This window comes from Mustela putorius, unplaced genomic scaffold, assembly GCF_011764305.1.
Source record: "Mustela putorius furo isolate JIRA1106 unplaced genomic scaffold, ASM1176430v1.1 tig00000129_pilon_pilon_pilon, whole genome shotgun sequence".
Taxonomy (NCBI): Eukaryota; Metazoa; Chordata; class Mammalia; order Carnivora; family Mustelidae; genus Mustela; species Mustela putorius.
In genome coordinates this window covers 29,032,294-29,176,472 of record NW_025421290.1, presented here as the reverse complement: position 1 = coordinate 29,176,472, position 144,179 = coordinate 29,032,294, and the positions used below count along the sequence as shown (strand labels likewise).

Sequence of the window (144,179 nt, the reverse complement as noted above, 5' to 3'; positions counted from 1 at the left end):
CCATTAATTTCAGTACTGGTCTTTCCACATCTCTTTATTGGCACTCCCCAGTTAAAATCTCCAATCGCCATTAGACACCTGTTTCTAAATTCACCATTGAAATGTTCCTTCCCCTCTTAATTTTCAATGACAACTTCTATCTTGAAGACCCTGGTTTACATTCCTAAGATGAGCAGTAACTCACAGGAAATCTCAAACCACATTATTGACAAATGGATCTAAAATACTAAGGCCCATAGTATGCTAAGTTGGATTTTCATTTCAGGAAAAATGTTGGTGTATGTGTGGGCCGGACAAGCATAGTTTCAAACAGTATGTACAGTAGTGTGCAATACTGTCTCCGTTGTGCACAGTCAGAACCTGAAGAGAAGAAATAAAATAAGAGAGGCTTGCTTGGAAGGCTAGTAAAACACGGATCTGGATTTGTGGACACCGAATTCCATGCTCTTTTGTATAAACCATGTTGCAAAAGAATTTTACTTCTAAAGAGAAATACTCATGGGGAATCGTCAGTATCCAATACCAGGTAAGCAGACACTTCCTTTCTCCTCTGAGTATAAAAAGGAACGCACAGAGTTCCCTGGGTGGCTTGGTGGGTTGAGCATCTGTCTTTGGCTCTGGTCATGATCTGGGATGAAGCCCCCCCATGGGGCTCTTCCTCTCTGCTCAGCAGGGGTTTTCTTCTCCCTCTCCCTCTGTTCCTCCTGCTGGTGCTCTCTCTCACTCTCTCCCTCTCTCTCTCTCTATTAAATACATGAATAAAAATCTTTTAAAAATAATATAAATAATATTAATATATATTTAAAATTAAAATCATATTTAACATTAAATGTAAATAAATAAATAAATAAATAAATGGAACGCACTAATATTTTGGAAATTTCTGAGGATATAGTGTTAATCCAGTATTGACGTACTTAGTACCAATCATAAGCAAATGCAACTTAAGCACTTAAACATACGGTGGTTATGTACATTTGAATGGAAGTTTCTACAGGGAAGAGAGTGTACAAGCATTTCTAAAACGTTCATCTTCGGGATCATCAAAAGACAAAAATAAGACCATGTTTATATAATAAATAAATGCTACATTATATTTATATAAATCAGCTAACAGAAGTGTATATCATAATAATATCTTAAAATGTCCTATAAATAACTGAAATTTGAAGCACTCAAAAGAATTATGAAACCCATCAATTATCTTCCACCTACCTCTCAAGACCCATCTCTGCTCTGTAGCCTCCAGCAGCTCTGCTGGTCACTCCAATGTCAACACAAAGTAAATGCAGGAAGCTTTCCAATGCACAAGGCAGCTTACTCTTGAGATAATCAAATATCAAGGTGTATCTTTTCCATCTAGTAAAAAGAAAGAAGGAAAAAAGGGAGGAAAAAGAGAAAGAGGGAGAAAAAGAAGAAGAGAGAAAGAAGGAAAGAAAGAAAGAAAGAGAGAAAAAGAAAATTAATATATATAAGTATATATTAAATATATATTATAATATATTATATATAATATTTATAATAATTATATAATAATATATAATGTGTTAATTAATATAATTAATATAATATATTAATATTAATATATAAAAGAAAATTAATATAAAAAGAAAATTAATAAATTGTCTTCTTTCCTCAGATCTGTCACCATTTCTAGCCCTCCCTTAATAACAAAATTCCTTATAGTTGTTGTCTGTATCCAATGCCTCTAATTCTCTCCTCCCATTCTTTTTTCAAGCCACTCAAGTCACATTCTCTCTAACACAATCCCATAACACCAAAACTGTGGTTATTAATTCATTAATGACTTTTCTTATGAACTGAGAAGTGACTCTTCTTCCCCAAAATAATCATACTCTGAAACCTTAGCTCCCAATGTGATTGTATTTGGTGATAAAACTTGAAGCAAGCAATTTAGGTTGAATGAATTTGTAAGGGTGGGGTCCCAGTCCAGCAGGACTGGTGTCTTTATGAGAAAGAGAAGGGACCCCAGGAGTTCGTGAGCACAGAGGAAAGGCCATATGAGGACAAGTAAGAAAGTACCATCTACAAGCCAAGGCAAGTGGACTCAGGAGAAACCAACTCAGCCAGAGGCATGAATAAGACTTCTAAGCTCCAAAACTGTGAAAAAAAAAAAAAGAAACAAATCCTGTTGTTTAATTCACCTAGTCTGTGGTATTTTCTTATGGTAACTGGAGCTGACTGATATAAACTCCATGTGACTAAATCCAATCATCAGTATTTTTTCTTTTTTGGCATCTTACTTTACCTATTAGGAGGGTTTTATACAGTTTAATGTTCTCTTAAATTGTCTCTTAGGACATCACAATCAACAAGCTTTTATCTTTCTTTTTCTTTTTCCTTTTTTTTAAGCGTTTATTTTTCTACTAACGCTATCATGATTCACATCTCCCTCATTTCTCTACTTCTAAATGTCAATGTCACCCACATCAAGTAACCCATTCTCTTTACTAAAAATGCAATCCCTAGGTAATTTCATCTGGTCTCCTGGCTTTAGTTACCACCTGTATGGTGATGACTACCAAATTTATACCACCAACCTGTAACTCTGTCCTGAACTCCAGACCTAAAATATATACCAAACTTCTGGCATGATAGTTGCACCTGAGAATATAACAGGCAACTCAAATTTAACATATTTCAAACCAGCCTTCTGATAAACCACCACTCCTCAACTTACCTATCCCTCCTATAGTTTTCTTATCTCGGTTAATAAAAACTCAATTCTGCTAAAACCAAAATAATTGTATTTTACTCACATCCCAGATCGTGTCCATCAACAAAGTTGTTGGTTATCCAGGTGCTTGGGGAAGCCCCCTTCCTGGTTTATAGGTGGCCATTTTTTCATTTTATCTTCACAGAAGATAAGACAGAAACCAAAGAGAGAGATAAGTAGCAAGTGCTCTAGGGTCTCCCCTCACTAGTCCCATTCACGAGGCCTCCATTCTTTGGGTCTAATCATATCCCAAAGGCTCCATATCCAAATATTATCAGACTAGGAATTAGGTTTCAATATACAAATTTGCAGGGGTGAGAGAACATCAACACTTAGTAGATAGCATCATTCATATAGGACCCTTCTTCCAAGGGGCTATCTCTTATCCACACAACTAAAAAGTTGGTTACCAAAGCAATATTGTATTCCACATGATAATGCTCCTTCTGGGCCCTATTAGACCAGGAATGAGCTACAACTCCAGTGCACAGAAATCCATAGTCATGCCAATGACCTCTCATTACTGGAACCTCATCTAAGGAAGTGAGATGAGCCAGGAGGAGTCCTCTCCTAAGTATTGGGTTTGTGGAAGCTGAGAGTTTGAACCCCCTGATAGAGTTTAAGACAGAGAATGACTTAGAGATGACAGTGAAGGTCCATGGGGACAGCAAAGATGGGGAGCGGGGGGCAAACCACAATGTGTACAGGAAATTAATTCACGGGGAAATGAAACTGAAGCAATAGAAGAGCACAGAACCTTTGATAATAAGACAAGGTCCCTAGAGAAGTCTTGCTTCCTAAAATACCCATCTGTCTATAAATCACTGGTTTTAAGTTAACTTGAATAGAGCTCTCATCCTTGCAAACAAGCTAAAATATAAACTCATCAGCTAAGTGCACAATGAGGCTATATTTATATTAACTATGTAAAAAAAATTATCTTACGCATTTGAGCACATGCTTGTGAAATCAGGTGTATCTGCCTGTGGGCATCAACAAACAACAGTATACAGAACCATGGTTAAATAACTACATGTTTAGGTCAATGGCAGAAAAAAATATGCTTTGTTGAATGGTATTTTGTTAAGCCTTAAATGAACTGCTCTCTACAAATGATCTCATCTTATCTCGGTAGATAAGATGTAAAACATGTAGTGAAGCTCAGAACTATGCAGCCATAATTTACATTGAACTGGCAGTAATATGTACAGAAACTTTGTAGTCTTCCATTTTGCTCTTCATGTTCAAGTACCCTAAGCTAAAGATCAACCATAACAAGAGAAGGTGGGAGGAAGGGGATAGAAACTACATTTTCCTTGGGGATTCTGATTTTTCTGGCATCTTTTGTGTGAAGGGAACAAAGAAAAATAGACACTAGAGATGTTAATCACACAAAATCTGTCACTAAAGAGGGACACAACCAACAATTTCACCATCAAAATCTGATCCGTAATCAGGAGAAAAGGGAATTGCTACGCTGTGTGAGCCCTCCCCTGATAACTCAATAATTAGATGCCAACTGTTAAATACTGGAGCCAAGGCAGACGAAAGGTCTATTTTCTCCATTTGCAACAAACACGCTTATCAGTGAACGATACTCATTTCTTCAAAATTGCTTTTTGTAATTTTTTGTCAGTTTGGGTTTTGACATGAATCATGTTTAAAACACTGGTAATTAGAATCTCTAAAGCTTGGTATAAATTTGCTAGTTGAAAATTTTTTAAATGTAATCAGTGGTATTTATTTTATATATCCTTGAAAGAGTAGGGTGTGCTGTTTGGAAAATTTGACACATTTGTTGTTACCTTGACTTAAAAATTTAAATGAGTATTAGACCAAGAGAAATAAGTTTTCTATAAAGGCCAAATTGATACATATTTTTGTGTACACGTGGTTTACATTTCCTGTTGAGAGCAACAAAAGAAGTAAAATATAAAAAAGAATGGAATAAAAAAGTTGTCCTTAGGCTTCAGATTTGAAATCCATTAAAAGATAGATTGGAAGGAGGTAGTTGTTTTATCTGAATTGGTTTTTTTTTTCCTTTCTTTCTATTTCTATCCTAGTTATTAACCAAATTAGAGTTATTACCCAAAGAATAGAGGTCCTAGAATCAGGCCCAGAGGGAATTCAGAGGAAACAGCTTTTGTGTATGAATTTGTGCTGTTCTGTTCAAAGCAAACCATTCAGGCTTTCAACACTTTATCAGTGTTCTAGAAAGAATAACCAAAAAAGGAAGGGAAAAAGAGGGATTAAGATTGTATGTGCATGAGGGAGAGGGGGGTAAGGTAGTTGGGATTTTAGTGGTGTAAAGACAAAGCAGAAAGATACATTGGTGAAATTCATATTCAGAAGTTTCTTGGGAAATGTTAGATCTAGTGAAATGTTGTATCATCTAGTTTATACAACTCCAAACCTTGTGTGGTAAATCTGCCTATCAATTGTCAGTAACCACTCTCTATACAGACCTACGCATTTTCTGTGACCCCCAACTAGAAGTAATATTCCATGGGTTCCCAAGCTCTCTGGATCTTAAACTAAATGAAAGCCTTTTCAATCAAAAACATTAGTCATTTCTCACTGAGCACAAATCATGCAGGCCCTCTCTGGCACAAACCACTCTATTTTGGTGAGGTTTTACCATATAACTATACAGTGCAGTGCCTTCTGGAAGATCCAAGGTCTGTAAGGCATGTTTCTTTTATCCTAAAAGATGCCTGTCATCTCCAGGCAACAAGGGACACAGATGTAACACACAAGAAATAACAAAGTGTGTGTGTGCCTGGGTGTGTGTCTGACAGGGAGGAGAAAACTGTAATGTTGACTTAAAAAAAAGGAAGGAAATTTCTTTACTATCAACTCCTCAATTCTGAAAGAATTCCTGTGTAAGTAGATATGAAGTGTTATGATAATAACATATAAGCTCATCTTGTTCATGTTTACAGTACTCATTAGAAAAGCTAAAGTAGTTTATATATATATTTTTTAATTTGGAAAAGAAACTAAAATCTGTTCTATAGGTAGTCTCTGCTAGCCAGCTTTCCTTGATATGCCACTTTTTATCAGTATCTCCAATTTGAATTTAATTTTAATGACATGGACATTTTGTTCACGGTGAAGAAATCGCATGTTGAATCCTTCTTTACAATTCTGTTCGCAGTTTCCAAGAGGCCCTTAATTCCTAAAGATACCACTGAAAACTTTACTTATTTAAAGTAAATATTTTATTAAGAATTTCTTTTCCTCATAATATAATACATGGTGGCATATTTGAATAGATGTTTAAAAGTATACCTGTAGGGGCGCCTGGGTGGCTCAGTGGGTTAAGCCGCTGCCTTCGGCTCGGGTCATGATCTCAGGGTCCTGGGATCGAGTCCCGCATTGGGCTCTCTGCTCAGCAGGGAGCCTGCTTCCCTCTCTCTCTCTGCCTGCCTCTCCATCTACTTGTGATTTCTCTCTGTCAAATAAATAAATAAAATCTTTAAAAAAAAAAAAAGTATACTTGTATCATCTTTACTTGTCAGAACAAGGAAGTTCTAAATTATTTTTATGGCGTTTTATGTAAATTCAGTTCTTGAGTATATAAATAATAATTTTGTTTTAAAAGTGATGTAGACATGGGGCGCCTGGGTCACTCAGCTGGTTAATTATCCGTCTCTTGATTTCAGCTCAGGACATGATATTGGGGTCCTGAGATAGAGCCCTGTGTCAGGCTGCAGGCTCAGCGGGAGACTGCTTGAGATTCTTTTTCTCCCTCTCCCTCTGCCTCTCCTTGTCATGCTCCTGTGCTCTCTCTCTAAAATAAATAAATAAATCTTTAAAAATAAATAAAAGTGTATGTAGACACTGTTTGGGTGTGTTATTACACCATTTCATTTACTGAGACCACTATACTATTTATAGTTTTGATAATAGTAGGCCTTTTAAAAATTGCACAAACAGCCATTTTAAAAAATGAAATCATTGTTTGTTTACACAAACTTTAAAATCAGTTTTATTTCTGTTTTTTAACTTGTCTCAAATTTTAAAAGCAGGAATCCGGAAACCTAACTTTCTATTTGCAGGTACATCACTGCTCTGTTTTCTGACCTCAGGCAAATCAATAAACAATTTTAATGGCTTACCATTTTATAGTCATAATAGCAATAACAACAATAAAGGTTAACATTTTAACTTATTCCACGTCAGGTGGCCAGGTGCTACACGTCTTAATCTTTACTATACGCTAATAATATTATCATCCTCCTCTACTAATGATAAAATTGAAGAACAGAAAGACCCAAGGTCACCCAACTAATCAGAAACAGAGCCAAGATATGGGCAGTTTGACTCCAGAATCTGCTTTTCCAATCATTAGACTAGTCTACTTCTGAACCCTAACTTCCGTTGCACCAGGTGTATCTTTCACCTACTTGCTTTATTTTTATTCCTCAAAAGCTCTTCCCAGATATCTGTGGCTCCAAAGAAATGACACTGTTTCCATCCCTAATACATATGCCAATCTGCAGCCTTGGATTTTCACTAAAGCCTGCCCTCTGGAATGCTCTTTGCCTATCTCTACCATTCCAAGTCCTGCCCACCCTTCAGGAACTAGCTATTCTTAGTAGTAAGCAGCTGGAAGATAAATTCTCTTGTAATAACACCAAAACTTTTATCTACTAACTATACAAAGAAGAAGGCATTTATAAAATCACGGAGAATATTTGAATAAACAATATAAACCATTTAAATGGATGAGGCAATGTATCCTGAGAACATCAATTCTTTCCAAATTGTTCTACAAGTTCAAAAAAAATTACAATAACAATACAGCAGATGTTTATAGAAAATTGATAAAACTCCTTCTATAATGAATATAGAATAATGATGGTCTACAAATGAAAGAAACCAGATTGACTTAGAATTGCTTCACCACATATGAAAATATGTTATATGATTACAATAAGACAAGCAGTATGGCATCTATGCAGGAACAAAAATGTCAATGAAGCAGAATACATAGCTTATAAACAGACCTATTTATACAAATAAACTTGCATTATTAAAAAATGTGTAATAAAGTGATGCTTCAAAGCAAAGAGGATAGGATGAATTGCTCAATATATGGTGTTGGGAAAACAGGTTCCTTCTATAGACAATAATTAGACCAGTTCTCTACTCTACTCCCATAGAGTATGGGGTCTCCCATACTTTATGGGGTATGCAAAAGCATACCCCATAAAGATTATAAATAATAATTGGGGCAATACCTTTATGCTAACAAAGTAAAATATTAAAGAATATATTTGTAAATACCTCTTGACTTAGCAAAGGTGAGAGAACTTCTTAAACAAAAGAATTTCTATCTAATCAGGGTAATATATATATGAAGTTAACAGATAAGAGAAAGATATTTGAAATTTCTAAAATAAACATACTATGATCATCTGTAATAGACAAAGAACTCCACGTTTTTTTTAAAGATTTTATTTATTTATTTGGCAGACAGAGATCACAAGTAGGCAGAGAGGCAGGCAGAGAGAGAGGAGGAAGCAGGCTCCCTGCTGAGCAGAGAGCCCAATATGGGGCTCGATGGGATCGTGACCTGAGCCAAAGGCAGAGGCTTAACCACTGAGCCACCCAGACACCCCAGAACTCCACATTTTAAAGAAAGACATAAATTCAAAAATTTAAAGTGGTAAAAAGTATTAAGATAAATAATTCACAGAGAAATTCAAACAGTAATTCTGTGATAAGGGGTACAACACATTAGTAAGTAATCAGATAAATTGATATTGTAATGATGTTGTTCTATGTTCATTTAAATCACAAACCTTAGTATTGGAAAGGATGTCTAGGGAAAGGATGTGTAGAGATATACTTGTGAGCATGTAAACCAAAACAGTCCATATGGAAAGTAGTCTGTTAATACTTAATGAAATAAATCAAGCACATACCCTAAGATCTGCAAGCACCTTGTTCATAGAGGTCTGTAAGGGTCCTGGTATATAAATATTCTTCAAGGTGTTGAAAGATAGAACTGGGAAAATGAGTAACAAAATGTCAATGATGTATGTTAGGGGATGCTATATATTGGAAGGAATAAACAGACATATCTCAAAAACACAATATTTAGTTAAAACAAGTGAGAAATAATATTTATAGCACAATATCTTTTATGTAAATGTAACACATACACAACAACAACACCACATTCATTTTTCTTACAAAGATACGTATGTATTTAAAGATATATATCAAACACGGTAGTAAATATCTACAGGGTGAAAGGAATGGGGGGCAGAGGTCAGGGATGAAAGCGGGAAAACTACAGGTAAGTGAAGTAAGACAAACACTTGCTGGAATTCACAATGATAATTTGGTGCAAATGGATAAGTTTACTTAACTCAAAGTTCAGCTCTGGAAAACAAGAGCCAAAAAAATAAAAAGAAAAAGAAAAGAAAAGAAAGTAAGAGAAAAGAAAAAAAGAAAAGTGTGTTTTAGATTCAGCTAGATTGGTGTAGATTGACACAATAAGGAACTCCCGAAAGGGATTGTGGGTGGATGTACAAGTGTCTGAGAAGGATCAGAAGCCGGGAAGCACTTTGTCTGTCCTCAACACTTAGAACAGTGTGCTGTCTGGCTCTCTCCTTCATTCTGAATATGTGGTATTTAGGCTGAAAGCACTCTTTTGTTTGAAGAATGAAGAAATTGAACAAGAGGATCCTTAAGAAGCGCTGAGAATTCACAGAAAAAATCGACACTTTGGCATAGTGTAAGGCTCTGCCCAGCTATGTACAGGTTGTGTGACTTTGGGTGAGTCATTGGTTTCTCTTTTTTAAGCCTTGCTTTTCTTGTCTGTCAATAATAAGAGCTCCCTTAAGAGCTCTTAAGAAGAGATGGTTTCTTCACTTCTTTCAACAGATATTTAGTTAGTCTGTGGCATAGTCCGCTGTTCTAGGGGTTAGTCTGTGGTACTAAACACAACTAGTTAAAAAATCTCCAGCCCTTATGGATTGTAGTTGGAGGAGGGACTACAGTCAACAAAATAAGTAAGATCTCCAGAAGAGCAGATGGTGGTGTCTGGAGAGAGTAAGGGAGCAGGCTGAGCAGCCCAGGATGAGAAGGGAAGCTGGGCTCGGGCACCAGGAGGTAGAAGCTATCCTGACCTGTCCAGGAAGAGCAGGAAAGCTGTGCAATAGTAGAGCAATGGGCAAAGGGCAAGCAGCAGGCATGGGACGTGAGAGTTCACAGAAACAGAATACAAGGGTCCTAATGGACCACTGTAATGACTTTGACCTGCAATCTGAGAGACAAGAAGCCCCGGAAGGGCTATGAGCAGTGAGGGATATGACTGAACTTGCTGCAAAAGAAAACGTTCTCTCTGCTTTGTTGACACAGATGGAAGTAGAGTTAGGATGGATGAAGGAGACCAGCTTGGAGGCCTTGCATGCTTTGCAGCAAGAGATGAGGATGGCTTGGCCTGACTTACAGAGTAGAAAGAGCAAAAGACTCAGACTGGATCTGTTTTGAATATACTGACAGATCTGGATGTGGAGTCTGAAAGAAAGGCACCCAGGATAGCAAGTCACCCCGTGGCAGCAGTTAGCCTCTAGGAGTTACTTTCTTGAGGCAGTCATCTCAGTAGTTGGTGAACAGCGTATTCCCATGAGGGACCCAGTTAAAATGGAGAGACTTGGTACGTATGCTCAGAGATTTCCATTCAATAAAACCGGGATGAGGCTTTTCATAAATTTATAATTTAGGCAGGCATTCTAGATACTTCTAGCCCAGGTGGTCTACATAACCATCATTCAAGAAACACTGATACAGAAGGGTGAATGTTTTCAAAAATTTTAGTGTTCTTGGAAGAAATGCAATTAAACTAGAAAAAAGTCAATGAAAATCTTGAGGTAAATATTGCCTTGTAATTCTCAGATGGAGAAAAATATACAGTGACAACCATGGAGTAATTATAAGTAATGCTCTCTTCTTCCAGTGAATGTAAGAGTCAAGAGGACTGGGGATGATATAGAGAACTAGCTCTTTAGAAAATTCAAATTGAGGAAAATATATTGGATTGTCTTTATAAATGGAATTCATGAACAATATAAAATTGAAGTAAAAGCAGAAACAAGACAAGGGGTGGGAGAAACTGACTCTTTGCCTATTTCCTTGCTGTTACTTTGTATTTAGGTTAAAATTACATCTACACATCTGCTGAGACAAAATCAGATAAAATGAAAAGTATCAGTCACGGATTGCCAAATTTTACTGTGAACTTGGAGAGTCAAGTTAGAAGGGTAGAAAATACTTTTAAAGTGTCTTCTCCCCCTTTTAAACTTGACTTTTATATTCCTTTTAGGGGAACTTTGTATTTCTTTTTAAAATACAAACTATTGAGGCACCTGGGTGGCTCAGTGGGTTAAAGCCTCTGCCTTCAGCTCAGGTCATGGTCTCAGGGTCCTGGGATCGAGCCCTGCATCGAGCCCTGCATCGGGCTCCATGCTCAGCAGGGAACCTTCCCCTCTCTTTCTCTGCCTGCCTCTCTGCCTACCTGTGATCTCTGTCTGTCAAATAAATAAACAAAATCTTTAAATAAAATAAAATAAAATAAAATACAAACTATTTAATACCCCCTGACCAGGGTTTCCTCATTTGCAGACTGAAGATTCTCAAGTGGATCCTCAGTGATCCACCAGGTCCAAATAATAAGTCTTGCTAAACAAAACCAAGTGATAAAGTGTCTGTGGTAATTTTAATCAAATACCAGAGGCTGATGTACAGAAATTCTATGCGTATATCGAGTCCCTCTGCATTTGCCAGTTTTCTTGAAAGTGGGAAGCCTAGTGAGAGTTTGTTCTCTAATTTCCAGCTGAGAATTTCAGGGTTTCAGAAAGCCCAGATCATTCAGATAAGGTTCAGATAAAGATCCTAACATATGGATGCAGCTGAGTCATTAAAATTCATCTTCTCCACCTAAAGTGGGGGATGGGTATTTGTTGCCAGTGGAGATGGAGTAGGTAAACCAACATTAAGGTTAATAACAAACAATATCTTTTAGCAATTTTTATAAATAAAATTACAAATAGCCTCATTATTATTTTGGCCTGGGAACAGCTAGACTATTATAAACAACTCTTATGTAGCCAGGAAAAATTAAAGGCAGAGAGTGCCAAAATTATCTTATATTCACTAAAAAATCATCTCAGATGGGTAAGTAACTTGGAAAAATATGGTACAAATGCAGAAAGATCCGTGCCAGGCTCAAATGCTTACAGATGAGGGACAGTTCAATGCAGACAAATGCAATGTAGTTAAGACGCTGATGAGTCTTCATGCCATATGACACTCTCTGTAAGAAATAAAATATGAGACTTTTTTCCTAAAGGATTAAAAAAAAAAATCTCTGGAGACAAATCACTATGTATCATTAATGAAAGAAAAACAGAAAGAAAAGGACAAATCAGTGCAGTTAAGGAGTCTTAATGGCTGAATTGTGCATTCACCTCACCAAAACTGAACACTTGAGAGAGCACAAAACAAAAGATGAATCTTGAATAACAAAATCCTCGAAAAGAGAAACAGACTCCGAAAGTCTAGGTACTCTTTGAATGGAGAGAATGGGTCCTGCATCCTCTCAGTTTTGATTCTGAGAAATCCAAAATTAGAAAATAATGATGCTCACAAGATTCCCAAATGACAGCGTTTTTGAAATATCTTGTTTCCTTGTCTTCCCCCCCCCCTCTTTTTTTCCTTGTCAACTACAATTAAGCCCTTAAGGGCAAATAAGAACACTCAGTTATGTTGAATTCAGTGTCTACTTGGTGAGCACAGGACTAAGGCTAGGGAGATGCAAATGTTTAGTCTAGAATGGCAATTTTGTACCCTCCCCCTCAGGAAACAATTGGCAATATCTGAGAAGAGGGGTGCTCCTCGCATCTGGTGCATAGAGGTCAGGAATGGTCTTAAATATACTGTTCAGGTACCAAGCATGGAACAGTTTTATGCAACAGTGTCATTTGGTGCAAACTGACAAGAGTGCCCAAAACTGAGAAGCCCTAGACTAGTCCTTTAAAGATGTTTCCATCTATGTACATGGAGTAAAATCAGGTGGAGAAAGATATTCAGAGTATGATGAGAAAAATATCTAACATTGCAATTAGTTTCTTTAGGGGTATGGAGAAACCAAAGGAAATTTTTACACCTATAGTGTTCATTAACACGCACATTAAAGAATGTCAGTTGACAGAGGTGAAGAAAAATTATATTCCAGCTGAGGGAATGGACTGATCCAAAACAGAAAGACATAAAAGTGAGCGAAAATGTTGATGCCTGCTGACTGGCTGTCGGGAAGACCTGAGCTGAAGAGAGGAAGATTCATTCATAAAGCACTGACAATGCGCAAAGAGCTGTTCCCTACCTTGTCGTTATAGCTGGTAAAAATAAATTACAGAAGAAACGTCAAGTTTTGAATATTATAGTCAATAGTTTGAATTTATTCAATTGCTACCATGAAACCATTAAAAGCTTTTGAACACAGGGATGTTATGGTCAGACATATAATTATAGAAAAATAATCCTGGTGGCAGAAGTTAGATGGATTGAAGGGAGATAAAGTTGGAATAAAGAAATTGGAGGGCACCTGGGTGGCTCAGTGGGTTAAACCTGTTTTCAGCTCAGGCAATGATCGTGGGGTCCTGGGATTGAGCTCCACGTCGAGCTCCCTGCCCAGTGGGGAGCCTGCTTTCCCCCTCTCGCTGCCTAGTTGTGATCCCTCTCTCTGTCAATAAATAAATATATTTTTAAAAAATCAGTCAAGTTATTGAAACACTTTCCAAAATGTGTTCCTGGACTTGTTAAAAAGTGTCATTAAATAAAAGTTTTCTATGGTCAAATAAGTTTGGGAAATTCTTGGTTAAACGGAATCAGACAGATTTTTCTAATACAACACTTCTTAGACTCTTTCCTTAGCTTTTACACATTGTTACTCTTTCCAAGTGTATTTGCCTCAGGAATATTTTTCATGGCATATACAATAGGAATCATGTTCCAAAGAATACTTCATAAGAAATGTAAGTTAATATTCAGAAAAAAATTGTTGAGACTGGGTTAATATAAAAGCTATTGAGTTAGTGGAATTGACTTTCAGACTTCCAGTTTAAGACACTGAACAGAGAGTGATATCCTAAGGAAGACTATTGGGCAAGAAGACATTCTTGCACACATATCATGATAGGCCTGGAGCAGGAAGTAAGAAATTCTAAGAAAGGGCTGGAAGAGAGACAATGATGCATTGGATTAAACTAATGTGCTGATTGCTGACTAATTATTGCAGCTGTCTGAAGTGCTGTGTTTGAGGATTCTCAAGCTTTATCAGTAACCAGTGAGGGATTGCATGAGTAGAGTGATGCCTTCCATAAAAATGAGGAACATAATACATAGTACTCATGTCATATATTGACCACACATAAATCAGAAAGTAGCTAGTTTAACATGGATTATATATTGGTTTTAAATATTCTTAGTTCATGAAAGTTTTCTTCAAAGGGAATCTCTTCTAGAAATGTAAAGAAACAGAACAGATAAAAGCAAAACTGTCTAAGTCAAGTCTAGAAACTCCACTACTTTCTCTCTTGGTCTTCCTCCTCATGGACATAACTAGCCATGATAGTTTCTAGAGTTAATTAACTACTCAAACAAGAACAAGATAAGGCTAGCAGAGGCTAAAGAAAGCTGGCTGTGGTAAAACACTTCTACCTTCTCAGGGAAAGTAGTTCTTGTTTTCTTTTATTTTTCTAATTGAATTTCCATTGGTTCTCTGTTAATATTCAGTAAAGATTTGAGAACTTTCATATTAATTCAGTTTTACCAAGAGGCAGCCAAAGGGAGGACTTTTCAGTTTACACAATAAACATTCAGGGAAAAGGTTAGAGCTTACAGCTGAGGGACCCAATGGACATTGGGGACTGCATTGACACCAGTAATGGAAGGTGGGGAAAACCTAAGAGAAAGATGTCTCTGTGACAGGCAGAGTCCACCATCTCCTCTCCCTGGCAATTACCCTTGCTGAACTTGAGAGGTTTTGAGATTTATTTAAGTACCAGACAATGATATCTTTGCAGCACCAGTTGTTAACTTAATGGTTTTGTCCTGTAAATTCACAGCCAAGTACAGAACGGGGAAACACATTTTAAAATGATATTTTGTCTTGGAATCAACAGAGAATTATTGCAAGAATCATTTGTCACTTTGACAAGCTTAAGACAGCCAATGAAATTACCAGATACTGCTTTAAAAATTATTAGATCTGGAACAAAAGCAAACCAATACTCCCTAGTTGGACAAGAATGGATGGGTTTTATCTGATACATACCTCCCATTCTTGTCAACCAAAGCAACTTGGTGTCCTCTCTTCCAGTTTCAATCAAATAAACTCTGATGACCACAGCTAGGAGAGCTTCTTACTCAGCTTTGCATTCCCGGTGTGGTGCATCTGTGCTAAGTTCCCAGTTATTATTTGCTGAGCTAAAGCTCTTGCTTTCCGAGTATCTATCTAGATCACATGTAATCACAACAGGCATATTACTTGGGAGAGATTTCAACAAAAGGAGGCTGAAAAACTCTAGTCTTCATTTTGGAGGGCTTATAAATATGTCTGAGAGCATAAGATGTTTGTTCGAGTAGATGCAAGGTCTGGGGTTCACATGAACTCTGCTTTCTATCAGTTTTTTCAGCAATGGGTCTAGCGGTTGCTAGAAATGTGTTTCCATCAATACACTGTTATACTTAGCAAAGATGACAAGGATGGTGTAATTCTGCTACATTAAAAGTTGCAACTTACAGGTTAGAAACACAGTAATAAGCATATTTTAAGTACTGAATCTCTAGGCGTTCCTCAACGACTTGGGTAGTTACTTCCTGAGATAGGACTTTAAAGTGGGCTGTTTTTTTTAAAAGCTTTTTGTTTTGAATTATCTAAAATTTATTCCATTCACTGTGGCTATGAAATGTTGACGAGTTACAATCTTGATCACCTTCTCTGGATTTGTTTCAGCCAAAGTAATAAGTTTTTACAACTAATTGTAAATATCACCTTTCAGTGGTTTTAATGAACCTAATAAAGAGATATGGTAATTTGCCTGCTCTCTGCAGGCACTTAGCTCTGAGAAAATTAAATTAGGATTAAGCCATATTAACCCTCATTACTTAGTCACAGTAATGGATATATTAACATAACTTAAGACAATAAAACATTGTTATATATGAATCTTCAGAATTTTTCAAAAGAAACATATATTAGATTCTTTTTAGCTATGGTTTAGATGTGGGAGAATGGAAATTTTCCTTAAACTTTGAATACCATGAACCACTTTTAGGGGAACTTGGAGTTAAACCTGGGTAAACTCTGCCTCATGCTAACAATATACTTCGTAGAAAGCTAGCATCTTTTCTTTCATTTTTATTTTTAACCTATGTACTCTTTCTTTAAAAAGAACCATTTCTTTAAATAGAAGTGCTCAAGGATTTGTTGTTAGACCTGTGTTCTTGTTTCCAGGAGGATCTTGTAACCAGGAGGATCTTTTGAAGTTGATAAAAGTTTTAAGAATAGTAAAGCTTAGGATCTGCTTTTGGGGACATAAGAACCCATGCATTTTACTTTATTTTCTGGACAATGGATTTCCCCCTGCCTTGAAACGTAAACCACCATATATATATATACTCTAAATAAACAATCTTCAGTTGTATTCTTCCATGTTCTTTTTTCTAAGTAAGTTAAACGAAAGCTTATCCACATACATCTGGACATACTCAGGGCTTGTCATGTTGGGATTAAGAACTTGGGATGGCATCAACCTTGCTGTCATTGGTTTTTGACATTTGTATCAATGCCCTCTTTTAAAATGGAGCATTTTAGACAGTTCTGGGAGGGGTTCTTGAGATCTAAAGCATACTGACGTGACTCAATCTACATGAAAAGGAAATGTTTCATTGTATGGTGGTGGTTTCCATGCCAAAAGTTTCCAGACGCTGAAGACACTGACACCATGTTTTCAGAGAATGGGAATTGGCGAAGTGGCAAGAGGAAGGAGCATGGGCAGGATATCTGGATTTTAGATGCTAAAACCAATGAAAGGTTGAAGTTCCAAGTTGTGTTTGCCAAGAATTTAAAAGCTACATCTTCTCCCATTGATGGCCTCACTCTGATAGCCCAAGAGAAGCATGCCAAAAAGAGGGGTGAAGGGATTTCCTTTACTCATAGTATATAATATCTCCCAAATGTCTTGCAGAAACCAGTAATTAGGAGTTGCCAAAATATTTTAACATCACATTATGGTGCACAGTCACTGACTTTATGTTCATCTGCAGAATAAGAAGGATGGGAACTAATACAGACATGGAGAAGGTAAGGAAAAAAATGTCACAAGAATCTTAGATCTTTAACATGACAGCAGTGACATTCCATGGAAAATTAGTAAAATTCCCATCTTGAATAAAGATAAATTATAGATGAAACCACTCCCAAAGGAAAGAAACGGAATACAAAATATAACCAATGTAACTTTTTGAGCAGAAGAGGCAGATTCTTCACTCGTCTTATCGCTTAAGAATGAGATATTGCACCATCTGCTCCCCAAACAGTTATTCCATTTCACTCTGGATTTCTTCTCGGTCTCCTCCCTATGTCTCTCTGAATTTTCAGATTGGCTCTCTTCCTGTGAGTCACATCCTTTCTTTAAATGCTTCCATATTTACCCTCTCTCTCTGCAGCTTATGTGTGACTCTTTGTTAGGCATTTCAAAATATTACACGTTACCACATCGTAATACATTGCCTGTATCCAGCACCTTCTTTCCTTAGAACTCAGTGGTGTTCAAATAAGTACTATCTTCCTAATTACTATGGTTTAAAAGTGATTATTCATTTTATAGGTATGAAGCCACGTCATAATTTGTAAAAAAAAAAAAAAAAAAAGAGAGAGAGAGAGAGAGAGAGAATGACTAGCTCCTATTGATTCTACAGTGTTTAATCTAACTAGTGTTCCTACAGCCATTGAAAGATATCCTGCAGGTTATAATCACTCCTCTTACTGTGTTGCTGCCTTCTACAATCTTCTACATGATACATGAATACATACACCTTTAAGCAGACTTAGGGCCATCCATTGTAGTGACCCCTCTCACATAAGGGGGTTAGAAACTTGACATTTCGCTCTCCCTTCCTTCTAGCCAGTGACAAAAACCTTGCAATTTTACCTCATCATCAGCTTTGTCTTTTTGAAAACTGTGGCCTGGGGGTCAATTCCTGCCAAATGCCTTGTTTTCAAAATAGAGTTTTATTGAAACACACCCACACTCATTCGTTTATATATTGTCTATGGCAGAGTTAAGTAGCAAAAGCACTGGTTCTTATCACTCCCCCATTTTCAAAACCTCCAAAGACTCCTTTCTTTGAGGATAAAACTCCACTTTCAAAGTGGAGTTCAACTTTTAAGACCTATTGCCATCTGTGTGTCTTCTCTTTTCCCTCTCCTCGACAACAGATTTTCCAGGCAAAAGGAGCAACTTTAAGTTTCTATAATATTCCATATCCCTACCAGAAAGGACTCTTGATTCCAGAAGACTGAGTTAGGTGCCTCTTCTATGTTCCTTAATAAAATGTTATATTTCTCCTCATCTAGCACTTGCTATTAAATAGAACTGTAGTTTCACTTATGTGTCTGAATACTCCATAATAATCTACTTCCTGCTGACACATTTACCAGCATAAATTATAGTGTCTGTCATGTGTAGCATATCATAGAGTTTCAGAAATATTTAATCATGTAAACAATAAAATATGGACGCCATGTATATACTCACGGAAAAAAATACTACCATGTGAAGTTCATAAACATACAAAAAGAACAACCAAATTTAGAGAGAGGTAGGCCCAAGAGTAGTACAAAGAATATGGATTTGTTGGTAAATTAGTTAAATTTGAGTAGGCAATATGGTCTAAGCATGAGAAAGCATGAGGCAATAACCAGACATATTTATTGGAATGTGATATGCAAAGACCAGGAAACAGTCCCATAGATGTACTTCATACTGCTTAGTCCGTTATCATAAGTGTTGACATTATCACATCCATATTCCCTTGTTATTAATGATTCTTTTTTTTTTTTAAGATTTTATTTATTTATTTGTCAGAGAGAGAGCGAGCGAGAGCAAGCACAGGCAGACAGAGTGGAAGGCAGAGTCAGAGGGAGAAAAAGGCTCCCTGCGGAGCAAGGAGCCCGATGCGGGACTCGATCCCAGGACGCCGGGATCATGACCTGAGCCGAAGGCAGCTGTTTAATCAACTGAGCCACCCAGGCGTCCCAATGATTCTAACTTACCCTCTGCAATTATTTACAAATGTATTTTGATTAATTATTATTATGTTTAGCAATTGCTTAGTTCGAATCTCACTTATTTTCAAATATGTGTAAGATACTAGTATGAGAAGAGCAAACATTTTGAAGATAAAAAGAGAGACGGCGGGATCAACAATGAATCTGAAGAAAACTACTGTTGTAGGTATAGGAAATACATGCTTCATTATCCATAAACTTTGTATGAATTGTCATCCATTGTCAGTATGTTCTATAATCTAAATAGTTCACATACAGATGGTTATGGATTATCTCTGACCCAGCTACATGCTCTTTCTCTGTGTGTAAATGTCATCCTGCTGTGAGACTCATAAGCTTTCCATGCTGTCTATGCAAAAGGAACATAGCTTGCTTTTATATAAACTCCAACATTTGCCTTATTAGACCAACATCTACCCATCACAGCCATCGCTTTTCCTAAGGTGTAAACAAATGGAGGGAGTCAACAGCAAAAAAAAAAAAAAAAAAAGCAGCCAAAAAATTAGTGTTTTTATTCAACTTACCATATCTAGAACTTCCAAAAAAAACTTTGAAACTGGGAATTATTATTATCTTCTTCAACTAAATCATAAAATTAATAAATGATATTAAAATATACATTGATATGTTTCTGTACAAATTTCACCCAGCAGCTATTTAAATGGTCTTGTTGCATAAACTCTATTGGGATCTTTGCTATTATAACTAAAAAGAACTACATTCCAACTGATGGATATGCTTGAAAACATTTCCAGGGAGGAAATATTAATAAATAAAACAAATATTTACAATAAAATATTATAAAAATAACATATTTTAAAGTATTTTAAAATATTAAAATAAAAATATTTACAAATGAGAAGAGAATTTTACAGACTTTGGAAGCTAAATGTAACCGATGTTTTAAAAGTAACCTTGAGCAGATTAGTCCTAGTGAATACCAAATGTGCTCCAATCCATATCCCAAAGGTGGCCTGGCTTCTTAGTTGTTTCAAGTGGCTCATTCATACATAAAAAGACTTTGCCAACAGGACGTACAAATCTGTAAGCAATAACACTTGCCTTTTCATCTCACCCAAAGTATCCATAAGAAGGATTGTCAGCATTTTTTTTTTCTAACTATAACTTTATAGCATTAGTTTCCAAAGGGGGGAAAAAGAGAAATATTATGGGATTCACATAAACGATTTAACTTATCCTGAGAAAGGAAATCCCCCCTACTGTTCTTAATGGTTATGTGACTGGGACAAGCCATGTTTGTACTGTTTGAATACATATCCCCTTACTCCTGCCTGGTGGGATTCAGAGTCACCCACTAAGCAGGGTTAACTAATGACTGAAATGAAATCCAGTCAGTTAAGAAAATCTCAAAGGCTTCCTGGAGTTAGGTTGGAAAGATGTCACTAATAGAAGGGCTGTACTTTATGCTTTTGCAATGTTTACAGAACCTCTAACACAATGGAACATGATTAATGAGGCTCTCCAAACTCTAGCCCAAGCATGGAACTTTGTACTTGTCATATCTAAAGATCAGTCCTTTATCACCCTCCTCAAAGAAGAAATGTAAACCAGAACTTGATCGTTTCCTAGAGAATTACCCTGGTTTTCATCCTCAAGTAAGCTAAGGGGTTAAAAAGGAGACATTCATAATTTTTTTTTTTCAAATAAAAATGACACTTTTGCTTGGGGAAATTCTTTCCTCATAGATATTTCTACATTTACCATTTTATTCTATGCTTACAAAATGATGCAAAGCAAGTTTGCCAGAAATTATTATCACCTCTGAGAAGAGACATCTGGGACCTAAGAAAATTGAGTGGCTTTCCTAAATCTTCAGCTAGCTGGGAACATATTTGATACCAGAACTCACCCTGCTTCTCTTCCAAAAAGACTGCAACATGCTCTTATACGTACACACATCCTATAAGGCATTAACGAAGAACTCGGCTAGTTTAGCAAATTTTCTCAGTATCTTCCAACGTAGTCTCTACTCTTTTCCTAAAACTTGAAAGTAATGTTAAAAATGAAAAAAAAAGTGATTTTTCTATCTATGATAAAAGATTTTTCATTGTGTCGATTAAAGACATTGATCTAAAAACCTTCAAAAATGTGTTTTTCTGCCCGTTCCAAATTCAAAACTCATTAAATGTGCACTCCACCCCCCAACCACCATCTCTCTTCCATCTGGGACGTTGCTGTAAGTGCGTGACGGATGGCTCACAGGTCCAGTAGATCTAGTCCCACTTCCAACCTCCTTTCTTCTATCAACAGTTTCCAGAGGCCTGAAAAACAAGGTCTTCCTGTCTGGAGAAAGGTTATTGAAGAGCACATAAACTTGATTTCATCACATCTAGTGGCCAAGCTCCTGCTGGAGAAAAATGAATGCAGAATACCAATCGGGGCCCATTTGCAATTGAGAACAACTATGCCAATTGTCCTAAAGCTCCTCACGTGAGGATTATAAATCTGTACTTTGGTTCTTTTTCTACTGTTGAAGGTAGATGTAGATTATTCTTCCTGGACATTTTCATCAGCGGTACCCAGAAAAGCATGATGTCGTTCATTCCTCAGTAATAGACATGACATGCCCTTATTCTATTTTCTTCTTTTTTCTTGTCTGATTTAGCTAATTTTTTTTTTCAGGTAATTCTCCTAGTAAAATGACATGTTTATCTATTCAAGGCATTACAGTGGAAACTGTGGATAAACACCTTTAGTGGTTTTGCTTTATTTATTTTCTGATTGCTCCAGCTCTGGAGCTGTCATCATTTGAGGAAAGAAAGACTCTTGATCTGAGCTCCTTGATGGACAAGATGTTGTCTTTATTTTATTTTATTTTATTTTCCTTTGGCAACTGATCCTCTGACTTTCTTCTTAACCCATCTGTCTTATGCTTTCTTGTTTTGCCAGAAAAAAAGAAAAATGTGACATCCTCACAAAATCATATTTATATTGCCCTAGCTGGACATAAAGAAAGAAGATTCCTGATTGATGACTATATAAAAGAATTAAGCTGTTCAAAGGGTATGTTAAAATAATTGATTATTCTATTATCAAAAGTGGATTTTTATTAGTAAAACATTATGTTTCCTTGAGCCATAGTAAACAAATGTAATATGTGTTGTAAAAATAGAAGAATCTTTTTGGCAGAGTAGACTGGTGAGCAGAGGACCTAGTAAAAAAGCAAAGAATTAGCTTTTTTTTTTTTTTTTAAAGAGAAGAGTGGAAAGGATATGTCACCCTGTGTTCTGTTTATTTTACTTTCGAATTTTTAAAGATCACGTGGATGAATTTAGTCAGATTGCAAATGATCTGCTCTTCTGAAAAAGTAGATAATAAGAAGAATGTTTAGACACACATATTAGTTTATTATTTCTACTACTCTCCATATTCTTTATTTATTCATCTTAAAATAATTCAAGCCCTATTTATTGGTGACATAAGAGGACCAAGCAAGAATATTACCAAGATTAAATATTCATAGATATTGACATTAATCCTCTTTGCTTTTAAAAAATAATTTTATTTAGACATATTTTACATATATAATTCATTCCTTTTGAGTGTACAATTCAGTTCTTATTTTTAGTAAATTTGCCAAGTTATGCATACATCACCATGAATCAATTTTAAAACATTTTAATCACTGCATTATGATCTCTTATGCACATTTACAGTAAATCTCTGTTCCTTCTTCCCCTGGCAGTTACTGAATTGCTATCTTCAAAAACTTTGCTTTTTCTGTGATTTCTATAAATTAAGTCACACAATATGTGATCTCTAGAGCATGACTTCGTTTATGGAACAAAATTATTTTGAGGTTCACCCGTGCTTTACCATGTATCTTTACTTTGTTCAAATAACAGTCCATTGCGTGGATACACTACATTTTGTCTACGTGTTCAGCCCCTAATAGCCTTTATGTCTATCTAGCCCCAGTTTGGGGCTACTATGAAACACGTTGCTGAGAGCACTTATGGAGAAGTGTTTGTGTGGACGTATATTTCCATTTTCTTGGAGAGATATATTTAAGGGTGGGATTTCAGGGTTGTATGGTAAATTAATGTTTAACTTTTTAGGAAACCTTCACACCAAAGTGCCTTAATCCCGACATTAAGGTATGTTGATTTGGATTTCTCTACTTGCTTACCAACACTCATTATTTTCTGTCTTTTTAAATAGCCATTCTAGTGGGAGTGCACTGGTTTCTCACTGTGGTTTTTTCTCCCTAATGATGTTGAGGCTCCCTTAGCTTTCACAGGCTCACTTCTATAATTTTTAAGCCTGTCTGCTTAGCACAGACATGTGAGAAATACAGGATGTCTTTTAAGGAAACAGTCTTTAATTTATAGAGACTTAGAAATAAATTTATAGGGACTTAGAAATAAATTTAAATAACTTTGGTTTTATCTAAATGATAAGAAAAAAATAATTCCTGTTGATGAAAAAACAAAATCTATAGCAGGGTAGTGGCTAAACTCTGGACAGGTTTCTAGAGATCTGGCATCTACTACTAGCTGCCTCACTGTTTCTGTAACCTACGACATGTCGGCGGAAGGCAGAGAGCTCTCAGACATAGTTATCCATTTGGTAATGATGTAAGAGATAAACATCCTGCAGATGGAGGTATTTTAAAGGTTAACTTCTTGTCTTTCTACTAACTCTGATGGGTAATCCATATTCTTTTATCTGCTACACTTAATAATCTGATATGATTCCATTTATAAAGCATTAAAGTAAAATGAAGAGGAAATTATACTGTTGAAACACAAAACTGTAGCAGAATCCCTAGAAATAAAATTAAATACATACTTCAAGGACAGAATGATTCAGATATTTTCATTGTTTCATATAGTTTGAGATTCATTTCTTCAAAACACTGAGGAAAATGGGAAAGCCTTTGGAAATCAAGCTTTTATTGCCTTCTTTGGAGAAAGGAATGCCATGGCCTTTGCCAAACTATACACTGGACTGTGATCAAAAATGGCCCTTCAGTGTTTAGGAAGAAGAATTTAATTCATGCCCTTGTACTATCGATAAAGGGTAGAAATCAAATGCAAATAAGGTCGCTTCATTCATATCATATGACTTTCTAATATGTCAACAAAATATGGTACTACTGGAAACTTCCAGAGGTGAAACAGAGAGAAACAGAGAGACACTCTCTGTGAGGAGCTACCTCTCTAAACTTTTTGCTAACAAGTTTTAGTAACAATTTAATTTTTCAAAAACGTTTCAAGCAGAGAGAGAGGAAACATCAAATCTAAGTTGTTTCAACTGAGTAAGCAAATGAGATGACTTAAATCCAGAAAACGCAAGCATGAAAATAATTTAACAATAAAATAAAAAAAAATCACTTAGAAAACTTTAGTTACTTCTATTAGCTAAGTGAACGAACTGCAAAAGATAATTGGCCAACAGCAATTTATATGAATTTTTCAGTGAGGGATTGAGAAGACAGCTAAGAATTCCCTATATTGGACAAGTTTATTGTTCAGATAGTCAAAACTTGGTTAAGTGGCACCAGAAAGTATTGTTTGGAGCAACATTGCAGGAATTTAACCACTCTGTGTCTTTGAAGCTCTGAAACTTTGTGTAAAACAGGTTACCAGAAAAGCCAGGAATGTCTTTTTTTTTTTTTTTAAGATTTTATTTATTTATTTGACAGAGATCACAAGTAGGCAGAGAGGCAGGCAGAGAGAGAGGAAAGGAAACAGGCTCCCTGCTGAGCAGAGAGTCCGATGTGGGGCTCAATCCCAGAACCCTGGGATCATGACCTGAGCCGAAGGCAGCGGCTTAATCCACTGAGCCACCCAGGCACCCCTAAAGCCAGGAATGTCTTAAGATTATACAGAATAAAATAGATCTCACATTAAATTATGGTCTGTTAAACACAGTCATTACATAAATAATAATAGTTTGTTCTTAATTTGAGCTTCAAAATAACCCACTTCACTTACTGTTCATGTATCTACCCTGGTAGATCATTTTGTTTTTCCTTTTTGGATAAAAGAGAAACTGAGGCCTTGGGCTATTAATGATTTCCCTGATAAAGTGGTAGAGACTTAAAGTCCCACCATCCAAGTCCAAGATTAGGCCTCTTGCGACTACACATAGCTTAACTGATGTAGTATTAATCCTTATAATAAGAGTCAGGCTTGAAAACGATCTCTGACCTTCTAAAGAATGCAATTTTATTTCTCTAATATATCAACAGACAATGAGAAGTGTATATGTGTGTGTTTGTAAATAGATACGTAGATGACAGATGATAGATAGATATGTAGTCTAGTGGGAAGTTATATATATATGTATTTTTATATATATTAGATATATATTCTAATTCAGAATCTTTTATACTCACTCAATGAAGTATGTTTTCTTCATTAAAATGAAACTTTCCAGGGGCACTTGGGTGGCTCAGTGGGTTAAAGCCCCTGCCTTCGGTTCAGGTCCTGATCCCAGGGTCCTGGGATGGAGCCCCACATCGGGCTTTCTGCTCCGCGGGGAGCCTACTTCCCCGCCCCCTTCTCTCTGCCTGTCTCTCTGCCTACTTTTGATCTCTGTCTGTCAAATAAATAAATAAAATCTTTCAAAAAGAATGAAACTTCCCTCTTCATTGGAACTGGAGTCAGATACAGGAGGCTTAGTCACATTTACTACAGTTGCAGCACCCAGGTTCAAATCCGTCTCTGGGTAGATCTTTCATCTCTTAAAATGGCTTCCATCTTTATATCAACCATATACCTTTTTTAAATTGGGCATTTCCCTCATTTATTCTTCCCCAGTGCTGTTGGAGAATGGTTGATTCAAGGTTTTGCTAGCTTCCCTTTGGAACAGAGAGCAAGTGCCTCACAAATGACAGGTTTATGTATGAGGAAATCTCCATGGTATAACGTGCTTTTGTTTCCTGTCAGTGTAGACCTTCTGTTTTTGTTCACGCATAATCATCTTGTAACCTGCATGGGGAGGCTAAGAAACCAAGGCTTAGGGGAAATGGATAGTCAAGCAATTACTTCTACACTGATTTTCCCATTCTTGGCCCAAAGAGATTTCCCTGAGACAAGGGACTCTGGTTGGTTCCTGGGGTCGCTGTATGCAGAAGGCTGGAAGTAAAAATAATGTTACAATTCCCCTATAAAATCAGTACATTATCAAGAAAATCCCCTCATCACTTGGATGAGGATTTCCCTCCTCAGAGAATCTATTTTAGGTTACTAATGTGCTTTGCATATACCAAGTTGTTTTATTTACCTGATGATTGTAATTATTTAATTAAATGTATTATTATTTATATATTAATATATATTATTTATATTATAACTATATTACTATTATTTAATTAAATTTATTTAATTTAATTAATCAATTTAAAATTAATTATTTAATTACATGTGTAATTATTTAACAGTGTACCTCACTACACTGAGAGCTTTGATAGGGTAAGGACTAAGGGTATTTATCAGTTCTGCTGCATGTTTTGTGTTTTCTACAAATGTTTGTTGAATAAATGGATGAACAATAAACTCTACCATAGTGTTTCAAAACCAGAGGAGTATGCATTTCAATGTCATAGATTTCCATGAATCATGTCACAAACACACACACACACACACACAAATGCATAAGGAGTCTTTTATACTCATGAGAGAAATGAAAAGCCACCTCGCCCCAGTCTGTTAACCACGGATTTCCTTTCAGTGGCTCTCATCTCAGAAGAAAGGTTGGCTTTCTTTCTACTTACTACAGAAGCTTATTCATGAAGTCAACACACATGTTTCAAGTATTTACCAGAATAAAAGAAAGGTAACACCAACTAAACTCTCAGAGACCCTTAGACTATCCAAAGACAAGCTAGTCGATTGCTGTTGTCCCTTGGAGGAAGACTGAAATGAATACCAAACTGTCAGAAAACCATGAAAGGGAGGAAAGGATAAGAGATCATGGATGCCATCTTTCTGTAGGTAAGTTGGGATTCTAAACCAACCAGATGTGACAATGAGAACTAGGAAGATAGGAGACATTTTAAAAAAGAATCAACAGTATTTGGAGACTGGGTTTGGGATTGTAAAGCATGGCGTGGTGAAGATGGTTCAAAAGACATAGCCAAGAGGAGGTAGTTGAATGCTTTCCTAAAGATGTAGAATACAGGAAGAATTTCCAGGGAAATTATTCCTAGGTGGATTCAATATTTGGGGTGTTCATGAGTTACACTAAAGGCTTAACCTGTGCATTTACAAATTCTAAATCCATGAGGGTCAACAGACCTTAGTGACTCACTTCCAAAGAACAGAGTATGGAAAAGGACAGATAACTTTACAGCAGAGAGACCTTGCACACAATACCTTAGAGAGTGATAATGTTATCATCGGTGACATCATGCCCATATCATGCACCACCTGCTGTGATGAGGCGAGAACAGCACTCCACCTCCTGAGTATTTTTTCCCCCCAAACCCAGAACTACAATCAAATCACACAAACCCAAATGGAAAGACACAATACAGGCCCATTATTCTTCAAAACTCCCAGGGTCATTAAAAACAAGGAAAGATTGAGGAATTGTCACAGAGCAAAGGAGATATGATGACTAAAGGCAATGTGGTATCCTAGATGGGGTCCCGAAACGGAAAAGGGATATTAATGGAAAAAATGACAATATACCAGTAAAGCATGGGGTTTAGTTAATAGCAACATAGCAGTGTTGGTTTCTTTGTTTTGATAAATGTTCCAAGGTAATGTAAGATGATAACATTAGGGGAAGCTGTTCAGGTTGATGTAACTTTCCAATGTTTTGAAGGCTGCGACTGTGTGATGTAATGATAATATTGTTAGCATTACTGAATAACAACTGAATCTTCTAAAGCACTTTCCCATGCACTGACTCACAATGTGACAATATTATGAGACTGGTACAACAGGTAATTTTATGCCGATTTTATTAATGAGTAAAGAGTGGCTCAGAGCCAGTCTTACCCAAGATCAAAATTTTCAGGGCCTTGGGCTAAAACCATGATCTTACAAATCCAAATCCTGTGTTATCTTTACTTCTGCAAAATATTATTGTTATTATTATTTTAAGGATTTTATTTATTTATTCATGAGAGAGAGGCAGAGGGAGAAGCAGACTCCTGGCAGAGCAGGGAGCCAAATCCCATTTGGGGACTCAATCCCAGGCCCCTGGGATCACAGCCTAAGCCAAAGGCAGACACTTAACTAACTGAGTCACCCAGGCACCTTTCTACAAAGTATTAGAAACCCAGGCCAATGTACATGTGCATTGTATAGATGGGAGAGTATACAAAAAACATGGAGAGGGGCATGAAAAGATTGGAGATGGCAGTCAAGTTTCGGCTGATGTGAAACTCCATGAAGAAATGAAGTCCAAAGAATAACAAATGAGCTAACTTTCTGGGTTTGTTGTTGTTGTTGTTTTGTGTTTTGTTTTAGGTTTTATTTATTATTTATTTATTTGAGAGAGAGAGTGCACCCCAGAGAGAGTGCACAGGTGGTGGGAGGGGCAGAGACAGAAGGACAGAGAAGCTTCAAGCAGACTCCCTGCTGAGTGTAGAGCCCCTCAGTGGGTTAGAACTCAGTACTCTGAGATCATGACCTGAAACACAATTAAGAGTCAGTCACTTAACTGACTAACCCACCCAGGCGCCCCATGACTTTCCATGTTTTGAGGCTCACAGATTTGCTTTTTGTTTCTCTACTCTTCCATCCTTTTGTATTAGTGATGGCTTCTTAATAAAAATGAAGTAACCTAATTATCCCAGTTTTGTGTGTCTGCAAAATTATTACTCTTTGGAACCCCTGAACCAATTTACTATTCTGTCACTTTCTCTGGCTCCACCAGCACACATTTCTAAAGTTGACTTGTGGGTCGTGTGGTTAAGAAATGTGTTACAGTTATTCTCTTCATATATCTGATGTGATGTTTTTCTGTACTTTGTTTTCCATGTCCTGATTACAGTCATTCCATCAATAGTCTATCACAGGGAACACAGCCAGATGATAGTGTTTCCTTACAATTTATAAACAACAGTAATCTAAAATAGAAAATCTGTACATCTGCAGCCACCTTGTTTCTCTTTTTTAATCTTAGTCAATTTCTGGCAGCATAAATCAGAAAGTGAAACGTATATGGAGTTCCATTTTTTTTTTAAACAAAAACGTATTCTTAAAGATGAAATAATTATACTGGTATCTCAGATCACGATTTCAAAGAGTCTCATGTGGATACTTATGTACACTTATGTACACGAAGATGAGTCTTAAAAAGCAGGTAGATGAGTATTTGTCCTAAAATGTGGTCTTCAGTGTCGATGCTGCTGCCTGACAAGCTCTCCCTATGCTTTGCTGCCACCTTGGCAAAGTAGAAGGATTTACAACAAAATTTTGCGCCAGGCTGGCTGGAAACTGTTCCCTTTGCCTCCGTGGGCAGACCCGGCTCTGGGGGCGTTTTAAATGGGTATTACAGATTCCCATTGGGTATGTTGCAGAGAGAACTTAGAACATCTATCCCATGGAGAATCACATTTTTTTTCTTTTAAAAATAACTCTGTTTTTGCAAGATCCAAGTGTTACCCTCTAAATGATTTTTAAAGACTCGATCTTTCTATCTTTCTTTCTTTAGTTCAGTATGGAAGTGGAGAAAAAGGGAATCTGTTGAAGATTGTCTGAGTTTGCACTGTGGGCAACAATCTGGATCATTTGGGTATGACAATGACAGCAGAAGCTAGAGCTGTCATTTTCTCTTGTCTAAGTTTCCATTCCATGTCTAGGAGATGACTGACCTCCAACTCCAGTTTACTTTCTGGAGTTCAGAGCACTTAGACAAAGCTGTTTATAAAACAAAGCATCTGGGTTGCCAGGGCTGAGCTCACATATTTCTCCCTCTCATTAAAAAACAACAACAACAAAACAAATTCCCAAATTCATTCGTTCATTCATTCATTCTTTCATTCATTCATTCTGCTTCCAAGGAGCCGGGGAAATATTGCCCATCAAAATCTAGACACTTAAAGCTGACCTGCTGTTTTCAGTGTTGGGACTCAGGTATATTTTCTGCATCATCATTCTTGTCTGTGTTTCCCCTGCTTATTCCATTCTAAGGCACATTCTCTCTCCCTTCCATCTCCCTATTCGCCCAGCTCTAACTCCCCCAAACCCTCCCCTTCATCTTCCGGGCGTCTTGGTCTTATTTGAATATGTGGTCATTTGCCATTGCCCACACTGGGTGAGTTGGTGGGAGATAGCTTTCCCTGCGGTTTCATTTAAATTTTGCGTGGGTGGGTGGGTACCCTCCACCATTCGTCTCGCACACGCAAAACAGTTATAAGCTAGAATTAGAATGAGGGGAGAGTTCCACTTCTTCAAAGCATCGCTAGGAAAGGAAATAATACGGGGGGCGGGAGAGAGGAAGAAATAAAGGAATAAAACCCAACTTTGCTGGCAACTTCAATAAATCGGGTAACTGGAGGCAAAAAATAGATTCCGAGGGCTGGGTCTGGTCTGGATGAAACGCTACGTCTCCTTCCCATGCCGGAGTCTGGCGCTGGAAGCCTGCCACTGGCGTCTTGCCACGCGAATGCCCCCAGACAGCAACACACCCACTGGAAACGCACGTGAACAAAGCTCTTGCCCCGGGAGCCGCCGCTTGCGGTTTCCGAGTCGATTCCAGCTTCTCCAGGGAGAATAGGACTCACACAGGGTTAAATTAGTTCCCTCCCCAGTAGGAGGGAGAGAAGGGGGCGGGGGGAAGCAGCATACTGTCTCGGGCTGGGTACCTTGTAGTTAGTTGTACGTTGGAAACCTGTCGCTGTCACTTGGCGAGTTTGTCATCTTCCATTGTCACCGCAGAAGAACGAGCGCTCAGAGATAACATCAGTGGCCACAGTCTCCGCGCCAAGGCGCTGCGCTGCTTCCGCCCGGGGTGCGTCTTTCACCCTCGGTTCCGGGTGTCTAGCAGCTGCGAGGCGGCAGCACTGCGCCTGCCGCGGTGTCCATCCAGACCCGGGATCAGGTTGACCGTTTTCAACGATGGGCAGGAGGGACCTTGGCGGTGACCCCTAAAACAATACCATGCCCCGGGAGCCCCGCTGCTGCCGCGCCAGCTTCTTCCCTTTCCACCTCCCCGACCCGGTCGGATTCGGATGAGCCCACTGCGAGGAGACACGGCGGCCGCCAGGTAAAGGGACAGAGGTGCCAGGTGGACTTTCCAGTAACCGCCGGGGCTGCTGCTACGCGGTTGGGGGGAAGATAATATATATTTTTTGAACCAGCGTAGGGTGGTCAACGGGATGGTATGTTTTTAGCTTTTTTTCTTGCCTCCAGAAAGAGCATAGCTGCTTAAATCTCCCCCCGACTTTAGGAAGGTCTATTTGCAGGTAGAATTCGTCTCCTGGAAAGAGTTTTGTAACTGAGCTCTGGGTCAAAACACACATTTGTCAGTGTGCTGGGAGGATAGATCCCAAATCGCTGTTCTAGAACCATTAAGCTTGCTGTAATCCAGCGTCTCACTTTCCCAGGATGAATATGATAACTTCTAGGAGTAACACCCCTTACTCCTCCACCCCCGCGCCCACTCCGTCTGCTGATAATGTCGCCGATGTAATCAAGCGGTTACATCTAAAGCCACCAGCCGGCCCGCCCCCCCCCCCCCCCCCCCCCGCCCGCAAATCCGGGATTGATTCGTGGCTAAGAAGGATGCCAGTGCATTTTCCTTCGAGTTGGGGAGAGGGTTACTCTTTTTACCAAAACCAAGTCTTCAGCTCTGCGGGTCTTCAGTGGCCGGGCACCGAGCTGTGGCCGGAGCGTCTTTCCCGGCGCGCCAGCGTGGGTGATGAAGGCGCAGGCAGCGCACCAGGCTGAACTCCCGTTGCCTTGTTTGAGCCTCTTGCGTGGAAGGCGGCGAGGGGGCGGAAAGTGCCGGGCCCCCCACTGGCGCTGCGTGCTGGGGGCCGGCGGCGGCCAGGAAGTAGGGAGCAGAGCCTGGCCAGCTGCCACCGTGTCCCCGCGCGGGCTCGGAGTCGCTTGCAAAGATCCCTCTGCCGCGCTGACCAGTCCCGGGTTTGTCTCCATACCTTCAGCGCCGGCGCGGTCACTTCTCATTTCTAATCAGGCCCAAGATCAAGGTTGTCAGTTGAGGTCGGGGCATTAACTAAGGAAATTAAGGATAGGGAAAGAGGGTGACTGGGGCCGTCTGGACTCCCAGCGATGCCAAGGAAACTCCTGGATCGCGTGGGGCTCAAGCCAGCGGCAGCTGCTGTTGGAGGTGGAGGTGGAGGCCACCGCGGCAGTCGACGCTGGCGCTTTGCTCCTGGAACCTCCCAGCAAGATGGCACTCACTGTCCTGGTCCAATTAACTACCCCCGCCGTGCCCCCTCCTCTTCAGGGTATTTGTTAGTCACACACTGAGTTTGGGGAGAAGAGTGGTTATGTAGATGTAAATCAAAGTATTTTCCTCACCACTGCATAATGCAACAGAAACAGCGACCCTTGGGCACAAACCCAGGTCGTGTGTGCGTGTGTGCGCGCCTGAGAGAGCGTGTGCCAGCGTGCGTCTCGGCCGTGCGTCTGGGTGGATCCATGCGTGGCTTGTGCTTGGGAGGCAAATGGGGCGTTTCTGCAAGTCCCCTTAACACAACTAAGGCACTCAAATAAGTGAAGGCGGTAGACACAACAGGGATGAGAAGGAAATAAAAACAATTGGGAAAGTGGCGCCAAGTGACTCAAACTTTGAACTGAAGACGGGGAAATCCTCCTGAGTCAGTCGAGGCCACCGCCCCTGCCCAACCTTTCGTCCGAGACAGCCCCGCGGATCCCTAGGGAGTTGGTCCTGAGCTAGTTTCAAGCTCGATCTGTGCTTCTCTCCACCGACGGCGCGTCTCTGGCGCTGCTTGGAGCTTGGCGCGAGCTCGCTCTCCCTCTTCTGTTCACATTCAGCCTCTCCACAGACTTGTTAAAACACGACAGCAACTTACTGGAGGCAGGAGGAGCGACAATGAGATGAGAGGAATAAAACAGAACCTTTTAAAATATGTTTTCCAAGAAAGAGACGCGCACCTGGTTTTCTTACATTACTCTTCAACCTTTGCAAAGAGATTGCGAAGTGGATACGTTGCCCGTATACAAATCAGGCTCCTTTTGCTAAGTCTGTTTCCTGAATCTTTGAGGCTGAATTTAGTTGTCCGTTGTAATGTATGGGGAAAGTGAACAATCATTTTTTTTTTTTTCCAGCAGCTAGAGTGAGGGGAGAAAATAGGTATTCAAGATAATCATACTAAACTTCCGATTATTTTCCCAATTAGAGTTATTTAATAAGGTCCGGGATAAGGGAGTTAACTGATGATGGGTGGGGGTGGGGGAGCACATCATCAGGGTTGCCTTCATTTGAAATAACGCCATCTTGGTTGAGAGACTTGTTATATTTTTTACCCTCTAATCTCACGTTTCGATTATTTCTCACTGTCTAAGTAATAGATCCTCTGGCTTGGAGGGCATGGGGGAAATCGACTTTCAGAGCTCAGACGGTGGCATTCTCCCTAAGAGTTGGGGGTGGGATAGGGCTGGCTAGAGCGAGAAGGCGTGCTCGGTCAGGGTGGCATCCATGGTGTTGGTCCAGGCACTCTGCAACTCTCTTTGGGGAGGAGAGGGTTAAAAACCGAGACCGACTTTGCCTCTTGGAAAGCTTAGGGTTGCAGCCGCGCCTCCCAAGCATTCTTTAAACCAGAAATGTGGGAGGGACTCCGAAAGGGAGGGAGTAAAGGAGGGGGCAGAGAGAGAGGGCTCGAGGAGGGGAGCGCGCCGGAGCGCGAGGGACAGAGTGAGAGGAGGAGCGCGGGAGCGGCGCAGGCGATCCCGCGAATTCATTACTGTAAACATCTCCCGGGGGTGTCAGGAGGGGTGGGGGTGGGGGCCGCGGCGTCTACATTAGCCCCGCCGCAACCGATCGAGGCAGCAGTGAGGTCGGAGCAGCCTCGGGACCCACGCCCCGCCGGCGCAGCACTTGGAGCGAGCCCCGCGCCCGCCCCCGCGCAGCCCCGCGCAGCGCCCTGCTCCGGGCTCCGCGCGGTGGGTTCTTAAGCGCCCGCGGCGCGCCCGCCCGGCTCTCCGGCTGACCCCCGAGGTCCTCCGGTCTCTGAGGAGCCCCGGCGCTGCGGGGCCTCTTTCCGCTGCCTTCCCCGCTCTCTCTGCTTCTTTCGGAACTCGTGGCTTGGTCTAGGCGGAGAGGGGGAGGCTGAGGAGGAAAGGAGGCGGGGGCCGCGGCGGCCGGAGCCGAGAGAAAGTGGCATGCCCGAGCCCTGGAGGCGGAGGTGGCGGAGGACGGGGGAAGACGATGCCGCGGCTCCGTAGAGGAGAAAGGCGAGAGCGAGCTAGGCGAGCCGGGCGCCCGGGCTCCGGCAGGCTGCGGGGAGGCGCGCGCCGCTCTGAGGCTCCGGCCTCCGCACCCCCGCGCCCCGACGCTGCGGGAGACAAGGCTGGGCTTCAGCACCCGCCACCGTCGCCGCCGCCGCCACCCGGAGGACCTAGCAAAAGTTTGGATCTGGGGGAGGACGCGGCGCTGAGCGAGATTACCACCGAGGCTGGAAGGAGACCTCGAGAACCTTCGCAGGTAACGCGCACCCCCAACCCTCTCCTTCCTTGCCCCGCCGCGGAGCTCCTGCTTCTTCCCAGCGCCTTTCCTGACGCTCGGCAGATCTGAGTCAAAGTAAGAGGGAGGCGAAGTTCAAGATCCCGGGGATGGGCACCCAGCGCGGGGAGATCTACAGTCAGGTTCGAGGGGCCCGCGGCGCTTCTGTGCCCTCGGTGGGCAGCTGTGCGGGGAGGTGAGGCCCCTCTGGGATGGGTGAGAAACCTCGGCCCCAGCTGGAGCCTCATCTTGTAGCTCCTCGGAAACTGAGAAGGTGGATTCAGGGGCTTTTAGTATTCTTCAACCCGGGGAAATGGTGCATAGATTTCACTCCCTCCCCCCACCCCCCTCACCTTCACCCTCTCACTCTTTCAGCCCTGTTTAGTTTAGCATCTTTTAAAAATGATAGAAGCCCACCTTATTTAGCTGGTGCAGGAAAGCAAATCAAATGTGTGTGTGTGTGCGCGCGCGCGCGCGTGTGTGTGTGTGTGTGTAAGAGAGAGAGAGAGAGAGAGAGAGAGAGAAATATCAAGTAAAGGGAAAATTTTCCTTTTCCCACTTTGACATCCCCGGAGCCTTTCCCTTTCTCCCTCCTTCCATTCACCTTCTGGCGTCATAAAATAAAAACTTTAGAAGTCTCGTATTTATTACAGTATGAGATGAAACGCATTAGCCTTTGGCGACGTGAATTTACCGTGATTTTTTTTTTAACCGTGTGTGTGTGTGTGTGTGTGTGTGTGTGTTGTGGGTGGTGGTTAATGGTGTTGTGGAGAGGCATGTTGTTCCTCAGTGGCCTGATACACGGTGGTATGGGGGGAGACAGTGGTCTCCTGGGTGCACTTGGTGGGGCCAGGGGCAGTGGAGAGAAAATATGGTCACCTTTCCCAAACAGCAGCCTTACTTAGGTTAACTGAGAAAATAGCTCCTGCTTTTCCCTCAGAGAGCTACAGAAATATTCCAGCCCCAACTCCCCACCATCCCCTTTCCCCCAGCTGAGTTTCAGAGCAGCTCAGCATTTGCTGCTGCTGCCATCATTAGTATGATCATTATTTATTCACCTGGAAGCTCATCTTGACTTCTCCTGTAAATGGAAAGCAGTCTCCAAGAGCTTTTGATTAATTTTAGTGGAGGAGATCTCTTGTAAAGCTTGCAGTAAGCTAATCGAGTGCAGGGCACAAATCCGTGTAAATGCTCGCGCAAGAGTGCAAGGTGCTGATTAGATTTCTTCACATGCTGCATTTGCTCTATGCAAAGCCCCATCTAAATGGGAGCTATTGCTTACCACTCAGCTGGGAGGCTCTTAAATCACACAGGGTTTCAGGGAGCTTTGGGGCATGTCCCCTTGCTCACACAGGCTTATTGTTAAATTTATTACATCTAACTTCTCCTAGCCAAAAGCTAATATGTAGGCTAGCTTCCATATAGGAACCCGTATTGTCTGTGTATTTAAGTGATATGACCTTCCCAATTCTCCAGTGAGAGGATCCCCCAATAATTTGGGGTAAGAGAATGCAGGTTGGCATTTGCCCAGGGAGGTATATGGGTTGTTGCTGTATGAATGTAAAATTTTAGGTCAGTATCTAAAATGTTAGAACTGGACTGTTTTTGTTTTTTTTTTTTTTTTTTTTTTTTTTTTTTTTTTTTTTAGCTAAGCAGTATGCACCAGATACAGAATACCGACAGGCCATATTAGAAGAGAATAAACCTACCTTTGGGAAATACACATTCCATGAAAAGTTGCTTATTTCCCCATGATGTTATTGCTCCTCCAAATACAACTTTTCTTCCTTCCCTCCTCAAAAGCCCCAAACAGGATAGGGTTAAACCATTTAAGAATTTTTAATAATCACTGATGGAGGTTCAGCCTCATACTGTCATGCTGAGTTGCAAATATCGGAGTGGAGGAGGTTGGAAGATGAAATTTCAAGCATTATTCCATGTCTCTGCCAGTAGGTACAAGAAATTGTAAGAAGTGGACTAGCCTAGTAGCAGAACCTATTACAAACCTAGCATGGAAAGAATGCTGATTTTAAACAAGATGCCCATGTCTTAAAACTTCAGTAGTTTCATTGCAGTTTTAGAAATTCCAGGAGATGCTTTTAACAGAAGAAAGTAGATTCCCAAATGATACCATGCTGGGCTGCCTTGAGGTCCCCTAGGCAGTCATGGTTTTTCCCCTGAATGCTAGGTTTCAGATGATGTGATCTTATCCCAGTTTGACTTTGACCGGCTGGATCTAATTTGAACCTCCTCTGATGCCTGTTACATTTATATTCTGGCCTGCTGGAGAGTTTGATTTAGGATTTAGACATATCTCCCTGAAGCAACCTTATATCTTCCCAGTCTGAAGCTGTGGTTTCAAGAAAGGCTCAAGTATGTATGTCCAGAAACCTTATTCTGTAGAGACTCAGGGTGAACATCTGATCTAGCTTGACTCTTCAGTCTTGTAGCCTACAAGGAAGAATTGCTGCTTCTGCAATCAGAAGTGACTGAAGTTAAAAAACAGCAAAGGATAGTGTGCTCTCAGTTTTGCTCACTGGTTTTAGAAGACAGCTCTAAACAAGATTGTTTAGAGCCAGGTGATGCAACTTTGTTTCTATTCAGGTCAGACCTTTCTGAAAAATCATCTTTTGGTATTTTTACTTTAATTTTAATTCAAGTTCACTTTTCACTAGATTACTTTAATAACTTTGTGGTTTCTGCCACAGTGATTCAAATTCAGTCCATTAGTGACCTCTATCTGTGAGAAGTGGATACTCATTGTTTTCCTTTCTTCTCATCAGTCTGCAAATTATGTGTGGGGGGGGACCCCCAAAGCTCTGTAGTTCTTTCTGAATATTTAGATTTTCCAAGCTGATTTTTCTAATATGGAGTTCAGAATGGGTAATGATATTTAAAAACAGTAACAAAATGTTACAGGCTAATAGGCTACTAAATGGTTATTCCATATAGCATTGACAATATGATCAATATAAATAAAATACCAGGGCTATCCACTGCCAGTAAAAGGATTGTACAGTCAGGTAGACTAATGTTTTGAGACTCACAATGCTGCTGAATGTCAGTGAAATTTTATTGCCCCTAAGTGCTTACATAACAAGAGAAACTTGAGACAAGCTCAGAACATACATGTGATAACTAGACTTCATAGCAGCCGTGTGTATGTGTCTTTAAATTCAGCTGTGCTTCTGCTGTGAACTTGTGGTACAGATCAAGGACGAGGTGGGATATGAGAAGGGTGTCTTAAACAGATGGTCTTTTAAGGAGACTTTTAAAATCTGATTCCTAATCCCAGCTTTGTCTTCTGAGGGTTTTCAAATTGAAATTTCAATTTGAGTTGATTATTCTAAATGGTAATTGAAGACAAAGTTTGCTGAATTTCTTAGGTGGGTGGATACCATTATCTGACATTTTCCAGATGGTTTTTGATGTAGTGGTGTTCAGGGATGTGGAATTTTTAGGAGGTTTTCTTTCTTTTCCCTTAGGCAGGTTTTATGTAAAAGACATTTTTAAAGACCAATGATGATGATGATGATGATGGTGATTATCAGGCAGCCATTATAATACCCCAGCCAACTTTCTTTCCTTTCTCCACCTTCCAAATTGCTTTAGTTTTTAAAAATTAGTTTTTTTTTTTTTTCTAGAACTATGTGTTGGGGATAGAACTAAGACTACCAGTATTTTTTTTTTTTTTTTACTCTTTTTAGCAAAGTAAACTCCTATTAAGTATCTGTTTATAGTAAAACACACGTACTCACCTACACATCAAGAACCATTTTAAGACAGAGATTCTTTTCAAGGTTTTAAATATGTTTCTTTTTAAAGAGCTATGACACAAATATTGTAATAAAAATACCCTGCGTTCCGATGAATACAGAGACTTATTTCAGCCGCATGGAACAGTAAAATACTGTATTAGCAAAATAATCAGTGGTATTTTCAGTACATGGTCAAAATCTGTTAGAAACTTCTTCTTTTTTTTTTTTTTTCTTGGCGAGTTTCACATCTACTGGTCTTTTTGGTTTTCTTTGATTCCTTCTACTGAGGCTCTTTGAAGTGATTCAAAATTAAACAGTAGCTACTTTTTTTAGGGAAATTCATCATGTTATATTCAGGATTCCAGAAGAGTTAATGATGCAGAAAAAGTCCTGTAAAACATCTTTCTAAAAGAAGTCCTTTTCTTGTAGGCTTCCCACTTACGGGCCTCCTGTACCATTTGCAGTGAATTGGAACTCCGTTATTTATTTATTTTTCAAATACCACCTCTAACTTAATTTAATGTGGGATGTGTGTCTGCAGAAGCAGGCAGCACCATGTGTCCCGGGTCTCCTGAACAAAGCAGTGTCGTTTTTATGGATCTGCAAGAAGAGAAAGTCAAAGAAAATATCCTTGTATACTTTGGGAAGTCAGAAAGGCCACATTCATGATTCTCAAACACTGGTCAGTTATTCTGCTGATGCTTAATAAGACCACATGTTTTCCGGCAGTTTAGTGGTTAAAGACCTCAGCCATTTTTTGAAGCATTCACAAAATAAATCTCTGGTGCCCCTACCCATTAGGCGCTCATTAGAGCTGAGCAGTTTTTCTCACTTTCTTCCCAGGTTGCTTTTAAGGGAATGTGCAGGAAACTTGGCAAAAGGTCCTCTGTCCCCCTCAGTTCACAGGTCATGTGTGATATTTCAGTTCTTTTTATTAGAGCTTTTAAGACACAGATAAAAGTATCTTCCATCTGAACCTTTTAAGAACCTGAGGGCTTTTGGATTTAAACCCACCAAAAAAACCATCCTGTCTCAAAGTTCATCGATGGCTGTGAGGTCCTTGGAATATCGAAAACCCCCTCAACAGGGAGTGAAAGAAGAGTGGCTCCCAGAGTCTGTTCACAAATATAGTGTCCCTTGAAGTCAACAGAGGTCATGAGCTGAATGGAAAACATTAGACTCCTATCAGTCCCGAAATAGGTCCATGTGCTGGTGTCACTTATCCCCAGCTGCCTATGGGCGTCACTTTTCATGAAATCCAGTGTTAAAATAGCCTCTGTGATCGTTCCCTCTCCCACTTTGCTCCAGAACTCGGAATGAAATATTTTGAAGAGAGATAGAATACAGGGAATTATAATATCTCAGAGATAAAGAGGATATGAAGGTCATGGAAATAGACTGGTTAAGCATTTGCCATACAGGTGCCAGGAAATTCTCTCTAGGCCCAAGGGATGAAACTCATTCATACCTAGCCTTGACCGCCTCCACTCTTACCTTTCCTAATTCTCGCATGCAGGATTTTATGGCTCACAATCGTTTCTGTGAGTTGGTCCGAGAAAACCCTATTAGCCTGGCCTATATGGGGTGACTGGAGCCAAACAAGTTGAAGGTTACCCATGGCTGCACCGAGTTCTCTCTCAGACCATTTGGCATTGCACAAAAGGATGAACATTACATTCAATCACATAGATGTTTGAATTCTCCAGATGCAGTTTATAAGTTTTTCCCTTTACCAACTTACCTGAAATGATTTCTCATTTAAAATAGTAGCAGTTATTTCAATCACGTAAATGTGTAATTATAAAAAATAACATTTCATTGTCTCTCCACCATTATAGTAGGTACAAGTTTTTCCTGTTATGGATGAGTATAATTTTATGATGTAGGTCTGGTGACTTGGGATCTTAACTGTGGGTGGAGAGTGAACGGTAGGGAGGTTGTTTTGGAGGAAAGAAAATATGTGCTTATATAAAGAAAACCTGCATTCTTACGTCAGCACACTCCTTTGTACACTGATGACCTTGGACAAATTACTTAATCTCCAGGAGACTTAGTTTCCTTTCTGCAGAGTTCAACAGGGTTGTTGAAGGGTCAGATGAGATTAATGCGTGGGAAAATACCTCGATAATCATACAGTGTTATATACCTATAAAGATGCATTATTCAAGTTGATAACATTTATCCCCATAGGACTTTCATGTGCCAGAATAGTTCTAGGTCTTATACTAAGACAGAGTGCCCTTCCCTATAGGAACTCTGGTGTTTGTGAATGTCATGGGATATCACCCGAGCCGTCAACTGTCTGGTGGCCCTCTAGACCATTTCTTCCATTCATTTAATGGGGCCTCATCTTCTGTTGTGAGTTTGCTCTGTTTCGAACAAAGTATTCTTTTCAAGGATCAAGGGTAATTAGGATAAGATCTACACAAGGGCCAAACTTTCCATCCTTGACAGGCTGGCTTGTTGTTGGAAACTGAATTTATCACACATGGATTCCAGCGGGGCTCTTTTGGGAAGAAACCTTCCACGTTCCCTGCAGTAACATTGTTTCTCCTTTTGGCTGGATTTATACTTGAGTCGTCCAAGTTACCTTTCACAAAAACATAAGCCATTAATAGGATATATGATGATGTTTAAAATTTTGGTTCTGCAACATGAGGCAGACTGGTGCAAAGGACTGCCTTTTCGGTAGGGCAAACCTCCTGAGCTCCTTCTCAGTGAATGGAAAGACTTGATTTATTACAACACCAACATACTTTCCAAAGCTTGGCCTTATTTTGACATTGTGAGTATCACAAAATCTTTGTGGGGCAGTTTTTTTTTACAACTTATTTTCCCATACTTCGTTCAGTTATATTTTTATAATTGTCGAATCTGAGACAGTTTTAATTTTAAATGTTCCAAGAGCAAGCATGTTTATTTTACTTTCCTGATTTGTATACATGTAGGCCTTTGTAAAGGTTAATTTTTAATCATTTTAAGGTTGCTTAAATGAAGCTTGCAGAAAACACATGCATATGTGAACTGTATTTATAAAACGTATGATTAGGTTGTGACTCTTGATCAGAAGGAATGTTTTTATCCATTATTTGGATACACGACAGTGTGTATCCCATGGTGTTCTTTTCCATTTTTGACTTACTCTTTGCCAAAGTTCTGACAGTTACATCAAACCCATTTTTTTTTTTTAAGTTGATGAGAATTTTAGCAGTATGTTGTAAAACACCTGACTATATAACTCTATTTTTACATGACAAATTACTTTGGTAGTTTGGCAAAATTAATCTGAGTGCTTTTTGTTCTGGCAGTGCTGAATGATGCAATAATAATATTTGAAGAAGAGAAATGTTTATCACTATCTGAAGAGTTCTGCTCATAAAACGAGAAGAGTCTGGAGGTATACGTGTGGGGAGTTAGAAAGGCACAAAGAAATCTTAGTCTTAGATACCATGGGGAGAGGGGTGCTTCTTTTAATCTTCAGCTGGGTGGTGCTAATTTAGCCCATATGTTCCTAACAGAATAGAAGAAAGAGATAGCCCAAGTTATTTTTAATTGGACATTTTCTTTTCCAAATAGGTCCTAAGGAAGCTCTAAATAAAGAAAAGCACAAAATGCAATGAGGAATTTATTTCTGTGTGAATGGCTTGGTACTCATGAAGGAGATAGGATCCTTTTAGAGGCAGAGGGTATATACCAGATGATAAAGAAAGCTTTTCCATTCATCCGAGGGGTGATTTTTAGCATTTGCTGTATGCTGGCAGAGTAAGATTGGAGAGGCAAGTGGTAATGCAGGATCCCTCCACTTGAGGCTGCCTAGGCTGGGGAGGAAAGAGGGAGACACAAACCTAATTGCATTTGGTTTGTACGTGACTGAAGACAGTCAATCCTAATAAGTGTGCCAGGGATACGTAGTGCTAATGAAGAAACCTTTATGTTTGGAGAAGGATAGTCTCGGGTTCTCACGCTGGCTGTGTCACTTGTTAACTTGATAAACTTGAGCAAAATTTTAAATGTCTTTCAATCTCTGTGTCTAGTCTAAAACGGGAGAAAACACTGTATACTCATAGGGCTGTCCTTCGGAGGACTGAGATAATTATGTAAAATGTCTGCCTGTCTGACACACAGTAGAGGCCTAATAAATGCTGACCGCAGATCCTTCTCTCTCTGAAATGATAATGATTTCATTATGTTACTTTCGCCTTCAACAAATATCTTTGCCATTTCTCTGGAATCCCCAAGAAGGCTTTGGACCCCTTGAACCTGTTCCCTCCCAGGACACAGCCTCTTCTGCAAAATGAAATTTCAATATTTATGCGTGTAACAGAGCATGAACAGGACAGTAAGGGAAATAAGCCCTTTGCACGGTGGCAGGATGAGCTCAGAGCTAGTAGTATATACAGGACAGGCTGCTGGTGTGATAAGGGCCGGAGAAGGGAGGGAGAACATAAAAGAGAACTCATCTCAGTTTGGGGAATCAGAAAGTAGTGTCCGTCTTGGAGTCTGTTGTCCTTGCTGTTGCTACTGTTCATTGAAAGTGCAGGCTTTGACACTTGAGGAATGTTTCTTTTTTTTTTTTTTAAAGATTTTATTTGTTTATTTGACAGACAGAGATCACAAGTAGGCAGAGAGGCAGGCAGAGAGAGAGAGAGAGAGAGAGGGAAGCAGGCTCCCCGCTGAGCAGAGAGCCCAACGCGGGACTCGATCCCAGGACCCTGAGATCATGACCTGAGCCGAAGGCAGAGGCTTTAACCCACTGAGCCACCCAGGCGCCCAAAGAATGCTTCTTCATGCACATCTCCCCACCCCTCCTCTGTGCACCCTTCCATGGCAGACCAATACCAGTAGCTTGCGACAACACATCCTGTGCCCAGACTATGATGCTGGGCACACGGAATTGTGCTTATTACTCTATACCGAGATTTTTATCAGAATGAATTTAAATGCTTACTTCACACAATTCATCTCACACATGCCTCTTGGCAGAGTCATGAAACTATTTTGTTATAGAAGATTAACATACAAATTATTGTTATATAATGCTTAGTCTGTACTTATGGAATGATTGCACCTTGCTGGTATAATGACAGATGTCTGAATCAGAATGATGCTGTTAGATGATCAGTTTAACATGGAGTTATTTCTTTCAGAAAGTAATTTTCAGTTAATTTAAGTAAAGGGACTTCTAATGATGTCTGTGGAAGATATTCTGAACAAGTACACAACTCAAAGGCACTGGTCAAAATACGAAATGCTGGGGTTATTGTTCATTTGTCATTGTAATTGGATGAATATGTAGTATAATTTTTTGCTTTCTACTCAGCACTACGTTTTTTCCCCCACCCCCCACTATGGGTCTGTAAATTCATTGCTATATGAAAGTTATACTTAACAAGATGTTAGGCATGCCCCAGACCTCCAAGCCCAGAAGCACAGAAGCACAGAAGCTTTTCCTGGTTAGAACATCTAATATATATATGTAATACATACACATAAAATTAATCAAATTGGAGCAGAGAGAAGCAGGCACTAGAGTATATTTTGTAAGGTGTTAGCATCTTAGTAAGTAGCTTCCGACCCAACATTCCACCCAGCATAAAACAATAAGACCTTGTTTTGCTACTTTAGAACATGGAAGAGAGATTAAAATTCTTTGGAAAGTGGTTTAAAAAATTTATTTTACTCAAATAGGTAAGAAACAAGTCCAGTAGTGCTGACAGCAGTGGAATTTAAAACTAAAGTCTAATAATCTCTGAGTCCTGAAGGAATGCACGGCAGACATCCGTTCTACTCACGCGCTTGTAACCGGGGATTTGACAAAAGTTGAATCCTTACTGAGTGCCAAGCACCATGCTATTTTGGCTTTTGTGATATTTTTTCAAAGAAGACCTCATCCTGTTCATCAAGAAATGTGATGGGTTGGCCTAGAGATACCCTCTTCTAAACTTGACTCATTGGTCTAGATTAACTGGAGAAGTTGGTTAAAAACCCAGGTTCTTGGGACGTAGGCCCAGAGGTTTTGATTTGTTAAGGCCCTGATGAAGCCTGGAAATGTGGATGTGCAAAACCCTCCAGGATTGGAGTTTACTTACCTCCATAATTTTAGAATTTTTCTGGCCCAGAGACTCAGTAGTTTTATAATCATCTGGTTTATAGTCAATTGTGAATTTCTGATGAATTTCTGATGGTATTTTTTTTTCCCCGTGTGTTTTGTCACTTAGAAAGTATTGGTTGATTTAACCCAACTGTTCTAGTAAAGAACCTTTTGAGGGGCCAGACATCAGGACTGGCTTCTCTCTCGGTACCACAGTCTTCTGTGTGATGCCACCACTAGGCATCTGTGTCCCTTACACTGGTCACTGTGCTGGTTTTGATATCCCCAAAGTTATTCTCCTAACAAACAAATTATATTACTTCAGTCACCTACCACTCAGATTCCCTGTCCCTGTGAATAAAGCCCATTTAAACTTATCAGGAAATGTGAGATCCATGACCATCTGGGTCTCAAGCTATCATCAAGCCTCATTCTTAAACAACCCATCTCCTGCATCCACGTTGATGGTAAAGCATGGCTTTGTGACGCTTAGCCTTTCCCATGCTGCTTACCCTTTACGTAGAATATGACCTCTCACTCTACATTTGGCAAACTCTTCTCCTTTAGGACCCACATGAATGTCACCTTCCCTCCCAGTCAAAATTATTCATTCCTTTCTCTACGCTTCTACAGGTTTTTGTTTGTACCTTTATTATTTCCCTACTCATATTGTTTTGTAATGTGTCAGTTCTAATGTCTGTCTTTTCCATGGAACTCCAAGAACCTTGGCTCATTCATTCTATCTCCCTAGTGTTGACAATAATGCCCTGTGCAGCAGGTTCTGCATAAATGTAGTTGAATGAATAAATGCATAATTGGGCTGGCCAGTCCTGGAAGACCAGAAGGTTCATGACCTAGTGGCAGGGACTCCCTCCTCCAATCCCATAGATTGGTTGCCCAATGGGGAAAAAATACAACCACCACTTTCTGCCTTCCTCTGAGCAAGTTTGTCAGGTCAATGCCAGCTGGTTAACCCAATCCTGATCATCATCAAACACTCCAAACCATACGTGAGGCGATTCAGATGCCACACTGGAAGATCTGTTTAAAGAAGAAGTAATTCCACTTGATGATATAGCTTCTTGCCACTGAGTGAAACCATCCGTTAAGCAGTTGTGCACACAGATGTGGTTAACCATAGGATGAGAAATTTAGCTCATAGAATTAACTTTACGTATCTTTCTTGGCATAATTAAGGAGAGCAAAGAACTTGTGAAAATTTTGTGCGTGTACACTCTCATTTTTCATTTGTTTACCCTTTGCTTTGATGTTGTTGATTTTATCATAGGCACATTATTTCTTGACGGAGATCTCTGAGGAGCCAGGGCTCTCCAGAGAGGAGAAAAGAAGACTAGAAATCATAACTTCTTAATCGCTCTGTCTCCACAAAACAGGACCCAGCTTAGTCTTCATGATGTGCACATCGAAGAATATTTGAAGGGTACAATAAATTAAACAAAACTATTTTGTCTAATGTGGTCATAACGGTGACAAAAGTTGGACCTTCATCCCTTCTTCTTTGCCAAAACGTGATTCTAACAATACTTGGCTACTTTCACAGTGAATCATCAATTGACGAACAGAGATGACTTGCACGCATGTGGCCAGGCTGTGTGCAGAATTTCAGCAAAATTTCTGGAGTAGAAGATGGTGGATCATATTTTGATATGTTCCTCCCTTAACCCTTGGTTCCCTCTGGGGTGCCTGTATGTTGACTACACACTCAGTGTCAATAGGAAATACATGGCATGACACCTCAGATGATTTTTGTTAGCCACTATGCTTTAATGTAAGATGCTTAGAACACCACCCAAAAGATCTTATAATGTTAATTAATGGGGCTGTTTAGAAACAGTATGCTCTCCTTGTTCCTGAATCACACTGAGTATCAGCAAGGCCATATTCTCACCTGTGGCTTAATAATAATAATAGTAAATAATACATGAAGATATGGATCATAGATAAGGTTTATTTGGAGTGCTACTTAGGCAGTTCATGGATACTATCACATTAAAATTTTCATGAACCCCTTTAAAGTAGGTTCTGTTTAGCAATACTGCTCATAACTCAGTTTTACACACAGGGACACTGAATTAGAAAGAATTGCCTCAGGTTGCTTACCTTATTTTGTAGCTATTACTTATCTTTACAGGATAGGTGAGCACTGAGTAATTTTCAAAATTAACTCTGCATTTACTTTTCCATACCTTGAAAATCAATTTCAGGGGTGATTGCTCATGGTCCAGGAAGTAATCTGTGACACAGCTCATTGTATTGGATATTTTTTAGTAGATAACTTTGTAAGAAGTCATTATTTGCTCTTTGCCATTTTCAAGTGAAAGAAGTTCTTGGGTCTCTAAAGGTGTTTCTGTAAAATGGGAAGAGGGAAGAATTGCTAGTTTGAAATAAAGTGTGACAATTGTGATCTTATTTTCTGTACTAATGGAAGTCTGTAGATAAGTACCAGATTGTGGAGTATATGTATTACAGATGATACTCTTCTTTCTTCCTTTTTTTTTTTTTTTTTAAGATTTTATTTATGTGACAGAGAGAGACACAGTGAGAGAGGGAACACAGGGGAAGTGAGAGAGGCAGAAGCAGGCTTCCCGCTGAGCAGCGAGCCTGATGCAGGACCCTGGGATCATAACCTGAGCCGAAGCCAGACACCTAATAACAGAGCCACCCAGATGCCCATCTCCATTCTTTCCTTTAGTACTACTAATAAATAGTTAAATGAATTGATTTTTTCCTGTGGAGGTGATAATGGACAATGGAATGACCAGAGGGCGGATAATAGCGTAAAGCTAGTGGCCTCTAAGAGAGCCTGAAAATAATGGAGAATTGACTGCATTACAAATAGGTCCGATTCTCTCCTTTTCTAGAACTATGTAATTGCTCAGGCTGTAGGCTTTATTGGGGAAAAGGAGTGACCCTGAGATGGGCTGGGGAAGGCTGTACTCCATTGGTGGTTTGAAAAGGAGCACAGATGTATTTGAAAGTCACGGATGTTTGTCCATCCATCCATCCGTCTATCCCTCTGTCTCCCTCCCTCCCTTCCTTCCTTTGCCTCACCTCCCCCTCCTCCTCCTCCTCCTTTTGGTCATCCTTCCCTTTCTGCATTTGCACTGATACACTCATCTCTGTAGGTAGCAAAGTTGTGTTTTATGAATTCAGGGATTAGAGTGAAGACCTCCCAATGATCTGTCCTTTCTAATTCCATGTGAATATTATCTGTGCTGCCTTAATTCCTTATTTCCCACTCCTTAATTCCTCCATTTCCCTTTAGACAGCTAGACCATGGCTCTCGCGGTTTCTGTGTCCTTCTGTCCCCATATGGCTGCTCTTTGTCATGACGCAACTCTGGATGGTTGGCATCGTAGACTCAGGCTAGATGAGATCATTGATGAAGTTATGAAAGCAGGCTCTGCCCAGGCACGGGAGCAGATTGGTGAATGGCCCCATGGCCAGCCCGCTCCAAGAACCACATGAACACACTAGCTCTGTTTGGCCGTTCGGGAAATTCTGTGACATTTCTGTCCATGATGGTCTGAATTTGGCTGAATTAGGTGGAACCCAACATTTGCTATCTGCAGTCTGCAACTGCAGACCATGTAAAATAAATGTAAACATCCCAGTGTTGCTCCTACCAGGAATGGTGGCCTGACTTGTCTGGACTGCCTGCGTCTGTAACAGATCAGCTTATGACCCCATGTCACTCTTTCCTCTCCACTCAGAGAGCTGACCTGATTGCATTTTCTGTGGGACTTCAGTGTGGGTGTGTGTCAGCACGAGCTGATTGCTTGCAACGGAATTCCAACAAAGAACTTAATTCGTATTTCTTTATTAAACAAGCTATATTGTCTAGAACCACTACTTTGAGCCATATTTGATTACTCCCATTCATTCATTTTCAAGTATTCTATCTCAGTTTTATGCATCTTTTCAAAACCCTGTCCTTTTTACCCTTGTTGGTTCCATCGTGGCCCAGATAGGCCTTTCCTCCCCTGACTTGCACACCGTAGTTACCTTACTCATTCCGGTGCTGATGGCATTACTTTCCACCAAGTACAAGGTCAAGTCTAAACTTCTTAGCTTGCTCCTCAAGGCTGTTCCTTCTGTAGTGCTCCTTAATCTTCCCAAAGAAAGTTTATCTTCTTCTCTTCTGAACTAAATTTGGAGTACGTCCTTATTTTTATCTTTGTAGTAGTATTGTTGTGTAAAATTTTACCAAGTGCTTTGTCTCTATGATCTGCGAGCTGACCCAGGGCAAAGGTCATGCCCAATAAATGTTTGAGGTGCTAAACTGACCTCAGGCAGCTGACCCCAACCTACCTCTGTGAAATTCCCTTACAGCACAATGCTGTGTCTCCCTCTATCTGTACTACTTTCCAGAAGATTTTAAATATGGGACAAATTAATATTAACAACGTTTGCAGAGATAACTCTCACATATTTGAGTTTTAAAGTTATTTAATGAAATAAGGTCTCTTTGTTCCGTCTGTGGAATTCTTTGTCAAAGCAGTGTACTCTTGCTTTGAAAACAGGAAGGTAGAACATTCCAACAGCATCATGAACCCTCTGTTTATATTTGTAAAACCTGTAGTCTTTCCAGGCCTCTAGGCAAGAGCAAATAGACATAATCAGAGGCATTAGAACTTGATTATGTTGAATTGGATTCTTATAACTGAGGCTTGATAGCCAAAATTAGTGGTGTGCTAGTTTATACTGAAAGAGATGCTTGTGTTATTCCAAAACCATAGACTTCAGCTTGCTGGAATCTTTGACGACATCTGGATGTTTTGAAAAATACAGCAATCACATGTTTTTTATTATCTCCATAATGTATTCTTTTTAAAAGGGAGCTGCATAAAGACGTAGGGCAGGGGGTAATGGAAGGCCACAGAGTTTGGATTCAGACAGATGGATTTGAATCCTGGTTCTACTTCAGCCAGCAGGGCAACTAGAGCATGTTTTGTTTTTGTTTTTGTTTTTGTTGCCTTTGTATCTACTCTTTCAATTTTTAAATAAGGAAAAATGATATGCATCTCATGGGATCACTTTTGTTGTAGCAAATAGAGCAGGTGATGCCTGATACACATGAAGTATGATAAGCTTTAGTTCCCTTCTCTCTTGCCCTCTGACTTAAAATAATACGAATTCTGTGGCTTATAAGTGACTATTTTTTCCTGCACAGGTAAGGCAGTTTTGTAATACCGTGTCACTCTTTCCCCCAAAGGATCTCTGTAGGGACACGGTTTACCTCCCGCCCAGTTTCTCTAGAACACTATTTATTTCTAGGGTCCAGAAGAGGATATAGTACCCCAGAAATAATCATTACCCTGTCTGACTTAGGATACTCACTGATGAAAAACTCTTAAAATCACGTCCTTTTATAGAAAAAAAAAATCTTTCCAACAGGCTCATCGCCTCAAAAACAGTAGGTATCATGGATTATTAGAAAGGAATTATCCAAAGGAAGTGCTCTTAAAGACAACTGCCTGCAGAGTCTGGTTTATCAACAGGCAAAAAAAAAAAAAAAAATTTCTACTAAATTTCAGCTTGTCACTACAAACATGAAAATAGCAACATTCATAATATATTCTTTGGGGACAAGGCTGTGAATGTTTCCACTAGGTGAAATTCTCAAGGAACAGCTTCTAAGAATGAACATGAACTCTCCAAGAACCCCAGGGAATGTCTATTAAGAAACAGGTAAGCAACAAAATGAAAACCATGACAAAGAGGGAAGAAAAAGGCAAATTAAGTAAATAATTTCATTGCAGACCACATTGTGGAAAATATGATGTGATAGAGTCACAGTTCGTTTACCCTGATGACCACTGTAATTATAACTGGCTAATGAATTTTTTTTTCTTTTTCTGCATAATATGAGTGTCATCCCTAGTTATGGAGGTGTTTTTCATATCAAAACACCACAGCCGTGCAAAATTAGATTTATCAGTCTCTTTCCTGGTGAAAAATCAGTGTTGTTTTAGCCTTTACCTAGAATTCCATTTAAAGGCTTATCCATAGTCTGGAAACGCAATGTTAGAAGATAAAGAAAGATCTACACTATACACCATGATTGTTTTTTCAACCTATAATACACAGGTATTGGAACTTAACCCTCGAAGATACTTTTCTTTGTGTGGAGATATTGGTCTCCTTATGCAAAATACTCTGGAAATCTGGAAAGGGTTCATGAGAAAATTGTGGCATTCCGGGTGCCTGGATGGCTCAGTGGGTTAAAGCCACTGCCTTCAGCTCAGGTCATGATCCCAGGGTCCTGGGATCAAGCCCCGCATCCGGCTCTCTGCCCAGCAGGGAGACTGCTTCCTCCTCTCTCTCTCTCTACCTGCTTTCTGCCTATTTGTGAGATCTGACAAATAAATAAAGTCTTAAAAAAAAAGATACTTCAAAAAAAAAAAAAAGGAAAATCGTAGCATTCCCTTTATCAGTGATGAGAGTAACAAGCATAATTATCCTGCTGGTTTAGTTTAAGTTTGGTGTTTTTGTGATAGGCATGGAAACAAGCTGACTTGACATTGCCCTTCCTATTCTATGATTTTGTATTTTTAAATTATGACCAAAATTTCTGTGAAAATATATAACAAATATCTTTCTGAAAAAAAGATAAATATTCAGATAATTCTTTGTCTTTAAGTGATAGAGAGACTTATAAAAAATGAGATCCGGAGGAAATCTCTAAATTCATGTAACTGGTAGTTGGGTTTGATTCTTACTCCACCTTTTTACTGGGACTCCTAACATGATGAAAGGATTGAACATCAAGGGCCATGTCCTTCTTTCTTCAAAATTAAGAGCACATTGCACATGAAGGAGTTGTAGCTGGTATCTGTGAACTCTGGTGAGCAGGACCCATAGGTCCTAATTGGCATAAGGAATGGGATTGTTTGGAAAGTTAGGAAATGGAATCTAGGGGACAGAAGCTTAAGAAAGATTCAGGCATATCACAGGTAGAGATAACATCCCCAAATCTCTTTTTCTGCATACAGTGGCTCTTATCCTTCTCCAATGGATAGGTACTGGGAATTCATAAAAACGTGAACTGTTTGTTTTTTTCATGGAACTCCATAATTTAACTTTGTGAAGCCCAAGTGACAGCAGTAGAGGTTCCAGTGTCATTTCCACTTGTCCTGTTTAATAGGAAGGGATGGGGGAGCAGGTCCTTGTGGTCATGGGCACATCCAAGAACAACCGCATACGGAGGGAATCTCAAGAACAGCGTCGTGGTTCAGAGTGGAAGTAGGTGGGCTGGAGTTCGAATCGCAGCTGTACTGTTAACTGACTGTGAAACCGGGGGCAAATTATGCATCTTATGTAAGCCTCTTCTGTAAAATGAAGATACTAATTTTTTTACTGTTCTTGTAAAGATTAAGTGACATAAGAGATGAAAAGCATTATACACAATAGGATCTTAGTGTATTGTTGGTTTTCTGTGTTTGATGAATTATCACTGTATCCTAAGTTCTTTCTTAAAAAAAAAATGTTGGAGAGATGCATGGATTGGATAAATATGTGTAGAGGTTCTTCCTTGAAATGTCTAAAAGATTCATTTTACTTAAGATTGCAATGGACTCTAGTGAAATACATGAAAATTTGATTTAATCATCACTAGAGAGAAAGTACAGTATGAAGGGAGACACTTAGAGATGGGAACCATGCTTCATATTCCTTGTCATTGTTGTAACTTGTATTTGAATGTAAACCACTCATTTGGTCTTACTTCCCTGTTTCCTGTAGCAGGTGTGTGTCATTATCCATTCCTCATAGCATCACCAAGAGGAAAATGGAATGCTTAAGGGCATGCCCCTTTCTGTTTTGTGTCACTGTGTCCTAAACAGCCACCCTATCACCAGTTGATGCCATGAATTGAATGGGCCATCAATTAGGTGGGTGGGTGGAAGGTCAGAGTTCTAGTTTTTGTGCTATCTCTAAAAAAACCCTTTGCTTTCTTTTAAATTACTCAGTATTGTTGAACCTCAGTTTCTTCTTCTGCTCAACACCGGCAGTTCCTGTAATTCATTAATTATTAGAATCTAAGGAGCTAGCATTAGTGATTTGGAGCTTGGCTTTGGTTTTCGTCTGCTTGGGCTTAGAGGTGCCTTCCCTACTTGACAGCTTTGGCACCTTGGCAAGGAACTTAATCTGTATAAGCCTCCTTTTCTTCATCGGTGCAATGGAACTAGCCAAATTAAAACCTCCTTGAAGAGTTGCCTTAGGATTCAATGAGGTATACATGGAAAGCATCTAGCATCATACCTGGTCGAATTCCGTGCTCAATAGATACTGACAGGTATTTCCAACATGGTTTATTCAAAAAATTAAGTATCTCTGATGTTTTCAAAAAGCGGCAGACCTTAATGTGTCCCCACATTCCTGACCCAACAGCCTCGGTCATGCCCTCAAAGCTACCAAAGGGAGATGATAACAGAGGAACATCCTACTGGCCTCTCAAAGAAAGATACAGTTCCTCTAGTTCCCTGTAGAAGCTCAGTAAATGTTTGACGGTGATAATGTTGATGATTGTCATAGCTCGGAGTTCACTGGTGCACACAGGTAAGACATGGGGACCTTTTTTGGTTTCTGGCAGGATCTGGAAGGCTGATTGCGAAAACTTTGGTGTGAGTGAGCTATTCCAGAAATCCTGCCAAGAGTCCTAAACTGCTTAACTAACAAGTCTTGTTTCTCTTATATCTGATGCTTCTGCTATGCATTAAGTCTCTGGAAATTTACCAGCCTAACCACCCAGATCTAGTTTCAGAAGACTGCAGAGGTAATGATATTTTTTGATGCCAGGCTCAGGATATGGCTCTTGCATTTAATTTTGACTATGGGAATTTTTTTTTTTTTTTCAAATTAAAGATGTTCAGCTTCCACACGTACAGCAAATAAGACAGAGGAGACTCAGACAGCAGCGACCTTCCACCTGGTAGCTCTTTTCCTTTGATTCCAGTAAGGTAGTATGGGTATCTGCCTTAGTCATTCTTATGAAATACACTCCCACTCTCCTTTGCAGCCTTCAGAAAAAGGATGCAATGGATAATGCAGCCATAAAATTTTATCGGCCAAGAAACATGAAATCAGAACCGAATGTGATGATCAAATCTCCTTATAATATAAACAAGGTATTTAGTAGTGGCCAAATTTCAAATGCTTGCCCCCAATATTTCACATGCTGTGTGTGTGTGTGTGTGTGTGTGTATCTTTCCTGGTGATACCAGTGGGATCATCCAAGAGTCATTTCTCCTTGTTGAATCCCTGAGAACGACAGCTATGTAATTTATTTTATCCCCATGATATCCCCATGATTGTATTCCCATTTTATCCCCATGATCAGGTACACGGTTAGGGATTCGACACATACTTGTGGAAGGCAAGAAGGAATCACAGGAGGAGGGGAAAAGAAGGAAAGATTGAGGAAGAGGGAAAAAAACATATTTCAGCTTACTTTCAACACAGTTTTGTTGGTGGTGGTGGTTTTGCACTATAAATTTGGAAAAGGACAGAGCCTTTTTGTCCTGTTGAAGAAGTAGCATACAGATGACTTCTGGAGTGTGTTGAAATTCAGCTCTGCCTCTGTGCTTGGCCCGGTTATCCAAATTACTATACAAAGAGGATAAATTCAGTTTTATATTCATCAACTTATAGGACACGACACATACTTTTCAGACATGATTTTGAGGGTTTAAATTGGAAAGAAAATCTTATCAGGCGTAGAAAGTCAAGCCTCCTTTCTCTTTCCATTCTCATATAGAAGAAAGGAGAACACATTTTATTTTATTCTTCTTCAAAGCACTTAACTTACCTATTAAAGGGCTTCATTATGCTCTGCAGAACAGTACAAAACTTTAACGAAAGATGCAAGATGGAGCCAGCAATCAACAACTATTTATTGAAGTCCCAAATGACAGAAAGTTCCAACTGCCAGTTTAGTTGTCTTCTTGAGGGATTTAATAAACTGTCCTCTTGCAAAAAGAAAAAAAAAAATACTGTAGGAGACAAACATTTTGTCAGGGAGCGATCACAGGCTGCAAATGCCCTTTCTACAGAATGGAAGTATTATGTGCTTCCTTTCCCGGAATATTAGTCCAGCTAAGAAATACAGTCCAGAATGAACAACATTTTTTTTTAAGCTTGTTGGAGCATACAGATGACTCTAAGTTCCTCTCAGACCAGGTCTTCGCTGCTTGAAAACCCATTTTGACTCCTCCACCCTTTTCCTGAACTGAAAGCTGACTTTCCAATTAAAGCCAATGATGAATTCAACTCAGTAGAGCTGAGAATCCCTCCCTCTTAAGATTGCACTATTTCTACTTGATCCATTCTTAGTAAAATTCAGCTCTTTGTCTTTGACCAAACAGTTAGCATTGTGAATAGGAGCATGGTGTTTAACCTGATCCAAGAAACTGTTATGTCTTTGTAGCCATTTCTTTTTGAACGTAAAAACAGAGAGCTGCTGCTGTGAATTTCAATAAATCTGGCCTGGTTGAGAGAGCAGTATTCTACCACTGCAGGAAGCTGGTAAGGTGAGTCTGAGGTTCTTCCCTCCACCCCCCCTTCCAGGTCGGCTTTGCCCTAGGGTAGAGTCAGAGGCGGCATGGTCCTGAGCTAGCCTCACACGTCCTCACCCCCTGGGTATACATCAGCCCTGCGGAAGGCACTGATGTGGATTAAAGACCTATAACATCATCTAATAAAGCCTGTCTAATGGAGATAGGGCATCATTCTGGTAATGTAATTGTGGTCCTTAGACACTTACAAGTTAGAAATTTGATTTTACTCCTCATGTAAGAGCGATATTTATTGAAACGGAGAGACGGAAAATTTACAGGTGGCGAGGTATTGAAGGCTTTTCACATCAAATGTCACAGTAGATTCAGAACGTGATGTAAGGGGCCAAAGGAGGCTGGCAGCCCTCATATGCTTGCTGTGCCTTCAGAAAGGAACTAGTCAGTCTGCTAGACTATGCCCAGAGTCCTGTATCTCGCTGCAGGTCGGCAACAAAACTATTTCTTCCCTATGTGAAAATCTTAAAATGAATCTGGTAAGAAGAGTACCAGAGGGGAAGAACGCCAACTGTTTGAAAACTAGAGAAGAAATAGCTGTTCGAAATTTTATTAGAGGATGAAAATAAGTGTTAGGATGTATACATGTTTCTATTTTCTAGCAGAGATGTTAATACAATAGGGATAGAAGGCATATTACTAAGACATTTACTATTAAGCTGATAAATTAGGTTTTGTGAATATAGATATTTTGTACTTAAAACCCTGGAGTATGCAGATGATTCTTTTAAAATTAAAAGAATAGTAATATTCTTTATTCAATAGTAAGAGGTAATATTCAATAGTAAGAGGCAGTGCTGTTTGGATATTTAAAATGGCTTCAAAGTCTGGTATTCTAGAAAGAGTTTTATAGACTTTTATCTGCAATATTTGTCAGTTTGAGAGAATGCCCACTGGGTTGTTGAAAATTAAGCATAAAGGGGTATGTGCAAGACACAGCGATTTCGTTGGTAGAAGCTTTATTGGAGATAGTTAGCTTAACCTTTTGACAAGCTCTAGCCTACACCTCAAACACCCTGCTTTCTTTCCCTAAATTTTACCTACAAGTGGTACTCTACTCATGTCAAAAAGCTGGTGGTAAAATTATATTGGGAAAATGTTTTAGCTTTAAAAATGGAATCATCGCCAGAGCCTGGTCTGAGAACCACACATTCCTTGGAGAGAATTTTATTTTCAGTCCAGTAGTGTTGCACCTGCTTTCCTGTGCAGGGGCGCACCCGCACCTAGACAGACTTGTAGAAAATGGTCAAGCTCGTCCTGGGGCCAGATTCCTTGGGTTCAAATCCCATCTCTTTCTTGTTATTCGGTGACTTAGACAAGTTACCACATTTTGGTGGCTTAGTTTTCTTATCTACAGCAAGGAAATAATGTCTACCTTATAAAGTTGTTGGGGAGTTTTAATGAATCAGTACATACATTGTGCTCTGAACAGGGCCCGGCATGTAGTATGTGCACATCATTAGCTATTTTGATGAGCTCTAGATAATGCTTTGCTGGCACCATTTCTGTACCATTTGTAATTGTCTAGTAAAAGACTTTGTGACTCCTGTTGTTTCCTAAGTGATAAACCTAAAAAAACACAGACCCTTTTATTCAATTGGAAGCTAAAGTCATGACTAATTTACAGTGTTCTTTTGTAAAGCTTTTTTTAATTAGATAACTACATTATTAGTTTGCAGATACCTTGAGAGCACTGTGCACAATACATTCATCTCGTAATACTTCTACAGCTCCTAACTAAGTATGAACGTTGTGATGAATCAGTCTGTCTGAACTACTTCTTCTCTAGGTTTACACTATGGATACTAGGTTTTATGAGGAGAATGCCTCAATTTTCCAAAAGGAGATAAACCAGGTGAGGTCCCTCTGCAGACCCAGAGGTTATAAAATCAAAGGTAGGGATGCCTGGGTGGCTCCATGGGTTAAGCCTCTGCCTTCAGCTCACGTCATGGTCTCAGGGTCCTGGGATCAAGCTCTGCATCAGGCTCTCTGTTCAGCCGGGAGCTTGCTCCCCCCCCCCCACCCCCGTGTCTCTGCCTGCCTCTCTGCCTACTTGTCAAATAAATACATACAATCTTAAAAAAAAAAAAAAAAGGCAAACACAAAGACACTTCTCACAATTGCTTCTTTTTATATAGCAATAGTTCACATTAGAAAGAAAGTGATGATTGTACAAATAGTTAATATGAGCCCTTTTTTAGAAAGTAAAGCAGGTAGTGGGCATCTGCCCACTGAAGTGTCTCTTCAAATGTTCTAAGCACAGAGCATAAGGATAATGAACCCTCCGTGTGGTGTGTTAGATTCTTGGAATATACATGTCCTGGGCCTGTATGTGTTTCCACGTGGGTGATGAAATTGTTGTTTTGCAAACAGAACAAGAGGCAAAGAGCGCTCAGTTCCCCCCTGAGTTATCCTTAAGTTTTCCAGGGAAATCGTGTCTCCACCCTTGCTCCATTTTTCCTTGCTTCAAAAGTTCATTTTCAAAACAAGGAAATGAGAACAAACAAATAAAGTGGGGAGGGTAGTGTGTGTGTTGGGGGGAGAATGAGTCAAGGGCAGGTGTTTAGCTGACTTTAATGAGAAGCAAAGCAACGGCCGATGTTCCCGGATCAATGTCGATATGCATTATTAAGTGAAACAGTGGTAAAATATAGACTGTCAGAGGCATTTTTCTTCTGGAGACATGGGGAGAATTGAAATGCATTTTCAAAAGAGACATCTCTTTCAGTGTTTCTTCAATCATTTTCTGTTTGAAGCTTTAATTACAGTGCCTCTTGCTACCGAATGCTTCCAGTTTAAAATCACATCACAAAAGAGAGGGGAAGAGGCAGCCGCTCTGATGAACAACAGGCTTAACATCAGCTTCGAGGTGTCTAGTCACCGGGGAGTTCCTGGTACATGATTCCTTTACAGATCAACATTTTGTTTTTGAAATGCTTTTGCATCATGCATATTGGACATAATGTTTCTTTATAGTAATTGCCATGATATTGCTATTGCCTGAACAGATAATAACCTTCAGGAAATAACATTTCCTGGAATAAAGGCACTGTTTATTCCCATGGTCTTCTCGGGATTGGGTAATGTGGGTGGCTAGTGATTCCTAAGAGTTTAGTATCCTAATCAAAGAAACCTGTATTTAAAAAGATAGATACAGATCTAGATCTAGATATGAGCCCATGAAGACACAGGTAAGCCCATAAGTACACACAGGCCCATACTTACCTACACCGATGCATGCATATCCATGCATTTATAAGGGTCCTAGTTACTCCTGCTGAAGAATTTATTATTCAAGCCCCATCAGTATATACCTTGAACATTTGCTCAGCCTAGGGTGGCAGAGATTCAAAGGACTGACTCAACCTCTATCTCAGGTTGCTCGTGACTGGAGGGAGACACACAGGTGAGCAGGTTATCATAACCTGTGATGGTTTGGGGGGGGGGTATGTGTGCTGCAGTTTAAGCAAGTAAAAGCTTCATTTCCCCTCTGGGACCCAGGGAGACTTCAGGAGGAAGTGACCTATGAGCTGATCTTTGATGAAGGAACAGCTAATTAGATAAGCAGAAAGAGGTCTATCACTTCAGGACCAAGTTGACACCAAAATGAATATGAGCTCTTTTGTTTATAAACAGTTTCAGTATTCTTTGAATATATTGTGCTCACTGCCCAAATGAAGGGGAGTCCCTGATGCAAACCACAGCTTCTTATAAAGATTATATGCAATATGTCTCTGTGTATATATACATCTATATGGAATAAATAAAGCCTTTTATAAATTTATTTATTTATTTATTTATATTTTTATCTCACAGTAGTTCAGCATTAGATGAATTGGGTCATTATTTCTCAGGTCAGAAAAGGGAGGCTCACAGAAGTGGTACCATGTGCACAAGGTCATAGATTGGGTTCCCTCCAGTGATGTTCCCGGGACTCACCCCTGGGACCCGGGGCAACCCTGACCCATGCCACCCTGAGAGGGGTGGTGAATTCCAGGTTTAATTAAGGACCTCAGGATCTCCCACGTTGGCAGCATTCAGTCATCATTAGTCACTAGTGATGGATAACTAGTTAACATGAGTCAGTGGGCCTGTCTTGATCGCTCTCACTTCATGCAAAATTGGCAAGGCTCTTTATCTATTTTGGAAAGCCCATAGGATTTGAGCAAAAATGTTGACTTTATCGTAGCTCTGCCAGGTCCGCTTCCCTTCTCCCCACAGGAGTTTAAACAGATCTCTTAATGCTGCATCCTCATTTCCGTACTTCAAAGTATTTCTGCCAGACAGACCTTGCCCTAGCTCTGACTCTTCAGGGATGGGTAGGTTTCTTTCTTTCTTTTTTTCTTTTTCTTTTTTTTTTTTTAATTGTTTTTTGTCTACTACCTATGGACTTAACACCCACCCAGGAGGAACGATTTTGATTTTCCTCATTTGTACAGGCGCAACCGTGTGACCATGTAATTAACTGAAACTAAGTCTGGAATCAGGAAGCATGGAAGAGAAAAACCCCGTAACCTATAAAAATTAAAAGTGGTATCGCACAAGAAGGGACTGTCTGCTAACAAAGACAATCTTCACACGTAGAATCCATGCTCTGTAGCAAAAAATTCGTAACAGCTAGCTAAAAAACAAACAAACAAACAAACAAAAATCCAGTTGCTCATAAGAAGAAAGTTGAAAGATGCTATATGTAGCAATGTGACTAGTTTTCCTGATTTGGGATTCTGTAATGCTTGTGAGACATTAAAAAAAAAAAAATGAAGAATATCTTTTCTCTTTTTTTTTTCCCCCTGCAATTAAGATCTTTTTGACTAAGAAAAAATGCAGAAGAGCAATTACTCCGTTACTTTAATTACTCTCCTAATTATAACGATAACCTTGTCACATTATCATAATTTCCCAAACAGAAAATGCAAGCTCCAAATTGCACCAATATTTGGTAATTTTACCTTGTTAACAGCTCACTGTCAGTGTGTAGAACACTAAATTTTTTTTTTTTTCTCATTACCTTTCGGTAACATAGTGTTTTTTTTTTTCCCCTCCGAAAATGATGTTTCATTCTGTAGAACACATTTGTGTTCCACCACCCCATGATTTGAATGCAACTTTGCAACAGCTCCTCACAGCTTCCGAAGCTATCTGGAGCAGTCTGTAATTCTCCCCTGGCTGTTTGATGGTGACAGGAGCTGTCCCTGTATCTGGAGAGAGGAGCACACACAGCCTGGGGTAAAAAGTAGCTATTTATCAAGGTATCTTACAATCTCAGTTCATGTTGTTGTAAAACGTTACTGTGCATGTTCTGTGAGATTATATCTGCTAGAAATTTGTCAGCCATTGTCAACATACTGTAAGAAATAAGGATGTACCTTCTTCTAGTCGACTTAATTTTAGCCTGCATTTCTTTGCCCTTGTTTTCAAAGAGACGGACTACCAGGGACACTGGCTTGATGGTGCCATCTGTTAGTCTGTGAACTGTGCAGAGTGAGTGCTGGGATTCGACTCAAACACTCACAGAACGCTGGCAGGTAGACACCAAGGCATCCTGATGCATGAGTCTTGCCTGGGTGGAAATTCTCCATCTGTCTTTATACCAGATGATACTGCTGACAACCAATAAAGTTGCAGAATGGCTGCCTGGTTTATAATGCTAATGTAGGGGTGAGGTGAAATAGAGTCATAACAGAAATACTTTAAAACAGAATGGTAAATGTCCCTTATTTTTAAAATGTGTAATAATGTAGCCCTGAAAATCATCAGTTCTGTAAACAGCCTCAGACTTAAGTAAAATCATGAAATCTTGAGGGTGGTTGTTATTGTTGTCTTTGATTTTGCTCTTGTCTTCCTCTAGTGCCCTTAAAATTCCAGAAGTCCCCAATTTTACTTCTACAGGACACTTTGGTCATCACTTTTTTGTTATTTTTCTGTCCTCAAGCTTCTACCAATAAAACCTGTCTCAAGATAAGTTGCTAAAGGTCACTTTTTTGAAAACATTTACATATTAAAAACTATGAGTAAAGCCTTGGGCTAAATGCAAGTTGTTTCTGAAATGGAATGTTTGGCAGAGACTGAGCAACTAACAGGAAGCATGTTCATGGTGGGTGGGAAAGACATCGTTTCCTTGTGAAAGTTCCCTGAATACCAGCTCGGCTTCTTAAAATCCATAGGACTCACTCAGTTTTTCAAAAGGATATTTCATTTCACATAGACATATCTGAAATTCAAACCCAAAGTATTTGGAATGTTATGTTTAAAAAAAAAAAAAAAGTTGAACATCTTTAATGATCCCTGGGTTTCCCAGAAAGGATATCTGGTAGCTGGTGTCAGGAGGACCAGGGTTGAGTGCAGTCTTTATCACTTTTTGGCTTTGAGGACCTAATGCGGGTTATTTGATTTTCTAGCAGGGTGGTCTCTTCCTCTGTTAATTGAGGTTTATAATACCCCATCATAGACTTGTTCTGAAGATCAGATGAGATGTTATTAAGTAGTGGAGAAAGGGAGAGAGTAGATGGGCATGGAACATCAGGTAGTTGTAGCTGGTACCAACTTGACCCCCTGTTGCACCCTTTTTTTTTTTTTTTTAATCTAGATAAAAGATCTCAAACCTATTTCATAATTATCTTGACGATTATGATGGTCACGGGCATCAGTTATTTTCCTGTTCTTCATGACATTCTTTAGGCAACAATAGTTCAATAACTGGAAAGAATGCCATCACATGATTACATCATGTTCTTTAAAATGTAATCTATTGATGGTTGAACAGTATAAACAACAAGGAACATAATTGGTCAGAATGACCCAGGGGAAACAGCCCAATGAAATTAAACAAAGGAAATTTTATACTGTGAGGGAAAATCAATAGATTGTAACACAACCCTACGTGGAGGGACAGAGCTCTTGAGTCCTGGAGACCTAGAGAAGCCATGTGGACTAGAGGAGCCAGGACTTTTTGGTTTACTTTTCTAAGACTATTTTCACACTGTTAAATGTAGAGCTAAATAATAAATATATGTATTTTAAATGCGTTTTTCTTGCATAAAATTAGACATCCAGAAGCATCTATAGCACATATCAGTTTTTGAGAAATACAGTTTTCAAGTTACTGTTGCCCTACTCAGTTGAATCATTACAGAAGGCTTATGAAGTATGAATTGTCATGGGCATGCCCAAATGATATCACAGCAGTTACTTTTGTCACAAGGGCCACACAACCAGGAAATGTTGAAATTGGAATGCATCTGACTTGAGAGTCTATGCTATTTAACAAATGGGAGATATATCGAATGCCACCCTACCCCAAGTCCCACCTTTTGCAACTGACTTGGTTCAGATCTTCTGTAATCTCTAAACCTCAGTATTTACGTGATCTTAGAAAAGATAAACAAAAACAGAGTGGACTTCTCTTGCAAAAAAAGGTAAAATGTCCTAGGTGGAAGGTATAGATGTGTCTGGCAATTATTTGTACATAACTTAACAGATGATAATTGACTTAAAATGTCAATGAAGATACTGAAGTTGAAAAGGAGATGGTGTTGACACATGAAAAAGTCTTAGCCAAAAAAAAAAAAAAAAAAAAAAAAAAATCCTTAAAAAAGCAGTCCTTCATGTGGCACTTGAATGGATAGCCAGAAGTCAGGGCACTGATACTCTTTCTAGAAGATGATCTTTATAAACGGAAGTGAAGGACAGGTATGGGCGCCTCAGCGGCTCTGTTTTCAATATTTACATGGCAGGAAACCAAAGTGGCACTTGGACACTTACTCTTCTCTGCCTATACATGCAGAACATTATAGCCAAATGGCATTTTTTTTCTCCATGTCTCATGAATTTATTTGGTCAACGACTATGTATTCCTTGAGTTGGATGGATACATTTAGAAACTTTAGTGATTTTTTTTTTTTAAGAACTCACAGTGAGTAACAGTTTGGTAATGTTAAAATTCACACTGTTTTCCTTCATTTATTACAAATGGGTTAACTCAGAGAAATAGAGGATAATAAAAAATTCAACAAACAATATCCATCACTAACCACCTGAGTTAGAAACATACTAAGATAATTAAAAGCCTATATCATTATATCTCCATTGGACCAATCAAGGCTACTCCAAATGTACTTATGGAGGATCTGTGTGAAGACATTTTTGTCTTTGGCAAAAAGGGTTGGTATTCTGAGTGTGCCACTGGACTCATAGGTAGTATAAAAATAAAATATTTGAAAGTAGGGTTTTGTCATTTTCTGTGTCTTTTGTAGACCATAGAAAACCATTTTCTATGTCTTTTGTAGACATAGGTAACACTATTACAGAAAAATATGACTCTGCCTGTCATGATTGAAACAAATGATATGTAATTTAATGTAATAGTTCTTAAACTGAGCAGCTCTGTATTGTCCTACAGATCAGCTTCTTCATCTATATGGTAAGGATTGTAATAGTGCTGATTTCAAAGGATTTTTTTTTAGTGATCAGATGTGAGGCTGTATCTAAAAGTTATTTGCAAGTTGAAGGGTACTATTCATGTGGAAGTTCTAGTGGTGGTGATTATTCTCATCTACAGGGTAGTTCATACATTAAGCTGTATTTCATGTGGCCTGTCTTGTCATAAGAAGTATGTATAATAATTCCCAATTTAAATCTATTTCCTTTGGTTTCACTAATTTACTGTCTCATATTTCCTGTGTAACCAAGTGTTAGTTCTCGTATGCGATCCTGGCCTTACCAAAAAGCAAACAATTTAATTTTATAATATAATCAGGAATTGGAGATTTTTAAATGTTCCTTCCTCAATATGTTTTTTAAAGATTTTATTTATTTATTTGACAGACAGAGATCCCAAGTAGGCAGAGAAGCAGGCAGAGAGAGAGGGGGAAGCAGGCTTCCCTCTGAGCAGAGAGCCCGATGCAGGGCTCGATCCCAGGACTCTGGGATCATAACCTAAGCCGAAAGCAGAGGCTTATCCCACTGAACTACCCAGGCACCTCTTGCTTCCTTAATATTAAAGAGAATTCAAACTCCTGAACTGATGGGTTGAACGTAATTTATATAATATTAAAAAGGAAGCTATTGAACATACACTGGTCATTTCATAATAAGGAGGAGATAAGAAATCAATCATGTGACCCCTAGTTTTATCTTATCCCTGTCTTACCATTTCTATGACAGCGAGAAAAGGGTAGTGGAGTCATAAGCTATACCAGTTGTTGAAACAGAACTGATAAGATATTATATACAGCAGTCAAGGTACATAGCAATGGAAATCGTAGAGTTTTGTTTTTGTTTTTGTTTTTGAAAGTAAGCTCTACACCACCATGAGGCTTGAACTCATGGCCTGGAGATCAAGAGTCACATGCTCTACTGACTGAACCAGCCAGCCGCCCCCCCACCCCCACCCCAGAGTTATTTTAAACCAGACTGCCATTTCTGTTGCTTCTATTCTTTTTAAGGATCTTGGGAAAATATGAATGAAATCCTGTTTTTAAAACTGTTCATTCTTTTGGGGAGTGCAGGAGTAGGCTGAGGATAATGAAAATCTTCCTGATCCAAATGACATGTAATCTGAGGTGTCATATATTGCTTTTGCATAGGAAGAGTGATATTAATACCTCCAGTATGTATGGAGTCATAAAAATAGCTTTTGTCATAATATCTCTTATGTGCTGTTCCTCTTCTCATAAGAAATCTGTCACATTCGTTTTAAGTTACAATGTGAGTATGAGACGAGTGGATTCTGCAGTTATTTTAGTGGGCTGGGTGTAGAAATAATGACCTTGATGGAGCTATTCCGAGTGTTACATAGCATCGGGAACCCCAGTAGTTCCTTGGTCTTATTCATAGGATTATTACCAGCTCTCCAGGATGTGCGTGACCAATGACCAAATTTCTTTACTTTTAAAATTTTCAAGTCATTTCAGGAACCATATACATGGGGATGCATTAAGATGCACATGCTTGAGAGTTCTTGTGCTCAGGTTATTGGTTTTAAAATACAGGTGGTTTGCTTTTTAAAAAGTTGCTATTTTGGGTTGTCATGCTTAAAAGGCACTTGGAAATAGAATAAAAAAAAGACTCCTACATTGAAAGAGCTGTTGCAAGTCATGAGGGAGAATGTGCTTGACATGACACTGATGTATTCATACCAATTGAATCCGTGGGTCCTTGGGAAGGTTTAGAACCTGTAATGGAATTTATTACAAAATGCCAACCAACAGGCCATATCTAGGGAGGAAAATGTCCTTTCTTTGTTAGTCCTCCAGACAGAAACTTCGCTGCTTGTGGAGTGCTTTTAGTAGAGGATGGAATAAGGAAAATGCACCAACTTTCATAAGATTTTTCTCAACTCCCAACCATTAAAATAAAAAAATGGGTCTTTGCCCTCTGTCAAATCTAGGCCATGCTCCCAGGTGAATCAGAGTAGTAAAGCCACAAATGGAGGGAAATTTACAAATGCTACTGTGTCAGTAGTTTTCTGATGAAGTATCCTGATTATTCATACAATGGAGACCGGAGGACAAGGGAAGGTATAATTGGAGAGAGATGTACTTTCATATTAGCACTTACCTAATTCCCTCTGGTTGAAGGCCTTAAAGAGGGCACATGAGCCAAAAATAGGTTCTAGATGTGTTAGAGGGGAGGAAGAGTCTGTGTTGTGGACTGAGGTACCCTGAAGAGCCATGCATGCATGGGTCAGGGGAGATGGTATTCAGTGGATGATGGCCGGATCTGATTGTAGAAACTTACAAGAAACATTTGTCATTGAGAGATAAATGTAACAGATTCTTTCTCCATTCGAGACTGAAATCAGCCTCTGCTCTCCAGGAATAAAATGGCTTTGTAAAAATGGAATCCAAGGATCATCTTGATTTTTCAACCCATAAGATAACACTTGGTAAGTTCAGGCTAATCCTACAGCAACCATTCTCACCACTCTGTGAATGCGTACCTGTGTGTGTGTGTGTGTGTGTGTGTGTGTGTGTGTGTGTGTTTGCTTAAGAAAGGTGGACATTTCTGCTTCTGTTTTGGTGAAAGTGTTTCGGACAATGCAGTATTTGGTATTATTCAGTAGTTGATCCAAATATGTATGGTAGAATACACAGGATTTATATTCCTGGCCTAGTTACAGCAAAAGAAAATGTCATCTGGTGGCTGAAAAATAATCTCAGTATTGGGTTCTATCAAATCTTTGGCATGAATAAAAGGAAGTATATCCTTCCATGGATCAGCTTCCCAGGAATGAAGCAAGTGTAAATACTTTTCAGTTTGGTCGTTTGCGAATTAGTCATGATGAAAAAAAAACAGTCTGTTTCTACCAGATGAAGCATAATACGGGGCAGGACTTTCAAGCAGTATTAATATTTGTGCTGTAACTAAAAAGTAATGACAATAGTTTCCACGGATCACACAGAGCTTCTCATGATTCAACTTGTGTCTCTGGAAGTTGGGGGAAGGATACCTCTATTGGAACCTGTTTAAATGAAAAATGCTCAAGTTTTTTTTTTTTTTTTTTTCCTTTTCAAAGCAGCTGGCCTGGGGAAGTTGTGTGCAAATACATCCATAAATTGCAAGCAGGATTGTGGATTCAAGCTTTACAGAACTGGTAGGACCATCCTAGTTTGGCGGCCACACTGACGTGTCCACTCAGAGCTCTGTGGGCACCTTGGCTATGCTGTGAACATCACAGTTTTCCCATCGCTGGTGTGGTGCCTGACCTAATAGAAACTCCAAAAGGATTTAGACCTCTGAGCTTCCTTCCATACCATTCCTGTTAGACTAAGTGGCGCTTTCTAGGAAAGCAGGCGCTGTCTTTCTATGTCCTGTGTGTGTTTGCCCTATGGCCGTATTGTGTGGATTAAGAGCATGAATTCTGGAGCCAGACTGTCTCGACTCAGACCTCCGTTCTGCCGGTTACTCATGTAGGAGACTGGACAAGTTCCTTTATCACTCTGCCTTGGTATCCTGCCCTGTGCAACGCAGATAATTATAGTATCTACTCTTGGAGCTGTTGTAGGGGTTGAATGAGTTGGTTTCTGCAACAGGGCTAGAATGGAACCTTGCACAAAGTAAATAACTTGATGAGTGAATTTTGTTTTCCTGTAGGGATCAGGGGAACGCTTAGCATCATTAATTTCTGGGAACAGCATGGTTTACACTCCCCGGCAGGTGAGTTACAGAAGGGTTGTAGAGAGCTGCGAAGCAAGGTCTTCCCACTTATTTGGAAATTAGTCATCCCTGTTCTCCTTAGGGTTGGGCCCTTGGGAACTTGGCCCCTTCTTTGTTTCATAATGGGACAAATAAAGATGATATAGTGAAAGCAGAACCGTGTTGACTCGGGAGAAGCCAGTCCTGGGGAAGAACACGGGCCTGTGGGGCAAGGCACATGCATGACTTTGTTCTTGGGGCCTAGCCAAGTCACTCACGTTCTCAGGGGGTGGGAGTGCTCTGTTTGGGCAATCAAAAGTGCTATTGTACGAATGAAGACTGAAATTAAAAGATGATTGGAAAACCTTAATGGCCATGTGTGAGACACGAATATACCAAGATAACGATCCTTACTAGGTGTATTTCCTAATTAACTTAACTTTCCTTGCGTTATATAATGTAAATGGGGCTTTCCCTTGAAAATGTGCTCACGTTTGGGATGCTTGAAGCAACTGTAGACCAGAGGGGCACAGAAAAATGGTGATTGAGCTTCACACTCTCGGTGTGATGATTTCCTGATGTTTCTTTATCTTTTCTCCTTCATTCCCATGGCGATTGCCTGGGACCCAGGCTCCCAATCCGACCTCCCCTGCCTTCCCGTTAATGGGACACTTCCCTGTGGAACCCCACCTTAGCTGCTCTCTCCTGTTCTTCTTGGGATACTTACCTTTCTCTTATAATCTTTTGAAACCCAGTTTCATGGCCTATAAAATGGAACAGCTTTTACTGACTTTAGAGGTTAACAGACATGGTATGAAAGTACCTGGCGTATCTTAATCGCCTCTCCCTGCTTCGTAATTCTGTTAAAGATGTGCAGCCCAGTCTATCTTTTATCTTTGAAATTGCAGCTATGATACAAACTCATCAGTAAACCTTTTCATGAGAAATAGTTAACATTTTAACAGTAATTTCCTGGCAACCACACTCCTTCACTGAAACAGACGGACTGTATAATGATGGACCTTTGGGGCTTGTAGCAGACTCGTGAAGACTCTGGGGCAGAAGGAGGCCACCTTAGCTGGTACTGGTGATTACCGTTTTGCCTTTGAGCACGACTTTGGGATTTCTAGAAAGAAAAGAACCCTGCCCAAAGCAGCTCTGTCATTAGCACACATCCTTGGCAGCTGACCATCTATTGTAAAGGCTACTGAGTGTCTGCACAGGCTTCCTTTCTCTAGTCTGGGGTGGAGTGAGGGGGAAATGTGAGCTCCCCTGGAGAGCTGACAAGAAAACGGCACAAGAAACAACCAGTAGTGCAGAACCCAGCGTGGAGTTCTCTGGGCTGGGACCATGGAACCAGGGCAGGGCCAGGACAACACCTGGGCAAGAGATCATTTCCAGCACCCAACACCACATTGGAGGCATTCAACTTGGCCCTTAGGGAGGAAAGTTAGAGACAAAGAGACCTGAGGAGCCAGGACACGGTGAGGGCACTTGAGAGTGCTAATAAAAGTCTGCAGACAGTCACAGTGGGAAATGTGTTTTAAGAATTTCAAATGAAGTTTATTTTGTCCCCAAGCCCTTTGGTTACCATGGTTTGTTTGGGTTTTATCAGAGCTACTGAAAAATACATTTCTCTTGCTAAACACTGACAAGCCAATGGCAGAATACCAATCCCGAAGTGATGTTATGAAAGCATTCTTTTTCTGTGCTTTTGGAGGGATGTTGCATTAGCAATACAAATGATCGCAAGTGCTGTCATTACCAAGATGTTTTCTCTTAAAAGTTTCCATCAGTACAATTTGGGGATCACACTGGTTAAATGTGACAGTGAATCTTAGTGGTTTTTATAAGATGTTGGTATGTCCATTTCACCTACCACAGTATTCCTCAAACAGGCGTTCTCCAAATGGGCACATGGTCTTTCAACGTAAGAAAAAAGTCAAGCATGGAAAGTGACTAGCTGCCTTCACACCAAATAAGACTGTTTATCTCTACCATTCCTTCTCTAACTTCTGGCATTGACAGCCATCGTCCAAGAGGGGAGAGTTGTCACTTTGACACATAAATTATGCCTTGGCTCCTTTAAAGATGTTCTCTTTTCTTTTGCCAACTTTGCATTGACCATTAAAAGTGAAAGCTCTTGGTTTTTATTAAGTTTCACATTTCAGCTGCAGATTAGAATCTATGTGAGGTTATTGTAAATAACTCAGTAGGTATGAAAACTGAACATGCAATAATTCAACTCCTTTTTCATTTTAGGCATTACGATTCATTGTTGTACTTTCTTACCTCAAACTGACCACAGCATTGGAAGCAGCTAAATGAATTCACATTTAGAGGTCAATTATTTTTTAAAACATCAAATAGCTGTGCTTTAATTTGTACTCTTAATGAAAGAGCCAAGAGTGAACTGTATGGTTTTAATGAATTCTTTATGTTTGTGTTTTGTCTTAAATTCTCATTATTTCTTTGAAAACAACTCCGGTAGCTTAATATATTCTATTATAATTTTTAAGGTTTTTTTCCATTGCACTCTATACTGAGTCAAGAGTTTAGATTTTAAAGCCTTGTTTCTTCAAGTGTTTGTAAGACCTAGCTCTTAAGAAAGTGTTTGTTTATGTTTGTCAGTGGTATTTTGTTTGGGTGGCATAAAGTGGTAGCTGTGTATCTTGGGCCCTGGTGACATCCTTTTAAAGACTTGGAACCCAGAGCTTTTTTGCATCTATTTTGCTCAAGTCTGAGTGGTTTAAAATGGCTAGACTTATTTCAGTATGGGATGCTATCTGCTTATGTTTCTTCTCTAGAAGTGTACATCTTTTTTTTTTTTTCTTTTTAAGATTTTATTTATTTATTTGAGTGAGACAGAGAGGATGAGAGAGAGAAAGCATGAGTGGAGAAAGGTCAGTGGGTGAAGCAGACTCCCTGTCGAGCAGGGAGCCCTATGTGGGACTCAATCCCGGGACTCCAGAGCTGAAAGCAGTCACTCAACCAACTGAGCCACCCAGGCGTAGAAGTGTATAACATTTTAATACTCACAATGGTATTAGCTCAGGGTTGACTATAATGTTTTCTATATTTGGAGCTGTTATAAATTTTTTTAATTCTATGATTTATTTTAAAATGAAAATGATCGCACTTATATATTGGTTTCAGAAACTTTAACAAACTATAAGCATAAAGAATGCTATGGGATAGGGAGAATATTAAATTATTAGGGGGCCAGACAGTGCCTGCTATGGCATCTTCATTTAATGGTGCTTAACTGACCATTGAAGAGTGTATACCGGAGGATGGGCTGGTTGATGTGGAAGAAGGAAGAAATCGTTTGTCTAAACTCTAATCTCGTCCCTTCCACTGACATGTCCAAAGGGTATGCCAAAGATGGATGCCAAACCAAGGGGAATCAAAGATGATCATTATTTGTCTGGTACTTCATTAACTTTCCTACTGTGGTGGGATGGGCAGCAGTAACAAGGTAAGGGAGTAGCAAGGTGGGCTGAGGTGAAGCCACTGGGGCAGAACTATAGTGGGACTCTTTTCTGACTCTGCATTTGACTTCTGAAACATACAGTTAGCACCTTCCTTATCAAGTGTCTTCTCGACTGGGTTTGCCAAAGTTCTTCATGGTTCCTGTTTCCCATGATATAAACCATTTGTCAAGAGACAGCATTGTTTTTGTGGTCAATAAAATGGAAATGACTGGGGGAAGAAGGTGCTAGTGTCAGTTTACTAGGATTGTGTGTACTCTATAGCTAATCTTTCCTAAGCAACCCCAAATATGTTTGGGTGTAGTCTTGAAAATGGTCACTGTGATTATCTGACAATTGTGCAGTGCTGAGAACAAACGCTAAAATCTTGAGCACCACAGGCGTAAATCACGATGGTCCAGCTTTTGTGCCTGGTATTCAGTGCTGCAAATGATGTGGAAGACGTAGTATCTACCAGTAAGTGATCACTTAACCCTGCGTTTTCTCATTTCTGCAGCTTTACTTGTATCAGAAATCGAGGATTTCCTCTTCTCTGCTTATCTAAATCCCACTTCTCTTTCAAGGCCAGTCTCCAGTGGCTTATCTTCCATGAAGAATTCCCCAACTGCATCAGCTGTCTTAATTCCTGTTTCCCCTGAGCTCCAAGGCCTTATCAGTTACACACTGTCTCCCACTCTCCATCAGCCATTCATCAACTGCCATTTGTACTTCTGTGTTGTCCTTTGGTGGTATTTAAATGGCGTCATTTTCATCAACTTCTCACACAGGTATGGGTCACCTCCTTAACGGAGACCTGGAGTTCCAGGGAAGCACATCTTGGGATTTTTGGTATTATTGGCATTGATTAATCAGGTCTGATGTTCATGGCAGTGGTGGAAGAGCTTGTGTAGGTTAACTGATTATCAGACAGTTATCTGCAGGTGGTGAGTAGGTCGATATTCTTTCATTGCTCATTGGTTCTGCACTTAGCCAGGCACAGAGCTGGTTTGTACTCCAGTACGAGCAGATACATTGTAAACCAACGGACCCACAGAAACACATACTTGTGCTTCTCATTCTCACCATTTAGTGAGCCATGTTCCCCGGCCCTGCGGTAGGTACGGCACACGTATTAATTTAACTAAGTCTCATGGTCATGGTGGGATTTTTTAAACTAAAAAAACTGACCTTTTTTTAGCTAGATGCTGTTATTTACATTTTACAGATGGTAAAGGGGCTCAGAAGGCTTGAATAACCTGCCCAAGGTCTCATGGTCATCACGGTGGAGCTTGGATTTGAACCGAGGTCTGAGCAACTCTGAAGAGAGAGCTTTTATCAACACTTTCCACTCGACTGAACACCTATCGCATAGAGGCCATGCTGCAGTTTTAGCTTCCCGTTCTCCACTCTTACAACTAACTGATAAGCCATAGATTCTATGTTGACATCTTTCATGGCTGAGTCATGTTTTTAGACATTTTGAACTCCATCGTTAGTCACCTAGAATTGTCAAACATGGCCTCCATGGGTGGTAAGATCTCATTCATTGTACGTGGAGGGGTGTTGGGAACTTATATCGAATGGGCAGAATATCACAGGAAAGAAATTCTGCCAATAGTAAGAGAAGGAAGCACTTTCTCCTCCATCACTCCTACCACAGACATAGAACACACACACATACACACGTGTACACATGAACACACACCCACACATACACACCTCCTATCCTTGGAAGCAAAAAGTAATTGAGTTTTATATTCAGTAAAGTGCAGTTAAATTTTTCTTTACTCACTTTTAATGCTATGTTAACATTTACTGATACAATGAAGAAACAGCCTTACATCTGTTGAGATAATTTCTGATTCAAATGTGGATTTCTTTATATTTTATTGTAATTGGACAGTTACTTTGTAGCTAAGGAGTTTACACATTAGCTAAGGATAGAAGAATATCTCAGCTCCTCCTGTTGGGTGTGCCAACTCTTTCAGCTGTTACAGAAAGGATGGAAGGAGGGATTGTTTAAAGATGACAGCGTGGGGTGAATTCTGGCATCAGGTATCAGAGATTCTATTCTTGGTTGTGCTTCTGGTTTGCTAATTTAAAGTGAGTGATTTTTCCTCAATGTCTTCATCTGAGTAGTGAAGAAATGGTCCATGATGATATTTTCTTAAGCAATATTTGGGTTTCCATGAACTCCTTTTGACATTCTCAAGTTAACCCTGCCTTTTTAAGATTTTGTTTATTTATTAGAGAGAGAGAGCACAAGAAGGGGAGGGTCAGGGGGAGAAGCAGACTTCCTGCTGATCAGGGAGCCAATTCGGGAGTCGATCCCAGAACCCTGGGATCATGACCTGAGCAGAAGGCAGATGCTTAATCGACTGAGCCACTCAGGTAGTTCCTCAAGTTGTTTTAAGATTTCAGACATCTGACGTACCTCTGAAGGCTTAACAGAGTGACTTCAGCCATCAGAGAAATCAAGCTTGTTGTGTCTTTCTCATTTCTTTGTATTAGTCTGGGTTGAAACAGTCATTCTCAAATGTGTGTGTATCAGGGCTCACCTGGGAGCAGGTAAACATTGTGCTGTTTGGCCAACTGGAGAACGAATCTGTAAAGGAAAGTCTCAGGAGTCAGCATTTTCAAAGAGCTTCTCAGGAAACCACTAAGTGCGCTAGTGATTAAGGACCTCTGGTTGCACCATTCACCAGCTCCAAAGCAGTTCATTCAAAATTTGCTCTTGACTGCTTGATCATAATAAGGTTAATAAATTTAATAAATAAAAATATAGGATGCCCAGTTAAATTTGGATTCTCGGCAAACAGTGCCTTTTTTTTTTTTTTTTTTTTTTTTTTTGCATATGTCCTGTGCTCTGTTTGTATGTTATTTTATTTTATCTGACAACCTTTCTTGCTATAGAAATTCAAGGCTATCTTGATTCTTTCCCAACGGTCAGTCCTGAGAGGTCAGAAAGGATCCTGATACAAAAAGGTTTGTGGAGGCTTTGGTACTGCCTGTAAACTTGTATCTTGATCCTTTTGAGGAAGCATTATATTAGAAAGAAATTTGAAGATGCCTTTTTAAATCTTTTATTGATTTTCATGCTTTTATGCTGCATTGTGCAACTGTCACGTTCACTTTTATTTCTTTAACGAATTGAGGGGATTTTTAGAGTGCAAAGGAATTTAGCTGCATGGCTCCTATTAAGACATCACTTCATGTGGAAATTTGTTCCAAGGCCTCTCATGTGGGTACAACCACCTTTTCCTAAATTACAGAGCTCTATTTTGATGTGAGGCTTATGAGGAACCTAAGACCTCCCTGTTGACCAATTTGTTGTCTTCCCAAATAGTTATTCTTCCAAACAGAATGTTTTGCACTGTCATTGAATTGCATCTCTTTACTCTCCTTCGGAAAAAATTTACCCAGGTCATAACTGGGTACGGTAGTCTACAAAGGCGTTGGCCATAATTCAAGAGGAGACCAGGTCATTGCCAACACCACTAAGATTCATTTCTACTGAAATTGATCTCTGGGGGCTGCCCACCTGATTATAGACTGACTCAACAGGGAAGGCCTGTAGTCATTGGGTAAACAAATACTTTCCCTTTGGTTTTTATTTAATAAAGTTCTCAGATGTGATTTTCTATGTACCTAGTAGGTACACTTGTCTTGTGAATATGGTAGATACTAACGCAGAGCCAGTAATAGATGTTTGTAATTGTAAAGGAAATAGTTCAGCTGGCTGGACCCAACCTTATCATCACCCTGAAAGTTGTTAATTCCCAACCTTTGATCCTGGCTTTTGCCATGTCTCACAGAGATCTCAAAACGAACACCCAGATCATCCTAGACAGTCCTCATGTGTGAAACAGTGCAATGTTATACCGCGGGTAGATATTTCTGATACTTCTGGGTGCCTTGGAGTGGAGTATGGGTGCTTGGAGCAAGTGACCTTTTGACTTAGAACCCCATTTCTCATTTTCTGGAGCTGATGACAATTTGATTAAGTTCTTACATAAATATTTCTTCAAACTCAAGCAGTATCTACTAGTACCTCCGTTTCCTCAAAACATTGTTTTAGAATGGATTAAGGGCTTCTGCAGCTCAAGAAAGACAAGATGGGTGTCCCCAAATCGACTCACCATTTTGGGGTACAAATTAGATTGGCACTAAGGAAGTGAAAATAGTTCTCTGTTTTGGAATAGGCACATGGGCTTGCCCAGTAGGAATCCTATGCAGAGGGCAGCTCACTGGATTATATGGGAGAGGAACAGTTGGGATTCCCAAGACCCCCAACCAACATTGCTTGCAGCAAGTATGGAAAACCCTGCCTCAGACTGTCCTCGCACCCTTCCTTCCCCTGGGGCAAAGGACATTGCAGAAGCCAACCATAGCAGCAGTGCCCAACCCCAGCACAAGGGAGACAGAATGGGGGCTGCCTTTGTTACACCTCAGCCAGCTTCTAGCCCTACTTCCACTGCTCAGCGCCTTCATTTCCTAGGGTCAAATTGTTCATCTGTAAAAAGGTGATAATACTACCTACTTGGCTGGGCTATCCAGGATATTAGAGCAAATCATATATGTTAGGTGCTTAGCACAATGTCTGGGAGACACATAGCTTTTAAGGAGTTCAGTAAACCTTAATTCCCTCTTGCCTATAAAACTCCATTTGTGAGGGTGTATTCTAGCATTGGAAAGAATGCTTATTGCACTAACTCTTTAAGAGATCATGCACAACCTTGTTTGTTTATCGTCTGCACTTTCTCTGATTACTGATCTACCTTTCGTTGGGTTCACCGGTGTCCAGTCTTGAGCTAAAATGGTGTTCCTTTCCTTACAGTTTGTGCTGTTACTTGAAATTCTGGCTGTCAGAGGCAGTCTCAGAAACTCATGACCAAACTGTACTTTTTTGGGTTTCTTTCAAATTCACTGCTATTTTAATTACATGTGTTTTCTTATTTTCCTTTCAGGACAAGAGCTATGTATTTTCATCACCATGGTTATCTTCTGATGCTTAAAAGTATTTGGCTGTTTTCCTGTATTTGAGCTTAGAGGCAGGGATGCTGTACTTTGAAAGTATTTACTGTCTCCAAAGAGTAGACAGAGTGACTTTCATTTATAAAGTGCTAAAACATTATCATTGTTTTGTGTTTGGTGCTTGCAAACTCAGAACTTTACATGTTGTTAAGAGCTTTCAACACCTTCTTTCCCTCCTTTGAAAAATAATCAGCATATTGCCTCTAGCATTCTTTCAAGGAAAGCCAAAGATTGTGTTTTCCAATTTCTGAGAATCTAATCCCTAAAGCAATGGCAGTACAAACTGCTTATACCTTTGGGGGGTAAGTGAACAATCCATTTGTCATTTTGTTATCAAACTCATTCAGATTTACAGCTCTCCATATTAAAACCAATTGCTCGCTTGATGGTTTTATTCTATTGCAGTGGAGGAAGGGTCCTCTTGACTCACCTCGAAGGCATTCCAGATCCCCAAGAGCAGGGATGCACTGGGCTCAGAAGGCAGCAGACATTCTGAGGGCCAACCTGAATCCTTGACCTGAAAGTCACAGAAAGAGCATGTGGTTCGTATTTCTGTTTAGAAAAAGTGAAAAGCCAACTCTGCCCCTGATCTTAAGTATTGTTATTCCTCTAAATATAGCTCAGGACATTTGTCAGCGAACTGGGACGCTCTTGTTAAACACAAAATGGAAATTCAAATCTCACCATAAATGAGGAGCGATTTGTAACGCATTGCCACTCGCCTTTTTCATCTGGGGCTGGCAAATCAGAGGCCCGTGGGATTCCATTGTGGGTGACCCCATTTAAATAATTATTCAAAGGCTATCAGCTCTCATAATTCTGATGTCTCCGTTTGCTGTTGGAGTAGAAAACTACAAAGCTGAATCGATTTTTTAAAATGCATTTTTATATTTTGTCTGTATATGTAAATACGGAGGAGAGGAAGTGAAAGGGCTCATTATAAATGACCTAGGAATCCATTTTCTCCTGATGTGCTTTTACTAAACTCCTGTTGACATTCAGGAGAGGTGAGTGTATGAGGAAGAAGAGAATTCTAGTCACAAGCCCACTGTTGCTTGTCATTACGAAGAAGGTGCACGGATTTTTATTAATTCCTTGCATCCGTGCTCCCCTTCAGTATTCTGCTCTCTAGGCAGTATGCCCTTTATTAGTCAGCTTATTAGCCTCCAAGGACCAGCCTCCGCCTTCAATATGTGTGTTCTACTTCCTCTGCTGTCAATAGGGCTTGAGTGAGAAGGTCAAGGACAGACTTGCTAATGGCAATCACTGCCTTTGGAGAGAGTTTATCAAGCTCTGAGTTGAGGAGGAAGGAGTCCGATATATTTATGATTGCCTGGGGTGCTGCCTTTTTGGTTGTCACCATGTACAAAAGGATACCCAGTCTTTTTTATTTTTTTTTAATACATTGCCACCTTTCCCATCCCCCACCCCCATTTCTGGGTGTAACCCTTCGGAAAGCCGCTAACCATTCCATAGCAGCAGCTTTTGTGACTTGTGCTGGACCGAAAATCGCTTTGTTAACTAGGCAGTGTAAAAAGCATATTGCAAACATTATTATCAGATGAGAACATCTTTATAAGTCTATAACCATTTTGAATAATAATGGCAGCAGTAACCATGATCACTGATGGATGATAAACCCAGGCCGGGGTGGCTAAGTGGCTGTCTCTGAGAAGTCACCTTGTAAATCAGAGGCAGAGCGGCAGGAAGGATGCCTTGGCCGGACTTGGAGGCAGAACCTCCTACCCCTGATACCGGCAGGAAAAAATAGATACCACCGCAGACTAGGGCAGATGGGGATCAGGAAACGTAACAAGCCCTTTGAAGGAACTGCTTGGTTATTTCACGTGTTTACTCTATGCAGCTCAATGTAGGAGCATTCTTTTACAAAAAAAAAAAAAAAAAAAAAAAAAAGTACGGCTTCAAAGTTCAGACACGCACAAAGTCACAGAAGGAATGCTCAAGAGTCACGCAGAGTTGCTGTATTGCTGGGTAAAATACTCCCGTCTTGTCATGGTCACAGGGGTAAGTCGAGTCTCATTGAAATGTCGATGGTTGGCCCTGTTCCTTAAACCCAGACCAGCACTCAAAAACCGGCAACTGTCCTAAAAGCTTTGGAAATAGCTGTGCAGCAATAACACCTCCCTCCCACTTAAAACTCTGAATCTTCTGAACCTCCTGGCAGCCCTGATAGAAATCAGCTTTTGGAAAACACTTTGAATTCTTTTTTTGAGATGACTGACATGGGCAGTGCATCTCCACTCCTCTTCTACTCTCCCCTAAGCATGAGGTCCTTCTTCCAGCTGGCCCGGATGGATCTCTTGCTTCCCTTCCTCCCAGAGCTGTCTTTGAAGGAGAGGCTGGTGGGCGTGGGGAGGCCAGAGGGGAAGACTGGGAGCCAGCTGAAATTCATACTTCTCGGTGGGATTACAGGTTTCTTCTCTCTCTCAATCTCTCTTACTTTTTAAAATATATATATTCACTTTTATTTTGAAATGTATGCCTTTTCTTGGCTAAAGTAAGAGAGAGCTGCTCTGGGTTTAAAGAACTCCCCCAGAGCCATCCTGTTTAAGCGTAGTTGACTGTGACAAGCAGCTGCCACCTAAGTCATCAGGGCCAGGATTTGGAAATTGGACATAGACCACTTTTACTTAGGTTATTTGGGGGGTGGACAAGGGCTGGGAGGTGTCAGAAAATTTATAAATGCATCTTGATGCTCTCTCTTCTCTAGTATCTTGTTTTCCAGCTACCAGGAAAAATTGCATTCCCTCTCAGAACCTCAGTCTTCCTTATGTATAAAATGGAAATCAAACTCTTAGCTCAAAGGCCTGTTTTGAAGACGAAAGAACACAGTCCTTTAAAGCCCTTTAAGTAGTTTTCTGGTTTATTTTAACAACTGAAGAACCTGAATCCTTGGTCATTATCAAGACCGTGTTTAGAGTGTAGAATGTTTTCACTGAAAATGTACAGGGATCTAGAGGGCAAGAATTGACAGGGTCATCATTAAAAGCAATACCATTGGAATAATAATGAATACCCTTGAGAATCTATAGGCCAATAATCTAGACGAGGAGGGAGTGGTGATCTAATGCCCAGGCTATTGGCATTTCCTAAAATAAATCTCTCTCATAAGGGGGTGCCTGGGTCATTTGTAGATTTGTCCTTGAACGCTCAGCAGTCCGGCTTGGGTTGTCTCAGTTTTGTCACTCAGATTTGCATCTTGTCTTTCTTTCTGTTTTTAGTTGTTTGGATTTCTCCCAAAGTATTTGTGGCTAAAATTCCTTTTGGACTCTGAGGCTGCCTTTTTTTCACATAAGCCTTGGATCGGAATCAATAGAATGTCAAGATGCCAGGCACATTCAGCCTAATAGCAGGTGGGTGTCTGCTGGACAGTGTGCCTGATTTGCCTGACAGTAGCAAATTTAGGCCAGAATTAATGAGCCAGAGAAGGTGCTGTTGGGGTTGCAGGATTTTTGCAGAGTTTTCAGAAGTACTTTCGTTTCTCCTTCTAATGGGATCATGTTTGCAAAAGACATTTGTGTCTGTGTCTGTGTCTGTGTCTGTGCCTGTGTGTGTGTGTGTGTGTGTGTGTGTGTGTTGTATGCGTGTATGTTCACTGTGACATCAAGCTGATTTATGTTTGGGAAATTAACCTTAACACACACCTCAATAATCGGGCTCCTCAACCTAAATAAGGTTGCATCTCACTTAACAGCTTGTCTCTGGACTGTTTAATGTTCAAGGAGAAGAAGTCACTCAAACGCTGAGTGAGCCCCTGAGGGTTTTGCTTACACTTATCAGGACACATTCCTGTTGTATGAAGAGCAATGTCAGAAAACAACGGAGCCACAGAAGGGAGGTCCCCTGAGTAAAGGAAACAGAGTTAAACCGAGAGACTGCTATATTTCAGTCTTGCTTCTGCCCTGTAGAGGATGTTTAACATTGAGAAAACCACCTGCCTTTTGACCTTCCCAGCCCGCTGACACCCTCCACCCTCAGCCCCGTCTTTACTTCTGTATCAGGGAGTCAAAAAAGACTGAATATGGAAATGCAAGTTAGGTAGCTGGTGTACATTCCTCAGTGGTGGCTTTCTAGCTCATCTGTGGGGAGAGAAGAACACAGCGATGGTTCTGGTTTCTTCCCTGCTTATATTTTAGTTGGTCTTTTTGTTTTTCTTACCCTGTGTCTTGCAACAGACTTTCTCTTGTTTCAGCTTTGGATTTCAAATAGAAACTCAACTCTGGAACCTATGCTTTCTAATCCTTGACCAGGAATGCCCTTTAAATTCCTGTGACCTCCCACAGCGGGATGATATTAAACATCCTGATCTAGATTTGGGCAGAGGATGAATAAAATGGAAATGAGGCTTATGCAAATTAGCTTCCCATTTGTTCAGAGATGGTCAGGGCAGCAGCAGTCATGGAGTATTCCAGGATTCTAGAATAGAGCAAGCGGTGCTCTGAATGACAAGCCCACGGCTTCACATGGCTAGTTACAGGACGCTGCTTAGCCCAGAGAGGCCCAGCCTCTATATTTAGTGGTCAAAGGAAGGAAAACAATAGTTTGACAGTGCCATTGAATCCCAGTTTAAACAGTTTAGAAAATTCTACCACGTCTCCACTTCTCGGAACAAATTGATGGCTGTTCCCTTCCTTTGGTTCAAAGCCCTCGTCCTCATGGACATTCATAGTGATGAGCAGTGATGTGAGCATTGGGGTTTGATCCAGGATGAAGACTTCCATTTTCCTCTGGAATAAAAGATTAAATTCTCCTTTTGCAGTGGTGATAAAGTTTGTTTTATGGTATCAAATATTTTTAAATTTATAGAAATCCATTTCAATAATACAGTTTTTAATTTTTATTCAGGAAAAAAGTGTGCACATTTATGGGGATCATGAAGATGATGCCCAGATTTCCTTTGCCATATTTCACTGGAATGAAAACAAAGATCCAGTATTTGGGGTCATTTTGCAGGGTTATTTCTTCATATTATGTCATCCACAAATAGGATGTGTGACAAAAATGATCCTGTCATTTCATTTCAACTTGGGTTGTAGCCTTTGAAGGGATGAAGCCTTGGCTGTGGAGGACAGATGTACCTGTGAACGCGCATGCAATCTGGCATTAATTTGTGCCTCACTACAGTAAGGGGTATGGTTTTCTTTTTGTGGATATCTTCATTTACCCTGGCTGGTTTTGTTTTGTTTTTGTTTTTGTTTTTTTGGAGGGTCGGCAAATGGAGAGTATTGTCAGTGTAGTCTATCAGTGGAAAGAGCACAGGCTTTGGAGGAAGAACTAATTTTAAATGCATATTTGACCATTATTTTTTCTGAAAATACCTAAGAGGTCCTTTTGGAAGGCACCTGGGTGGTGCAGTTGGTTAAGCGTTGGGCTCGGGCTCAGGTTGTGATCTCCAGGTCCTAGGATCAAGTCCTACATCGGGCTTCCTGCTCAAGGAGATCTGCTTCTCCCTCTCCCTTTGCCCCTCACCCCAGCTCATGCTCTTTCTCACAAATGAAATCTTAAAAAAAAATAATAATAATAATAGTACTAATAATCCTTCTGGAATACTCTTAGGAAGTTTAAATGAGAGGATATTTATAGGAAATAGCATCCCTAACAATGAAAGATATTTACTTCCTAACAGCTACCACCCCATACCCTGTATGATATACCAGGCTTAAGGTATGCCCGGGTCCTGCTCTTAGATGCACAGGCTGGTGGTAAAGCAGAATGAACGGAGTTTTGATACCATTCTGTTCAATAGCTAGATGAGCATCTCTTTGATATAATAAGCCCTTACAATTATATGATGTGTGTGTATGTGCCTGTGTGAGAGTGAGAGATGGTGGGGGGGAGGGGGTGTAATGGTTTGTTTTGACTTAGGAGCCTTTATGAAATTGATAGAAAGCTTGAATTGTGGAACTAAGAAAAAGGTAGAAATGATTTGCTCAATTATTCTTGGAAATCTTTTTCATCCCCACTCACTGATTTTCATTTGTACTTAGTACTTGTTTGAGACAGTAGAGCAAAATGGTTAAGAAGTCTAGAATCAGGCCAATCTGGGTTGAAATTCTGGCATTTATTAGTATTTATCTTGAGTCAGTGACTTAACCACTGTGAGCTCGGTTTCTTCATTGGTATAATGAGGGATAACTGGAGAACTGACTCTGTAATGCTTTTGCACAGATTAAATAAAGACATCTGAGGGGAGGCGCCTGGCACATAGTTAAGCACTCAATAAAAAATCATGGCTACTCTTGCTGTAATCATTACTATGATATGTATGATGGGGATAATAGTTTGATCGCGTGCAGTCGTTGTGAGGGTTACATGAGATAGCCACGCACTGATTTGTCTTGCGAAGAAGGCAGTCAGTAAAGTCTAGCTATTTTTATTATTAACTCAGAATGAAGGCACCGAATTTTGAGAGATGCTAAGTAGTGACTGTGGAAAAGAACACCGTTTTAAAGGGTTTTGTGTATGTTAGATATAGTGTAATTGTTTAATTTATGTCTACAGTATTCTATTTAATTTTTTTCAGAATAAAAATTGTATATTGTTTCACTGCACAGTTTCAGAGGTTACAGCTAAACTTGCTGCACACCCCCTCCTGCCCTCCCATGACTTATTGAAAATAGCTCTCTGAAAGAAAAGAACCTCCAGAAAATTCCCATGTGAGGAGTGAGATTGTCCTTGTGAAGGGTTAGGGCTCTAGCACCTGTATGCAGAAAACTTTTGAAAGATAATCTCCACAAGATGCTGAAAATTACTTGATGGGGGTGGGGAGATTGACCCTGAAAGTGAAACTGCCTCTCCAGTATTTCCAAAAATAAATACTTGAGGGACACTTGTTTGTGTGTGATAAATTAATTTTTTATTCATATAATGTTTACACCCCTCTGTAATACTTAAAGAAGCAGAGGTAATGAGAAAAAAATATAGAAGGTCCATGCATTTTGTTAAATTGGAAAGTAAGATGACACTTTTAACCCTTTCAGAATCCTCGCTGTTGGTGAGCTGAATGGGCAGATTCCCCACATAGTAGCAATCAAGGAATCCGTTGAGTGACTGGTGGGTAGTCTCCACCGTGAACAGAATTCAAAATGTGGGTTAAAGCAATGAATTTGGGGAGCAGAACGTTTCCAGTTTGGCAGCAGCTCCGGAAGCTCCAGATACACCCAGAAGAAGGCAGTGGATCCCTTTAGGGAGAAGCTCCAAGCCTCTCCCAGAACTCCTCCAGGACAAAATCAAGGTCAGACTCCAGGTCCACGGAAGGGGTATTTCTTAAGGACATTGTGTGCGAAGAAGAAAATATCACTTCCTTTTTATAACACGAGCACTGCAGGTTGATTACTGTGCCCTGGAGAGAGCAAACGCTGGAACCTCCTGAAAAACCAAGGACAGAAGGAAGAGGAAGTGGGCCTTTCTTAAGCTGATCAGAATCTGAGGATAGACGCGTGGATGTTTTAAGAATAGGCAGTGATGGGGCGCCTGGGTGGCTCAGTGGTTTAAACCTCTGTCTTAGGCTCAGGTCATGATCTCAGGGTCCTGGGATCGAGCCCCGCATCGGGCTCTCTGCTCAGCAGGGAGCCTGCATCCTCTTCTCTCTCTCTGCCTGCCTCTCTGCCTACTTGTGATCTCTGTCAGTCAAATAAATAAATAAAATCTTTAAAAAAAAAAAAAAAAAAAAAAAGGAATAGGCAGTGACTAGAGCTAGTTTTTTGGTATTAACTGGCTCCTGTCGTGCACGGGACTGTCTTCATCCCTGCACTGGGATTGATTTATTTATCCCTCTGAGAATAAGGGCTCCCCGTTCCCTGGAACCTGTGAGCTTCCAATTTAGGGACGCCTCCATAATTAAATCGTTCTCTTATCTTAACCTCTCTGTTTAAGCACCGGGGAACTCAGGCTGCCTTACAAAGTCCAAGAGTCGGTTAGTATTTGCACAGGAGTAGGAAGCGTCTTTCATGAATGGGGTATGCGCATACCAGGCTGCGTGGTATTGACCTGGGAGCCTTGCGCTCCTGTCTCTGTTTCAGTAATTAGCAGAAGAAATGACATGGGAAAGAAATGCTGGAAGGTATAAATGAGAAAAATGTGGGGTCAGTGAAAGCCGTGAAAGGCCTTTTTCAGTGGTGTCTTCGTTCTGTAGTTGCGAAAAGCGGCCGACACTGAGTGCCCAGGTTGGGTGACTGGACACGGTCGGGCTCGGAGTTTCTTCCTTTGCCATTCCTGCAGGGCCTTCTTCCCTTCCTGTCTTTTGGGACATGACAATATGCCCTCCAGAGCCACAGAGGAAAGACATTCTTCTCCGGGCTCCTGTGGCCGCCTCTCGGCTCACACGGCCGGCCCGCTGGGGTTCAGCAGAGAATCAGTCACTGTGCCGGAGCTGGCCGCAGATGCCCGCTCACACAGGGTTCTGAGTGGCGCTGAAAGCTGCTTTATGAGCCTTGCAGAGTCGGTGTGCATGTCTGCAGCTGCACGTCTGTGAGAAGACTGGTGTGTTCGGGCATCGCTGGCCCTACCTCCGTCAGGCCCTCTGTGTGGGAGCTATATGAGGCTTTTGTGCCCCGTGTTACTTTTCATTGCAAATGGGGCATCATCCAAAAAAGCATGGACAGGGTGGGCTGGAAGTGGGGGTGGGGGCCATGGGGGAGACAATGAATAAAGATATAAGAGGACTGAGGAAAGGCAAGAGACAGGCAAAGGCTTCTGTGGCGGAGTGAAAGGATATTTAACTAGAGGCAGGAAATGTGGTTGGCCTTCTACTGCGGCTGTGGACTGGCCCTGTGACCTTGAACCCCTGTTTCCTTACTTGTAAGATGGTGGTCTAAATAGCGACCTGCAAGGTAGGGCTGAGATGAAAGGAGATACAAGGCTTGTGGAGTTCTCTGTCATCAACACTCAGGAAGTGTCCCCAGTCCCGCAGCCTTCGGAAGCCATCCCTCCCAGAATCTCCCCTCTGGATTGAAAGAGCATTACTGCTTGTTCAAATGTTTTATTTCTCTTACTAATCTTCTTCAGATTTGGTTTATGCCGGACTGTCTTTTTTTTTTTTTTAATTTTTATTTTTTATAAACATATATTTTTATCCCCAGGGGTACAGGTCTGTGAATCGCCAGGTTTACACACTTCACAACACTCACCAAAGCACATACCCTCCCCAATGTCCATAATCCCACCCCCTTCTCCCAAACCCCCTCCCCCCAGCAACCCTCAGTTTGTTTTGTGGGATTAAGAGTCACTTATGGTTTGTCTCCCTCCCAATCCCACCTTGTCCGGACTGTCATTTTTTAGGCCGGTATTTATATTATCGGTGTGCTGATCCTGCCTCCCCCACTCAGAGGGGGCTCAGTAATGTTTGGTTCTAATAGAAATACTAAAATTATCTGTGTTTCAAAAAAACGCGAAACTTATTTCTGATCACAAATATGATACATTTATTTGCAGATACATAAAGAAATCCAGAGTCAAAGAGGAAAATAACCAGCAGTTGTAATCTCACTATAGAGAATCCTTGTGTGTGTGTGTGTGTGTGTGTGTGTGTGCACATTATATATGCAGGAGGGTATATGTGGTGGGTATTTTATTAGATATGATTTACTTAATGTGTTGTTTGGAGTTCTGGATTCTGCAAAATAAAGTTCATTGAGATTAAGGAGGGGTGAATTTTATTTTCTTCAGATTTAGATATATCTAAATTGTCAGGAATTTGATAATGCCATCGGATCCTGGAAGCTGTGACAAGGTTTACCTGGAGAGCTGAGAATCCAAGGATGGGCAGTTGCCATTTTCTTTTCTTTTCTTCCCCTAACTTTACTGAGGTATAACTGACAAATACAATTGTGTGTACATTAACCTTTCTTAATGTTCTTTAGGAATATCTTTGCTTCAGCTTCGCTGCTAGCCAACAATAATGACAGCAAATACCTTTATATCATTTACCTCTTTGGCATTGGTTCTACTTGTCACACACACACATTTATATAATACACATATATACATGCGTATGATTTATATATACACACATACATATGATTTATATATAATTCTTTTTATAGAAGAGCTAAGTGAGGCACAGAGAGGCTAGGTAATCTGCCCACAAGTCACACAGACAGTGAGCATTGGAACCAGGCTTCAACCACAAGGGGCTGTGCAACTTGAACTTTTATCAAATTCACTGACCTCATTGACAGTGCTGGTGTCAAAAATAATGCTCAATGAATGGGCATAAAGTTTCTATTCTGCAGAATGAATACGTTCCAGAGATCTGCTGTATAACTTTGCACTGATAGTTTATAATAGAGTATGATACACTTAAATTTTTGTTAAGAGGGATCATTTTCTTATCCCAATAAAATATTTTTTTTTTTTTAAGAAAAGAGGGGTGCCTGGATGGCTTAGTGGGTTACCCTCTGCCTTCAGCTCAGGTCATGCTCCCAGGGTTCTGGGATCGAGCCCCGCATCAGGCTCTCTGCTCAGGGGGGATCCTGCTTACCCCCTTCTCTCTGCCTGACTCTCTGCCTACTTGTGATCTCTCTCTGTCAAGTAAATTTTAAAAATCTTTAAAAAATAAAAAAAAAATTTAAAAAAATTTAAAAAAGAAAAGAAACAATATCCCAAATTGGTGTTTCATAATCCTGAGAAAACTCATCTCTACTTACCGTGTCAATTATTCCATAGTTTGAAAATTGAGAATTGAAAATATGATGTTTTGTTCTATTTATTTCAAAGTAAATAGTAAAAGATAAAACAGGGTCTTTGTTTATTTATTTTTATTTTTTTTTCCTAAAGATTTTATTTATTTATTTGACAGAGAGAGAGATCACAAGCAGGCAGAGAGTCAGGCAGAGAGAAAGGGGGAAGCAGGCTCCCTGCTGAGCAGAGAGCCCGATGTGGGGCTCAATCCCAGGACCCTGAGCTGAAGGCAGCGGCTTAATCCACTGAGCCACCCAGGCATTCCCCTGTTTATTTTTTTTTTTAAAGAGGTGAAGTTAGAACACTGGTCAGGCAAATCCTCCTGGGCATGGTAGACATGGAATCAATTTAGTAATGATCCTGTCATCTGTACAATGGGCCGTGATATTTCTCAAAGTCAGGATGAAGTTCACATCCAAAAGGTCAACACAGAAAGGTAAGCTGGTTCTCATGAAATTGAGGTGAATCAAAGTAATTCCCAGGTAGTGTGTAAATATTAACGATGGAAGAGATTTTTTTCTTTCCTTCTTTTTTGTCTTTCCTTTTCTTTTTTTAGAGTTGGCTTTCCTTCATGAATCAGTATTCCCCAATTTGGCTATAGGGAACAGTCACTCCAATATCTTACTTGATATTGGGCCTTTGGTTACATCTTAGGTAAGGTGTTATAATTTCCAGTTTTACCATCAAATAAGAAAGCTCAGTTTTATGCTGTTTTCAAAATGATATTATAAAAACACATTTACATTCTTCCAGCGTTTCAGAAAATAGGCAGAAGTACATGTTAAGCTTGAAACTGCTTGGTCATCTGGTTTGTAGATGGCTAAGGAATGAAAGAAAAAAAAAATAAGTTCATCTTGGTCACTCTAATTGACCCCGACAGCAGACAACAGTGTGCCAACAGCTCCAAAGAATTCTTGTGGAAGAACTACTTCTGCTGTCCGAGGTTTTCCTGATTTGTTTTGTTTGCTCATTTGATGTATAATCTTGTGGTTTCTGGCCCCCCTTCGCCATCTAAAGCAGAAAAACATACTGGATTCTTAGGTCATTTTAATTGAAACTTGCTCTTCAAGTTCTATTTCAACAAATTAAAGGACTTGACTAGAATTTTTTTTTTTTTTTTTTTTTTTTTTTTTTTTTAATGTGAACAGTTTGCTATTCCTCAAACCCTACCACAGGGTCAACAGACAAATGCAAACTGTCTCTTTGGATGTGGTCACAGTTGACAGTTCAAAAGAACGAAATCAAAACACTTTAAGGCCTGAAATAAAAACTCATCCTTAGAAGAAGAGCTCATATTTCAAAGATGATATTAAAATGATAGTAATTTTTAATATCTCCTTTTAGCATACATTTTTCCTGATTAAACTTTACCCACAAGGCTATATTGTCTTCATCATCCTTTAGTGAGATCTCTGGAACCCTTGTGTGGTGAATGATGAGGAAACCTTCTAGGGGACTGCTTTCATTTTAGCTTCCTTTTTTGATTTTTGGTGATGGAATTAGATGAAGATATTCTGAAATGAACCAAATTTGACTATTTGTGTGCTGAATTTTATTTTGTAATACTATTACAACTTGAAACGAGTGATTCCTCTTGTGGCCTCTTAAGTGTTTTGTCTTCATGCATATTTTTTTAAGAATTTATTTATTTATTTGACAGAGAGAGATCACAAGTAGGCAGAGAGGCAGGCAGAGAGAGAGGAAAGGAAGCAGGCTCCCTGTTGAGCAGAGAGCCTGATGCAGGACTCGATCCCAGGACCCTGAGATCATAACCTGAGCCAAAGGCAGTGGCTTAACCCACTGAGCCACCCAGGCGCCCCTGTCTTCATGCATTATTAAATGAAAGACGCAAGCACTGTTATCAATACAAATTAATAGAAAAATACTTCTAATCCAATCCACCTTCTAGGAACTGGATGAAGTGCTTTTGCCTTTTGTCTTTACAACATCTTCACCCACCTTTCAAGATAGGTTCTCTTACATTATTATTACCTTTATGCAGAGGTCACCTGGTCTTCCAGAAGATCATTATCTTGTTCAGTGTCCTATGACTAGTTCAGGGTTTCTTCACAACAGTGTAATTGACAATTTGACCTAAGGGGCTCAATGTTGTGGGGTGCGGTGCTGCTTCCTGCAGGAGACTGAGCAGGGTCCGTGGACCCTACCCACCGAACAGTGCTCCCAGTCATGACTGTTGAAAATGTCTCCAACATCGCCAGATATCCTCTATGGGACGGGGGCAAAATGGCCTCTGTTGAACCACTGCCCTGGTTATGTGGCACAGCTTGGGAGTGTCTTGGGTTAATCCCCTTCTCTTCGCTCTCTGTTGTACTGCTTCTCTCTGTTCATAAAGTGCATAGCTACAGCTGCCCTCCCCTTTCTTTTTTCATGAACTTGGAGTTGTGGCCTTTAATAAGTGTTTACTATGTCTCCTTGTTCATCTCAATGATGGGTTAAGTGCTGTGATAAACACCTTCCTTTCCTTTGTGTGGGTGTAGCTGGTGAAAAAAGGGGTAGGGGTCTACAGTCCCGAGGAGCCACACACGCAAGGCAGCACGCAGGAAGAAGCATACAGTGAGCATTTTTTAACTTGTTCGTCTCACTTACTTTGCTTGGTATGTGCTTGGGTGATGTAGTAGTCATGCGTTCACGGAGTAGACGTCTAATCACTGTTTCTTATGAATTGCTGGGTGGCCCTGAGCAAGGCCCTGCATCATCCGTGTGGTGTGTCCTCTTTGTTGTTTTGACAAAATGAGAACCATCCTCTGTCAGAATGCCTCTTACCATTGACTTCGGAGAGCGGTGCGATATTAACTGCAAAACATTTTGAAAAGAATTCTGAGGCATCCAATTAATTGAAAACTAAATGTAATTTTTGAAAGACAAATCATTATCCAGTGGAATTGATTTTCAAGATGAAATGGTCCAATTGTCTGCCATCGATATATAAAGTTCAAGAAAGCCGGGAGGTAGCAACTCAAGGCTCTGCCAAGCTATCCTCAGCTACCCTATTCTTCTAGATTCAGTTTTCTCAGGATTAGACACTTTTTCAGACTTCATAGTCACTGAGGATTTGAACAAATATCATTTTGAAAAAAAAAATGCAATGAAAGGACACATCAGTGGTGTCTTGATGTTGGTATCATCTGTTGATTTCACAGAAGCTGAGGACATATCTTGCCCTCTTCCAGTATAAGTGTGTTTGAAGTGCATTGTCCTGTGGGAATTCCTTCTCCACAGAACGTCTGCTGTGAAGAAGAATCTGAACTCTGAGATTGTGAAGATGCACAGTCAGAGGAAGGACCACAGCCCTGCCTGTTGCTTTGTGGGTTAGGGAGCGGGGGTTCTTATTAGCACTTGAAAGGTAACCTAGGTAAATGCTTAGGTGATCAGAAATCCCATCACCTTCAGCCTGCACAATAGCCATCAAAATGTTCTTGCCAATTAGCATATAAAATAGCTGAGAATAAAACAAATCTTTATATGCCTAGGTTAGTAAGCAACTGAATGGTTCTTCTTAATTGCTTTTGATTTATTGAGTGGCAGGTGTACATGAGTACCTAATTTATAAATGAGATTCAGTTTTGTCTACTTAATATATAGCATTTTTATTGCTTAATAAATATTTCTTGAGCTAAGCCTTGACTCTTATGGATGTGAGAAATAAAGGGACATTGTGTTTATGGAGAATGTTATATAAATTTAATATACATTTATCTTGTTGTTTTAAGCACATATAACCATCAAGAAAGGAACGACTCACTCCACTAAATTGAAATAACAAAGTTAATTACAAATTGATTTTTTAAAGTGTCAAATTAAATATTTGTCTATATAGTAGTTGATTTCACCCTGCCTGAAACAGGTCATTAAAATAGATGGGGACAGGAAGAAAGCAAAAATCTTTTCTAAGTTTCTTTTTTTAGGAGAAAACACGTGATAAGATAAAGATGGTTTTCTTATTTCTTAATGTTAATCAATATACCCTGTGACAAGGGAAGAGGAAGGGAAGGAAATGACTCTAGAGAAGGAAGGAGACAGCCCCTCCCTTGCTCTGTCTTTTACATCATCCCAGGGGGCACATCACCGCATTCTCTCCCCATCTGATAGCAGTTAGACTGCGAATTGTGGGACACACAGTATCTGGTGACCTCCACTCTTCTTTCTTCTTTAACAGGTAAGAAGAGTTGGCACACGCTTTCCCACTTGGTGATAAAAGTGCATCAACTCAGAATAAATGGGGTCTGGTATGTGTGAAGAATATTGGCATAACGTGCTCTGTCCAAAACTAACCACGTGAATTCTGCACCTGTTCATGCAGGATGCCACGCAGAGCGCCCTAGGGGATCTAGACGTGGAGGATAGGCTGCTTCGCCACTTCCACGAGCTCCGGGCCTTCTCTGCAGCCAATCCATAATATTTTAAAATTACATAAATATTTTGCACAATATTTTCAAACAGTGGATGGGAAATACGCAAAATATGTCTTCTTCTACTGTATATACTATAATAGGTCAATTCACATCTGGATATGGGTAACATTTTCTTTTCCTGTACAGTTGCCGCTGGCTTATAGTAGGATTTATTAAGAACGTTGATTTTCAGAAGAAAGGAGGAAAAGATGATTTTGGTTAGATGTCTATATAAAATATCTAGATTGAGTTTCCATTTACTTGAGCCTAGCTTTCAAATGGTTAACTAGTGAGTTTTTAGACTTTTCTTGAAACTTCTAAGGGTTTTGTTTTGTGATGCGTGCGTGGCTCTATTCTGTGTTGCTTTTGAAATTCCATGAAGATAACAGCTGTGTCTTCTTCATGATATTCAAACTCTGTTTTTGCACCTCATCTCCTGGCTGCATGGTCAATAGGCTAATTTAAGGTTTACCAAAACTTTCATATGATTTTTTTGATACAATTGGAACCCTATGGATTTGATAAGATTGAAACATGTTGAGCCAAAAACAGTAGGTGCCATCAGAATTTTAAATATGTCATGTACTTTCTGGGGATTGGAAATATTGAAGGAATATCATTGAATATTTATAAGTCTACCTGGAAACTAATTAATAATGTTTTATAGTTTGGGGACTTTTTATACCATTGCCCACCTTTAATTATTCTTTTCATTATTTTGCATTATTTACATGGTTCTTAGTTACCTTTTTAATTTTTTTTTTCTCCTGGAACTGAGATAACTTTATACATGGCTCTAAGCATTAAAGGTACTCAGTCTTTGATTTTTTAAAATTATATTTTATATAACATCCATATTCACCTTATATCCTAGGGATCTCATCATTTCTCTGCTTATTTAGAATATGAAGATCACAAGTATCTCTTAATAATTGTTTCCAAATTTATCTAAAAACAGTATTAGTCAATATGGAGTATATAATATTTGAAAATTATTTAAATTATATGAAGCAAACAAGTGATTAAAGTTTTAACTGATAGTAAGTAAATGAACATAATTATTTTTTACCTAAAACAATGAGCTAAAATTTATATTTTGAACAGTAATGTGATTTTAAGTCTGCTCAGATTGTGGTCTTCTGAGAACTGACTCTAGACCCAAGTCCCTCAATCTACTTTGTCAAGAAGATTCATATTGCAGTTGATAGACTCAGGTATCCAACAGCTCCATGAAACACAGACAAAGTTCTGTCTTCATGTAACCAAGATGAGCCTCTTTCTATGGCTGAGAATGTGAAACTTGGTTGGGGCGGGAGTGGGGAGGAGACACATAAGGCTGAATGTCCTGCCCCAAACACCAGCTCCACTGTCTGGTACCTTTTAGTGTGGCTTCCTTCCGTTAGATCTCCAAAAATAAGGATACACTTTATTTATTTAATTTTTTTTTTTTTTTTTAGTCTTTTAAAAATTTTATTTATTTATTTTTTATTAGAGAGAGAGAGAGAACACAAGTAGGGGGAGGGCCAGAGGAAGAAACACTGTCCACTGGGCAGGGAACCCAAGGTGGGGCTCTATCCCAGGCCCTGAAATCATGACCTGAGTTGAAGGCATATGCTCAACCGCCTGAGCTACCCAAGTGTCCCAAGTCTAAAATAAAAATTAATCTTGATTAGGAAGGTAAAGAACCTTTGATTGGGATGATGTTGGTTTCCAATTTAGAATAAGGAAAAGCCCAGGAAAAGTATCTGCAGAAAGGAGAGGTCAGTTGGAACTATCCATCTGACCCACAGGGACAGCAAAGAAATAATAAGAGAAGAAATTCCACAGACACACCCTAAGCCTGTCAACAGGCAGAGTCTTGACCCTAAGAAAGTTGCAAGTCTGTGAAAGGAAGTGACCCATTAGCAGGGAGTTAAAAACGCAATTCCAGGATGAGAGACTGCAGATCTTGGCGAGGGTCTTGCTCAGGTCCCACCTGTATTTTAAGTTTGCTTCAGGGGAGGGTCTAGGCCATGGTTACTAAACACTGGGGATTTGTCTTGTATGTGCCTGTGTGTCTTTTGAGTATGATGTTTGCCTGAGTAGAGCTTTTTTGAACTGCTTCCCCTGGGATCCCTGTGCCCAGTTCCCTCCCACCTACGAGCCTCAGCTCAGATGTCCTGTTGAAAATGTACGTGCTTCAGCGCACCTGGGTGGCTCAGTTGGTTAAGTGTCCAACTCTGACTCTTGGTTTTGGCTCAGGTCCTGATCACAGGGTCCTGGGATGGAGCCCCATGCTGAGCTCCACAGTCAGTGGTTAGTAGGCATAAGGATCCTCCCTCCCCCTCTCCCTCTGCATCACCAACTCCTCTCCTTCCCCTCCCTCTCTCCCTCTGCATTGCCACCCCCTCCCACCCAACTTCACACCCAGCTCTCATGCACACACTCTCTCCCAAATAAAAAATGAATCTTAAAATAAAATGCACCCACTCAGCCCTTCATCACACACCCTAAATCCCTCTTACTGTGGTATTTGCTCAAAAAGAAATAGGGAATTTGTTCCCTGTGCTCTGAAAGAAGTTCAGCCTTTACAGTTGCCCCAGAGTCTGTCATTTCCATTTGAGGAACATACACAAGGCTTTTATATTTTGGTACTTTTGATTCAAAGCTCCTGTCTTATTTTATATAGTCCTGAAAAAACTTTTTTTGTTTTATTTTGTTTTTAATAGTTCCACACACACCCACACTAAGTTAATAGATGTGTGTGATATGTCAGAATGACCCTGGGTTTTGGAAGTTGCATAATCCTAGATTCAAGAGCTGATGGCTGATGGTTATAATCTGTGTGAATTTGAGCACATTATTTCACTTGTTTTAAATTTAGTGTTGTTGTTGTTGTTGTCTTTTTAAAATCTCAAAATTGCGTTAGTCATAATGTCCTACAAGTGATTTGTGAGTTATTAGTGGTGAGATGTAAAAAAGTGACTTGAGAAGGTGCACTTGTCATTAAGAACATGCTTAGTAGCTGGCAGGCACACATTTTGAGTATATGTGTGTGTGTGTGTATGCTTATTTATTTTATGTTTGTATATATGCACATAGCTATGCGAAATCATGGATTTCAAAGATACAGAAGAAAGAACCCTTTGAAGTCTATATGAAAAGAGCTTAGGAATTAATGTCCCTCTTTTATCCAAGGTATAAGTGCCTCCCATGTTCAAAGAGCATCAATAGGATTAATATTCAGAATTTTCTTTGAAGTCCTAATACAGAAGGGCCTGGAAATGAAACCCATAGCTATTTCTATAGGGGGATCACTTCTTAATATCAAGTAACAGGCCCAGCGGGAAAACTAGGCCATTTCTGCTTCACTGTTTTTTCCTGTCTTTACATATACATTCTCTCGGTGCTGTGGAGAGGGTTGAGAAAGGTTCAGTTGACTGGTGAGAGGTGAGTGTGTTCCTTGCTTGGTCTGGTGCTTACAGTAAACTTCCACAAATACCCTAAGGGCAGGCTTGGGGGTCTTTGAGAATTCTGCATTTGGGATTGGGCTCATTTTCAGACAGGCTGTAGGCCTGCATCTCTCAGGAAATTACAGTTCATTTTTTGACTGTTCAGGAAGGACCTTTTAAAATATTAGCATCCAACAAACAAACTGTCTCTCCCTGCACAGGTCAGGAAGACAGTGTCTCCCCCAGGGGCCAGGAACTGGCTTCCCTGAAGTCCTACAGGGGTTTTCACTTGCTATCCACTCTTCCAGATCTGGAGAATGATGGAGAACCTGTCTGCACAGATCGAGGTGGGGGTAGGGTCCCTTAAAGAGTCGTTAGCCTTCGACTTCACAAGTAAGTTACGATGAATCCAGCATTTCTATAAATATTAAAATAGTTGGACACGCCCTTTTCATGTAGTTTGTTTTTGTGATGTTCTAGCACATTTGCTGTTTGTCACCCCTCTGCCTTGTAGAGTGAGAGACCAAAGGAGATTAGACACAAACATAAGACACCTTTTTTTTTTTAAATACCCTCTTCTTCTTCCTTTCTCTTTCCTTTTTTTAATGTGGAAAAAGGATTTCAATGTGAAAATTTATTTTTTTAGATTTTTTTTCCGATGCAGAAATAAATAAAAGAATTTTAGACATAAAAATCTTGAAGTAGCTGAACGCATCATCTTTGAAAGATTATTTGAAAGATTATTTGAAAGATTATTTTTATTTTTTTAATTTTAATTTTAATTTTTTTTAGCATTTTCAGTATTTAAACTCGTTCTGCCTATCACCATGGTACCTGGGAGAATTTGGATATTTCGTATGCGAGCAGTTACCATGCAACTGTACAGATCAGAACACGCTAGCAGTGCCTTGCTTGTTATGTGATATGTTGACTTTCAATTGATTTTAAGCACACTTTAAATGGTAATGAGAATGCAGAGCTGGGAGATAGCATATGGCTTTAACGATTTGATTCTCAGAAACCAAGAAAACATTTAAAAATGATAGAGTTTCTTATAGCGAAGTCAAGGTGAAATCTGAGTGTTTGAATGACAGAAACTGTGTCTTCCCTCTGTATTTTTTTCAGCTGTGCCTTGATTATATGTTATTGTGTTAATATGAAAAAATAAAGAGAAAACCAGAATTTGCTATCGAAGTTTGAATCAAATTAAATATGACATAAGGCTTTGCTCAAAAGGTATGACTCCTTTGGTGCTTTGAACTCAAATCATCCTTTCAAGCAAAATTTAATATGAAAAGTCAATTAAAATATAATAAGGAAAAATGTAGTTCAAGGAGCTGGAAAATGAGAGAAAATGTGTTCATGCTGTGAAAGAAAGATGAAGAGAAATATTAGCTATTTAGGCATGAACTACATTTATGTATATAGTATGCGGTGCATCGTCTCTTATTAACTGAGAGAAGTATGTGAGTAAATGAGATGAGCCACTTCGAGATACTTGCTTTCTTCATGAGGAAACACATCATGGCGGTGTCATTACCAAGGTTGTTTCATTTGTTCTACTAGATTTTACCGACTGCCGTTCCCAGCTAAATAACGAAAATCTGCGAAGTTCCTTTTTCTTAAATTGTTCCATTTTCATAGTTTAAACTTAATACTGGAAATAAAATGCAGTTGGTTTTTAAGAGATTTCAGAGCTGAAACAACTCGTGAGAAGTCCCGTCTGTTCACAGATCGATGCAGGCACTACACTCTCTACAGCTCACTCACTTCTACTTCTGCAGAAATCTAAAGATATCAGCGAATTACACAGTCAGATGTGTGGCTTAAAATTATATACTGATAGGATGTTACAGCTCAGTGGGATCGCAGAGAGGATATGCTCTGGTGGCATTTTTTACACCAACAAAATTGGTTTATTTACAGTCATAAATATAATTTCTGCAGTTGGGGAAGAAGCTTTTGATCTCCTCTGTTTTAGACTCGCATTGGTAGCTCTATACTTGTTACTATTCCACTGTAGATGTCTCCTTTGAAACTCTTTTACTCTAGTTAGTTCATGTAAAACAGCTTACATCCAATGATGAAAGTAATGATTATCATTTATTGTGCACTCAGTCCATTCAGGCCATTTACTAAGTAAAGATTTTGTGTAGATCTCCTCGCTTAATCTTTATACCCACCTTCTGAGAAATTTTTGGATTAGAGGAATTAAAGGATTTGCTGAATGTTTGCCCACTGCTCATTAATGACAGAGAGGGTGTCTGGACATCCAAGTCTGTCTGACTCTACTTATCCATCCTTGAATTAAACATTTTTTTAATGGAGTTAAGTCATTCTACTGGAATTATAAACGTCCTTGGATTTTCAAATGATTTTAGATTGCAGAGTGTAAGCCGTACTTATCAGAAGCCAGGTACTAGACGCAGATTCAGGAAATCAAGTCTTGTCTGTCATCCTCATGGAAACATCATATTGAGTCTATGTATTGTGGGGTTTGGCTTCTGATGGCAACATTCAGATGCTCTGAGAAATTTCTTTAAACCTCAAAGCTAATTCTCATTTGGACCCAACAGGTGGCACTCCACTCCTGGGACTCATGGGATTTTCAAGCTGAAGGTGTTTTAAAAATCTTCTTCCTATTATGGTTTTAATACTCAAGAAGAGAAATTAAATGACTTCCCTCCAGGCTATGCATCTAGTTAGTAACAACACTAAGACAAAGACCCAAGTCTCTGGAATCCATGGCTTTACCTCTTCCTACTATTCAGAAAGCCTTCCTTTAAAAAATATTGTTGAGTAATAGGTCATCACATTAATTAATCATATACAACATTTTCATACAACTATGCACTAGGATGAATAGGAAAAGTGGGTTTCTGTTTGTTTGTTTTAAATTCAGATGGAAATGCAAACAGCTTTTGACCCCATGAAATACTCTTGACTCAGTAGGCTAAAATTATTTTCCAATGTCAGAGATGGCCATGTTCCAGCTGCTTCATCCCTAGACCATGCTCAAGAATAGTGTTAATAACCACCATCAAGCTGGTGGCGACTGTAGATAAACCATGTTGCTATTGCTAATTTTTAAAGTAACTCTGTAAGGTAGATATCATTGTCCCTAGTTATGGGGTGAAAACCATGACTCAGTTTAGATAAATGATTTTTACAATGTCATATAGCTACTTATCAGAATATTCAGGAGTTGAACACTGGTTTCTCTGACTATAAAGCTTACATGTTTCCCTTTGTACTACGTTGGCCTAACAAAATTAAAGTTAATTAATGTTAAAGAAAGAATTATAAAGTATGTCTAACAATGCCATTTACAGCAATATTAACTCCTGCTTCTTCTTCTTCTTCTTCTTCTTTTTTTAATTCCTGCTTCTTGAATTGCACCTTGGACATTCAGTTTAATCACTCATTCATCTATCTTTTCTCTGCCTTATCAGTGAGTTAACAAAAGCCTGTATATTTTACAAGTGAGGAAATCAGGTCATGGTAAGATTAAGTAACTTCCCCAAGGTCACACAGCCAGAAAGTGGCAAATCTGGGATTTCAACCCAAGACCCAAATAAAAAAGATAGGCTGCATCCAGCTCCGAAAAAGTTTAAATGACTGTAACCGTTGCAAACAGTAGAAGTAAAATTTTGAGTGAGGTAATACTAGGATATGCTCAGGGTATTCATATGAGTGGAGAGTGACTAGAAAGGAGAGACTAGGGGCAGGGAGATATGAGACAAGTGCAGTTTAGGTCTTTATGGGGGTAGCAGCCAATATATGAAGAGGGAATTATGAAGGAAGAATTGGTCTCACTAGTGACTCACGTGGGTGGTAAGTTAGGAGGAAGTAGAAAGAGTGGGTGCCGTTACTGTGGGTCACTGAGAGGATGTCGATGTCATTGGTTGAAATGGGGAAGTCAGAAGAGCTTGAGAGATTGACATCCCAGATGGATGTATGGCTGCTAATGTCTGTGGGTTTGGAAATCAGTTCAGATGTATCACTATTGGAACTGGGCTGAAGATTGGAGTCCAGCTTTATACATTCAATCAAATATTGAAGAGAAGGTGCATGAGGGTAGAACTAGAAGGACTGTCCACATTTAGGGGTTGGGAGGAAACAGATGTGGTTAGAAACGTAAAAAGAAGACTAACAGGATATCAGAGAAACTGACGGAAGGGAGAGTTTAGGGAAAGGATAAATGTGGTCAGGCACAGCATTGCTTGTGGAGAATCAAGGTGAAGGAAGACAGACCATTAGATTTTACATTTGGAAATCATAATGTGAACTTTTTTTTTTAAAGTTTTTGTTTTTTATTTTTAATAGATTTTCTTATTTATTTGACAGAAAGAGAGAGAGATCACAAGTAGGCAGAGAGGCAGGCAGAGAGAGAAGGGGAAGCAGGGTCCCCACTGAGCAGAGAGCCCGATGCGGGCCTCCATCCTAGGACCCTGAGATCATGGCCTGAGCCGAAGGCAGAGGCTGAAGCCACTGATGCACCCAGGTGCCCCCAAAATGTGAACTTTTTAGAGAGAGTTTCAAATAGTGTAAGCCAGATGTTGGTAACCAGAGGGTAAGACATAGAGATAATACAATTTACATAAATGCAAAGAGAAAGGCAAAGTGGGAGCTTGTATTGGGACAGAGGTTTTGGAATAATGAAGACCTGATCAACTTTGTCCTCAAGGAAGATCTAGCTGGAGGTCAAGCCTTTGTCTTACCATTAAGCTGCCTGGTGCCTTATCCATCCCCAGTGCTCAGGAGGCGTTTGTTAATTGAGTGCTGTCACTTAGAATTTTACAGATTTAGAAAGATGGGTATTATTCTCATTTTAGTTATTAAAAGCAGCATGGAATCATATAAACAAACGGAAGCCATGTCCTCAGGCAGGCAGGAAGGAGGGGAGGAGGTTGGAAGGAGAGCAGCAGGCTAAGTTCAGAAAGAAGTTTCACTCATGGCCAAGCAGAGGCTGCCGCTGAGGAAGGCAGTGAAGAGAGAGAGGGACAGAGGCTGATGTGCTGAAGGGACATACGATGAGATTTAAAGGAAGCAAAACGTGAAAGAGACCACCTGACAGAATGTCGCCCAGGACCGTGTGCAGACTGACGGTGCCAAAACCATCAGGGCCAGGTTGAACTCTCCCTGGGCTATAGACCATTGTTGAGCCGTTTTGTCAGCATTGCTTACAAGCCCCTTTGAACTTTGAATGACACAGCGTGATCCTAATAAAGAGGTCCTGGAGCATAGCCAGGCTGCCAAGACTAAAATTATGCCCAACATCACCAATTCCCTAGAGAGACTACAGGCCTCTAGATAATGGAAGACCGCAGGCTTCCCCAGCAGCTGCGTAATGGCCACAGTGGATGGACGGCTTGGGAGAAAAGCTCTAAAGATCTTTCCATCCCAGAGGAAAGAGCATAACCTCGGCATGAGAACACTTAGGTTTAAATCCCAGCCCCTCTACCCATGACCTAGATAAGGTTGAAATCCCTGGAACTTCCTGTGCCTCAGTTTTGCCCTTTATAAAATGACCCAACTGTAAGCCTTGTCTTCTAGAATGGGAAGATCAAAGGAGATGTATGGGGGGGAGTGCATGAAAAATTGCAAGATCGATGCAAATATTATCTCTTTCATAAGTGTCATGATTATTGGTAAAGCCCGGAGATATGAATGGCTAAGAACAGTACTAGCAGGGGGATTACCCCGTATCTCAGAAATGTACTTGTCCTTAAGTCCACCATGGAATGTTCTGAATGTGAGGCTGGACTAATGGTTGTTACTGGAAGTCAAGTGGAAGACGTTAGTGTCTATGTCAAATTGTGCTTCTTGGTTTATATGGATGAAAGGCTCTTTTCACAATAGAGATGTGAATTTTTTAACCGTATTCTAAAATTTATTATGAAATACTTGTTTCTAGGGGTACCTGCGTGATGCAGTTGGGTAAGTGTCTGACTCTTGATTTCTGCTCAGGTCATGATCTCAGGGTTGTGAGACTGAGTCCCACATCAAGCTCTGCGCTTAACATGGGATTTGCCTGAGATGCTCTCGCCCTCCCCATCTGCCCATCCTGCTTATGCTCTCTCTCTAAAAATAAATAAATCTTTAAAAATAAATACATAAATAAGTAAATAAACTTATTATTTATTTCTAGGAAAGGGCAGAGAAGTGTATTTTATGGGTATAAATATATGTGCACATATATACACATACATACTCTGTAAATGCATATAAAATTCTACATGTTTGTTACATGAAAAAAAAAGTATATATATATACCTACCTGATTCTCTTTGCTCTAGCCTACAAAACTGTTTTCTAAAATGATGATACATTTATTCCAGTTTCTCAAAGTAACCATCTTGCTATAACAACCTTGGAATAGTCCCTGTGTTCAGATTTGGAGTTACTGCTGCAGAATCATTCCTGGTATGCTTCTGGCTCCTCTCCCAGCCCAGCTCTTCTATTGGAAGGCTAGATGGCACTTCCGATTTCATTAAAGCACCCTGTAGCTCAGAGAACAAATTGGAGAAATCAGGATTGATTACATTCTGTGCTCTCTTTGTCTTCATCAGGATTTGTTCAAAGCCAAGTTAGAGTTTTCAAAGTGAGAGTAGCTTAAGGGGGCTCTACATTCAGTGCAGAAGACTGTGATTTCGTAAAAGCTGCAATTATTATGGAAAGTAAAATGGAAAGGATGAGCGTAATTTTGCTCTAAGAGCCATACCTTCACATCAATGGCTTCATTTGCCCTGTAGTGGACTGGATCTTTCAACTTATTTATTAAGAAATGAGTTGCTACAATGTCATAAATGGATGGCATATCCTTTGATGTATGAGAATTCTGTGTGGAGATCCTTCATTCCTGTTGAAAATGAAACTAATAACCATTTGGAAGATATATATGCCATAACCCAAGATAAATGATCATCACCGTTCTTTGGTTTATTTTGAGGGGATCTTGAGGTGATTTTCTTCTTTACGACTAGATGGGGAGTTGAAAATAAAGCTAGTCTCAAAGGCCACTTCCCTTCCAAGGCCTTCAGTTTTCCCAAATATCCCTCTTTATTACCAGCCTGGATATAATTTTGTTGATGCCCCCTTTTTATGGCCTTTATGACCTTCTGCCTTAATTTATTCATTTATCCATCTTCTTTGCCTTCTTCTCTCTTAAGTAACGTGCAGGCAAGGACTTGAACTGATTTATTTCTGAATTCCCTGAAGGCACTTAGTACAGAGCCCTCCACTTAGCTTTCGCTCACTTGGTAGCTGCTGCAGCCTTTCCAATGAGGCAAACCCCAAGAACAGTAGATAGAGGCCTCTTTGCTTGAGTCTGTAGGGAGGATGAAAGTTGAGGTTCTGGGCATCGATTATTAAACGGAGGTGGGGGGGCTTTGTCATAATGCTTTCTAGAATAATGGCATTGACTGAATAACTGATATACTCAAAACCAGCATATAAAGAATGACTCTGTCTTATTGTTCATTGATAAGTGAATCCTTCTGCTTGAGGAGATGATATGTCCAGATAAATGACTTCTGATCATAGATGAAGGGTTTCACTCCTTATTTTTCCTTTTCTTGTCTTTTTGTCAGATCTTGGCAGGTAATTGAGAACCAGGATTAAGAATGGCGAAAAAAGTCAGAAATTAACACTGTACAGATTTCTGGGTTAACAAAAAGAGTGCCTCCACTATTTTTGATGGGACCATTTTGATTGTGTTCCAGCAAACTGTTTTTGTTCAAGCTCGCATCATTGCTTTCATTAATATTACTTTTGTGAACTCAAGAACTTCAAAAGCAACCTTACCTAAATTAATACCACCCTGTTTTGCTGTTTTGATTTTTTTGAACCCCTTTTTTTTTTTTGTGGGAGTTTTTGTTGTTGATTTGGGGGGGGTGTGAATTTGTCATTTATTTTGACATTGGAAAGGAGCTTAGATAGAAGTGAGTCCAGCTCCTTCCATAAAGTTGTGTAGGACCCAATACCTAGGGGAGTTAAGTGACATGCCTCTGTTGGTGGGACATTTAGGGGTAAAATCAGGATCTCCAAAATCTTATCCAGGTCTTCCTTTAGTTATACCTTATTTCATGTGTTTTCCACCGTGTTTTTCTGTTGCCTGTAATCTTCTCTATTGTGCACATTTATTTACCCAACCAATTTGTGAACTTTTCAAGGACTCGGATCATATCTTTGACTTCTTTTGACCTTGCACAAGCAAGCCCGAGTTTTTGAACATTATTATTCACAGTAGGTCACACTTCAAGGATTAATGGTGGCTGTGGGCAGCATTTGTTTGCACAAATTACTGTGGATAAAGAAATTGAGAGTTGGAAAACTCCACCAAAAGTGGAAAAAAAAATCACAAGCAAGATAAATAAGCCTAAGGATTGTTTTTAAAACTGAGAAGGATTTCTTTTTGTTCTTATTGTTTTTGAAATTGGACTAATGGCAGAGGAAATAAAAAGATGCAGATAAACTAAATTGCTCTAAATCACCACAGTTCAGAGCTGCGCTAGAGAAATACCTTCAAAGAGGGTTTAGAAAATGCGAAAGAAATTAGTCTTTCCTGCTGTGCCTGTGTGCAGAGCGGTGGACCTGGGGGATTAGGAAAGAGAATGGGAAGACCACAGCGGCCCTCCCAGCCTCAGTCTGGCTGTCAGTGCTGGTTAGCAAAGACAGGACGCTTTGACACGGAGGGTTCAGAATCATTACAGGTCAAAAAAACACCACTAAGAATTCATAGCCCTTTGGAGCCTAACTGCAGTGCACCTGATAAATAATTCAGGTAGTCAGAAGTGCGTGGGTAGGGCAGCCTTTACATGTGCTTCTTCATCTTTTCCTTTAATAACATCCCAGACTTTCCATCTGATTTAATTAAATTTATGCCCTCCTTTCAATTGTCTGTCCTATCTCCCCCCTTCACTCTCCCCTCCGTACCTCCTCTCCTTCTTTTCTTTCTCTCTCTCTCTTTCTTTCTTTCTCTCCTTCCTCCCTTCTCTTCCTCTTCCATCTCTTCCTCTCTTTTCTTTTTTCATCAAGAAAGGTCACTCAGGAACAAAAAAGAAAGATCATTTAGGGAGTGCAGGGTTTTGTTTTCTTTTAGCTACGTGGTGCCTTTCAAGAACTCACAACTCTTTATTTTGGCAGGGGTAGCTGTCTCCCATTGTATGGTGCTCTTCGGTTTTGCTTACGTTTTTGCCTCAGTAATAAATTACAGCTTTTCTAGGTTGTCGGGCTGATAGAATGACAGGATGCTTTTGAAAATGTCCATCGTGTACAAGATACCTATATCAGACAAAATTGGGTCAATTAGTTCATTTTATTTAAGACATAATTAAAAAGTGAATAATAACTTGTATGCACATAAAACAAAACTATTTAAGTGGACATTAATTTGCAATTTTTGATGTAGGCACCAGGGTTCCATCTTCATGGGGAATCTGATTGGATTAATACACTTTTCTTCCCCAAGTGTAGCAACTCTGATTTCCGGTTTCCTTTCTTATATTGGTAATAAAACAATCAGGATCTAAGAGAATAATCTGAGTATAGAATTGTAACAGATCTTTAAGATTCTGCTCTCTCCATTTTTGTCTTACCTAATGTGCTGGCACCTTTAACTGACTTGCCATTAAAAAACAAAACAAACCAACAAACAAAACTAGTTTTCCTAAACTATTCAACCATGTTTTCATATGAGTAACTCCTTTCTTGTACTTCTCTTATATTGTTTTGCAAAATCTTTATTCTAATTGTGTAATTAAAGTACAAAAGTGTAACTAGCATAATATGGTTTGGAACTCTTGGTAGGCATAGAACTCAGAAGTCCAGAGCAGGTACAGATGTACTAAAAGACTATCTAAGAAGCCACTAATGTCCCGTATGCCATTGGCACCATCAGTCAGAGTATGAGAGCATAGTATTTTTAGGTGTATTATTAAGTGGCTTATTGGTAAGGAGCTTTCTGCTACATATATCCCAGCCACTATAGATCTAAGATGTGTAACCTTCACAAAATTAAACACTTAAGGCCTCCATAGCTACATCACTAGAATGGCAGTATAATAATAATATTTACTTCTTTGGTTGGGGCGAGAATTAAAGGTGCTGAAAAAGCTCAAGCACGTGGCATTGTACATTCCAGTTTTACATGGCACTCAGCACATGTTAGTTATTAGTCTTCTTACTTCCATGCTTGGTACTCTTACTTCCAGTCTATACAAGTATCTCTCAAACTTTATTTTTATTGCTTCCTTAAGAAGGTTGCCTAGATATTTTCTTTTCCTAAAGTTCCCTTTCCCTTGTGACATTTTAGAACTGCGATCTACTGTATATCTATTTGTGTCATGTGGCCCCTGGAAAGGCCACGGACTATCATAATATCTAAGGTTTTTTTTTTTTCCCTCTTTTTCTTAAGAACCAGTTTTTACCCACCTTGGGGGTGATATTACCCTTGTAGAGAATATATGATCTGATCTACTCTATGTCAGGTAATTGTGCTTTCCTCCACCCAAGGCTGGGGGGCACTGTGTCAGAGTGGGGCTGGCTCGGTATTAGACTGGGCAAGTTGACCCGGGAGTCATGCTCTCTGCCCCGCCAGAGGAAGCCCGCCCTGAGATGGACACTTCGATTTGGCAGGTGTTGATGCAAAGAACCCGGTAAAGGATTGAAGCACATCATGGACCTTTAGAACCTGAAAGAGCAATTAGAGTTAGATAATACACTTTTCTTAATAACCTCCTAGCAGTTTTCATTTTTTATTAATGGATTGTCGTCAAAGGTATGAAGTCATTATTCTCTGGCCTGAAAAATAGGGAGTGGATGGATTCTTGGAACTGCTGGGGTCATATGACCATGGCACTTGAGAAAAGATTTTAGCTTCATGACTGAGAAAGCTTAAGGCCTTGCAGCTGAAGTTCGGTGCAGAGTGGAGTTCTGGAAGGAAGACTTCCCAGGGGTGTATAAACAAATTGCTTTGCGGTCCTCCTCTGAGAGTGGGGTATGAGTGAGCTGCTTCTTATTCATCTCATTTTATGATTGACTCTGGCATATCTTTCTTTTCCACCGTACTGTGAACTTTGGAAGGGAATTATTCACCAGACTGTGCAGGCTGTCATAGCAAAACCCCACAGACTGGGCAAACCACAAAAATTTATCTTCTCACAATCCTGGAGGCTGGACATCTGAAATCGAGATGTCAGCAGGATTCTGTGGCCTCTCTCCTCAGCTTGTGGATGGCCTTCTTCTTCCTGTATCTTCATATGGTTCCTCTCTGTGTAACTGTGCCCTGATCGCCTCTTCTTAGAAAGACACCAGTCCTATGGGATTTGGACAACCCTAATGACCTAATTTTAACTTAGTTACTTCTTTAAAGACTTTGTCTCTACATATGGACACATTCTGAGGTTTGACAAGTTAGGACTTTAACAAAGAGTTTTGTGGGACACAACTGTGTCCATAACAACTCACTACCTGTGGTGTGTGGACATTCAACAGTGAATGAATGAATGAACAAATGAATTTTTATTTTTGTTTTGTTTTGCCAAATTTGAATTAGCAATTCCATTAATACTTGTGAGTTATTATTAAGTTTCTTAAAATTTTTATATTTATTTTACCCTGAAAGAGACAAAATCCCATGGGGGTATTTGTGGTTTTTTTAATAACTATGTTCAGTTGCTCCCTCCATGAAGGCAGGTCCCATTCTCCCCTGGAGAGCCTCGCCAGCAGGCCAGCCCTAGACGTTTGCAGGGCCCTGCTCCAGGGTTACAGAGAGGCCCACCACAGAGTTAATCTCTCAAAAATTGTAAATCTTATTAACAAATTGCTTAAAAACTGTGTACTATTCTTCTATGTGACTGATCTGCCTTTTAGAATGTCCTGGAAGGCCAGTCAGGTTTAACTTTAGAATTCTCAAACTGCACCATATTCTTTGTTTTGTTTTGTTTTTGTTTTTTTGTTTTTTTTTAGATTTTATTTATTTATTTGACAGACAGAGATCACAAGTAGGCAGAGAGGCAGACAGAAAGAGAGGAAGGGAGGCAAGGCTCCCTGCTGAGCAGAGAGCCTGAGGGGAAGGGTCCTGGGATCAGGACCTGAGCAGAAAGCAGAGGCTTTAACCCACTGAACCACGCAGGTGCCCCAACTCCACCACATTCTGCACGGAAAGGGACAATATAGACAGAACTGGTACCAAGCATCTTCTGTTCCCTCAGAGGTCCCATCCTGAGCCCCAAGGGGCCTTGTGTGTGCACCCACATGCACATGCACACACACACACGTATATACACACACATGTATACACACACACACCAGCTCTGTGCTTTCTGCACCAGAGAAACAGACCTAGCGGTGCTGTAACCTCAGGAAAACCGCCCCCGCTGAGAAGCCAGTCCAGGCCATGGGACAAGGTTTCCGCAACCTGGGTGCTCCAGAGCATAGCTGGAGGGGGCCATCCAGGCTTCACATGGTCCTGGTCTTTGGCCTGGGGCACATCTTGACCTGGTAGGAGGGTGCCCAGGTCTGATGGTGGAACTGTGGTCAGTCATGGTTAGAGGAACTCCCACGGATTTTGAGATTGTTCTCATTCTCTGACTTCCCTGAAGAGTGAGCAAGAGAGGGGAAAGAACGTTCTGAGGAAATACTAGGGTCAGGGCGTAGTGGCAGCCAAAGGAAGCTAATGGAGTTTGTCATTTCACCTGAGAATCTCTCCATTAAATCCTGACTCTAAGTCTTCAGGTTTTGGCCCCATAAGTCCCACAAAAGACCAACTCACCACTTGCAAACAAACAAACAAACAAACAAACTTGGGTCTAGAAGCATATGAGCTTTCAGGTGGAAGCAGACAATACCCAGGTTCCTGCCCCCCTTGAGTGGGGCCCACTATCACCGCAAAGAGCGAAGCAGCAGTGCCCAACCCCTCAGGTGAGACAGAACAACCTTTCTGGAATGATGCAGCCCTGCCCAACCCTGGACAATACTGGCAAATATTTTTGCCACTAGGGCCACTAAAAGCTGTTTTTTTGTTTCTTGGTTTTTTTGTTTTGTTTTGTTTTGTTTTTTGTTTTTCTTCAAATTATTTAAGGTTGTTTTCCAAGCCTTCAGAGTGACAGGAAAAAATAAATAAATAAATAAATAAATAATTTAAAAGTCAGTGCTTTTCCTTACCACATAGAATAATTTATAGTAGGGACCAATTTACTTGCTAAGGAACAGCGGGTGGTCTGTACCTTTCTCAGTGAAAGGGACATTATGCTAACCAGGGTGGCTTTCTTAGGTACTCAGGATAGAAGGGGAGAGACCCTTCTAATTAATTATGTGGCTGTCTTTACCCAGCGTGGGTACCTCGCTTTGTCTTTAAAGTTCTTATTTAGTCAAAGCTATTTCTTTTATTTATTATTTATACTTCATCTCTTTCCAAGGAGAATTTGAGACAGCTGAAAAATGTTGGGGTTATTTATCCTGAAACAGGACATTAAAAGAAAAAATTGTGACCGAGGACAGAGCTTACTTTTTCTCTCCAAGCTCCTCAGTAACATTTTCTGTTCTACTTTATCCCTCCTCCCAAAACTTCTTTCAGCTCTTTGCTGTTATGGCTTTCCATCTTTACCTTCTCTCACCATACCCTCCGTGTTCTAGTCCCTTGAATCTTGGGCTTCCCATTGCCCTTAGAATAAAATCCAAATGGCTTGCCAGAGCCACGAGACTTTGTGTGACCAGGCCCATCAGTGGGCCTCTGTTCACTCCCTCCTCACAAATAAATGCCACCCACATTGGTTTTCTTGTTCCAGGAAGAGGTTAGGCTTTTCCTCCCTTGAACCTTTGCACCTGCTCTTACTACGCTCAGACGATGAGTTGACCTCTCCCCATGCACTGTCCTTCCTTGTCCCAGGTCTCTAATTCATTACAACTCTTCATTCTTTGGGAATCCCATTCTCCAAGATGTCATCCATGGCCACCATATCTAAACCCACATCTATCATCCACAGTGATATTCTCTGTCATCTTTCTTTATTTCCTTCATGACCGACCTTGCTCAGGACTTTATTATTCTTGTCTCATGTGTTTTTGTTTGTTTGTTTTGTTTTTTCCCTTTTCTGTCTTACTTCCTAAACATGTCACTTTCCTGACTCTAAGGACTTTATCTTTCTCACCTTTGCATCACAAAGACCCCACCGTATACCAGACACAGTAAGTGGCCTCTCAACAATTGTTTGATGAATGAATGAGTGAGAAATACTAGCTCTAGGAAAAGGTCAGATACACGCATTATTAGAATGTCTGCCAAGAATGTTTCGATTTCTGGAGAAAGTAGCATTCTCAACCAAAGGAACTGGTTTATAATTATAAAATTTTAAGCATCAGGGACCTGGTGAGGAAAGGTTTTGGAGGAAACTACATCATGTTAAGTGGTTGCCCGTGCAATGTGTATTTTTCCTTGACCTATTTCTTGAATGTTTCTCTCAGAGAGCAGACTTGCCATTTAGATGTAATCCTTTAGAAGACAGACCTTGTTAGACCAGTCATGATACTGCCAAGGGTCTGGGGAGCCCATATTTTAGTCAAGCATGAGAATGTAGCTAATGAAGCAAAGAGTAATCTGCTCTTATTTCATACATGTATGCTACCTTCATCGATCTCAGTATTTCAATCTGCTTTATCATCCCAAACATCATGGTACTTTCTAATACTTGAGTTTTTAATTTTATTTAGAAGTGAAGATTGGAACTCTTTTCTGGACAACTATCAAGCAGCTGAGACAAAGATGGGAAAAAAATGGTCTTGCATGGTGTGGTTGTGTGTGGGGGTGTGTAGTGGGGTGTGGGTGTGTGTTACTGAGACTACTTTCAGCTGCGATGCCTCCCTCTGGTGGCAGCTTTGTGTACATGGACATGGGTGGCATTGGGTCAGACTGTTGTTTGCTTTCTTAATAAAAAGAAAGAAAAAGTCATCATGTTCTAATGAGTGTGTGTATATGTGTGTGTGTGTGTGTGTGTGTGTGTGTGTGTATTCGTCAGGGGTTGGGGGAAGCATTTTTTTTAAACAAAGAATTAAGTGATTGAAATTGATTGACAGCATATAATTAAGAAAATACAAACTTTCTGCATTGGGGATAAAGTTTGAAGCCTGCAGTGTTCATAAATGAAAGGAGTGCTCTGACTGTGTATAAACCTGTAACGGGATCCGCGCATACGTTTAAATTCTCCTTTGTTTGGGAAACATCAACATTTCGTTCAAATGAGAAAATCTGCTAGTGTAGGTTTTTCAAAGATAGATTTTAAAATCTGCTGTGTATTTTTAATATTTTGTTTTGAATGATTCTTTTTGTGCCGTGTGAAGTTTATATTGGACAATACTAATGGGGTTTAATTTTCAGTCTGGGAAATCACTTGATTTTATCTTATCCCATATCTGACCGTGCTGGGGGAGATACCGTCGAGAAAAGGAGAAGGTCAAGGATAAGAAATCATCATCTTTCTTTTGTTTCTTTTTCCCTTTCATGCCTCAAATCCAGAAATAGTCTCCTGAACATAGCCTGACACTTCAGCGTGACAGGTGTTCTGAAGACGAGGAGGCGCTCTGTAAAACCTGTTTATTCAGTTAGGATATTTTGTACCATTTGCATTCAGAGCCATCCCTATGATACCAAAATAGGCTCCTGCAATGAATTTTTCATTTTTTAAACTCAAAACCAGATAACTCACCTGCAAATACACACTATGTAATTTCATTTCATGTGCCTGATCAGTATCACTGCCTGAAATCTGTATTCTCCGTGTGAAGGAGACAACAAGATTTTCTGTTTCTTTATGCATATTACATATGTGGTGCAGTATTTTGGTGGGAAAATGGGTCATGTTTATATTTTTGGATTCAGTTTATTTTTTTTCACGAGCTTTCTTATAGCTCTCAAAGTTCCCGGCCTATTTTGTATGGATTCTAACTATGAGGAATGGTAAACTGCCGTGCAATTAAAGCACAGTTGAACTGTCACTCTGAAATTTGTGTAAATATTTATAAGCTATTGGCATTATAGGAGAAGAAACACAACACTTGGATTTTTTTGTTGTTGTCGTTTTTGTTTTGGGTTTTTGTTGTTTTATTTTGTTTTGTTTTTGTTGTTGTTGTTGTTGTTGTTGTTGTTAAAGAAACAGAGTTTCTGTAGTAGAGCATAAGGACTTAACTGAATTCGGGTCAGAACTTCATAGAACGGAAAGGGTATGTATCTAGGGTGATCAGATGTGCCTTCATCAAGCCAAGTTTGTAATAATGGGTCAGACTGACCCCATTTCAGTCAATAATAGCACAGAATTTGAAGTTATTTTGCAAAACAAGTGTAGTGCTGTAGCAATTACAATTTTCTAGTTGCATGTTTTATGTTTTATGCCCTTGCTTAGGTCATCTAGCTTCTTTGTATCTAAAAACTATTCATCCATCTCTCTATCTGTACACATAGGTTAGTGTTGCTCAAAACCTGTGAAGCCTTTTCCAAAATATTAGCTGGGTATGGTTCCTTATGGGACCTCAGATTGAAATGTCAAAGAGTTTTAACAGACTGCCTCTTCAAGCAAAGTAATCATCTGAAGGTTGTTTTTTGATTCATCATTTTTTTTTCTATAAACACTTCTTGTATGTAGTGTCTGCTTTGTAGGCTCTGGGGAAACAATAGTGAGCAAAAGCAGTCCAAACTCTGCCCGTATAGAGTTTACAGGGAAGCAAGAAAGGGGTTACAAGCAAGACCCTGAAGCTTATACATGAGTTCAAATTCTGTCCCTTCCTGTCCCTTATCTGATGACTGGCTTTGGAGAAGCTACCTAACTTGGTACTCTTCCTCTCTGTGGAGGTAATAACCATATCAAATGCATTGCTTTGGGGCACCTGGGTGGCTCAGATGGTGAAGTGTCTGCATTGGGCTCAGTCATGATCTCACGGTCCTGGGATTGAGCCCCGCATCTGGCTCCCTGCTCAGCGGGGAGTCTGCTTCCCGGATCCCTCTGCCTGCCTCTCTACCTACTTGAGATCTCTCTCCGTCAAGCAAATAAATGAAATCTTTAAAAAAATTTTATTGCTTTATTATGAATCAGTACATAGGTTCTTAAAAAGTATCTGAAACTGCAAAAGCTAAGTTAGAAATACTCTTAAGACACTGCAATGAATAAGTCAAGTGGGCATTTGGCTGTATAGGAGAGGAGCTAAGAGGACAGGCTAGGATGGAGATTGTCATTTATGATTCATTTGCATGTGCAGATGACAATTTAAACTTGGAGTTGGACGCCATGTCCTATAGAAAGAGGAGGAGAGAAGCACCTGGATCTGAGCTTACTAGACTCACACTGAATACCTGGGTAGAGGAGGGGAAGCCTGAAAAATTGCAGATAGGAGGCGCAGGAGGAAACCCAGCAGACTATGATGTCATAGCGATCGGAGAATAAGAACATTTCAGGAAAGACACACACAGCAGGTCTAAATGATGCTGTGAGATAAAGAAAGAGGCAGGCAAGAGCCCTTGGATGTACCAATCTGGGGCTGATTGTTGACGTCAGTGAGACATGCTGGTGTTAAAGTAGAGCCAGGAACCAGTGTGGAGAGGGGTGGTGGAGTTGGGTGGGAGGTGAGACAACAGAGATTCAATTTCTACCCATTCTTTCTAGAAGTTTGGCTACACGTCAAGAGAAAAATGGGGCAACAGCTGGAGGAAGCGTTATTTTTAAGTGCAAAATACTAAAGAATTTTTTTAAATTTTTAATTTATTTATTTTAGAGATAGAGTGTGAGCAGGGGAGGTGCAGAGAGAGAGGACAAGCAGACCCTGCGTTACGCACAGAGTTGCACACAGGGCTCGATCCCATGACCCTGAGATCATGACCTGAGCCAAAATCAAGAGTCGGGCACCCAACTGACAGAACCACCCAGTCGCCCCCAGAGAATGTTTAGAAATAGATCCAGTCTGAGACAGAGAGTTTGCATGCAGAGGGGAAGAGAACACGGAAAGATACATTCTAGAGAGGCCTGTAGGATAAGCCCCACAGGAGAGATGGAGATGGAGTGGTCAGCTTTTAAGGAAAAGAAAGCAGGTGCAGACACAGATGGACTCAGATGTTTGGCAACGAGAAGACGTGGGACATCTGTCTGATGTCTTCTGCCTGTCTTCAGATTAAGGTGAGGTTGTCTACTGAAAGTGAGAGAAGTTAGTGATATAAGGAAAGTGAAGACTGACTCCATCTTTGAGAGAATGAGGGAGGAATTTTTCAGAGAAGTAGGACAGGGTTGCTAGGTGTGTGGGGGGGAGCCTCACTGTAGATGAGTGATCCCTTATTTAAAGTAGATCTCATGTGGGCTATTAGGTGACTTTATCTGGTGAGAATCTGAAACTCAGGCAGGCGCAGAGGAGACTGAGTTTGTGATTGAGTGGGTTTGTCTGCTTGATTCAAAGTGCGGTGAAAGAATAGAGGGCAGAAGAATTTTTGAAATAAGAGGTTGTATACCCTAAACCAGTGAGATAGGAGGGAAATGTGGTGGGAAGAGCACCAAATTGTTCTTTTTCTTTTCTTTTGTTTTCTTCTCTCTCTCTCTCTCTCTCTGTCTCTCTTTTTAAAATCTTATCAGAAAAACTGACCTGGGATTCTATGGCTAGGATTTGCTACTGTTTGCTACTGAGTAAGTCAGGGATTTCTCCAAGGTTGTCTCATCATTTGCAAATTCGACAAAATAATGACTTATTTCGCATGGCTCTGTGAGTATTGCACCATACTAGCAGTGGTTAGCTCTTAATAGGTATTTGACTATTTAGCTGAATTTGAACTCAAGTCGGAAATGCACCAGAGTCTAGGGGTGCAGAAAGTGATTATAGTCATTTGCTTATTTCTTCTGTTGAATTATTAAGGGCAGTGTGAACAGGAAGCTCCAATCTCTTGTCCTGTCCCAACATAGCTTTCCTTTTAAAAAAAGAGGGAGAAGAAGGGAAGAAAAGAAGATGACTTCTCATTCTCCCTCCCCCACTCTTGGTGAATGCTTGGGGGCATGACAGACTGGGGGACAGCATGGAAAGGGACACAACTATTCAGAGTGAGCACTGCGTGTGTATTCTTAGGGCAGAAGACAGAAGAGATCTTTGACTTTTCTGGAGTCAAGTGTTCTTATGGGATTATTTAGAAACAGTACCCTACAAAAAGAAAAAAAAGAAAAAAAGATCTAGCAAGATCTTCCTTAAAATTATTGTCTGTTAGAATGCTGATCTCATTTTCTACAGATTTTCTTCCCTTGGAATTCAAGGACTTCTTGATACCTACGACATCTCATCCCAAGCTATTAGTATGCAGAAGGTGGCCATATGTTGGGCAATTGGTGACTGGCTTTACTGCTTCAACAGCTTTTGCCACAGTGGCCCCACATAAAGACCTTCCCAAGCTGTAGAATGTGGTGGCGGCCAACTTGGGGTTCTTTGAGATAAAGTGAAAAAGGAAGCTTTGCTGATCATTTTGGTAGCAGCCTATCAGTAGCCTCAAGTCCTTCAGACTCCTCCCGTCCTTGGCACCTTGATGCTGGCCACCAGCTGAACTGCAGCTAAGTTTCCCACTCCTGCTGAGTCCTGGAGTCACAGGGAAGAACACACAATGGGCTCCCTGGGATAATTACCCTTTATTTATGCATCAGTCCATCTTGGCAGTTTTACTCACTTCAGATGCCAGGCTACTGATAGTTTTGTATATTTAATCAGTAGGGAGAGGCTTTTGTTTTTATAGGAAAGTGCATGTTGGTTTTAATACCATCATAACTAACGCCATTCATAAAATCATGCCAGTAGCTAGTATTTTCTTAGGGAAAATTTATAATACCATCCTCTGTTCATTCTGTCAATATGGCTTCAAGCAAACTACTTCATCTCTGTAGACTTCATTTGAGGTTGATATGCCTATCTCCTATGGGTTGTTGTGGGATTACAAGAAATGAAATATATTAAAATGCTTTTTAGAATTATAAAGAGCTTCATGCACAGAGTTATTTGATCTGATGTGAATAGATACTCAAACATGGAGCCTGTGCCATAGATATCTTTCTAGTAACCGGGTCTATGCCTGGCAGGGGGTGGGTACTCCCCACGGGTTGGCTAGGCTGTACGTGGTGCTGGTCTCACCACATGGGTCTTGTTTTCCATTCCAGACAGCACATATCAAGAAATGGAGGCATCAGCACTGCTAAGATTCTGAAGCAAAGGAAAGAAATGGGACATTTACATAGGAAAGGAGAAGATCTGATTGACTCAGTACATGTCTCCACATATTTGCAGTGTTGATGGGTAGGAAGCTATATGTGTATATCTCCAAAGAAAAGAACTATGATCGGTAAACAAAAGAGGAAAGTAAAATTTGATGGATTCAAAAGAACCAACTCTCTACTAAATTCAGGACAAAAGCTCCCTGAGCAGGAGGCTTTTTGCTATTGCTGCTGGTTTTTTAAAGCTAAAAATGGGAATGGCCAACACATAATGAGCGGATGTTTTCCACATGTTCGATTATACTTGAAATGATTTGCAGCCTAACAACTGTGAGAAAAGTATACTACCAATTTCAGTTAACACCACCGGCAAGTCAGAAAACTGTCTGGGTACCTGTCGCCAGAGCCCAGCACAGTTTATTGAGTGCCGACTTGGTATTCTTCATTACTTCACATGTGTGACCTCTAGTCTTCCCAAGGATTTTGTGAGCATGCCTTATTATCCCCTCTTGAGATGAACAAAGAGAGGGAGGTTAAGTCAAGTGCCTATTGTCATGCTTTGGAGGAGTCGCTGAGCTGAGGTCAAAACCAAACTCTAACTTACCCCAAACCCTTTGCTTTTGCCAGGCCACCACCTCTACTGCTCCACCTCTCACAAGTCAATTTGATCCAGAAAAAGAGAAAAACTGGTTGTCTCCATGCCCTTATAGTGGGTATTTGGGCAGTCAAACTCTAAGGTGGTTCATCATGAGATCCCTCTGGAGAATATAAACAAAAGGCACATGCACAGCCTTCTTTGAAGACCTATCAAACCAAACATTTGTAGGATTTACCTAGAAAACTCCTTTTTTCACCATCTTTCCCTAGGGGTTTTGATGACCCTTGGGGTTGGAGAATCTCTGAATCTGATGCTGAGGCAAAGTCCTCTCAAAGAGAAGAGCCTCGGAAACCAGCTGTTTTCCTTGCTTGAACCGTGAGGTTCTCTGTATACATTTGTTTGAGCAAATGAATGAATGTATAATTGAGCGAATATCTTCTTTGGAAATGGATTGAAAAATGGATAGATATGGGCTCTAGGGGTCCATCCTTTATGAACTGTATACTTGTTTCTTTTTTTTAGTCCTCTTGGTCCTATCTCAGTAGAATTCTTCTCTATTAGTGTCTGTTCACCCCCAAGTTTAAACATCATGAAGCCCCAGGCTTGCATCCAGATATGAAGATTTTGGTGGAACCGAGAATTGGTCAGTGGGAGCTCTGTAGCGGGTGAAGAACAGCCAGAGACAGTAACGCATGTGTCCTCAAAGTTTGTGCACTTGAGTTTTTAACATTGGTTGCTTGTTCCAAACTTATTATTTGAACCAACTGCATTGGAAGCCATGTGGGAACAACTCTTCAAATGTGTTAGAGAATTTTATACTTGCCAGGAGAATAGCTTTTTTTTTTTTTTTTTTTTTTTTTTTTTTTGGTCCAATTTTAATGTTTTCAATTCTAGACTGACTGGAGCCAGGGAATTGTCAACTATTTATATAAAGTGTTTCCTTTCCTTCCTTTCCTCTTTTCCTCCTTCTCTCCCTCTTCCCTTCTTTTCTTCAGCAAATAAAAATGTTCATCTAATGAGAAACTTCAAGGGGCTTGGTTAAGTGTCAGTGAATGAGATGGAAAAATGGCTTCAAGTTAGGGGAGGCTATTGTTATATTTTCCCCCAAATTCCTCTGCTAATCCCCACATCTTGGCCCGCTAACTATAGAACTCTCCTGACTGTTGTAAGAACAGTATTTATAACCTATCTTCCGGAATGTGGAAATGTGCACAAGATCTATAAATTGTTTTAGTGTTTCCAGATTGTAACAGAGACACTTGTAGTATAGTAGGGGCTATGGATTCTGCACCTGTGTGTCTGATTTTAAGCACAAAGTGTCCAACTCCAGAAGTGCTAAGTCCCAGGTACCCAGGGAAACTTTTGTAGAGAATCCCTCTTTGGGTTAGCTTTCTCATTCATAGCCTTTCATGCACTGGGCTGTCTTGTCACAATCCAGCCAATGCTGAGACCATTAAGATTTTATTGGGTTTGTCCTGGTGTCATTATATTATGTAATCAGCAGTGCTTATTGACAATTCTTATTTTCTGTACTATGATTTTTATAGTCTGAGTTTATTAAGCGCTCCTGGAATACAGGCTCCTGGAATTAATTAAAAAAAAAAAATCTTCTTATGCAGCACTGGGAGGGAAACACTTTGCTGAAAGCTTTTACGTGATTTATACACTTTGAGTCTCAGTTCCTATGAAAAGAGTTAAATTAGAGTAAAATAGCCCAGAAAAACTGCTGCCATTACGGTCAGCTTTAACAGAATGGCAGGGCCAGGTTCTTGGGAGTCTCCAAAGAGCGTTTGTTCCATGTTGATTTATACTCAACCTTTGGAAACTGTGTTTTCTATTTTCAGTGAAAATTCCTGTTTTTCCTTAGCACCTTCCATTAAACCATTCTTCACAATCTCTAGTTCTCCTGGAAAGGAAGCATATTCAGTGCAATATTCAAACAAATAGAAAAGGAGAAACAGAACCAACCAAACAAAAAACAAGTTTTGCCCTTGATATTTGAAACTCATCTTGTAAGCAAAATCTTTTATTCCCAATATTTAGAGACTTATAAATGGAAATGGCCAGTGAACTTGAAACATAGGTTTATTTATTATCTTCTGGAAGTAGGACTCCTCAAGTGAGAAGCAGGCAGAGTTGGGAGAACGTGCTGTCCAAGTTTTATTTCTTCTTTTGGCTGGACTGGCTTTCACCTTTTGATCCCTGTTACAACCAGCTTGGGTCCATGTGCAGAACTTCTGGAATCTCTTCCCTTGCTTGCAACTTTCTAGCCTTCAGACCAGCACATAAACAATCTCTGTCCTGCAGCATTTTTCCTGATACCCCAGGGACTAGGTTAGAGCTCTTTCTGCAGTACCGTAATCCTCTGATACCCTAAGAGTGGGATACTTTACATAGTACCGTAATTCCCTGTTTATTAATTTCTCTACCCTCACTAACTTTAGTCAAGCACGTGAAGCCAAAACCCACGTTAGCTCCGCCTCAGTCTGTATTCTCGTTCTAGTGCCCAAGAAATATTGGTTGAATAAATGAATGAAAAGCATGTTACATTTTCATTTTTTTTTTTTTTGGTGTCCATGACAAGAAGCATTTTTAGCCTCTGTTTATTAGAAATCTATGCTCAATTTCTTCTATAAAATTAGAATAATAATGCTAATCTTCTAAGGCACTTTTAAGATGCTGTGGGTCAGTGGTTCATAACTGGGAATGATTTGTCACCCCAGGGGACATATGCTATGACAGTGTGACTGGAAACATTTTTGGATGTTCATGGCAGCCCCACACAGAATTATCCAGCCCAGAATGTCAATAGTGCTGAGGTTGAGAAATTCTGGAGTATATGGAAAGGCATAGAACTTAGCAGGTTCAAGGTGATTTTATTTTGCAGTACATGTTGGAGTTTACCTCTTTGGACAACATAAATAATCATAATTAGGGAGAGAATAATGGTTTCTATTTATTATGTTCTTGCCTGTGTCAGACATCATGAAAGCTTTCTGCAAATACTATCCCATTTAATTCTCTCAAGAATACTACTAGTTAGGAGCTATTTATTATCCTAATCTTCCAGGTGAGGGAAGGAAGGTGTCAAAGGTCAAGATCTTGAGGCTACTCCTTGTCAGGAGTGGGACTAGAACTGGGGGCCTTGCTTTTGACCATTCTACTATAAGGCTTTCTTTTTTCCTTTTTTTTTTTTCCTCCTTTTCTTTTTCTTTCTTTCTTTCTTTTTTTTTTTTTTTTCTTAAATTAACATATAATGTATTATTTGCTTCAGAGGTACAGGTCTATGAAGCATCAGTCTTACACAATTCACAGCACTCACCATGGTACATACCCTCCCCACTGTCCATAACCCCCCCCCCCCCATCTCTATCCCCCCACCCCCAGCAACCGTCAGTTTGTTCCTGTCTCTTACACTTTGTCTCCCTCTGGATCCCATCTTTCTTTTAAGAATAGAGTCTCCAGCTTAAGGTCTGAAAGCATTTCTGCTCTCAGTATTACATAGGAATTAACCTGAAAATATAGAGGAAATTTTAGACTACTTCAGTGGAAAAAAAAAAAAGGTCATTATTGTCTAGATGTTTGTAATTTTACACTTGCATTAATTTGAATGCAAAGTGTAAAGAATGCAAAGATACAGTATATTGACAGACAAATATAGGCTGTCATTGATGCAAGGATTACAACACGTCTGCTATTTGCCTATTTGCTGTAATTTTGTGGGATTCTCAAGAAATTCAAAGAAAACCCCGAGAGTTTGTTTTCATTCAGAACTGAAGTTGTCATAGCTGATCAACCTATTGTGATCTTGATGGGACTTTTCTTCTGTTAAGGTGGATAAACCCTGACAGTTTGCCCGAAGTAATCCTATTAGAGGATTTCTTCAGGACCACATCCTCCTCTTACATAATTACAAAAGAAGCACTCCTAAGTAGAGTCTGTCAGCAAGAGAGCAAGGCCTGGGGCAAACGGTGAGGGGGTGCGGCTTTTCCCCTTCCGTACAGAAGACGAGGTGCAGACAAATGGAAAATGTATAATTTGGGAACATGATAGTTTCCAGGTCCAAAACCCAAGTACTTTGTTAGCTCCCAGTGATTATTGCTTTGTGGTTGTTACCTGATGACCTTTCTAAGTAAATTCGATCATCCTCAAGTACTAGTTCCTTGTTTCCAGGGCCCTAAAACTTGGCTATAAACATAGTTAAGAACCATCCATTCTTTTTACTTAGGAACTTAGAACTCTGGAGCAGCTGTTTTTCTCTCTTCGGAGATTCTATTTATTCTGTGCTTGCATTCCATGTCGAAGATTCCTGTGGAATACTCAAAACTGGGTTAGGTTCTGTTCTGTGGTTCTATGGGTCTCACTTTCCTACCTCCTGTGAGGAGTAAATGTGAATGGCACCAAACAGATGTTTGTTCTTAAAAAAATCCTGCTATATCAAGCGGGCTTCCCTGATTACAAAAAAAACTTTTTAAGCTTCTACTGGGCATTAGTGCTTGTCACTCAGACATACATTTTCAAGGGTATGTTGAGGCCAAGTGTATGGTATGTCATTGCACTACTCCTTCTACAAGATGTCATTTATGGAGAAGATACAATTTGAGACTATCTCCTGGGGACCCAAGTGATCAATATGCCTTATGCTTTTACTCCTCCTTAAGAGTTATTTGACATGCTCTTGCATTTGTTTTATATTTAATAAAGTAAAACGTTTGAATGAATAAATAAGATGTTACTGTGTTTAGGGGAATGCCTCTCAGATGTTAAGGTGTACATCTTGGGTTTTTGCTAATATGCAGATTCTGCTTTTCCAACAACTTCCCAGCTTGAGTTCACATTCCTGGACCAGGATCACCTTCGAGTAGCATGCTATTGGGGAACACCGAGATGGTTTTAAAATTTGAAATCTGAGCTAAGGATGACATCAGGGTGATGACATTAAACTCATTTTTCCTGTACTATCCCATTTGTATTATAAATTATTCTTTAAGCAGACAGGGAGATTTTTGCTGGAGTGGGGGCATGGCTCCTGTCTAGTGGGAAACGTATATTTTTAAGTCTTAACAAATTAAATTATGTTTGGTTTTTACAGGCAGTATCATAGCTCAGGCAGTTTTTGCCTGGACAAGCATTCCTTCTCCCACCCCTTTCCCTTTAAAAGCTTTTGAATAGTAAGACATGCATTTTGCTGTTTCAGGTCACCAGAGGCATTTTTTTTTTTTTTAAGGTGTTCACAATTTTTTTTTTTAAAGTAGTGGAACAAATTTACAATATCCTTGACACTTAAACAGCATTTACAGTGTTTTTTTTTTTCTTATTTTTAAATTATGTTTCTAAAGATAACAAAGGGAACAATTTCAAGTAGTTCCTCTGTGCTTCTTGATATAAGTTGTTTTGAGTTTCTGTCTGTTGGTGAGAATTAAGAAACTCATAGCTTGCCATGTCCTGTCATGTTAGCTTATTTTGTAAGGAAATCAAATCTGGCACCTTCCAATTAACTGCTTTACCTCTCTGATCTAAAAACAGACAGAACACACAGAGCAGGAAGGCATCATTACTATCTGTGGATTGCCTTTACTTCCCCAACTGGGTGTGCTAGCATTTCAAAGTCTGCTGAAGGTCCTTCTTGAAAAGTGGAAAAAAAGCCCTCACAGATGAGAGGAAGGTGGTAGAAGTGAAAAATAGCTTATTCCCAGTCATGAGTTTGGCAGCTCTCAAGGAGATTGGAAGGGTGTATCTCATCTGTACGTGGCATCTGTACGTGGAGGTCCCTAAAGGGGGAATAAATAGAAACGTTATCATGGACTGGAGCCTAGTCGTTCTCCTTGGTAACTCAAGCGTAAACTATTTTGGAAAAGGGCGAAGATGAAAAGAGGCAAAAAGTGGGGAAGAAAAGAGAAATCTTCCCTTTGCCTTCATGCATGCTTCTGTGCGTTACTTTTATCCCTCTCCCTCACAGTGTCAGATCGAAAGGACACATCTTTTTATTTTATTTTATTTTTTAAATTTGTTTCAGAGGTAGAATTTAGTGCTCCATCAACTGCATATCACACCCAGTGCTCTTTCCTTTACGTGCCCTCCTTAATCCCCATCGCCCAGTTACTCCGTCACCCCACCCACCTCCCGTCCTGTAACCCTGTTTGTTTCCTAGACTTCAGCATTTCTCATGTTTTGCCTCCCTCTCAATTTTCCTCCTGTTTCATTTTCCTTCCCTTCCCCAGTGTTCATCTATTTTATTTCTTAAATTCTACATATGAGTGATCATGTGGTATTTTACTTTCTCTGACTTGATTTCATTTAGCATCAGATCAAAAGGACACATCTTTTTAAAGGACTTCATCAGTCCCTATCTTGCCTTTGTTTATTTATAACTAGAAAGGGTTTCATGCGTTTGCCCTCAAATTGTATTAATTACTCAGTCACTTGTGCTGTCCTGAAATAAGATGTGACCAATTGGATTTGTAGGTATCATCAAGATTGATTCAGTGGTGGGGCGCCTGGGTGGCTCCTTGGGTTAAAGATTGACTCAGTGAGCCTTGCTCTTTTCTACTTGGCTATGCAAATAGATATGTAAGAGAAGGTACTGATGGGGATGTAAATTTCACAGGATGACCCCTGAGTGTGAGAGGCAACATTGAATCATGTTCCTTTCTTGAATACCTTTTCAACCAAATTATTGTTACTTAAAACATCACTTTAAGCCAGCTCCTGCCTCTCTGGTCACTTGGTCCCAGCTCTTGAAGGGCAAAGAATCAGATTAGCCCTTCATCCATTAGGACCTTAGCTGACTTTTTTCTCTTTGCTTTCCTACAACAGATTGCGGATTGAGCTTAACCAAGAAGTTCAGAGTCTGATCAACGCTGACCTGATCTACAATACGAGAAGGGAGTTTCAGTTCTGCCTGCCCAGCTGGGCCCCTGGTGACCGCTGAAAACTTGGCTTCATTCATTGCCTGTGTGGAAAATTCTCCCTATTGATTTTTTTCTTTTTTCTTTCTTTCTTTTTTTTTTTTTTTTTTTTTTTCACATGGAGGACAATAACAAAGTAGACAATACAGGCTGATAAGACCAGAGACCATAGGAGAATTCTTTTACCACAGGCCTTCAAGACTTTTCCTCTACTTGGAGTTCTGGACTTTAACAGAACCCTGTCCAATCATTTTGGTTTTGCTATATATATATATATTTTTTTTCTTCTCTTTTTAGTTTCCCTACCACCTTGTATTTTGTTTCTGTACTTCAGAAATGGGCCTACAGACCACACAGTGGCCCAACCATGGGGCTTTTTTCCTGAAATCTTGGCTTCTTATCTCCTTGGGGCTCTACTCACAAGTGTCAGAAATCTTGGCGTGCCCTAGCGTGTGCCGCTGCGATAGGAACTTTGTCTACTGTAATGAGCGAAGCTTGACCTCAGTGCCTCTTGGGATCCCGGAGGGCGTAACCGTACTCTACCTCCACAACAACCAAATTAATAATGCTGGATTTCCTGCAGAACTGCACAACGTCCGTTCCGTGCACACGGTCTACCTTTATGGCAACCAACTGGATGAATTCCCCATGAACCTTCCCAAGAACGTCAGAGTTCTCCATTTGCAGGAAAACAACATTCAGACCATTTCACGGGCTGCTCTGGCCCAGCTCTTGAAGCTCGAGGAGCTTCACTTGGATGACAACTCGATATCCACAGTGGGGGTGGAGGACGGGGCCTTCCGGGAGGCTATTAGCCTCAAACTGTTGTTTCTATCCAAGAATCACCTGAGCAGTGTGCCTGTGGGGCTTCCCGTGGATTTGCAAGAGCTGAGAGTGGATGAAAATCGAATTGCTGTCATATCAGACATGGCCTTTCAGAACCTCACGAGTTTGGAGCGTCTGATCGTGGACGGCAACCTCCTGACCAACAAGGGCATCGCCGAGGGCACCTTCAGCCACCTCACCAAGCTCAAGGAATTTTCCATCGTGCGGAATTCCCTCTCCCACCCCCCTCCCGATCTCCCAGGTACACATCTGATCAAGCTCTACCTGCAGGACAACCAGATCAACCACATCCCTCTGACCGCCTTCTCAAACCTGCGCAAGCTGGAACGGCTGGATATATCCAACAACCAGCTGCGCGTGTTGACTCAAGGGGTCTTTGATAATCTCTCCAACCTGAAGCAACTCACTGCTCGGAATAACCCCTGGTTTTGCGACTGCAGCATTAAATGGGTCACGGAATGGCTCAGATACATCCCTTCATCTCTCAACGTGCGAGGTTTCATGTGCCAGGGGCCCGAGCAAGTCCGGGGGATGGCCGTCAGGGAGCTGAATATGAATCTTTTATCGTGCCCCACCACGACCCCTGGGCTGCCCGTCTTCACCCCGGCCCCAAGTACAGCCTCTCCAACGACTCAGCCCCCCACCCTCTCTGCCCCAACCCCCAGCAGAAGCGATACCCCCCTGACTCCCACCACCTCCCGACTGCCCACCATTCCTGACTGGGACGGCAGGGAAAGAGCGACCCCGCCAATTTCTGAACGGATCCAGCTCTCTATCCATTTTGTGAACGACACGTCCATTCAAGTCAGCTGGCTCTCTCTCTTCACGGTGATGGCATACAAACTCACGTGGGTGAAAATGGGCCACAGTTTGGTGGGTGGCATCGTCCAGGAACGCATCGTCAGCGGGGAGAAGCAGCACTTGAGCCTGGTGAACCTGGAGCCCAGATCCACCTACCGGATTTGTTTGGTGCCCCTGGATGCTTTTAACTACCGAGCTGTGGAGGATACCATTTGTTCTGAGGCCACCACCCACGCCTCCTATTTGAACAACGGCAGCAACACTGCTTCCAGCCACGAGCAGACGACTTCCCACAGCATGGGCTCCCCTTTTCTGCTGGCCGGCCTGATCGGGGGGGCAGTGATATTCGTGCTCGTGGTCTTGCTCAGTGTGTTTTGCTGGCACATGCACAAAAAGGGGCGCTACACGTCCCAGAAGTGGAAGTACAACCGAGGCCGGCGGAAAGATGACTATTGCGAGGCCGGCACCAAGAAGGACAACTCCATCCTGGAGATGACCGAAACCAGCTTTCAGATCGTCTCCTTAAATAACGATCAGCTCCTTAAAGGAGATTTCAGACTGCAGCCCATTTACACCCCGAACGGGGGCATTAATTACACAGACTGCCACATCCCCAACAACATGCGATACTGCAACAGCAGCGTTCCAGATCTGGAGCACTGCCACACATGACAGCCCGAGCCCCGGCGCTAGGAAGGCGGACGGTGAGACTCTCGAGAACACACACGTGTGTGCGCCTAGAGACACGCGAATTACATTTGATAAATGTTACTCAGATGCATTTGTGCATTTGAATACTCTGTAATTTATACGGTGTACTATATAATGGGATTTAAAAAAAAGTGCTATCTTTTCTATTTCAAGTTAATTACAAACAGTTTTGTAACTCTTTGCTTTTTAAATCTTAAAAAAAAAAATAGTCGCTGAAGTACTGTACAGGGTTGTACAAGGAGAACCCAACGCCAAGGCAAAAGACGGAGTGATTCTTCCTCATGAGGCACATTAACCATTTTTGCTGTGGAAGCTGTCAGAGTAAATTCCTTTCTCACGGTTGGTCGGTGGTTAGATGAAAGGGCAGATTAGAAGAGCTCGTCAGGGTAGGCTAAGTGATGTGGGTGAAACAAGAAATGGCCCAGATACCCTCATGCTAGTTCTGCCCTTCCTAGTCTGGAAGAGAAGTTAAAAATCTTGAAATAGAAGAAAGGAGGTAGTTATCCTGAGTTGACCCAAAGCAGGAAATAGAGAAAAGCATCATGAGGAAGCCCGTTCCTGTAAGATAAGTTAACCCAACCCGTCAGAACCCAGCAAATGACATTTTGGAAAAGAACTTCAAACTCGGGTGTTGGCTTTCTGACCGGGAGCTTAAAAATCACTCCTCATGCTTCCTTGACCCTATATGATAACAGAGTTAGAGACTTGAGTCTGATTTCAGTCATCTGCAGGGACAGGTAGGATGTTCCAGCAAGAAAACTCCCTTTAAAAGTGTTACTATTCAAATTATATGTCAGGTTGAATCACATTCAACAGAGATATATTCTAGAATACTTTTTTAGAAGAGGCTAATAAAATAATGGGAAGAATTATATTGAATGGAATTATTTTTGATAATGAGAATTATTTGGGTAGATTCACTGCAGCTATGTCAACATGATATTTAGACCAACAAGAGGTTAGCATTTGGAATATACTGAACTTGTTATTTAAAAACTATTGATACCATTTAGACAAAAACAAGTGATGAGCGGTTCTGCTATACTTTATCAAATGACTGTGTTAACACATATCATGTTGAAATAGCTTGAATTAATACCTTTATCCCCTTGCAAATTTGTCTTCCAATCACCTCACATATATTTTCGTAATTAGCTATTTATGCTACCTTTTTTGATTTTTTTCCCACTCTGCTTAAAATTTGAAAGAAAATTTTAGATGACAGTTTTGGTTGCACAAAATATCCATATATACTTAAACACTTTAAAATGTATACTAATTTTCAGTGTTTATAATTCTATGGGGACACATCAAAGCTGGATGATTTTTTAAATTTTTTTTTAAAGCAATCCCGAGTTTCCCCCCTGAACTGACTTTGACCCTGTTCCAGTTTTGAAATTTCATTTATTCCTTTTCAGTCTTGGATGTCCCTCTTCTTTGGGAATCATGGAGGGATGATCAATCTTTTATTAACAGGATAACATGAAAAATGAACAAGTCAGGGAGTGTGCGCTTGTTCCCCTAATCTTGGCAGAGTAGGGCATACAGCAGAGGACACAGGGAAGGGAGGGATGTCTGTGTTTAATTCTAGATATTTTGGAAGCAATGCCCATCTTCACAAAGTATGTATAACTTACTCCTTTTAGATGTAGAAGGGCTATCGATTGCATACATTATCTAAAACATACACACCCTTGGAAAATTCCTTATAAAATCAAATTTCATCCTGTGTTGCATATTTCCTTTACCGCTGGCCATTTTTTAGGGACCTATGAAGTTAATGTCACAATCATTTTCGCTTTCTCTCTCTCTCTCTCTCTCTCTCACTTTTAACAAAATAGAACTGTGATGTGTCTTCTTTGTAAGAGTTTAGGTATAAAATGCTATGCAAGTTTTTCTTTATAGTAAGAGCTTTATTTTCTTTAATAATGTACCCCCAACTTCTATGTTTTAATCTCCCTTGTCCCTCAGAATAAGCAGAAAATATAACCGAAGTTATAATGTTGTAGAAGCAAGAATCAAAACTGCAGTCAGTTGAGCTGAAATTAGCTACGAATTAATTTGAATTAATTCTAAAGTGGCTTAGGTTTCCCTTTTAGTCTATTAGCTAGCAAATTTTGGCTGTTGCTATTTTAAACCTAATTCCACACGGCAAAGGGACAAGACAGTCTGTGAAGGTGATCCGTGTAAACGGTAAGCCATGTAAGGTTCAGGACAATGACATGGGGTTTTGTGTACTTACCTGGATAATTCCCTTCCACTGTCCTCTTCCCCTTGGCTGTGTAGATAAAACTATGTGTTCAAATGATGGTACTTGGACTTTTGAGGGTTTTTTTCTCTCTTATCCACAAAATAATCATTTTCATTTATTTCTATTGTGTGTATAACCCGAGCTGCTGAGACATTTTTGCTTTGGGCCAAGAAGACCAATGTTGGAGAGGTTTCTATGACGTCTTATGGGATTCATAAAATTATTTGGGGCTTAACTGGTACAATGAAGACCTAGTCACTTGAAGTGGTTCCTTTGCTAGAAGATGTTCCTGAAGAGATAGAATGTAGTTATAGGCTTCCCTTTGCTCTTGCACACAATATGGCAGAGACTGCTAAAATTTATATCAATGTGTCATTTGTCATGGCATACCTGGGGCTCTCGCTTATACCAGGATAGAAAGCACATCACTGTATTTGTAATGTCTTATGTGTCTTAGGAAAACTGCTGAATAACCAACCAGAGGTGTTGGATTAGGATTTGACTAGCATTTATGGTCACAGGAATGTGTTCTACTCTGTATTTGAGCTTCTTTTGCTGTCATTGTTTTGTATTTTGAGATTAGTCAAGAGTCACAGTTAAAGGTGCAGGCCCAGTCCGTGAACAAAGCCATACACAAGGAACTGGCTTGTAAAGAGCTTGCCGCTGTTTGACCAAACAAGATGATCAGATAATACACAGCCACTTTCAGAGCTAGGGGACTATCACCGTGCAGAGGAAATTCTAAAAGGAAAAGATATACCCATGATCACACAGATATTGCGGATCTTTATTCATACCCAGGGTTATCATTAATACCTATTTGTTTGGGGAGACGTGCTTGAATGGAGAGAGGCTCTGGGCTTCCCACAAAACTCTCAAATGCATTAACAGTCTTTGCAATGCACAACCACGGGCAGAGACAAAAAGTGTTTCCCTGTGTAAGAAGTGGAAAACATTCCATCCCATGAGAAATAATGCAATTTCTAATTATCTGGATGCTTGTTGAAAATATATTAGATATGTTCCCTGAGGTAAAAACAAAAACAAAAAACCTGTAATGTGACTAGTCTGGCAAAATTATTAATGAAGTAGCTAATTCTAAGTTCCCATTTCCTATGAGTGCAGATCATGATGTCTTAGTCATTTCACAAGATCACAACTTCCTTCCCCTTTGTGGAAAACCTGCTCTGCATGAGGCCAGCAGGACACTCAGTCCAAACACAACTTACACGGAACAGTTTCTGCACTAGTCTGGGGAACCTCAGCTGGAGAGCTCAGTGCAACTTTTGACCATGAAGTGGTTCATTTCCATTGCTTTCTTTGTGTATAGCGTTTTTCTTGAACCTACAACAAGAAGACATTACTTTAGAACATGAGAAGAATGGTTTTGCCCATGATTTTCCTGCTTCATGGGAAAGCAAAGCAGTTTCTTTGTGCCCCAAAGGGAAAGAGATACAAACAAAACACTCTCCTAATTCTTAATCATAGTCAAAACTGGCCTGATTTTTGTTTGTTTGTTTGTTGTTTTTGTTTTTGGTTTTTTTTCAGTCAAAATACTAATGAAGAAAGCTGTAGCTTATATCCTTCTCCGATTTCTTCAGCAGGGTCAAAAGACAATTACTGGCAACTGGGATGTTTGTCACAGATTGTGGGGAGAAAGATTTGTACATGTATGATACTGTTGTTGTAAGAAATGGATCAGAGTCTTGTGCTATGGTTTTCATTTTTCTTTTTCTAGCGGCACATTCACCGAAGAGCACAAAGCAAGGCCATTGCAACAGACATTTTTAAACGAGTATGAAACACACATGTGCGTGTGCACACACACACACAAAAATGCACACCCCGAGGCATTTATAAAGATATCCATAGGATGTAAGATTTATAACCTTTTTGAGGTAAGGTGAAGCTGTCGCCACTGTCTGTTCCTCCTAGGACCAGTATATATTCACTGAAAGTTAATTCCAGTGATTTGTTATTATTTGAACCATACGTTGATTTGCTTCCGGTTTACGTTTAGTGTGTTCTCAGTGACAAGGGACTGCAAGGGGCTGGAAGATTCTGCATTACACACCCTCTGAGACCTACCATGTCACACATTTTGTTAACTATCAACTTCACTCCACACTATACAGTACCTTGTTGATATATTCAGTAAAGGCTTATTTTAAAAGAAAACCACATTGTGTTTATCTGAGTAAGTTCATTGGGGTTCTACCAATACTTGCATTCTTAATGTTAAAAAGAAATATGGGATGCTTCCTGATGATGCAGGAGGATGGCAGGGATGAAGAAGGTAGTAGGATCTTTCCCTTTCTCCTACCTTAAAGAAGTGTTTTTTAAGGCCATGTGAGCCTTTTTGTGTGAGGGATTTCTATGACATCTTCATGTTCTTTTCTACTTCCCAACTAGATTGTGTGTTTCTATGAATATCTTTTTAGTATACACACATACATCAAACATATTGTTTTGTATTTGTAAAATCCATGTTGTTTAGGGTAGAGATAAATACCAATGTAGTTATCCAATCAGAATAATCTTTTTTTTTCCTATTTCAACACATAAGCTATTGGTCTTAAATGTCAATTTTCTTTGACATATTTTCATGGTACATTTCTACTTCAGATCTGTTTACAGCTCATGTACACATACTTCTAATGAGCACTCATGAAAATGTATCTATTCATATGCTCCACTTCAACTCAGATTAATCTCAAAGTTTGCCAGAGCCCTTTCTCTTAACTCTTCTTGACCATTTCACTAATAATGTATTTGACAGAGATTAAATCAGGAAATAAAATCACGACACTTCAGTTAACTAGTGTTAATTATTTGTAGACTCTGTTGGAAAATTAAGTATGAAAGACAATGGTAACAGATGATTCACATTCCATTTGGGAGATTTTATGTCAAGTAATGTTCAGGCAACTCCTAGTTACTTTTACCAAGAATTACAGACCTTACTCTGTGAAAATCAGACCCTTAGTCAAGGAATACAATTCATACCAAAAGAAAAAAAAAAGTTATTAAGATCCTTCTATTTTGTTCCAGGAACCTGGGTGAGTATAGAGTTTTCAGAGAGGAATAAAATGTAGTCTTTGGCACATCAATCATATCTTCCACTTCCCTGTGCTCCTAAAGAAATCTGTCCATCCAAAGTGTTCACTCCTTATCTACTTTTACAGAGCACTATGTTAGATCCTTCTGGGGATTTGGAGAAAAATATGACTCTGCTGCTAAGGAGCTCATAGATCATGCAATAAGCTCATATACTAACACTTTCCAGATTTTCAGAGACTGCATTCTCTCCAACTCACCACAGTGTCTAGGGTGACAAAAGAAATACATGTACTTCTTGGTAAATTTGATGATGCATTAGTTGTATATATTAGATGATCTTGGTATTTAATAGATGACACAAAGTGATAGTGAATTGATAAAATTAGAATTGAATTTGAATTAACTTTTCAAACATATACTACATGATTGAACATTTAGGAATTGTGTTTGGTAATTAGACATGCAACCTTAAATTTCCTTTGGGCACCTGAATATAAACTAATCTAAAACAAGAATAATGGCACCTTATAATCGTTGATCACCTATGTAAGACCATATATAGAATGCTTTGGTACATGTGGTCACATTTTGTCTTTATCCATGTAAGATACGTTATCATCATTATTCAGATTGTAAAGCTCAGTTTCCCAAGAAGTATAGTGATTGGTCCATGATCACAAAACCTGTAAAATGACAAGAGTCGGAATTAACCTAAACGTGACTCTTAGGCTCTTAATTATTTCCTGTCTCTTAATAAATTGACTAGCTTTAAGACTGACAAGGCTTCAAGGCAACTTCTTTGTCAATGGTTAAAATTTGTGATGATGGAGATATCACAACTTCACTCAGTAGATGATATTAACTATTGTTCATGACAAATCAAGGGAACATTATTAAAACCTAAAAAAATCCGTCTTTTAAATCCATTGGTTACATATCCCTGCTTTTTTTTTTTTTTTAATAGAAATGCTATGCTTGTTATTATTGGGTGACTGCACATTTATCTGATTTGAAAGCTTCAGATGGAATCAAGATATGCCTAAACCCACAGGGTGAGCTGAAAGAACTATTAAAAGGACCTGAGTCAGGGTATTTTTGGTAATGAATTTGTTTCATACTTGAGAGGTTGCTCGAAGTATTTTGTAGATCCTGCTGAAGATGCTCATATGTCAGAATCTATTAGGGCCTTAGCAAACTGGCTTCTGGATTTTCACTTTTTTTTTTTTTTAATAGCACAAATAGAAAACGTGTGTTTTAGAGGATATAGGAGTTTTGTTTTCATTAGTTATACTGAAAGTTAAGAGTAAAGACTTAGTAATGGTACACTCTAAAACAGATGCTTTTTAGCACACACGCCGACTGATGAACCCATTTACCCATTTTCTTGGTACGAAGTCTAAACTAAATGAAAAATTTATTACACCTTTAAGGAGATTCTGGTCATTTCAATGACATAATCAACATCCATATTGGATCACTCTATTCTTAACCAAATATAAAATTGTGCTTTTTGAGAGTCTGCTAAACTCTGTGATTTGGGTAATAAGGGCTTTTGTTAATTTCATTTTTTTTTTTCCCATTCCACAAATATTTGCTGAGACCTGGTAAGTTTTGGTGCTGACAGTAACTTTATATCATTGAAAATCTTCCCTGGAAGTTACTGGCATTCAATACATGGGTTAGGCTTTTCCCACTTCTTTGCTTTCTTTAAGAGCTCACACTCTTACATTTAAATAATCTAGCACATTTCTACTTCCAACAGTTGTAAGATTTCACGAATGTATTTTCTTCTCTCAGTTTCCAAACTCTGGCATGGCTAAGACAATTCCTGTGGTCTCTAGTCCACTTACATTTTTCCTACACACTGTGGGACAAAGGACAAAGATCCGTAAAGAATACCTGACTGTGACACTGTCTTGGTTTCAAAATCTTCCATTGCCATGACTTTAAGGGAGAATTCAAACTCTTTGTATGACATATGTGCCATATATACTGTGCTCTCAGACATTCCTTGCCAGAGTGTCCCCCTCGTTCATTATGTGCTCTAGACTAGATCCAAATTTGATATAAACAGAGTCTATCTCTAAGGAACCTCCAACTCCTTCCTGACTCTCGTAGTTTTGCTCAAGGCCTTTTATCCTATGACATGCACTTTCTCCTTTGCTCAGTGACTTGTTCCTTCCTTAAGATACAATTCAAGTGCCCCCACCTTTGGGAAATTTCTCAAATAATATCTGTCAATTATCTGAGACTTCCGTGCAGCTAACATAACTTTAAAATACTTTTAGTTATGGCATCTATACATTATAATTTTCATGGGTCTGTTTCATGCCTATGCTCCAACCCCCCTGAGGACAGACTACACATTCTGTCAATTGCTATATGTCATCCAGTGCTGAGTATAGTATCCAGACCTTGGCAGGTGTTTAGTACATGCTTTTGGGTAAAATGAGAGTAGAACACATGAGACCCTGCCATGATGGCAGGCTCCCTGTGGGTTCAGGCATCCCCGAACAGCAACTGCTCAAATGATATCTACCTTGTCAATCTTCTATGGCTCGATGCCTTTCTAAAAAGCCCCAGAATGTTCTGTGAAATACTGGATATGTAGAATTAACCTTGTTCAAATTCCACAATATATATTTTACAAGAATAAACAAAACATACATTTTTCTAAAAATAAAACAAAACAAAACACAAAATAAAACAAAATAAACACAAAATAAAATAAGAACAAACACAAAAATAAAACAAAACAAAACTCTTGTTTACCCATGGCAATTTCTGTAGCAATTATTGCTTTCATGATTATTTGGTGACCACACATGTGTCTGATTTGAAAGCTATATTAGAAAATCAGAATATGTCTCCACCCACAAGAAAGGCTGAAAGAACTGTTCAAATTATTTGAAGAACATACTTTTTTTAAATATTTTGCAGACAATCTAAAAGCTCCGAACTAACTTTCAGAAAGGAATGTAAAGAGATATCTTGAAGAATTGTCTTAACACAAAATGTCATCATATGGGAAGTACCTGACATATGGGTAGACATAAAGTCAAAGTAAAACACTTTGACAGTTTTCTAGTCAGGATGAATTTTTCACATGTAAAACACAGAAGAAGATCTCTTATTTTATTTTATTTTTTTGTTCCATCAGCAATATCAAACGGGACAGTCATTATTCACTGTGTCATATCTTATATCTAAAATATGGTATGCATCATTTAGAGGTTCACATACTATTATCTCAGTGATTTGTTACAAGAAGACATAGTTCTCTTCTAGAAATGATATTCCCATAAAGAAGGAGGCAGAAGAGGGGGTATTTAGTAGGAACTCACACCTGAAACAGGCTGACTTATTTTGGAAACCTGTCTCTGCCCATTGACCTTGTTAATAGCTTATGCTTTATGGCCATCCGTTTCTTTGACCTCAAATAGAGACAGTGAAGTTGAACATGTATGGAGGATGTCAGAACTGAGGGCCTGGAGAGCAGCTGGCAGTCTCAGACTAAGGCAAGCATTGAATACATAGCACTGAGCACCACGTATTTTCCAGACAAACGTCGTTCATGAGCACAGGGTGACATATTGCCAACTTTATATGAAGAAACCAAACTTTGTAAGCATTAAGATCAGAATTATATGTAAGAGTCAACTATTCAAAAGAATTAATTAGCATCCCAAGTTCCACATAACTGTACAACCATTATCGATACAAGTTGACAGGGGTTTTTCCATTTTCCTTATCTATCTATCTATCTATCTATCTATTTCTTTTTTTCTTTCTTTCTCTCTTTTTTCCTGGAAAAGTTGGGGAAAAGGAGGTGCCATCAGGCAGCACAGCATCATACCGGGTCCTCTGTCTGATGATGGGTGGGACCACTGAGCAGCACTGTTGAATGGAGAAAAGAATAGACTTCCTTGTAGTGTAGTTAGCATGTTTCCTCTCTGATCTTCAAAACATATGCATGGGATTATTGATGAAAATTTATTCAGAAGTATCAAATGCACTCCAGAATGGAGTGTTCAGAAAACACTGGGAAATTAAAACATTAAAAAAAAAACTCAAGATAATAACTTTCTGTTCCGGAAACTATAATGTTAAATGGTATAGTGTTATTTCATTTTACTCTATGACCAACCATACGATCTACAACTGCACTTGGCTGGCTGCTATTGGGGCTGGTAGCACCAACTGGAAGGACATTTTAATGGTTTTGCAGTGCAGATGTGAACATGTACCAGCTGACACCCTGCTAACTCTTTGTAATCAATGCATGCGTCCTCTTCAGACAGGTCATGTATTTTCCTTCTGTACACTTTCCGTTGATGGTAGACAAGATAGTCTCAAGGCAGCACAGTCACTGGCATCCATATTAGCATTATTTTCCTTTTTATCCAGCCTTTCCTCATTTAACAAATGCAGGAGGTGCGATGCTAGGGGGAAAAATGCTTTCTCTTCTAGTTCTTGACTGCAGAGTTTAATTGGTTTCAAGGCAGTTATTCCACAGGTATAAATCAATACTGGCATTCCCGTGGTCTAGAGCCAATTTCTCTTGTGTTTGATCTGGTGTCTGTTTTGATAGATTGCCCCCCCCCCGCCCAGCTCTTTCTATTGTTAAATATTTTACATATTGGCCATCCTTAGTTGGAACACAGCACACTCCACTAGTATATCTGGGATAAGTGGGAACCAGTTGCTTTGCAATGAAGGCCAATCACCTTTGATAGAGAACAGTAGTTTCTATACAGACTATATTATGGGGGCTAATTATTGAGCAGGAGGAATTCCTCTGAGTCTGAGTTCAAAGCTGTCCAGAGCTACAGTTAGCCTTACTCCAGTCCATACTAACCTTGGGCCTTGAGCATATTTATGATTCAGTTTCCTTTTATGTTCATGGGGGTAACTATGATACTTACCTCAACAGCAATTGTCCAGCACAGGGCCTGACACATACTCAATGTCAGGTATTTACTGCAAATATGTGGAGTTAATGTCCAGTTAATGGCTTGGGGATCCCTTAGATCACGGGTAAGACCATTCATCTCTCTGGCTTGTTTCTTCTAGTGGAGTGCATAAGACTTTGGTTGATTCTTAAGTTCTTTTGGACTTAAATTTCATTTCATCTATGTCAATTTTCAATGAAGTGCAGCTGTAGTGAATTGGGCTGATTTTTGTTATACATTTTTATAAATTTTAGGAAGATGCATATAGGATTGAAAACAGGGAGCATGCAAACACCCAGTTTCATTGACTTCATTATAAAGACTAGCATGCCCCCATTGGTGACAATGACAGTAAGCTCAGTATGTTTGGGAAGCAATATGCACAATTATCAAAAGAGCTGTGGAATCACAAAGAACTGCCACTTTGTACCTGTGTGTTATTATTTAATAACTCTCCTTAAATGTGAAATGGGGAAACAGTACTTGTGCAGAGTCAACAAGATAACTTATGTCAAGTGTTTGGTGCAGTGATGGACTCATTCAAATTCATTGTGGCTGAAAAATTGCAAATGAATAGAGAAGCAAGTGGAAACAAAACTCATTCTTATTAACTCAATTATCTTTCCCTCAAAAGAGGGAAGTTCAAACTATGTTACTAAGTAGACATATTTATAAAATACTTTATTTCAATTAAAATTATTAAAGATAGATTTCCCTACAATAAAACTTGTATAAAGCAAGATTGTTTCTTAAAATATTGAGTGCATCTTCTATCTTTGTAAGCCTTTTATGTAATAGCTATTAAACTTTAAATATTCAACAGAAAAGAAATTATGAGAAGAATACCCAGGAAAATGCTGAATGATAAATGTGCTTTATTTTTGATGAAATAGAACAGATTTTAACACTGACTGTGCCACTTCTTATCTTTGAATCTTGAAAAAGGATATAATTATGATCTTAAAAATAAAGAATGAATTTTTAGAATAATCAGAAAATATTTCTTTCCAGGACATTCAATAAATTTATAGAACTGCTGCTTACCAGGTAGCACTGGATGTTAATATTTGGCCTTAAAATGGTTAAGAATCCATACCAGTATGTAATAGCGTCAATTGATTACATCATATATCTGAATTTAATAATGAAACATTGCTCTATTAAAGATTTTTATATAATTCAGAGTTTCCAATCTAGTAATGGCTACTTTAAATGAATGGCTTTTAGCTGTGTAGTTAGAAAGTGATTCAGGGGACACAAATTGAGGTATCATTATGTATTCACTTCTTTTACAATCTCATTCTTTCATTAGGTCCTCATTATGAAATTTTAAGCTTGTTGAATATATAAAGAGAATCAAATAAAATGTAATCAAGTTAGTAAAATTTCATTTTCAAAAGTTAGTTAAGGATTATGTTACCTCTCTAAAGGACCAAAATACCATTTTAAAAGGAATTTATCAAAGCAAATATTTCAAAATTATTTAGTAGCATTTTTTTTTCTAAAATTTTTTAAAATTCTACCAGGCAGTTTAGGAACCTATAAGTAAATCAAAGATGACGTTATCTGGAGGGAAAAGCACATTGCTGTTAATCTTATCTATTTTTGCATAGTGAAGGAAGTTCAAATTTTCAAAGGCATGTTCTTGAAATAATTTATTTTAACAAAGATAGCTTTCACTAATGAAATAATTACTAAAAAGTGAATCTGTTTTAAAAAGTCAGTGCAGCCTGAAGAGTAAACAACAAACAAACCAACGTAAGGAAAAAAAAATCAATCAATCTATAAAATTTTATATAAAAGTACCAACATTTTAACAGCAGTAGCAACAACAAAAAAACAACACAAACCAAACCAAAACCATAAACACTTTAAAAATATGTTTTGCAGAAGAGTGATCAAAGCATGGGCAAATATATTTTGGTGGGACATATTTTTTTAGGGAAAAATAAGCAACATGTTTGTGGAGATATGAATAAACACACTTAAATATGCAAATAATTTGTGGCATGGGTATAAGTTAATCAGGTCTAGTTTAGAAAATATAATAATTAAAAAATCTAGACCAAGAAGCTATCAAAAGAATTAACAAGTATTTCAAAATATTAATACTAGATATTAATACTAGAAATTTGAACTGCTTTTATTAAAAGTTATTTGAGAATCCATGCCACATGAGAGGGTGAAAATGGCATTGACTTCGGAGTTCAAATATTGGCTTATTGACTTACCAGTTGTGTCCCTAGCCAAATAACTGACCTCTTTAATATTTGGTTTCTTATCTTGAAAGTGGTATAATAAAAACCCCTACTATAGTGTTGGTATGAGAGTTCATTTAACGTTACCAGCACAGGGGCACATGGGTGGCTCAGTCCATTGAGAAGCATCTGACTCTTGATTTCAGCTCAGGTCATGATCTCTGGGTCCTGGGATCAAGGCCCCCAACCCTCAGACTCTATGCACAGCAGGGAATCTGCTTGTCCCTCTCCTTTTGCCTCTGGCTCTCCCCTCACTCATGTGTGCGCTCTCTCTCTCTTTCATAAATAAATAAGATCTTAAAAAAAAAAAAAAGTTACCATCACAGCACCTAGTACATAGTGGTTGCTTAGCTGTGTTAACTCCATCAAATTCCTTCCTGTCATTTCCTATCTCTTTCCTTTTCTATCATCCAGGGATGATAACAAAATGCTTCTTGCACTCCTGTAATGAGTACAGACATCTCACAGTCTGTTCTTCCATGAGATTGTCAGAAAGAGAGAGAGATGCTATCTCATGTGACCTGTAAGTGACAAGCTTTGAGCACGGATCCACCAGTCCCACCATACTTTGGGCATGCTCATGGACTGTTTGATTTAAATGACATTTTAAAACATAGTAGCTTCCTTTTGAGCTTCTGTAGGTATTTGTGGGAGAGCTGGTGGGCACACACTTCTGCAAAGTTTTCATGATGTAATCTCCTGACAGTATTAACAGTGGAGTTAACCATGTGTACCCATGTAACCGGGTCATTTAAAAAAAGCTTACATTCCCTGTGGCTCTTACCCTTTGCACTATCACCCTCCACTTTGCTTAAAATGCCCACCAGTTTCTTCACTCCTTTGATTCCGGGCATCCTCATTGAAATAGCGAGGTGGTACTTAGATTTTCCAGAAGTGGAGTGTTTATTAATCATTATGATGGGGGCTAGGAATAAGTGTCTTACTCAAATATAGCAAAGACCAGTAGAGGATGGGGCAAAAGACGGTCAAGTATGGTTGGAGAAAGGAGAAATGGAAAAGTTTAGAGCACAGGCCGTTAGGATGGATAGCCATGTCCCCAGATTTGGGGACAGCATTAAGGGGAACAAGCTTTGCCTGCCTGTTTGGTATTCTATGAAGTGCCCTAGCACTCTTGGTAGAGAGCCTGAGGCTGAAGAGAAAGTATTCACTAAGATTCTAAGGTTCTACCTCTTCCCCAGGCCACCACTCTTACTTGATGACTGGTAGGTACCTTGGCTCACAAATGGGCTGCAGGTTCAATTTCAGCTTCAGCTGAGATTTCATCTTGGGTTCACTTCCCCCTCCACCCTGCCCTTCCTCCCCACTCACCGCTTTCACAGCTGTCAATTGCAAGAGCCTTGTCTACGCGTGTGTGCTCATCTCCGTCTGAGTTTGCTTCCCTGATACCCCAACCTGCCACAGCCTGCTTCACACTTCTGCTCAAGGCTAAATTTCACCAGAAGTAGGACTATAATTATAGGAAGGTGTAAGACTGAACCCAAAGGTGTTCCCTACTCATTGAACAACATGAAATAAAATGAACTTCAAGTCATAACCCCTGACTGTTTACTTCTAGAATTTGAATGAGACACATGAGCACCTACACACGAGGCCCAAATTTTGCTGCATGTTTATGGCAAACCTAGTTTAGCTAATCAATATTTAACCTTTCCCCTTCTTTGATGATTGTCCAATTTCTGAGAAAATAGCCCAAATATAACTTAAAAATAAAAATTAAAAAAAAAACAAACAAACACCGGCTATTAAAAAAAAAGTTAATGTTCAATTCTTTTAGACACACACACACACACACACAAACACACACACAAGTAGGGGGGTGGGACAGAGGGAGATGGAGAAGCAGGCTCCCCACTGAGCATGGAGACCCATATGGGACTGGATTCCCAGACCCAGAGGTCATGACCTGAATGGAAGGCAGAATCCTAACCATCTGAGCTACTCAGGTGTCTCAACATTCAATTCTTTAAAGCCATATAAAACCAAAATTTCTCAACTCCATGTGAAAAAAAAATGTATAAAAAAAAGACAATTGGGGTGTCTGGGTGGCTATGTCAGTTAAGCATCTGCCTTCAGCTCAGGTCCTAGGATCAAGCCCCACATCAGGGTCTCTGCTCTGTGGGGAGTTAGCTTCTCCCTCTGCCACTCTACCTTCTTATGCTTGCTCTCTCTCTCTCTCTCTCTCTCTCAAATAATAAAATAAATAAAATGTTAAAAAAAGAAAAGAAAAGAAAAGAAAACCAAAATGATTGGTGGTTTACTGTAACTAAATCCTAGTCTGTCTGCTGGATGCACAGCAAAGACAATGTAGTGAGGAAAGGGCTTATTGGAGAGGCAGCCAGAGAAGACAGGAGAGCAAGCCTCAGATCCACCTCCCAGAAGGAGAGGAGGCAGGGAAATTTACAGTCAAAGGGAAAAGATCTGGTTAAAAAGTCGTAGTCGCGGGGCGCCTGGGTGGCTCAGTGGGTTAGGCCGCTGCCTTCAGCTCGGGTCGTGATCTCAGGGTCCTGGGATCGAGTCCCACATCGGGCTCTCTGCTCAGCAGGGAGCCTGTTTCCTCCTCTCTCTCTCTCTGCCTGCCTCTCTGCCTGCTTGTGATCTCTCTCTGTCAAATAAATAAATAAAATCTTAAAAAAAAAAAAAAAAAAAAAAAAAAAAAGTCGTAGTCGCAGTAATAAATCTGTAGCTGGGATTCGTCCCATTGACCCTTTGGTTACTGGTTTCCTTAGAATAAGTGTTTTCTGTGGACAGACAAAAACTAAAGTAAAATGAAAACAATTTCTAGAGCAGGCAGTCTTTACTCTGTAACAACATTCTCTCATGATCTGATTATTTCAACTATACCTGCAAGATCCCGGAAATGTTCTTAATCATTGGCTGAACACTGGGAAAAATGGGTGACTCTCACTTATTGTGGTCAGGTGTCCTTCTTCCAGCCACAATACTTCTTGACAAATGCAGCTAACTGGACAGCAACCTTCTCATTGTATTGACAAAATATTGACAAGAGTAAAAGAGCTGAATTCTGTTTTTGGAGTGGTTTATGATTTTAACATAAGCAGCTTTCCTCGAAAGCGGTGGCCCATAGGGCAAAGAGAGGATGAGAATGAAAAGCTATCAGGTATTCAGGGCACAAAATTTACCTTCTATAATGCAAGTACAATTCTGGACTCCACCAGAAATTGTAAGACTTCTGATTTTACTTTCTTCCATTAGTTTTCAATATGCGCAAAGAATGACAATGATGAATGAGTGACTCAACCATGCTGGAGAGCTGCTGAATTTTCCCTTCTGATTTTGGCTAAGATTAGAGTGCTCGTTAATAGGATTTATATTTATAGATTCGTTTGCTATCATTAAATGTATCATCTGTCTCAGAGAAGGGAAAACTGAAGCCCCCTGAAATAATTAGGGAAGATCTGACCAATGAATGGTGGAGGCAGCTCGGAAGCTTTGAAACATAAGGCTTAGAATTTCAAACCAGGTGCTTCCTTTTACTGCATTGTGTTACTTGACTAGTAGGTTTTCTTGAGGTCATCGTTGTTGTCTCATTACCTAACTGTGCTGACTCTGCTATGAACCTGTGGTGAGCCGTTCTGCAGATGAAGCCAAAGAGATCTGGAAATGACCAATCTGAGCATTGGATTCCCAAAATTGTGTATTTTATCAGAACAGCGAGGTACTTGGTGGATTAATGACCAGACCAACATGCTGACTACTTTTAGAATCATGCAATTACTAGGTTTTAATGCAGACCATGACCCAGCTTTCCTTGGCAAGTAAAAAGCAAGATTTAGTCACCAACAAATATATAGCATATAGATAAGATAAATATATAAGATATCCTCGAGAATTATTTTGTTATTTTCTTACATCTTTGAGAAAGCCATTGAAAACCTTCTCTATAGAAGCTAATTAGAAGAGGGAGAGTTCATTAATAATAATAATAATGATGATGACTGAGTTCTCTAAGACCTTTGCCATTACACTAGCATTTGCTGCCATAAATTTCTTACTTTTTAATAAATATGCTTTGTGAATATTACTGTATTTAGATACATGTGCTCGATTCTCACTGGTCTTGCTTTGTCTTTTCTGTTGGAGTCTAGCATCTCTGAAAAAAGTTTAAACCCCTTGACTGGAACATAGCAAGTGACTCAAACAACCTAGAAAACACATCATTAGAAGCCACCTCTTATTCTTTAAAAAAGTTTGAGAGAATTAATGTGAATGTTCCTAAAGTATAGATCCTACCTTAGGCTTTTCTGCAGCAAAGCTGAGTGCGTGGGTGGAAATCTCACCATGTGACCTTGGTCAAGTTGCTTAAACTGTAGCCATAATTTCCTCATAGACTTGGTGTGAGTACTAAATGAGTTTAAATGCATATAAAGCACGTACTACATCCAGATTTCCATAATGTGGGTTGCAATATTCTAATCCCTCCCACGGTGCACTTGGTCTATGATTTACTTCTAGTGCCTTGCTATCCCAATAAAATACATTTCTGCTAAAACTAAATAAAACTAAAATAAAAACTAATGATAGGACTTTTCAAAGTATTACAACTTCCAAGGATAAAATAAAAGCAGGAAATGCAGTAATGAATGCTGGGGTACACACTGTAAGAGTTAACTTTTTGACAAAACCCTAGGTGTGATTCCTAATTCCTTCCATAAAAATTTTTTCTTTTTTTTCTGGAAGAAATCTGGCACATGTATAGGACATCTTCACATGTAGGATTCTGTATGTCAGTTAAGCTTGCCAATTATATGCACATACACAAAGTTTTCAAGACAATCCTGAAGTGGAGACTATCTTCCTATCAATATTGGGTCACAGGTACAGAGGCAGTCTGCCCATGTAGCTACAATTAGGGTTCCAGTGTCTGGTCATTAACTTCCCTGGGGTCAAGAGGCAATAGCAGGAGAACCCTGATTTCTGGATAACAGCTACAATAAAAAGTCTTTGCACACAACAGTTTAAGGGGTGAGTGGTCCCAGACTTCTCCTCACTTAACCATCCTTACTTTTCTTTTGGAGCTAATGTTAGCCACCATAGACAATAGAATTTTTTGTTAAATTACCTTTTTTTTATTATTATTTTTTAATTTATTTGAGAGAGAGAGAGAGTGAGTCGAAGAGAGAAGAAGAAGGGGGAGGGGCAGAAGTAGAGGGAGACTGAACAGGGAGCCCGATGTGAGGCTTGATCCTGGGACACCGGGATCATGACCTGAGCCAAAGGCAGATGCTTAAATGATTGAATCACCCAGATGCCCTTAAGTTCACCTCTTAAATAGGCAATGGAAGGAAGAGTTTTTACATGGAGTGACATAGAAATAATTTAAAAATAGTGTTTGTTCTAAATGTTGGTAAACCATGGTTTTGTTACAGTGAAGGTTGGAAGTGAAGATGTTAAATAAAATAACCTATAAATAGTCCAAATACTATGCACACATAATATTTTGTGCAGACCTAATATTTGTATTAAGTCCTCTCCAGTATTTTCTATCTCTAGCATTTTATTCTTGTTGGATGAAGTTTTTGGTACCCAAAGTGGCTGCACTTTGGGTACCAAATTTATATCCTTTATTCAAGGATATAAATTTGGTATTGGTTGCCTAACCCTGTTATAAGAGAGACAATTATATTAGTGTGTAATGGAACATTGGCGATTCTTGACTTGAAGTGAAAAAAAAAAATCAGTTACTAAAATTATTATCTGAGGTACTTGGAATGAAATACCCATTAAGTCTAAGTTTTGGTAAGCTGTATGATTTCTTCAATAGAATTTTATGATAAGAATATAAATATAATAATCGTGGGGTAGGCTAGCTTTTTCTGACTGGACTGAAATATGTAGAGAAAGAAAACAACAGCTCAGGGTTTTAAAAACTTTGCTTAAGGCAAGTCAGAGGCCCAGGGAGCATCCATGACTATTTCCCACAGTTTTTTATATATTGTAGCTGCAGGGCAGCTGTTGGGAAAAAAAAAAAAAAAAGTACACAATGTCTGATCTTGTTTATTGCTGAATTATAATGTGGGCTGAATCACAGCCTCACCAGGTCTCTTCTGTGAAAGTTATGGCCTTGGTTGGGAACGACTGAGAACCCAGAAAATTCAGATGGAAATGTTAAGTAGATATAGATTAGTGTGACTATACCAAATGTCCAAATCTGATTAAACCTTCTTGCCATTAACAGCCTCTTATCCCTGTTGTAGAAAATTGGTTCTTCCTTTTTTAGGGTACTAACTTGCCTGAGGTATATAAGGAATGGCATTTCTCTGCTTGGCCTGTCCTTACTACCATCCTGCCTTGGACCTAGAATTAGAATCCTGTCCCAGGGTTTTAGTAGAGGCCAAAGTGTGAGCCAAGAGGAAAAGGTTAAAATATGAAAAAATGCCAAGTATTTGTTGGCTTTTATTAGCAAATAACTGGGGAGTGTGTGTGGCAATAGGATTTGAAAGGAGCTTCACCAGGTGGGAAAAATAAAAAACACATTGGTCAAGATTCCCCAATATGGGTGTGTGCACCAGAGTCTGTATCTAATGTGTTTGCCTAAGCAGCCCAGAGTGACTGTAACTGCCAGCGGGATTGGTTGCCTGAAGTGTGGGCTCCATGATGGCTCACACCAAGTGAAGGTGCAAGACAAGGAATTTCTTGGTATATTGTAGAATCTGAGACTTATAGGCATATGAACAGAGGAGTGATTTATCATCTTTCTTTAACTTCTCATCTGTCTTCTAAGAGAGTCCAAGGTATTTTCTTCACTAAAGCATTTACCAATACATTGATGAGGCTGTCATCTTTTGGACAGAGATGAAGGTGCAGATGCTGATCTTGAAATGGGCTCCATGTTTAAGTGAGAATGATGGAATCCTGGAGTGGGAGAGGTCAAATGACAACACTTACTATCAGGTATAGGGTGGACATGATTATAATAGGCATCAAGAGTATAGCAGTAGGTAAATGACTTAACCCATTCTGTAGGAGTGGATAATTGCTCACCATAACTTCATGAATAAATTAGATATCCAGCCAACTTAACTTTTATTAAATTGTTCAACTGAAGAAATGACCCAGGTGTGACAAATGGTAGCTTGACTTTAATAATCAGGTTGGAGTATCACAGCCACTTACCAATTCCAAGAGTTAAATTGTAGGGGTAGTGATTCTATGTTATCCCCATTTCACTTGCTT

General features: G+C 39.8%; 1 protein-coding gene across 2 annotated transcripts; it reads left to right on the top strand.

Moving 5' to 3' along the window:
- Positions 1–30,809: 30,809 nt before the first annotated feature.
- Positions 30,810–128,872, top strand: FLRT2 (fibronectin leucine rich transmembrane protein 2). Of its 2 annotated transcripts, none has more exons than XM_004739118.3 (2): positions 30,810–31,301; positions 121,994–128,872. In XM_004739118.3, exon 2 carries the CDS (start codon positions 122,422–122,424, stop codon positions 124,402–124,404), a length of 1,983 nt encoding a protein of 660 aa, XP_004739175.1. In that variant the 5' UTR covers positions 30,810–31,301; positions 121,994–122,421; the 3' UTR covers positions 124,405–128,872. The 2 variants fall into 2 exon arrangements, with proteins under 2 accessions (XP_004739175.1, XP_004739176.1); XM_004739119.3 differs by lacking the exon at positions 30,810–31,301 and adding an exon at positions 33,883–34,727.
- Positions 128,873–144,179: the final 15,307 nt, after the last annotated feature.

Coding starts and splice junctions, on each gene's coding strand:
- FLRT2 (XM_004739118.3), top strand. CDS start 122,422: ATGGGCCTACAGACCACACAGTGGCCCAACCATGGGGCTTTTTTCCTG.